Source organism: Helianthus annuus, chromosome 3, assembly GCF_002127325.2.
Source record: "Helianthus annuus cultivar XRQ/B chromosome 3, HanXRQr2.0-SUNRISE, whole genome shotgun sequence".
NCBI classification, from domain to species: domain Eukaryota; kingdom Viridiplantae; phylum Streptophyta; class Magnoliopsida; order Asterales; family Asteraceae; genus Helianthus; species Helianthus annuus.
The window spans coordinates 128,126,598-128,243,454 of NC_035435.2; the positions used below are offsets into that span (position 1 = coordinate 128,126,598).

Sequence of the window (116,857 nt, forward strand, 5' to 3'; positions counted from 1 at the left end):
GTTTTTCTACAAACTTTAAGCTCTCATCAATATGCACATCTTTATGTGACATGACTAGCGATTCATCAGCTAGACACTTCTTCAGATTGCAGATGTGGAACACATTATGAATTGCACTGAGCTCTTCAGGCAGGTTTAACTTGTAAGCCACTGTTCCGACACATTCGATGATCTCGAATGGTCCTATGTATCTTGGGCTTAACTTGCCTTTCTTGCCAAAACGCATTACCCCTTTCTAGGGTGATACCTTCAGTAACACTTTGTCACCTACCTCGAATTTCAGAGGTTTACGCCTTTTATCTGCGTAGCTTTTATGCCTATCCCTGGCAGCTTTAAGACGATCACGTATCTGCACAATCTTATCTCTCATCTCCAGGACTATATCAGGTCCTCTTAGTTGGACATCTCCAACTTCTGCCTAGCAAACGGGCGTCCTACACTTTCTTCCAAACAAAGCTTCAAAAGGTGCAGCTTGAATACTGGAATGATAGCTATTATTGTATGAAAATTCAATCAGTGGAAGATCATCATCCCAATTTCCACCTAAATCGATAACACAAGCCCTTAACATATCCTCTAGCGTTTGAATTGTACGCTCGCTTTGACCATCCGTTTGAGGATGATACGCAGTGCTGAAGTTTAGTCGAGTGCCTAGGGATTGCTGAAAGCTTTTCCAAAAATGCGATGTATATCTCGTATCCCTATCAGAGATGATAGACACTGGCACTCCGTGAAGAGATACAATCTCGTCCACGTACAGCTGAGCTAACTTATCTGAGCTATGTGTTTCCTTAATAGGTAAGAAGTGGGCTGACTTAGTCAGTCTATCTATTATAACCCAAATAGTATCATTTCCTCGCTTTGTTTTTGGTAACTTAGTGATAAAATCCATAGTCACCATTTCCCACTTCCAGGTGGGAAGTTCAGGCTGTTGTAGCAAACCTGACGGCTTCTGGTGTTCTGCCTTAACTTGAGCACACGTCAGACATTTGGCCACATAAGTGGCTATAGATTTCTAAAAACCTATCCACCAGTAATCTGTCTTTAAATCCTGGTACATCCTGTCACTTCCAGGATGAACAGAATATTTGGAGCTATGGGCTTCTTGAAGGATAACGTCCCTGAGCCCTCCATAAATTGGAACCCATATTCGTCCATTCAATCTCATAATTCCATCCTTGCCATATGATAACTGTTCGGCAGTTACTCACAACTTTTCATTTGGATAGTTAGCTTCTAATACAGCTTCCTTCTGAGCGGTTAACAGCCTTTCATTCAAACTGTTCTTCAATTCAATGCTCTTGGCATTGATTCTAATGGGCTTAACCCTTTCCTTTCTGCTCAAAGCATCGGCGACCACATTCGCCTTACCTGGGCGGTATCGGATTTCACAATCATAATCATTCAGTGTCTCCATCCATCGGTGATGTTTCATGTTTAGATCCTTCTGGTTAAACAGATGTTGAAGGCTCTTGTGATCAGAATAGATCACACACTTGGTACCATATAAATAATGCCTCCAAAGTTTTAGTGCAAACACAACGGCACCCAATTCCAAATCGTGGGTGGTGTAATTCTTTTCGTGCACTTTTAATTGTCGAGAAGCATAGGCAATAACCTTTCCTTTCTGCATGAGCACACATCCCATACCAGTGTGCGATGCGTCCCAGTATACCACAAACTCTTCTATTCCATCAGGCAATGTCAACACAGGTGCATTGCTTAGCTTCTGTTTAAGGATATCAAAGGATTCTTGTTGCTTAAAACCCCAGTCAAATTTGATATTCTTGCGAGTTAATGAAGTTAGGGGTGCAGCAATCCTTGAAAAATTTTCAATAAAACGCCTATAATATCCTGCTAGACCCAAAAAACTACGAATCTCTGTGGGCGTCTTCGGCTCTTGCCAATTCATGATAGCTTCAATCTTAGCGGGATCCACCTAGATACCACGCTCGCTAACCACATGTCCAAGAAATTGGACTTCACGAAGCCAAAACTCACATTTTGAAAACTTGGCGTAGAGCTTTTCTTGTTGAAGTAGTTTAAGAATACAACGAAGATGTTTCTCATGGTCAGCCTGGTTCTTCAAATAAATAAGAATGTCATCAATGAAGACGATGACAAACTTGTCCAAGTAGGGTTTGCAAACGCGATTCATGAGATCCATGAATGCTGCTGGTGCATTAGTGAGCCCAAAAGGCATCACTAAGAACTCGTAGTGACCATAAGGAGTTCTGAATGCAGTCTTATGCACATCTTCATCTCTTACCTTCAGCTGATGGTAACCTGACCTCAAATCAATCTTGGAGAAGTAACCTTGCCCCTTGTAGTTGATCGAACAGATCGTCGATCTTGGGCAATGGATACCTATTCTTGATTGTAACCTTGTTCAGCTCTCGGTAATCAATGCATAATCGCATTGATCCATCCTTTTTCTTCACAAACAGAATCGGTGCTCCCCAAGGAGATGAGCTAGGTCAAATAAAACCTTTGGCCAACAAATCATCCAGTTGAGTCCTTAATTCTTTCATTTCAGTCGGTGCTAACCTGTAAGGTGCTCTTGCATCTGGCGCTGCTCCATGAATAATATCGATTCTGAACTCCACTTGTCTATCTGGAGGTAACCCAGGTAGTTCATCAGGGAATACTTCAGGATATTCAGAAATGACAGAGATGTCTTCAACCTTGGGCTTTGGTTCATCAATAGTTACTTGTGCCATGTAAATGGCACAACCCTTCTTCAAACACCTTGAAGCCTTAAGCATAGACACTTGCTTAGGCAACCCATACTGAGTATCTCCTTGTATGATAAGTGGCTCACCATACGGAGTCTTGATAACTACTTGCTACTTGTCACAAACAATCTGGGCTTGGTTATGAGATAACCAATCCATGCCTATCACTATGTCGAAACCAGCTAATTTCAAGGGAAGCAAAGATAATGGAAAGGAGTGGTTCCCAATGGATATAAAACATCCATCTAACACAGTTGAAGCAGTTTCTATGGTACCATTGGCTAATTCTACTTCATATTTTATGCTTAGGGTTTTAACAGGCAGATTTAAAAACTTATTATCAACAAATGACTATGTGAACCCGAATCAAATAATACCCTTGCATAAACATCATTGATAAGAAAGGTACCTGTTATCATGTTGTCATTCTGGATTGCTTCTTGAGCATTCATCTGAAAGACCCGAGCATTGGTCTTTTTACCTTCTTCAGGTTTCTTGGCATACTTTGGGCAATTAGACTTGATATGCCCCTTATCGTTACAGTTGTAACAAGTCGCATCCTTTATCTTCTTACAATCCAATGTCTTATGCTCACTAGACTTACAAATCCCACAAGCCCTAGGCTGCGATTGGATTTTGATTCATACATGCACTTTCCCAGATGGCGCTTCTTGCAGATCTTGCATTTGGGCTTCTCACCCGACTGTTGGTCATCTTTTCTAAATCCCGAACTCTTCTTGTGATCCGAGTTCCCTTTACGTTTCTTGTCTGAACGGTGTGAGTTATCATCCTCACCTTTCCTCTTCCTTTCATCAGAATGCCTAAGCGATCTCTGCCTGACCGCATCAAGGGTAAGAGATAATGACAAATCAGCTACAGACCTAAAGGTAGTCGGTCGAGACGCTTTCACACTAGCTTTGATCTCCGGGGCTAAACCCCTAATGAAACGGGCTATACGTTTTGGTTCTGGTGTCACCAAGTAAGGAACCAATCGAGACATGGTGTTAAAACTCGTGAGATATGCCTGACAGTCCAAGTTCTTCATAACCAATGTCAAAAAGTCAGTCTCGATCTTCTCAACTTCATGCCGAGGACAGAAATTCTCCTTGATCAAAGCAACAAACTGAGCCCAAGATAAGTTGTATAACGGAATCTTTCCAATAGCTTGGATTAAAGACCTCCACCAAGCTAGAGCCTCTCCCTTGAACGATTGTGATACATACTTCACAATATCTTGCTCTTCACACCCGCTAATATCAACCACTGTATCCATCTCGTCTAGCCACGTCATGCAATCAATGGCTGGCTCCTTTTCCCCCGGTGAAATCCCTGGGCTTGTAGGAGACGAAGTACTTATAGGAGCAGGTCTTTGTACGTGGCTCTTGATTGAGTACAATCTTCTTAGGTGGAACACTATGCTGATTTGAGGAGTGTTGAGCATCGTCCTTCTTTTACTCATGATTTTTAGAAGATGGCTTACTATGAGCCTCAGAGTGAGTCTTAGGGTGTGATTTGGAATGGGGTACTGATAAGGTGTTGCTATGTGTACCACTTGATTCCCTAAACTGCCTATCCACGGCTTTAGAAACAACATTATCAATCAATGCTCGAAGTTCTTCCCCAGTTATGTTGATTCTGGTAGTATCATGATTCTCTATAGGATGACTGTTGACTTCTTCAGATTCTGCCATGTAGCTTGATTGCTACATAAAATGATGACAATGATTTATTTAGAGGTCTATAACAGAATTGTCGTCTTGATAATTTATTAACCATGGTATTAATAAACCATATTGGTTAATTTGTTAAGCATATTCATTCAGGATTTTCATTATAATTATCCTCACTTATAATTAAAATATAATAATGGCACAAAAGGCCAAGTCACAAGGACAAATTTAAATTATAAGCCATGATCTTATAGGATCGAGGCATTAAGGCTTGATTCACAGTTCATCACCTTTTCTTGACAGGGAGTCGTAGACTACAACTGTCTTTAGTCTCAAAGGACATTAATTATGGCCCGTAGGCACTTCATCACTAACGGATGATTAAATGATATTTAAGAAAAAGAATTTGGAAGAATTCAATATAAGAATGACTTATGCGATTTTATCGAATCACATTTGCCAGGAGTGTTAACATGTTTTCAGATGTTAACAAGGATCTGGATCTTAACAAGGAGCTACCATCATGGCCCTGTCTTAAAATGACACATGGACTAGACTTTGCCTTTAAGATTTTATTTAATAATGACAGATCTTATAAAAGGAATGATATTTTTGATTTATTTCACATTTTATATTTATGCATATGATGACAAAATAAAATTTTAAAATTCAAACATTCCACTAAAATTAAAAGAGAGTACATATTTGCCCTAAGCAGGACTTTAACAGAAATAACTTGCCCACGCAGGGGCTAAACTGAAAATACAAGTACTCGCAGGGACTAGATACATAAATAGATGTCCACGCAGGGACTTAATTAAAAATTAAAAATTAAAGAAATACAAAACAAACAACTAAGGAATCTCAATGGTCCCTTTTGTTCTTCCCCTTGATTAAATTTGCCAAACCCTTAAGAAATCCCCGGTGGCTTCTACGCTCTTCTTGAACCTCCCGCTCCACCTGGCTCAACCTTTGAAGAATCTCCTGCTGCTGAAGTGGTTGGATCTGTGGTGGTTGCGGCTGCTGCTGCTGCAGAGGTTGAGGAGGTGGCGGGTATTGATACCCATAGGCCGGGTACCCAGTCTGATATGGGGCTCCGTAGGGCCCTTCAGGATGAAGAGCATTGTAGTTTGTCGCTATAAGGTACGGGTCAACATTGGGGGCATTGTAGTAATTGTAGCCAGAGTGACCTGGCTGCTCAAATGGGTTATACGCTGCTGCTCCAACGTAAGAAGGTATTGGGTTATCAAAACCAATATGTGGTAGTAATGGTGGTGCGACTGGCGCGGAGTTCACCTCGGAAACAGGGTTTGAAGACCCTCCCATATGCGGGTCTTCATACAGTGGCGGGTAGTGACTGCCACTGAAGGGTTGAGGGGTGCTGAAACAGAATCCCCCTCGCACGGACATCCGTGCGTTTGATCTTCTCTGCCTCGGTGGTTCCGGAGGCGGCTGCTGCTCTGGCGGCGGTGGCGGTGGTGGAGTGACCGCCTGAAAATGAGAATCCTCTGAGGGATCCTGCTGCTGCTGAGGTGCTGGGTTAAAAGGGGGAGTGAACTCCCAAGGGTACGAGGCAAACCTTGCTTCATAGCTATCCGGGCCTCGGTATGGTGAACCATGAAAGGACGATCCATCTGAAATTTCGATGGGATGCATCGGCGTCCCACTCGGTGGCATCTCCGGATCGGGGTCATCATCCATATCTATAGCCTGGTCACCGGAGAAGTGATCTTCTGGTCCCAATGGGTTAAAACCCATTGGTTCTTGCACCTGATTTGCCGGATTGAATCGGCTCTGAAAGTACGGGGTCGGGTCCTCGAAGGCACGGTGTGAACTCGGCCGTTGAAGTGGAAGGAAGGAATGGCGAGAAACGTTGGGTTCGTTCTCGGGCTGCGGCCCAAAAGAGTGATGGTACGAAGGTGAGGAGCTGAGCGAGACAGAACGCCTCGCAGGCTCTAAGTATATCCTCCAGTCTTCTTGGGGACTCGTGCTCAACGTCACTGAAGGAGTTCGCCGGTGAGATGGACCGACTTCATGGTCGTGGCTGGTGAAGATTGGGGCCTTACCGCCTCTTCCTCGTCCTCGAATACGTGGTGGCATCTTCTGTTCCTGTCAAACAAACAAAGGAAACAACCAAGAAAACAATAAAGGACAAATAAAAGATTAGGATTAGTCCTAAGTCCTTTTGCCTAGACTCGGAAGTCAAGGAATGTGCAACTGTGTCATTGAGATTAAACACAAAAGGCTAGTGTTTAATTCACACAACGCTGGCTCTGATACCAACCTGTCACACCCCATTATTTCCACGTATTACCGATGGGGAGTATCGTGACGTAGTTGATATCATCATAGTAAAAAATCACAGTTTAATGCACAACGGAAGTCTAAAAGTAAAATATTACAAACCGAATTGAAAGTAACAAAGTATTACAAACGGATTGTAAAAGGATCCACAGGCGGAACAAACAAAAGAAGATAATTGTTCAACATATTTTTAAGCGATAAAGCCTGCATAACTCTTTATTTAATTCACTCAGGAGTAGCCAGCCTATTCCACCTAGTACCTGCACTTAGCCTTTTGGAAAATACGCCAGTTTACACTGTTAAATACAATTAACTGACACTTTTGAAAATGTTTTAAGAAAATTGATTTAAATGCGCAAGGCACAAATAATCTTTTAAAACTTGGGATAATTATTTAAAAATAAACTTATAAAAGAATTATATGTCTGTTATACGTTCAGTAGCCCGGGCTGAATACCGGGTTAAAGATTAAGAGACACACCACATAATATATCCCACGGCGAGTTATTCTCGAACAGGCAGGTACATTAATTTACATACGCACCGGCAGGTGTATGCCTACACCCCGTGCTTAAGTCGTGCCCATTTCAATGAATGAGGCGAGGATATCCAGGACATGGTCATTAACCCCCCAAAGGCTTAAAACAAACAAAAACAGATTAAATGGGTTATCTCAAGGATTTAACCTTGATATGATTAAAAATTTGATACCCGACCAAGCGGTATTTAATATACCGTACCCCAAGCCCGTATAAGGGAAAATAAGTTAAAAGTATTTACCTGAGCAAATTATACAAATTTATCCCAGCCGTATACAATCAGCAAGTGCAAATATCTTTTACTGGGCTCTTAAATCTGGAACGAAGGTTTTTAATAGCCTATTAGATTCCTAACGGGTCTTACTTAAGTTTAAACTTAGACCGGTTAGTTTTAAAGGAAGATATATGGTTCAAAAAGCAAGATTAAGCGAAGAGCGGACCAGAGTGTGGTTTAGACCCGACAAGTTTTAAGACTTGTATAATATGGGTAAACTAAATTGAAGTAAAAATGATAAGGTTTGACCCGTTTCGGTCAATTTATGCAAACTAGTTACATAAACCGTGCCGAACGCGAAAAATGCATAACGGGTAACCAAAGAGTCATGTACAGGTTTCACAAGTTAATATGCCTTAAATATGTTGTGATATCAGTAGGATACCTTCCATTATGCCCAAAACGGATTTAAAATCAATTTATGCCCCGTAGGGGTATTTTGGTCATTTTAAAGGTTATAAAAGAGATCAAATACTAATATGAGGTTCTGGTCAAAATTGATCAGTAAAAATATTTATTTTTGCAGGTCATATCAGTAGGGTATTGCATATATTTGAAATTTATCATTTATAAACAAACTATGTACCGTAGGGGCATTTTAGTCATTTCACATAAGCTTTAAAGGTCAAATTTGGAAATCTGAGTTCAAAAATTTTTCTTACTATTAAAGTATAAAAATTTACTTAAAACATCAGTAGATATTAAGTCTTATATGTCAAAAATAGTTTTAATCCATATTATGCGTTTAAAACACGTAAAAAGTCGGTTTTAAGCGATCTTCAGGTTATATAAGGAAAGCTGAGATTTTTTTTAGTCCAGAAGGCTTAAAATATTTTATTTATCATATAAAATCAGTAGTAAAAGGTTCTGTATCAAAATGTTATGTAAAACTCATTTTATTAGCAAAAATGGTATAACCGTCAATTACCGAATCAAAGAAAGAACCCCATGTTATGATCAGTTTAAAAATTAATAAAAATCTTCAAAAATCCCAAAATATTATATTACATCAGTGAGTAAAAGGTTTGGTTTCAAAATTCGGGTTTAAATAGGCTTTATGCTAAATATGCCGTTTAATTAATAAAAAGCTTTCAAATTACGATATCGAGCATAACTCCTAATTTAGACCTCAAACTGATGTCAAATTTTTAGGACATGTTTATAAATCAGCAACAAAGGTTTTTATCCTCTCACATTTTCAAAAATCTTGTTTTAATGTCAAAAGGGCATAATGGTCAATTTTAGGCACTTAACGGAAACATGCAATGAACTAGGATTACAAAGGAACCACATTGTATAAACTCAGAGGGTTATACTAACATGTAATATGGTCCTAATGGAACCCTAAGGCATTTCTAAAACAAGCTAAATCGGGTCAGAACTGAAAGTCAAAGCAAAAATCTTCTTTTGCGACTTTCGGTTCCGAACCGAGCCTAAACTCAGAATTGTCGGGTTGAACATGCTTAGACATGTTCTTACATTATTTACCAAGTTATTTTAGTGTTAAAACAGGTTCCATAACTTCTACATTATCAGTTATGTGTTTATTTGCAAAAATAGCTTTCTGTTGACTTTTTAGTTTTAAGTTTGACCCGACAATTGACCAAGTTAGAGTGATAATCAGGGGGTTCCCTTTTAAGGACTTATTACCCACATAATTACCAACTCATAGCCACTTTCAATTCGAATAATGGCTGGACCATTAGTGATTAATCACTAAGTCAAAGCTTAATTACGACGACTTTGACTTTTGGTCATTAGACTAATAAAACTTGAACTAGGAAGGCTAAGAATGCTTACAAAGGCTCTTAGCGCGAATTAGGAGCTGAAGGAAACTTGCTTTAAGTCAAGAGAGCTACAGAGAGTGAGTTGTGAATAATTTTTGAAAGTGAGCACATGAACTATCATACAAGAACTCTTATATAGGAAATTCAAACTCACAAGATCAATCCAACAAAGTCTACAAGTGATTCCTGATCATCCCAGTTGTCCCCTATGCATGTAAAACCATTGGTTCAGTCCTTGAATTCGAAAACCACCATGCAAAGGCGGTGCAATAGGCTGTACAGGCATCTGTCCAATTTTTCTGCACCTGGCAGTCTTACGCGGCCCGCGTGAGGGTCAGATCCGGTCACCAAGTTTCAAATATTGCAATTTTAGTCCCTGGTCCATATAATCTTTATTTAACTTGCGTTTATTGCACTTTTAACCCCCAAACTTGATTTTTAAGGGTCTTGTATCTTTAAACATTTAACAATAGGCCTTCGGTTAGTTACGAGGCCACCCGAACGGTCTTGAAATGCAATATTAACGCATTTGGCCCTTATTACTTGTAATTACCGCTTTGCTTATTTATATGCGTCGAAACTCCACGAATTTAATATCCGTTATTCTTGGGATCAAAATAAATTATTACATTTTTTTTGGGATCGTTAAACGGTCACTCAGAGGTTACTTTCAACATGTTGACACTTTTAATCCCTATGTTTCACAAGATCCTTATTTTGAGCACAAACGACTTTTCAAGTTCGATAAATTATTCTTTAAAGAATACGAACGTCGCGTGAGGTCAATCAGAGGCACAAGAATGGCATGTTGACACTTTGGATCCCTTTATTCACCTATTTACATTGTTTGGCAACTTTAGTCCCTCAGAAATAATTTCTTACACGTTTAAAGCTCATGACACGTGTCTTTATTATACTGGTCGTGATTTTACGAGGTGTCACATCCTCTTTACGAGGTGTTACATGTGAATTAATGAAAACAATTTAATTTAATACTTGATACTATAACTAATAGAAAACAACGATAACATTTCGGTGAAGTAGACACTACGAATACAAGAATGATATGAGAAAAAGACCGCAAAATTTGTACCTTAGCTTATACAATAATAGCACAAAACTCAACACCGTCCTTAATCAACACCAACACGCAAGCCTACATATTCAAAATATTTTATAGTTAAGACTTGTTATTTAGTAATGTTGGTTCACTAATGAATAATCATTTAGTATGTCTACTACTGTCACAGTTTAACTAACTTCCATTTGCAATTTACTTAGTCTATTTTAAATTCGATCGAGCACTTGTATATTTATGGATTTGTTTTTTTTCTTTCAAAACTCTAATATGCATATATCCATGTTACATAACAAGAGTTTCGAGCCACATACATGCGTCATGTGTGTATATACAAATACTAGTATTAATCTCCTATTTGATTTACTTTATTTTTTTTGGTTTATAAGAAAATATTAAAATATATCTCTAGTGTTTTGAGTTAAATTTTAAAATGTCTTTGATTACTGTATTGTTTGACACATAAACTATATCCGGCCGGGGTGTTACAATTATCTTTCTGAAATATTCATCATTCTCTTGCTTGATAGGACGATGACAGTTATAGCCACATTTTCCATATTAAAGCAAACCAAATAAAAGTGATTATATTTAAGAATCGGGAAACATATTACACAATCATCCTTCAAACTCTTAAGAGATATTTTTTCGACCAAAAGAAACATAGCACTTCTGAACTTTTCCAGACGCTCAGAATCGCCATATTCAGTGTTACATAACACATCTACGACCTGCATCAAATGTAACATAAAACCAATACATTTTCATTGATAGTTCTAGATAAACTTTATTCATTAATAAATTAAATATTTGATAACACTTACAAAACAATCCACATGGCAGAATAGGCGCGACTTTGTTCCTTTAGTGATATTAGCTTCCTCAAAACTAAGAATTGAAGCAAAGCAACTGACAATCACGGCTCCAATCCATACAATAGGTTCCAAATATTTCATTTGAAAATGCATTAGCCCTATTACAGCTTCGGTTTCAAACACCCTTTGCTTGCACATTGTCCATAAAGTTGCACACTCGTACATTTCCAATATTCCTTATATGTACATTAGTAGGTACACTTGTGTTCACGGAATTATACACTTGTGTACAAGGAACTGTACATACGTGTGCAAGAGTTTGTAAAAGTTGTATAAAACAGTATGTAGACCGGTGTACAAGATTTAATACACAATGCACTAAACCTACATGGCATAGTGTAAAATATAACCTCTAAACTTGAGTATAGGATTCTAATAAACAAAAGTTTATATGTGTACTGAATACTTGTAAGTTCCTGTACACTGGTGTACAATTGTTCAATACACCTATACAAACACCATGATGTTTATAAATATAGTGTTCTCTAACCAAACTTTATGTGTATTGTAACCGGTAACATAAACAAATTGAAACCAACAAACAAACACGATACATATTTACGGTTTCTTAAGCATTGTAAATCCTTTATATGCTATGATACATATGTGAATACAAATTACAAATAGGTATTTCAATCAAATTCAAAGCATAATATAATATACCTTTCTTCTGTCCATCCCTTGTTTTTAAACCTTCTGACGTGCCCTTCTCAAGAACAACACATTTGTTGAAACTAAGTTTGTAGCATTCAAGTATTAGCAATATAACTTCGCTATTTGGATAACGTGTCATAAGTTGGTTTATCGCCCTATCGAGCTTAAATTTCAAAGATTCGACCTCTTTGCACATCCCAAAAATGCTAGAAACACAATCCTTCACATTAAAAAATTTGAAAAAATGTCACAAATTTACTTATGATATTTACTATATAGCAAATCAGAATTAAGTACGTAGCAAACAAATGATGAATTGTTCATTCATACCTCTACTGAAACTCCATCAAAACAAATAGGGTCGGTTTCATCATCTCTCTTAGATAAATCAACAACCTCGTCATCACTTTTGATATTGTACTCTACATCATCTTTGTACAACTCTTTTATCTCCCCCAGTACAACTCTTGATCTTTCCTCGTGGTAATCATATCATGGGTCCAAAAAACTTATAGGAGGTTTTGTACGTTCAGTGTCAAAACCTGCACACGTCGTGAAGTCGAGATACAACAACTACATATTCAATACGAAAAACAATTAGATGTCATTATCCAAAAATAAGTAAACAAGTGTATAACCTGTTCAAATAAACAACAACATACAATGTTACTTAGTATACATACACTTAAAAAATACCCAACTGTATTTTAAACTAAATTCAATTATCTAATGTATTAAAACAAAGAATAGTGTAATATATCACCAAAAATGTGAGCGAGCCTCTGAAGTATGAGTCATTATCACATCTAACCCAGTCACTTTTACATACCCTTACAACATCAAAAATAAATTGACACAAATCATGCTCTTTAAACTCTTTTTCGAGACAAACCATTCAAGCATTGTGTACATCATGCTTCCATTATTCACACAAGTAATCACAGTGGATATGAAAAGCTTCACAAAGTCTAGCTTGAACATTGCTTCATCTTCATAAGCATCCTCCCTAATCGTATCCACTATGTTTTTAAAACTAATTGGAACCTTATCAAACCTTGCGACCCATTTATCTTTCAACTGATGCCCCCTCTCTCTTTGCTATCCTTTGCTACCCTAGTCACACCAAATGTACTCCTAAAATTTTCCTAATAGAATCTATGACGACGTTTATATATCTATCCCCTAGGTTTATTCTCATGTTCTCCGTATCTAGCATATCAACCACATAATGACCTAGGGATGCCGTGATTTCACTAAGCTTTAAACTTAGTATTTTCCCAAAACCCATCTAGCTCACCACATTTCGTCGCCATGTTTTCATCTTACAAACCGCTTCAAACTGTTTATTGGGCAAGTTCTAATGCCTGGTAAGTCATCAATTCACATCAACCTTAGCACGTCTATTAGATTTCGCCTTGGGGTTCCAATGGCCAACGATTGTGAAAGAATCCGAACTGTAATAAAAAGATTGAAGAGAAAATTTTTGGCAGAAGATGATGATGATATTAACGATACTCCTCTACCAACACTTAGCAGTTGGGTGATGCATGTAGAAGCAGGAACAGTTAAAGTGACTTATCAACACGTGGTGCAATATTCATTGCCAATGGAGGAAATGTTGAAGACAGGGAGGCTATCTCTCATTGAACAACTCTATGATTTAGCACCTTCGAATGATCCAAAATCCAGGGATGCACTGATATTCAAGAATAGGCCGCAGCAAAGAAGAGACGAGCTAATGGCGTTATACGCCAATTTAAAATTTGATGATGATGAATCTGAAGAAAGTGATGAACAAAGCGATGGGTACATCTCTGATGTAATCCTATCCACCGAAGACTATTAGTTTATTTTGATTTCGAATTATTGTAATTTTATAAAATATTAATCTTTGGTAATCTATTATTAACAAAAAGACCCAAAATGCCAAAAAAATGACCTGGAAAACGCCATAACGCCAAAAAAATTAACTATGTGACACAAAAAGAATTAATTCAACGAGAAGAAATATGGGAAAAACAGTAAAACGCCAAAGTAATTAATGATTCTAGTTAACGCCAAAATTATCTTGCACGCCAAAAATGAAGCAGCATGTCACACGCAAAAATCGAGAAAGGAGAAGAATATTGAAAAGACAAATATATATATAGGGCCAGGATCATTTCAGAACCATAAATATTTACAGAACTCGCAGAACTCCTAATAAACAATCTTTTTATTTATATATTTTTATGTTTAGGATAATTTTATCATTTATTATGTGTATTTTTACGATTACATACATGTTAAGAGTAATTTTATCATTTTTATATGTAATTTTATAATTACACATATGTAAACTAGTTCTTTTACATATATGTAATTAGTTATGACACATATATATAATTTTGGCAATCAAACATATGTAAACTACTTTTAACATGTATGTAATCAAAGAAAGACATATAATAGATGATAAAAAGATCCTAAATACAAAAACTTATATATAAAATGATTGTTTATTAGGAGTTCTGAAAATTCTGTAGTTATTTAGAGTTCTGAAATGAACTCAACCCTATATATATAGGGGAATGTTCAAATGAAAACAACTAGTTATCGCGAAAACTCGAAAACTAATTAAAAAAGCCTAAAAAATATACCAATTTTTTTTGTATTTTTTTTGCATACCAATTTTCGCTATTTAAATTATATAAAAAAAACTATTTTCAAAAAAAAAAAATTGTAGTGCACATGTGTAATAGTACACATGTGTATGTGTACTACACATGTGAATTATTACACATGTGCACTACAAGTTTTCTTTTTTTGAAAAAAAGTTTTTTTTATATATAAAAAAACTAGCGATTTTAATAAAAAAATTGAAAAAAAATTGTGTGTTTTTAGGCTTTTTTTAGTTAGTTTTCGAGTTTTCACGATAAAAGTGGTTTTCATTTGAACCATCCCTTATACATATAGATATAAATATATATATAGGGTAAGGTTCATGTGAGAACCACCTTTATTGCGAAAACCGCGAGAACCAATTTGAACACAACCTAAAATAGCTAAAAAAACCTAACCCCCACCCCCTAAGCTAAATGCTAAAAACTAAAACCCCTAAAAAACCTAAAAAAACCTAACCCCCCCCCCAAAAAAAAAAACCTAAAACCCCCTCCCCCACCCTCCAAAAACCTAACCCCCCCCCCCCAAGCTAAAATGCTAAAAACTAAACCCCCAAAAAACCTAAAAAAATCTAAAAAATTCAAAAAAAAATCTAAATTTTTTTATGTTAAAATCGCTACTTTTCGTAGCAAAAAAAAAAAAAATAAAAAAAAAATTTTTAATTTTTTTTGCTACTAAAAGTAGTGATTTTTATATAAAAAATTTTGTGTGTTTTTTAGCTATTTTTAGGCATTTTTGGTTGTGTTCATATTGGTTCTCGCGGTTCTCGTAATAAAGGGTGGTTTCTAATGGATCTTAGTCCTATATATATATATGCGGTTCTCGCAATAAAAGGTGGTTCCTAACGAATCTTTGTCCTATATATATATATATATATATATATATATATATATATATATATATATATATATATATATATATATATATATATATATATATAGGGGGCTGCTAGAATGAAAACCACCTCGAGTTGTAAGAACCGCGAGAACTACACCCCACGGGTGGGCGTTCACCACGATTTTTTTTTGCAACTAGATGTGTAAATTATAAACACAGCCGTAAAAAAAAAAATTTAAACGCCGCGGCCGGGGGGTAGTTTTTTACACCACAAGTTTGGTGTTTTTAATTTTTTTTTTCTTTTTTCTTTTTTTTTTCACCAAACTTGTGGTGTAAAAAACTACCCCTCCCCCGGCCGCGGCGTTTAAATTTTTTTTTTTTTACGGCTGTGTTTATAATTTACATATCTAGTTGTAAAAAAAATCGTGGTGAACGCCCACCCGTGGGGTGTAGTTCTCGCGGTTCTTACAACTCGAGGTGGTTTTCATTCTAGCGGCTCCCTATATATATATATAGGGGATGGTTCAAATGAAAACCATTTTTATTGTGAAAACTCGAAAACTAACTAAAAAAAGCCTAAAAAACACACAAATTTTTTTTTTTCAATTTTCTTTATAAAAATCGCTGGTTTTTATCTATGAAAAAAAAAATTTCAAAAAAAAAATTGTTTTTGTAGTACACATGTGTAATAATACACATGTGTACTATTACACATGTGCACTACACAATTTTTTTTTTGAAATTTTTTTTTATATAAAAAAACCTGGGAAAATTATTATGCAAAAAAAAAATTTGGTATGTTTTCTTGGCTTTTTTTGTTAGTTTTCGAGTTTTCACAATAACTAGTAGTTTTCATTTGAACCTTCCCATATATATATATATATATACTAGTCACGTACCCGCGCGATGCGGCGGGAGTGGCAATTTACAATAGTATAATTGTTTACCGTTAGTTTATCCGTCGTCTCGTGATATATTGTATAGTACTTAAGTTAGTTTTCTTATTCGTGATATGATGGCACTGGTTTTTCTGTTAGTTTATCGATTCTTTGGTGATCTTCTACAAGAAGAGTACAAAACAAGGAAGTAGATGTAATTAAAAACAAGAAGAGTTCAAAATAGTCAAGTAGCTGGACAAAACAATAAAAACAAAATGTGGGGAGTCTCTTGTATCTCTTCCTGTTTTACCAATACATCCGTTCGCTTATGACTTTCTTGCATCTTCTCCTCTACTGTACCAGATTTCAACACATAAAAAAAATGTTAGACACTTACAGTGATTTAAAATAGTAATTAAAAGGTAATTTCTGGAAGCAAATAAGGCACAACATCTACTAACTTACCTTCTTTTTGATAAGGATGCGATTAATTAATCACGCAACACTTCCTGGTAGACAACATTTGATGTGTAAACTCCGCGTTGTTTGAATTCTTTGGCGAGATGTACCAACACCTTCGTACTTTGTCTTGAAATCCCTCTTGATAACGCGACATAAAGTTGTCCATGTGAAAATACAGAATCCGGTAGATAAATACCAACGTTCGGAATTGTTTGACCTTGAGCTTTATTAATCGTCATGGAAAAGCTAAGTCGAATTGGAAATTGTTTTCTTTTCAGCTTGAATGGGAACATGTCATCTTCAGAAAGGGTTAGAGGGATTCTTGGCAAAAAAACTCTTTTTCCGGCATGTTGACCAACTGCAATTTCCGCATCAATAACATTTCGCATGAAACCCTTACATATCAACCGCGTGCCATTACACAGGCCATGTGATGGATCGATATTACGTAACAATATTATTGGGCATCCAATTTTTAAATGAAGCTTATGAGGCGGCAATCCACTAACATTTAGCGAATTTAAGAACTCGACCGGATAGAAGTTGCGCTGATCGTCTTCAGCTTCATCAAAACTGTAATAAACTTTTTCCTCCCCTTGAAAAATTTCAATCATTTGATTATTAATCTCGTCAACACTATCATTTTTAGTGGACAATATTGCTCTAGAGATTATATAATCTGAAGAATATACATTATCTTCAATTGATGGAAAGATGGCATGGATCAATTCTTTTATAGCGTTTTCTTTGTTGTTGCACTGAATTGTCATGTCATCGGGTATGCGGATATAGTTTCCTTCGATTGGTTCTTCAGTTCCATCGCCGACTCTTAAAAGAAATTTAGAAAACCATGGATCTTTCAGCGCTCTCATATTTATGGTCAACCGCATCTTCTTAGTCAAAGACCAAAGAGGTGACATTCGTACGCTGGAGTCTACAATCTGTGCTCGAGTGCCACGTTTGATAACCGGCAACACCTGTCTGAAGTCACCTCCCATAACCATTATCTTTCCACCAAATGGGAGACTAACACCTATAATGTCTTGGAATGTACGATCGACTGCCTCTATCGCTTGTCGTTTAGCCATCGACGCTTCATCCCATATGATTATTTTGGCAGAGCGAATCAGTTTAGCGGCCCCACTCTGTTTTTTAATATTGCACATTGAATTATTTTCAAGATTAAGAGGAATCTTGAATCTCGAGTGAGCCGTTCTACCTCCTGGCATATTATTAGCCGCTGCACCTGATGAAGCTGTTGCGAGAGCAATAAGACCACGTGACCGAATTTCAGCAAGCAAGGCAATGTACAAAAATGTTTTTCCAGTTCCACCTGGACCATCAATAAAGAACACGCCTGGAAGATCATTATCAACATGCATCATGATCTCATCAAACACATTTTTTTGGTCCGGATTAAGTGAATGTTTGGCACTCAAGTGTTCAGGTTCCAAAACAATCCCATACTCTTCTTGTAACTCACGATAACCTGCATCTTGTAAGTTAACATCGTCAGTTATCTTAGGAAGGTCGAATTCATTGAAATTTTTACCCATGGATTGTACCAAGACACTTATTTCGGTAAGAACCATATTTTGAACTCGTTCTATACTTTGACAGTGTAACCGATGATCTTCAGATAGTGAATCAAAGTGGTCATTCCATAACTTTCGAACATCTCCAGGTTGGCAAAAAATCATTATGGTCGCAAATAACCTTCTAAGAGCATTGGGAAACTGAAACGTAGAGGCTTCTTCGAGACATTGTGATAGATATTCATCGTCTTCTATTAAGCCTAACTCAAGAGCTGCTTTCCGAAATGTCGCACACCGTTGACCATTAACTGTGCAAAGATGTTCGAAAGAAGTAGGCCCTCTGACATTTGACAAAAGTAGGCGTAAGTAGTACCTTTCTCCTTCGGCTGGATTAGCGGAAACGATACGACCTCTTTGTTTTTTACCGAAACGACGACTCCAACGGCGTGTGCTTCCATTCCAAGTATAGTGTTTTGGAAAATCTTTATACAAATGTACCCTTGCTGTTTCATCGTTTCTATTCTGATCAAAAAATGCTGTTAGCATGGTTCTCTTATCCCTTTCCCTATCAACAATATTAGGCATCAAGTCATCATCTCTAAATCTAACCATCTGATTATTTGGGAGATGAAGTTGTAAGGCTAGAACAGCAGGAAAGATTTGAGAAAGAGAGAAGGAAAAAATTCGCCACATAGCCTCTGGGGGCGATATGTAGCGTGCATCTTGAAATCTTTTTATCTCATTAATAACAACCCCTGGCTCACTTTGATCGACTTGAATAACCTGTTTGTCATGTCCTTTATAAACATACTTGAAAAGATATTTCACAGATTTTATACTTGAGCAAACTTCAACATTCATGTGGCAGTTAAACATCATCAAAAGCCTTGGGTTATATGGGACCACCCATCTATTATCAAGTGTTTGTCCTCGTAGGTCCACTTCTATCCCGGTGTCTCTCCTTCGATACAACGGATACGAATCTTCTCCTTGTGTCGTCTGTTCGTTAAATTGTCTAGGATAGTGAAAACGACAAATTTTAGGATCACCCTGCATACAAGGACTGCTTGATCGTAAATTGCCGCAAGGACCGTGAATCATGTGCTTGACAACCATCTCATGCAATCTGGGATGTGTTAGTTTGTTAGGAATTTCAGCACACACAACCTTATCATAATGGTCCGCGTTATTGATCTTGTGTTGCGGGTACATGATTAGGAGAAAATGTGCGTGCGGCAAACCCCGCTTTTGAAATTCAATGACATAGACGTATGACTTAACTTCCCCGAGGACATGTTTCTTGAAGAGTTGATCCTTAAGATCTTCTAATTTAGCCCGGAACACTCTTGAAACAAGGTCTGGACGATCTGTAGCAGTTTGACCAACATGTAAGTTATCACATATCTCAGGCCACTTAGGATTACATGTCATTGTAAGGAATACATCAGGCTTGCCGTCGTCTTGAACTAACGTCATCGCATCTAGAAACCGACGTCGCATGTCGCGAGGCCCCCCGATGAAAGATGCAGGCAACACAATTCTTTTCCCGACTCTGTTTGCATGAACCTCGCCAGTATTGACGCAATCCACAATACCTTGGTACAATTCGGCTCGAATTTTTTCCTGGTTTCTCTCACAAAATTCTAAGCGTGACGTCTCAATTTTGATGTAAACATCAACCACAAACTGCTGTAGCAGCCTACCACCGAACAAAAGCACATTATCGGTAGATCGAATCTGGAACTTGTAACAGTAGTACTCTCGCATAGCCACGGTTGTTCTACCACTTCGTGTGTTAGCCTCTGAACGATGAAGATGTATTAAAAACAAACAGTTAATAAAAATAAAACGCATTACGCTATTTTTATGATCTTCACTTAAAAAGGATAACAAATTGTTGGTACCTTCCATTTCTCCTTCGATGTTGTCATTGTTGCGAACCTCATTGATTGATACTCCTTGACGTGGTATGTTAGCATGCCAACCCGACTCACCATTAGGAAAAAATAAAGGATACGACAATGGATCGTAACAACTGAAGTACGGCTGAATAGTTTGTCTATATTCAGACCTACCGTACACTACAATACTTCGTTTATACGAAGTGATATTGTCATTACCTTCAACCCAAATACCAGCAACCTATATAATTGTGAACTATAAGTAAGTAAAATAAGCAATTATATTAAATAATTGCAATTAATATAATATATTATATATACCTCCGATGTCGTTGGTCGGTTGTACACCCTTTGGTCAAGTTCAACCGAAGTATTCAAAGTGACTCTATAGTTGTCCAGAGGTCCTAGTTCCGCAAGTCTTCTAAATGTATCGACATATGGGTTTGTAGAAAGAACGCGTGTTAAAATCTGAGTAATACACCGATCAAGATTTGGCCATCGGAGTCTGTGATCTAACTCAGTATCAGGATCGTAAAAATACAACTGCAAGTACCTAGGAGTCCCATCCCTCGGAACTAATTGGTCGATTCTGTGATATATTCCTTTATGTGCACGAAAAGTATATACGCCGTCTCTCATATTGTTCAATGTATCATCCAATGTCACACCCATTGAGGCAAAAGAAAAATTGGTGTTATAAGCACGGATGTTTTGCCTAAACAAATCTCCAATTTCATCTTGAGACGTGAAAAGTCGGTACAATTCCTCTGGAATTTCTAAGTTTGCTAACACGGTTTTCCCACTCATACAACAAAAGGTATCAAATTCAAATTGAAATCGTTTTGCTCCACAATTAGGACATGCGGCTCGTTCCTTTAAAACACGATGCTCTCCAGGTACACCATTGTAAAGAAAATTATAAGGATCATCTTCTACGCTCCCATGTTGGAGGGAAGGTTGATCAACTACTTCAGCAAATTGGGGTAATAAAGTACGCGGATGAATTTGAATACCTAAAAAAATTGGTGTATTAAGTAATGAAGGTTGTAAAAGATGTCAAGTTCGAAAAAAAAATCTTTGTTAAATAAATAGAAACCTCGTGATGTTCTATGCCTGACTACGTCAATTACATCATCTATCGGGGTTTGGTTGACTTGACTGCCATTTGAAATACGCATTCCATTATCGTTTGGTGTATTAGAACATCCTTCATTGTACTCCTTGCATTTTGTAGTAGAAACACTTGAGGCGTTCTCATTTGTTGTTTGTAGAAATTGAGTAATATTAGTTTGTAAACTTCTTAACGGTGTCCTTTCTGTTGACCTATTATTCATTAAAGATATTGATGAAGCACTTTGGGGGGCATCACCACTCCCAAATTTAGATACTTTTTTATTTTCTTTGCGTGCAGCATAGTATCTTTTTTGATACTCTTTTCGTTTTTCAGCTTTAGTAGATGCACTCGAGCTAGAAGCATGATTTCGAGGGTTTGAGAGTCCATTAGTCATTGTAAATTGAAAAAATGACAAATACCTTGCAAATTAAATAAAAGAGAGTTATCATAGATGATGAAATTCTCAAATCATAACAACATTCCAACACATAACTTAGAGAAAAACAAACCGAAGGATAACATTGAAATACATAATGATAACATTAAAATACATGACTTAAACGGAATATCATGACTTAGAGAAAAAAAAACACAAATCCTTAAAACATTGACATACATAATGATAACATTAAGTGAAAGCCAATCTAAATACTTGGTGAAACAATGGTCTGCACAAACACCGCACCCTTAAAACCTCGAAACCAAGAAACGGGATAAACACATTCGAAGGGCTTCATATCCATTTCAATTGTAAACAACTTCCCTAATTTAGTCATCACAAACCAATTACCATTTGTCACATAATGTGTTATATCGCACCACAATGACAATGATATCGGGGGGATCGGAGGACATGATAAGACCTTAATCCAGTAATCCCCTTGTAGTGTCCATAGGTCAATTGTCATCTCAAACATGCCAGTGCTAGCAAACATGTGAAGCACATTTTTTACATTAACTAAAACACCTTGAACCATTCCATTAGAAGGAACGGGTGGAAAGCTTATCTCCTTGAACTGCTCCGAATTAACATCAAAACAAATCACCACATTCGTACCTCCAATCCAACATTCGCAAACAGTGAAATATAGAGTACCACCACAAAATGTGCCAGCTGACCAATTGAAATGAGGGCTTAGGTACTCTTGTCTTGTTATGAAAGGAATATTTCTCCAAGAGTCTACTTCCCTAGAATAAACATAGACACCAAGTACACCACTCCTACGCTTTATATGCAAGACCTTGTAATCATCGTCAGCGTCAACGTACAAACCAATGGCATCAAGGTTATTTATATAGAATCCATGAGAATCAGGGGTTGACAAACGCTTGAAAGCAGTAGTTGTTGGATTCCAAAGAAGCAGCTCGTATGTATGATTCAAGCAAACACACAACAATCCGTTCAAATGTGAAAGTATTGAGACATCATTATTTTGGTGATGGAATGGAAATGTAACTGTTGAGCTTGGACCATAGTCATTGTTATTAGAGATGATTGGACGAACAGAACACGTTAGGTCGTCAATTAGTAGAACTCTCTGGTTAGATGAAACTACTGAGCGAGAACAATGTATCTTTACGAAATCTTGTGTTGACAATAACGCATACCATTGCTTACATACACTCTTAGAACGACCTACATCCTTTGCTGGCAGCCTCGTTAATATCTCAAACACGATTGTATGAGTAGGAAGGTCAGCCATGGTTATACCTTCGTTTAATACAGATAATGATTATTTAGTTGTCCAATCTAAGAAGATTATACATTGGTGATAGATTATAAATACTTCTACAATTACATCAATATGAGGGAAACAAAAAGCAAAACACGAAACACCAAGAGAGACTTTAATATTCAACAACTAAACAAATAACAACACCAAATGTTTCTAACTTAAACACAAATTGGATAACGATCCATAATTTACATATCCCGTACCTCGACCATATCCGGTTCGTACGTAATCGTACTCAACTCCGTAGACTTCAAAATATTAACTGAAATAACAAATAAAATATAACTTTTATTAAACTACATGAGCCATTAGATCTAACTAATTATTAGAATGTTCATGTGTAAAGCATAACATACTATCTGGTAGATGAACCAACTTGAGACGTGATACATATATGATGGACCTTTGTTGCACGGCTCGAATGGAACGTATAACATCGGAAGGCTTCAGGGCAGACAAAAACAATTGTATTGTGTGACCACTGTATATTACGATTTTGGGTTAAAGTTCTTCTAATAATAATATTTTCTTACATATAACGTAAATATTATGTTTGTAATATGTTAATAATAAATAATAACGTACGTCTTATCTTGAAGAGAAAGTTCAAAACAACATCGATCACGTTTGCCTTCTATTATTCTCCCAACCACATCTAAAACCAAATCAGTTAAATCGTATAGACCATATATAAAGTTTTATATATTTAATAAAAATTATAGATAGAGAATTAATATGTACCAACAATATCCATTTGAGGTCTCCTGTCATGCTTCAATTCTATAATGGAAGGGACCAATGGATATAAAGAAGCACCCCTTGGAATCGTAAGCGTAAGTGAAGAAAGCTTTGTATATTCATTGATGACAATTTTCTTCTCGGACCAAACTAACACGTAATTCTGGTACTTTGGGCACTCAAGATAGTTGAGATTCTCAATTTGGAAATGATTCAACGAAAAAAAACCACCCATCAATGACGCGTCATTATATTTGTGTATCAAATTTTGTGGGACGAACGCAACAATTTTTTGTCTCTAAAATGAAAAGAAATTTAGTTGTGGAAAAACGCTTATATAACACAAAGTAAATTAAAATAATGTTCTTACGTGTTGATCAAGAAATATAACCACTAATCTCTTTCCATCGACGTCATGCCAAATAAACTCCACCTTAACAAAGATTATATTATACCATGCTCTATCATTTGTCAATGATGAAAATTCTTCAACGGAAAAATGATCAGACATATCCTATTAAGTGTTCAATATTAGTTAACTAAAAAAATAAAAACTCCAGAAATAAAATTTAAACTAAAACATGATTAAAATTAAACAGCAACAAATTTAAATTTAAAGTAATACATAATTAAAAGTTACATAATTAAAAGTTACATAATTAAGATTCAAACTAATTCGAGAAAAAAAAAACTACAGTCATCATAAAAGTTTTTCTAAGGTTCCCAAACCATTTTTTCATCCAATGGTGGTTCGTAAACCGCCCCAGGGTCAGTTTCGTACCCTTCAGCCCAGGTCGGTAGTTCTTGTGTTTGACTATAGTTTTCCACATAAGGGGGGTTTGAAGGTGGAGGATGCATAGGAAGTGTAGGAGTGTTTGGCACCGGACGATGGCACCCCTCAATTTGTAGTCCACCAAATTGTAGTTGAGCGAAGGTATAGTCATACGCCCAATTCAACTCTTCATCCGTCCAACCAAATGGATCATCATATTCAGGGTTTGCCAATGGAGGTGGGGTTGAAACCGAAGGTGGGGTTAAAACCGGAGGTGGGGTTGACACCGGAGGTGGGTTTGAAGTTAGAGGGTTTGAATCAGGAAGGTTTAAATGGTTTGTTGATCCTAGTGATTCAACGGGAATTGGATAACCACCGCCCATACCTCTCAATTGATATGTGTTTGGAGTGATTTGTAAACTGAAAAATACACATAATTACTATAACAATCAGCTTTGTGAATACAGTATTGTTTTAAATACAGTATTGTTTTGAATACAGTATTGTTTTGAACACAGTATTGTTTTGAATACAGTATTGTTTTGAATACAGGATTGTTTTGAATACAGCTTTGTGAATACAGTATTGTTTTGTGAATACGGCGTTTTATTTTGTTTTGAATACAGTATTGTTTTAAAAAAAAATCCTGTAATGATGAAGGAAAAGATCAAAATATAACAGAACAAAGTAAATGAATGAAAAGATCATAATTATCACAAAACCATGACACATATCAGTCCCAAAAATGAAGGAAAAGATCAAAATATAACAGAACAAAGTAAAATCAAAACTACAAAAACAATTTACTATAATTTACACATACACATAATAACTATAACAATCAGCTTTGTGAATACAGTATTGTTTTGAATACAGTATTGTTTTGAATACAGTATTGTTTTGAATACAGCTTTGCGAATACAGTATTGTTTTGTGAATACGGCGTTTTATTTTGTTTTGAATACAGTACTGTTTTAAAAAAAATTCCTGTAATGATGAAGGAAAAGATCAAAATATAACAGAACAAAGTAAATGAACCTAAATATCATAATTATCACAAAACCATGACACATATCAGTCCCAAAAATGAAGGAAAAGATCAAAATATAACAGAACAAAGTAAAATCAAAACTACAAACACAATTTATCCTTTCACTATCCCGAAAAATGAAAAAATATATCAAAACATCCCACAGAACAAACTAAAATAAAAAGTACATAACAATCTATCTTTTCACTATTCCATATCTAAAATTGACCTAACTATCATAATTTTAATTGAACTACAACACTTATCATCCCAAAAATGACCTAAATATCATAATTATCACACAACCATGACACTTATCAGTCCCAAAAATGAAGGAAAAGATCAAAATATAACAGAACAAAGTAAAATCAAAACTACAAAAACAATTTATCCTTTCACTATCCAGAAAAATGAAAAAATATATCAAAACATCCCACAGAACAAACTAAAATAAAAAGTACATAACAATCTATCTTTTCACTATTCCATATCTAAAATTTACCTAACTATCATAATTTTCATTGAACTACAACACTTATCATCCCCAAAAATGACCTAAATATCATAATTATCACAAAACCATGACACATATCAGTCCCAAAAAATGAAGGAAAAGATCAAAATATAACAGAACAAAGTAAAATCAAAACTACAAAAACAATTTATCCTTTCACTATGTCATATCTGAAAGAACTTACAACAATGCAAGAGGGAGATGTGAAAAGCCGACAAAAATTTTAAAACCTTGATGTGAGAGCCGAGAAACAACGCAAGATCCGAATGCAAAGACTTGATATATTCTGAAATCGAAGTAAATAGAAGTTGTTAAGTTGATGTTTTGAAAGTAGGATTATTCAAGTGAGATAAACTTACAATTTCAGTTGAGTGTAGTTGAGAGTTTGTAAAGTGTGAGTAGAGTGTAGATATCTCTGGATTATTTATAGAGACTGAAGGAAGCAGTGCTGTCTTTCAAACAGTGTATGGAAGAGTGTTGATATATTATACAGACTACAGCAAGCAAGCTGTCTTTCACACAAAAGTAAAGTGTTGCTTTTTCCTGTAGATTGTACTTCCCTGCTTTTGGCATCCCTTTTTGTCAGATGTGTGAGCATTGAGAGAGAAAGCAGATGGTGATCCGTGTGAAGTCAAATGGACGGTCCCGATCTTGATCCCTTTTTGTCTGTAGCATAAGTCAAATGGGTTAAGATCAGTTAAAAAACAAAAAGCATAAAAATAACAAAACACATCAAAAAACAGAGAATATAGTGAAGTTTATATTCTCTCAGTAGCATAGCATGTTAAAAATTAATATTCAAGGCTTAGAAATTACCAAAAAAGAGCGAAAAACCGACTGAATTCGAATCTCAGCCCATTCTTGACACTAATGCTCCGTTAGTTCTCGCAAAGTCAACCATCATAAAAAGAAATCAAGTATTAGTAAAGATTTGATATTAGTTATAACCAGTACACTATTAACTTAAAATAAATTTAATATAAATCACATTTTGTCAAGTTGCAAATATAAAAACCTTTATTATAAACAAAAAAGAAAAGAAAATTGATGAATGATGATAAACTTTACTTTACCTCTGATCAAAAAACAGAGAATATAGTCAAGTTTATATTCTCTCAGTAGCATAGCATGTTAAAAATTAATATTCAAGGCTTAGAAATTACCAAAAAAGAGCGAAAAACCGACTGAATTCGAATCTCAGCCCATTCTTGACACTAATGCTCCGTTAGTTCTCGCAAAGTCAACCATCATAAAAAGAAATCAAGTATTAGTAAAGATTTGATATTAGTTATAACCAGTACACTATTAACTTAAAATAAATTTAATATAAATCACATTTTGAAGTTGCAAATATAAAAACCTTTATTATAAACAAAAAAGAAAAGAAAATTGATGAATGATGATAAACTTTACTTTACCTCTGATCAAAAAACAGAGAATATAGTCAAGTTTATATTCTCTAAGTAGCATAGCATGTTAAAAATTAATATTCAAGGCTTAGAAATTACCAAAAAAGAGCGAAAAACCGACTGAATTCGAATCTCAGCCCATTCTTGACACTAATGCTCCGTTAGTTCTCGCAAAGTCAACCATCATAAAAAGAAATCAAGTATTAGTAAAGATTTGATATTAGTTATAACCAGTACACTATTAACTTAAAATAAATTTAATATAAATCACATTTTGTCAAGTTGCAAATATAAAAACCTTTATTATAAACAAAAAAGAAAAGAAAATTGATGAATGATGATAAACTTTACTTTACCTCTGATCAAAAAACAGAGAATATAGTCAAGTTTATATTCTCTCAGTAGCATATCATGTTAAAAATTAATATTCAAGGCTTAGAAATTACCAAAAAAGAGCGAAAAACCGACTGAATTCGAATCTCAGCCCATTCTTGACACTAATGCTCCGTTAGTTCTCGCAAAGTCAACCATCATAAAAAGAAATCAAGTATTAGTAAAGATTTGATATTAGTTATAACCAGTACACTATTAACTTAAAATAAATTTAATATAAATCACATTTTGTCAAGTTGCAAATATAAAAACCTTTATTATAAACAAAAAAGAAAAGAAAATTGATGAATGATGATAAACTTTACTTTACCTCTGCTTGAGTGAGCATGAGACCACTAAGTGAGGGAACATTCTGCATATGAAGCCCCCATCGATTCGAATGAAGCAGCGTTCAGCGTCGCCAAAGCCAATTCCGAGACTCTCCAAGCAGATACACTTTCTCCGGCAGCCAGAAGATCGGAGTGAGCTTGTTCTGTAATAATAGTGATCGTGACAGTCGTTAACCAAAGGTATAACTAATTAAATTCAGATCCTAAAAAAAGGTTTCCTTGCGAGTTGCGAGTGACATACCTGAGTCGATTCATCACAAAACACATGCGAAAATCCTTCGTAAACCTCAGATTTCGTCCTTCGAACATCCGTCAACCGCTTCACCTGAAAAGTAAGAATCACAAAAGAACATGGTAAGATATATAACACTCATTGCAACTTATCAGAACATCAAACGGATCCCTTGTTCAAATCTGTGGATCCCTTGCCAGATAAAGCTGGTGATACATCTCATGAAACCCTAGATCTGCTCATCGAACATCCCACAGAACAAACCAAAATCAAAAATACATAACAATCTATCTTTTCACAATTCCATATCTAAATGACCTAAATATCATAATTATCACACAACCATGACACTTATCAGTCCCAAAAATGAAGGAAAAGATCAAAATATAACAGAACACAGTAAAATCAAAACTACAAAAACAATTTATCCTTTCACTATGTCATATCTGAAATTAATCTAACTATCATCACCAAAAATACAAATTCAAATATCACAAGACTTTCAACCTAATTTGAAATAACCGCATCTACTAACAAATCTACATCAAGATTAAAGATAAGAATCACAAAAGAACATGGTAAGATATATAACACTCATTGCAACTTATCAGAACATCAAACGGATCCCTTGTTCAAATCTGTGGATCCCTTGCCAGATAAAGCTGGTGATACATCTCATGAAACCCTAGATCTGCTCATCGAACATCCCACAGAACAAACCAAAATCAAAAATACATAACAATCTATGTTTTCACAATTCCATATCTAAATGACCTAAATATCATAATTATCACACAACCATGACACTTATCAGTCCCAAAAATGAAGGAAAAGATCAAAATATAACAGAACACAGTAAAATCAAAACTACAAAAACAATTTATCCTTTCACTATGTCATATCTGAAATTAAGCTAACTATCATCACCAAAAATACAAATTCAAATATCACAAGACTTTCAACCTAATTTGAAATAACCGCATCTACTAACAAATCTACATCAAGATTAAAGATAAATCAACATTTAGAACCTAACCTGAGTCGATTCATCACAAAAAACATGCTAAACTCCTTCGTAAACCTCAGATTTCGTCCTTCGAACATCCGTCAACCGCTTCACCTGAAAAGTAATAATCACAAAAGAACATGGTAAGATATCTACTAACAAATCTACATCAAGATTAAAGATAAATCAACATTTAGAACCTAACCTGAGTCGATTCATCACAAAACACATGAAAAAATCCTTCGTAAACCTCAGATTTCGTCCTTCGAACATCCGTCAACCGCTTCACCTGAAAAGTAACAATCACAGAAGAACATGGTAAGATATCTACTAACAAATCTACATCAAGATTAAAGATAAAGCAACTTATCAGAACATTAAACGGATCCCTTGTTCAAATCTGTGGATCCCTTGCCAGATAAAACAGATCCCTTGTTCAAATCTGTGGATCCCTTGCCAGAACATCTCATGAAACCCTTGATCTGCTCATCAAACGGATCTGGTGATAGATTCAAACGGATCTGGTGATAGATCTCATGAAACCCTAGATCGCCGAGAAGAGAGAAAAGAGAGAGAGAAGAGAGAGAAGAAGATCTGATGTTGTTTTGTGAGATGTGTGAGCATTGAGAGAGAAAGCATATGGTGATCCGTGTGAAGTCAAATGGACGGTCCCGATGTTGATCCGTGTGAGAAAGTAGTATAGATGGACGGCAGATGTATACCCTTGTAAAGGGTAAAAGGGTTTGTGTTTTCTTGTGCCTTAACAGTTGTACATTGTGCATTCAGTGTTTTTTCAACACCTTGTTCAATTACCATCTTGTCCTTCTAATATCCTTATTAAAGTAGTATATATATATATATATATATAGGACAAAGATCCGTTAGGAACCACCCTTTATTACGAGAACCGCGAGAAACTATGTGAACACAACCAAAAATGCTTAAAAATAGCTAAAAAACACACAATTTTTTTAAATATTTTTTTTTTTTAAAAAAAATCGCTACTTTTAGTAGCCAAAAAGATTTTTTTTTAAATTTTTTTTGGCTACTTAAAGTAGCGATTTTAACATAAAAAATATTAAAAAAAGTATTTTTTAGATTTTTTTTGATTTTTGAGGTTTTTTGGGGGTTTAGTTTTTAGCATTTATAACAACCCTCGGTAAAACCGACATCCTCATAATAATTCTGATACCCTAATATATCTTGAAATATATCTATGTGTCTCTATATGTACCCCGTATGTGAAAACCGAGCCCTCGAACTAGATTATATTATATAAAACAAATAAAAACAATAAAAGTTAAGTTGAGGCGGGCCGCATAGACCTCACCTCAACCTAACGCGGGCCGCGCGAGTAGTAACCAGGATTTGCCAAAACCTTAAGCCCAAGCGGGCCGCGTACATGGTGGATTAAGTCCATGCGGGCCGCGAGTGTCCGGAATTGTGGCGTGACCCGGAGCGGCCACGTGTCCAACGCGTGTCGAACCTAGGGGGATGACCCAGCTAAGCTACGCCATTGACTTAAGTCAATGCGGGCCGCGTAGACCCAGCCCAAATCCCAGGCGGGCCGCGTGGGGACGCGATTTCAGCAATATAAATAGGAGGCATCGGGCCTTCAGTCTGCTCGCTCAAATCTTTTCTTTCTTTCTTAATTTCTGAGTAGTGTACACTATACCCGGGTATTATACCCCCTAAAATAGCGAGGTACTGCTACGATGTAAGTATTATAACCCCTGGAGACGTATTAGATACGCTGCCCGATTGATCTAGGGTTCCGTAACGGCTGTCGTGGTTCTGCCCGACGTAGTCGTTGGAATGCCGTCTCGGGGAGGGTATTACTAATGTTAAATTGGGTTATTATACTAACACACGTGCATTTGTGTAAATTATAGATATTCACCAGGAAATCATAAAGAAAAACCCTAAAATAGCAATGTGAGTAATCTCCTTTTTGTTAACAGTTTTTACAAAACCTTAAATATTTTACAATGCAATTTAGCAGTGATTGAGTCTTTGTAATTCTACAATTACTGCCGGTATGTTGGGGTTTTGTATACAAAATTGGAGTAACGTTACCATTGGACGAAGAGTTAGCCAATGTGTAATATGACCCTCAGTCAGACTTGACACTACTGAATGAGTAATTGGGTAGATATAAACATTGTAATCGCCCTCAATACTGTTTAAGTTGAATTAATAATTCTTGATTAAACTGAGATCATTCACCAGTATTTTCCACTGACAAAACCTTTTTAAAACGCGTTTCAGGTAACAAAATGTGAAAGCCAAATAGAAGCCAGCTGGACAGCACTGAAGGCTTGGAAAAGTGGCAATAAAAGTTACCTAAATAAAAGAAAGCGTTTTATTTCAATAAAGTGGGATTTATCCCTGTAATTCAGTTTGTAATAAAAACTTGGGTTTTTTTTTTTCCCATGTGTTTGATATTATAAAATAAGGTGGTTTACTCTGATTTAAATATTTCCTAACTACGGTCCTGATGAAAAATTCCGCTGCCAATTTGGATAAATAAACGTGATACCACCGCAACTGGCTCACGGCCGCCCGTTCCCGGGAACTAGGGATCGGGGGCTGTGACAGGAGGTGGTATCAGAGCTATGCCACTGATTCAGCCACAGAAGTGTTCTGCTGACATCAAAATTCAAAGTGTTAGGAAATAAATTATGGAAATACGTGTATAATTGTATTTCTTGCTCTGTGTTATCTGACTATTTGTTAGTTTACAGTATGAGTGACCAAGGACCTTCTGACGCTTATCGTCAACTGTCTGGTTCGCCTAGGAGCGAAGGCACCTCCTCTTCTCAGCCTGCCCTCTCAGGGTATTCTGCTGACACAGAAGAAGGGATCTTTGTGTTTAAGGCTCAGTCTGAAGAGCCATTTCCTCAGAAAAAGAGGGGATGGTTCAGTAGGGGAGCGCACGAGCGTAGGAAAAGAATGAAAAAGTTGCAGGAACAGCGAGTGTTAGCCGCAGCAAAAAGAGAAACTGATGCTTATAATCAGGATATGCTCAATAGGGGTATCGCTAATATCCACATTTTAGCAACCACTGCTGCTGATCCAAACCTGGAACAAATGCTAGCACCCCAACCACAAAATCCTGATCAACCCATGGAAATAGAAAACCAGATAGAAATGCCTGATTTCAACCCGGAGGAAATACCTAGGGTACCTGCACCTGATCCTCTAGACCCAAACAACTACGACCCCTGGTGGGACGAGGTTAGGGATTATGTGCAACAAAACCCAATTCAGGAAAATGTGTCGATGCCAAATTTAGGAGCTTACCCAGGGTTAGATCCACAAGATCCCTACAATATTACTGATGCTTATGTTAGGGAAATCTTAGAAAACCCATACCCTTACCAGGCCCCGTATCAGGCACCCGCACCACAAATTCCAAACCCAATCCTAGAACCTGCACCCCCAATGAGTGCAGAAAATGTCCAGGAACTTAGGACTTTTGGGGAGGAAATTTTAGAAAGCAGTGATCGTATGCGACAGGTGGGAGAACGCCTCGTATGGAAATACGATGAGCGTAATATGGATTTTTGGATGAATCCATATCAGTGAAGGTGATGGTAGAAACAGTAATAATAATAATAAAATAATATATGTGTGTATGTGTTAGAAAAAAAAAAAAAAAAAACTACGGATGCATACTACTAGTATTGTAGCTTTACATTTCAGTCGGTACTGTAATTTTAAATTTCTGTACTGTTGTGTATCGATGCATAGTATATAAAAAGAGTAAAAGTCGCAATGTTCGACGCTTTTGGTTAAGAAGTGCGTGTTATGTGATTGATTATATACAAATATTATTTGTGATATTAATATTTGGGAAATGTTTAAAATTCAGATGGCCGACGCGGGAAATCAAGAAAATCTGAATAACGATAACCAGAGTAACAATAACGCGGTTAACGAGAATCTGAACAACGATAACAACGGAAACCAAATGGATAGTAGTGCCATTCAGCATATTGTGGCACAGGGAATTATAGATGCAATGCCCTTTATTATTCAAACTGTTCAAGAAGCGAATAATAAAAGTAAGCATAGCAGTAAGCGACCAACTGAACCAGAAAACAGCGTGAACAATGAACTTGTACTTCAAGCGCCCATTCCTAAAAGAAGAAGAACCATTCCACATGGTTGTTCTTACAAAGAATTCTGGTCCTGCAAGCCAATAGAATTCTCGGGCAATGAAGGACCCATTGCAACTTTACGCTGGATAGAGAAAACTGAGGCAGTTCTGAAAATAAGCAAGTGTGCTGAAGAAGATAAAATAATGTTTGCCTCAAATCTATTTAAGAATGCAGCCCTAGAATGGTGGAACACTATTCTCCAAACCAGAGGAAGTGATAGGGTTTATAACATGGAGTGGGAAGAATTTAAGAGCATGGTAGAAAGGAAATTCTGCCCTCCCAATGAAAAAGAACAAATAGCAAATAAATTTCTAAATCTTAGAATGACCGGGGTAGACAGTAAAGGTTACACTACCACATTCTTTGAATATGCTAGGATAGTGCCAAACCTTGCATCACCTGAACCGGTATTAATTTCCCGTTACATCTGGGGATTAATTGGAGAAATTAGACATGTAGTCAAGGCAGCTAGACCTCAAACCATAGAAGAAGCTGTAGAACTAGCCAATACCTTGACCGATGAACTAGTAAGAACTAGGGAAGAAGATCAGAGGAGAAATTTATCCCAAAGGCTTACTCAAGAATTCCGTTCTAGGAATTTCAACCGTAGGAATGTAGGTTCTACATCTGCACCTTATTGCAAGTATTGCAAAAGGAAGCATTCTGGAAAATGCCCCATATACTGCAATTTCTGCAAAATCTCAGGTCACAAGGAAGAAGATTGCAGGAGGAAAGCTAATAGCAGGATCTGCTTCAATTGTGGGGAACCAGGTCATATCAAAACAAACTGCCCAAAATTGACCCCAGCTGCAAACAACAAGAACCCTAGAAATGCTAGAGCATTTGTTTTAACTACAGACGAAGCCAAGCTAATTCCAGACGTCATTGCTGGTACGTTTTTAGTTAATGATATTTTTGCTAAAGTATTATTTGACTCTGGTGCAAACCAAAGTTTTATTAATACTTCGTTTTGCAAACTCCTAAATAAATCATTAACTAAACTACCACAAGAATGTCTAGTAGAAACCGCAAATGGAGAAACTGTTAGGATTTCTGAAATCTTGCAGGGGGCAAGAATAGAAATTTTTAATCAAAAATTTATGGCAAACCTTTACCCAATGAATCTGGCTGGATTTGATGTTGTGCTAGGAATGGATTGGTTAATAGCCAATAAAGCCAGTATTTTATGTGATCAAAAGACAATTCAATTAAAGTTACCAAGAGGTGAAAAGATTTCAATTAAAGGAGATAAACCCTTTAGATCCACTAAATTCATCTCTGTGATGAAAACTGCAAGTTGTATAAGAAAAGGATCTATAGTGTATTTGATTTCTATAATCACTAACACTAAAGGAAAAGAATTAAAAGAAATCCCAGTAGTATCCCAATTTTCAGATGTCTTTCCAGAAGAATTACCAGGATTACCGCCAGACAGGGAAGTTGAATTTAGAATCCATCTGCTACCTGGAACAGCACCAATTGCCAAAGCACCTTACCGTTTGGCACCCGCCGAAATGCAAGAACTAAAGAAACAATTGGATGAATTGTTGGAGAAAGGATTCATACAGCCAAGCTCATCGCCATGGGGAGCGCCGATTTTATTTGTTAAAAAGAAGGACGGATCAATGCGTATGTGCATTGACTATCGTGAATTGAACAAAGTCACGATTAAGAATCGGTACCCATTACCAAGAATCGATGATTTGTTTGATCAACTTCAAGGAGCTCGATTTTTCTCTAAAATCGATTTAAGATCAGGATATCATCAATTAAAGGTACAGGAAGAGGATATTCCTAAAACCGCATTTAGAACAAGGTACGGTCATTATGAATTTACTGTCATGCCATTTGGTTTAACCAATGCCCCAGCCGCATTTATGGACATGATGAACCGAATATGTAAGCCATATTTGGATAAATTGATAATTGTCTTCATAGATGATATTTTAATTTACTCTAAAAGTAAAGAAGAGCATGCTAAGCACTTACACTTACTTTTAAGCTTGTTAAGAAAAGAAAAGCTTTATGCTAAGTTTTCGAAGTGTGAGTTTTGGTTAGAACAGGTACAATTTCTCGGACATTTAGTGAATCATGAAGGAATTCATGTAGACCCAGCAAAGATAGAGGCAATCACTAAATGGAAAACCCCTGAATCACCAACTGAGGTTAGAAGTTTCTTAGGATTGGCCGGTTATTATAGAAGATTTATTCGAGATTTTTCTAGAATAGCCATTCCTTTAACTAAGTTAACCTGTAAATCTGTTAGATTTGAATGGGGACCAAAACAAGAAGAAGCTTTTAGAATCCTTAAGCAAAGATTAACCCATACACCAATACTAGCATTACCAGAAGGAACTGAAGACTTTGTAGTATTTTGTGATGCTTCAAAGTTAGGTTATGGATGCGTATTAATGCAACGTCAAAAGGTTATAGCTTATGCATCTAGACAGCTTAAGAGTCATGAAGGAAATTATTCAACCCATGATTTGGAATTAGGAGCTATAATTTTTGCCCTTAAGATTTGGAGACATTATCTTTATGGTAGTAAGTTTACCATATTCACAGATCATAAAAGTTTAAGATATGTTTTCGGGCAAAAAGAGTTGAATATGAGACAAAGACGTTGGATGGAATTGCTTAACGATTACGACTGTGATATTCAGTATCATGCAGGAAAAGCCAATGTAGTGGCTGATGCTTTAAGCCGAAAATATTATGAAAAGCCAAAAAGGGTACGTTCTCTTAAATTAAATCTGCAAGTAGATTTAAATGAACAAATTAGAGAAGCACAAGAATCAGTAATCAAGGAAGATACTGAAAAATTAAAAGGAATGATTAAGGAACTAGAACAAGGAATGGATGGAATTTGGAGATTTCATAAAAGAGAATGTGGATACCTAAATTAGGAAACTTACGTCACCGTATATTAGAAGAAGCTCATAAATCTAAATATACGATGCATCCAGGAAGTGATAAAATGTACCAGGATTTAAGGAAAAATTTCTGGTGGATAGGAATGAAAAAGGATGTAGCAGCATATGTTTCTAAATGTTTAACTTGCTCCCAAGTTAAAGCTGAACATCAGAAACCCTCAGGTTTGTTACAACAATTAGAAATGCCAGTGTGGAAATGGGAATTGATAACAATGGATTTTGTTACTAAATTACCCAAAACAAGAAAAGGTAATGATACAATCTGGGTGATTGTAGATAGGTTGACCAAATCAGCTCATTTCTTACCAATGAAAGAAACCTTTAGTATGGAACAATTAGCCAAATTATATGTAAATGAAATCGTTTCTTTACATGGCATTCCTTTATCAATTGTTTCTGATAGAGATAGTCGTTTTACTTCTCATTTTTGGTCAAGTTTTCAAAAAGCAATGGGAACCAGGTTAAACCTAAGCACCGCTTATCATCCTCAAACAGACGGACAAAGTGAAAGAACAATTCAGACAATGGAAGATATGCTTAGAGCTTGTGTAATTGACTTTGGAGGTAATTGGGACGAACACTTACCTTTGATAGAATTTTCTTATAATAACAGTTATCACACGAGTATCAACGCTGCACCATTCGAAGCACTTTATGGAAGAAAGTGCAGAACCCCAGTCTGTTGGGCGGAAATTGGAGAAAAACAACTATCTGGACCCGAGATAGTACAAGAAACAACCAACAAAATTATGCAAGTCAGAGAACGATTGAAAGCCGCACGTGATCGCCAGAAAAGCTACGCTGACAACAGGCGTAAACCCTTAGAATTTCAAGTGGGAGATAAAGTATTATTGAAAGTCTCTCCCTGGAAAGGAGTAGTAAGATTCATCAAAAGAGGAAAGCTAAGCCCCAGGTATATTGGACCTTTTGAAATCATCAGAAGAATAGGACCTGTAGCCTATCAGCTTCGACTGCCAGAGGAAATGGCAGGAATATATGATGTATTTCATGTATCTAATCTTAAAAAGTGTCTAGCCGACGAATCACTCGTAGTACCTCTTAAGGATATAGAGGTTAATGAACAACTCAAGTTTGTAGAAAAGCCTCTACAAATTGAAGATAGGAAAATTAAGAATCTCAAGCATAAAAGACTAGTGTTGGTCAAAGTAAAATGGGACTCCAAAAGAGGACCCGAGTATACGTGGGAGCTTGAGTCAGAAATGAAAAAGAAATATCCACACTTGTTCCAGTAGATCTCGAGGACGAGCTCTAAAACAAGGTGGGGAGGATATAACAACCCTCGGTAAAACCGACATCCTCATAATAATTCTGATACCCTAATATATCTTGAAATATATCTATGTGTCTCTATATGTACCCCGTATGTGAAAACCGAGCCCTCGAACTAGATTATATTATATAAAACAAATAAAAACAATAAAAGTTAAGTTGAGGCGGGCCGCATAGACCTCACCTCAACCTAACGCGGGCCGCGCGAGTAGTAACCAGGATTTGCCAAAACCTTAAGCCCAAGCGGGCCGCGTACATGGTGGATTAAGTCCATGCGGGCCGCGAGTGTCCGGAATTGTGGCGTGACCCGGAGCGGCCACGTGTCCAACGCGTGTCGAACCTAGGGGGATGACCCAGCTAAGCTACGCCATTGACTTAAGTCAATGCGGGCCGCGTAGACCCAGCCCAAATCCCAGGCGGGCCGCGTGGGGACGCGATTTCAGCAATATAAATAGGAGGCATCGGGCCTTCAGTCTGCTCGCTCAAATCTTTTCTTTCTTTCTTAATTTCTGAGTAGTGTACACTATACCCGGGTATTATACCCCCTAAAATAGCGAGGTACTGCTACGATGTAAGTATTATAACCCCTGGAGACGTATTAGATACGCTGCCCGATTGATCTAGGGTTCCGTAACGGCTGTCGTGGTTCTGCCCGACGTAGTCGTTGGAATGCCGTCTCGGGGAGGGTATTACTAATGTTAAATTGGGTTATTATACTAACACACGTGCATTTGTGTAAATTATAGATATTCACCAGGAAATCATAAAGAAAAACCCTAAAATAGCAATGTGAGTAATCTCCTTTTTGTTAACAGTTTTTACAAAACCTTAAATATTTTACAATGCAATTTAGCAGTGATTGAGTCTTTGTAATTCTACAATTACTGCCGGTATGTTGGGGTTTTGTATACAAAATTGGAGTAACGTTACCATTGGACGAAGAGTTAGCCAATGTGTAATATGACCCTCAGTCAGACTTGACACTACTGAATGAGTAATTGGGTAGATATAAACATTGTAATCGCCCTCAATACTGTTTAAGTTGAATTAATAATTCTTGATTAAACTGAGATCATTCACCAGTATTTTCCACTGACAAAACCTTTTTAAAACGCGTTTCAGGTAACAAAATGTGAAAGCCAAATAGAAGCCAGCTGGACAGCACTGAAGGCTTGGAAAAGTGGCAATAAAAGTTACCTAAATAAAAGAAAGCGTTTTATTTCAATAAAGTGGGATTTATCCCTGTAATTCAGTTTGTAATAAAAACTTGGGTTTTTTTTTCCCATGTGTTTGATATTATAAAATAAGGTGGTTTACTCTGATTTAAATATTTCCTAACTACGGTCCTGATGAAAAATTCCGCTGCCAATTTGGATAAATAAACGTGATACCACCGCAACTGGCTCACGGCCGCCCGTTCCCGGGAACTAGGGATCGGGGGCTGTGACAGCATTTTAGCTTGGGGGTAGGGGGGTGGGTGGGGGGGGGGGTTAGGTTTCTTTTTAGGTTTTTTGGGGGTTTTAGTTTTTAGCATTTAGCTTGGGGGGGGGGGTTTAGGTTTTTTTGGGGTGGGGGGTTTAGGTTTTTGGGGGGTGGGGGTTAGGTTTTTTTAGCTATTTTAGCTTGTGTTCACATTGGTTCTCGCAATAAAGGTGGTTCTCGCATGAACCTTACCCTATATATATATATATATATATATATATATATATATATATATATATATATATATATATATATATATATATAGGGAGCCGCTAGAATGAGAACCACCTCGAGTTGTAAGAACCGCGAGAACTACACCCCACGGAGGGGCGTTCGCCGCGATTTTTTTTTTACAAGTAGATGTGTGCATTATAAACACGGCCGTAAAAAATCACGGCGAACGCCCCTCCGTGGGGTGTAGTTTTTTACACCTCAAGTTTGGTGAAAAAAAAAGAAAAAAGAAAAAAAAATTAAAAAACACCAAACTTGAGGTGTAAAAAACTACACCCCACGGAGGGGCGTTCGCCGTGATTTTTTACGGCCGTGTTTATAATGCACACATCTACTTGTAAAAAAAAATCGCGCCGAACGCCCCTCCGTGGGGTGTAGTTCTCGCGGTTCTTACAACTCGAGGTGGTTCTCATTCTAGCGGCCCCCTATATATATATATATATATATATATATATATATATATATATATATATATATATATATATATATATATATATATATATATAGAGTAAGGTTAACATACAAAAAGCCTTATCATACATCACGTAGGAGACAATGGTAACCGTTGGATCAGGGGTATAATCACGCATGGGACCACATGGGACCACATAATCACGTATGGGACCACATAATCACGCATGGGACTATAATCACGCACGCTCTATGATAATAACGCACGTTATATTTTTTGTCATGTATGTTAATGTAGGTTAAGCCCTAAAGTACATTATACTTTCTCTATATATATATATATATATAGGGGGCTGCTAGAATGAAAACCACCCCGAGTTGTAAGAACCGCGAGAACTACACCCCACGGAGCGCCGTTCGCCATGATTTTTTTTACAAGTAGATGTGTGTATTATAAACACAGCCGTAAAAAATCATGGCGAACGGCGCTCCGTGAGGTGTAGTTTTTTACACCACAAGTTTGGTGTTTTTTAATTTTTTTTCTTTTTTCTTTTTTTTTTCACCAAATTTGTGGTGTAAAAAACTACACCCCACGGAGCGCCGTTCGCCATGATTTTTTACGGCTGTGTTTATAATATACACATCTACTTGTAAAAAAAAAATCATGGCGAACGGCGCTCCGTGGGGTGTAGTTCTCGCGGTTCTTACAACTCGAGGTGGTTTTCATTCTAGCGGCTCCCTATATATATATATATAGGAGAGGGTTTAAATGAGAACGCTAAATATCGCGAGAACCGTGAGAACGAATGAAAAAACCATGAGAACTTGGTCAAAAACAATTAAAACTCAAAATTTCTTTTTACACTTATCATTATTATTCGAATACAATGTTAGAAATTAAATTTATACGTTTAAATTTTCGTGAATTCGTTAATAAAGAAAATTTACACATGTGTAAGTTTGCCATTTACACATGTGTACATTTGTTATATTTACACATGTGTAAAAAAATCTAGTAAGAGTGATTTTAAGAGAAGAAACGAATTATTTGATGTTGTAAATTATTTTTTGATGTTGTATTTTTAATACAATGAAGTTTGTATTAAAAAAATTGGTTTTGATTGGTTTTTTCATTTGTTCTCACGGTTCTCGCAATATTTAGAGTTCTCAAGATAACCCTCCCCTATATATATATATATATATATATATATATATATATATATATATATATATATATATATAGGTAGAGGATCCTGTAAAAAGTGCTCAAAGTGTATTAACACTATATATAATACTATATATCATTATATAACAAATATAAAACTATATCTCCCTATATAGGGGATGGATCATGAGAAAATTAGTTTAAATGAGAAAACCAAAAAACTAACTAAAAAAGCCTAAAAAACATACAATTTTTTTTACATTTTTTATAAAAAATCGCTATATTTTATGTATGGAAAAAAATTCAAAAAAAATAATTAAATTTTTGTTGTTGTATTGCACATGTGCACTATTACGGATATAATGCACATGTGTAGTACATATAATGCACATGTGCAGTACAACAAAATGTTTTTTTTTTTTTTGAAAATTTTTTATATATAAAAAATAGCGATTTTTTTATAAAAATTGTAAAAAAAATTGGTATGTTTTTTTTAGCTGTTTTTTTAGTTAGTTTTCTAGTTTTCTCATTTAGATGTAGTTTTCTCATGATCCTCTCCCTTATATATATCAGAAACAATTGATAAAGGAATTCCATGTAATGAAACTATTTCATTTACATACAACTGGGCTAACTGTTCCATACTAAAAGTTTCCTTCATTGGTAAGAAATGAGCTGACTTGGTTAGCCTGTCTACAATCATCCAGATTGTATCATTACCTTTTCTTTTCTTGGGTAATTTGGTAACAAAATCCATTTTTATCAATTCCCATTTCCAAACCGGCATTTCTAACTGCTGTAATAAACCTGAGGGTTTCTGATGTTCAGCTTTAACTTGTGAACAGGTTAAGCACTTAGAAACATAAGTTGCTATATCCTTTTTCATTCCTATCCACCAGAAATTCTTTCTTAAGTCTTGATACATTTTATCACTTCTAGGGTGTATCATATATTTAGACTTATGGGCTTCTTCTAATATCCGGTGGCGTAGGTTTCCTTGTTTAGGTATCCAAATCCGTTTCTTATGGAATCTCCAAATTCCATCTGTTACTTATTCTAATTCCTTAATCATTCCTTTCAATTTTTCAGTATCATCCTTGATTACTGATTCTTGTGGTTCTCTAATCTGTTCATTTAAATATGTCTGCAGATTCAATTTAAGAGAACGTACTCTTTCTGGCTTTTCATGATATTTTCGACTTAATGCATCAACTACATTAGCCTTTCCTGCATGATACTGGATATTACAATTATAATCACTGAGAATTTCCACACAACGTCTCTGTCTCATATTTAATTCCTTTTGCCCAAAAACATATCTTAAACTCTTATGATTAGTGAAAATGGTAAACTTACTACCGTAAAGGTAGTGTCTCCAAATCTTAAGGGCAAAAATTATGGCTCCTAATTCCAAATCATGGGTTGTATAATTCTGTTCATGATTCTTAAGTTGTCTAGAGGCATAGGCTATAACTTTTTGACGTTGCATCAACACACATCCATAACCTAACTTAGATGCGTCACAATAGACTACAAAGTCTTCTGTTCCTTCTGTAATGCTAATATGGGTGCGTTGGTTAATCTTTGCTTAAGAATTCTAAAGTCTTCTTCTTGTTTTGGTCCCCATTCAAACTTAACAGATTTACAGGTTAGCTTAGTTAAGGGAATAGCTATTCTAGAGAAATCTCGGATAAATCTTCTATAATAACCAACCAGTCCTAGAAAACTTCTAACCTCTGTTGGTGATTCAGCGGTTTTCCATATGAATTCCTTCATGATTGACTAAATGCCCAAGAAACTGTACTTCTTTTAACCAAAACTCACACTTCGAAAATTTAGCATAAAGCTTTTCTTTTCTCAATAAACTTAGGAGTGCATGTAGGTGTGCTGCATGTTTCTCTTTACTCTTAGAGTAAATGAGAATATTATCTATAAAGACAATTATGAATTTATCCAAATATGGCTTACATATTCGATTCATCATGTCCATGAATGCGGCTGGGACATTGGTTAAACCAAATGGCATGGCAGTAAATTCATAATACCTTGTTCTGAAAGCGGTCTTAGGAATGTCCTCTTCCTGTACCTTTAGTTGATGATATCCTGAGCGTAAGTCGATCTTAGAAAAGAATCGTGCTCCTTGTAACTGATCAAACAAATCATCGATTCTCGGTAATGGATACCGATTTTAATCGTGACTTTGTTCAATTCTCGGTAATCTATGCACATACGCACTGACCCGTCCTTCTTCTTGACAAACAAAATTGGTGCTCCCCATGGTAATGAATTAGGCTGTATGAATCCTTTTTCTAACAGTTCGTCTAACTGTTTCTTTAGCTCTTGAATTTCTGTTGGTGCCAAACGGTAAGGTGCTTTGGCAATTGTTGCTGTTCCTGGTAACAGATGAATTCTGAATTCGACTTCTCTGTCCGGCGGTAATCCTGGTAATTCTTCTAGAAATACGTTTGAAAATTGAGATACTACAGGGATATCTTTCAATTCTTTTCCTTTAGTGTTAATGATTATGGAAATCATATACACTAGTGATCCTTTACTTACACAACTTGCTATTTCACAGAGATGAATTTTGTAGATCTAGATAGCTTATCTCCTTTAATTGTGATCTTTTCACCCTTTGGTGAATTTACTTGGATTGACTTTTGATCACATAAAATATTGGCTTTATTGGCTATTAACCAATCCATTCCTAATACAATATCAAATCCTTCCAGATTCATTGGGTAGAGATTTGCAATAAACTTTTGATTTAAAAATTCTATTCTTGCTCCCTACAAGATTTCAGTAATCTTAATGGATTCTCCATTTGCTGTTTCTAGTAGACATTCTTATGGGAGTTTAGTTAATGGTTGATTGAGAAGTTTGCAAAATGAAGTATTAATAAAACTTTGGTTCGCACCAGAGTCAAATAATACTTTGGCAAAAACATCATTAACTAAAAACGTACCGGTAATCACATCCGGAATCATTTTGGCTTCTTCTGCAGTCTGAACAAATGCTCTGGCATTCTTAGTAGTCTTGTGGTTTATAGCTGGAGCTAGTTTCGGACAATTTGGCTTGTATGATCTTTTTCTCCACAATTGAAGCATACCCCATTACTTGGTTTCTTTCTACAATCCTCTTCCTTGTGTCCTTGTATCTTGCAGAAATTACAGTAGGTGGAGCATCTTCCTGAATGCTTCTTCTTACAGGCTTTACAGTAAGGTGTAGAGGTAGAACCTATATTTTTCCCATGGTTGAAATTACCGTAGCGAAATTCCTGGGTAAGTTTCTGAGCTAGGTTTTTCCTTTGGTTTTCTTCTTGTGTTCGTACCAGTTCACCAGTCAAGGTATTTGCTAGTTCTATAGCTTCTTCTATAATTTGTGATCTAGCTGCCTTGACTACATGTCTAAACTCGCTGATTAATCCCCATATATAACAGGAGATTAATACTGGTTCTGGTGATGCTAGGGTTGGCACTATTCTAGCATATTCAAAGAATGTAGTAGTGTAACCCTTGCTGTCTACTCCAGTCATTCTAAGGTTTAAGAATTTATTAGCTATCTGTTCCTTTTCATTGGGAGGACAGAATTTTCTTTCCACCATATTCTTAAATTCAATCCATTCCATATTATAGACTCTGTCACTTCCCCTAGACTGGAGAATAGTGTTCCACCATTCTAGAGCTGCATTTTTAAATAAATTGGATACAAACATGATTTTATCTTCTTCCGTGCATTTGCTTATTTTTAAGACTGCTTCAGTCTTTTCTATCCAGCGTAGAGCTGCAATGGCTCCTTCATTGCCAGAGAATTCTATTGGTTTACAGTACCAGAATTCTTTTTTAAGAAGAACCATAAGACATGGTTCTTCTTCTTTTTGGAATTGGCAATTGAAGTAAGGGTCCATTGTTTACGATGTGATCGGGTTCAGTAGGTGGTCGTTTACTTCCACTATTACTTTTACTATTTTCCGCTACCTTAACTGTTTTGATAATATATGGCATTACGTCTATAATCACTTATGCCACTATATGTTGGATGACACTGTTATCTACTTGGTTTCCGTTATTATCGTTATTCGGATTTTCTTGATTCACTTCGTTGTCCATCTGGATTATAAACATTTACCAATTATTAATATCACAGGACAATATCCAATAAAAACAATCACACAACAAGCATATTGATCCAAAATCGTCGGACATTGCGACCTTTACTCTATTTTATATATATGCGTCTATTACAAACCGTAACTGAAATCTAAAGTACAATACTAATATGCATCGGTAGCTATCATCTATTTTAGGGGATATACATATATATATATATATACATATATTCTCCTTACAAACATATATATTATTATTATTATTATTATTACTATTACTGGTAAGGGTTCATCCAAAATTGCATGTTGTGCTCGTCAAATTTCCAGACGAGTCTCTCCCCTATCTGTCTCATTATTTCACTTCCTTCTAATATCTCCTCACAAAAGGTGCGGCGTTCTTGCACATTCTCAGTACTCATGGGTGGGGCTGGTGCTTGTATCTGGTCAGGAAACTGGGGCATCGATTCTTCGTGTGGGTACGAGTTTTCTAAGATTTCCCTGATATACTGGTCATTATCCTAATATGGATCCAGAGGGTCCAGGTTGGGATAGGGTGCTACTAGGTTTTGCATGGGTTCCTCTATTGGGTAAAGTTCTTGGTAATCTCTGTGGTCATCAAACTAGGGGTCATAGTCTGGGGGATTGGGTGCTGGGACTTTAGGGATTTCAGCTGGGTCATAAGCAGACACTGGAATATGGTCTACTGGGTTTGGCTCAATTTCCATAGGTTATGTGGGAAATAGTGGTAATGGCTGGGGTGCAATGAGTTGTTCTAGATTCGGGTCTGCAACTGTGGTAGCTAAGATATGAAAATTGCTAATCTCCTATTGAGTATATCCTGAGTTTGAGCATTCATTTCTCTATTGGCCGCTGCTAAGGCCCGCTGTTGCTGAAATTTTCTCATCCTTTTTCTACGCTCGTGAGCTCATCTGCTGAACCATCCTCTCTTCTTGGGAGGGAATGGCTCTTCAAATTGTGCTTTGAATATGAAAATCCCATCTTCGGTGTCAGCCGAATACCCCGTGGGGGTAGGCTGGGAAGAAGTTCCTTCGTCCTTAGGTGAACTAGACAGTTGACGGTAAGCGTCCGAAGGTCCTTGGTCACTCATATTGTAAATTAACAAATTGTCAAATAACAAGTAACACCCCGAAAACGGGTTTGGTAATCAAACCACGTTGATACTAAAAGATGGGTAAGGTACCGTTAGTGGTAAAAGTAACCCGGTAAATATTAGGATTTAAATAAATAAACTTACTAAAAAAAGAGAGTAATAAACGTTTTAAAAAGACAAAATTTATAAGAGGCCCGAGTTAACGAGACCTAAAATAAACTTGGTTAATAACTCCCGAACCCCGCTAAATTAACTATGAATAATTAACCTAGTTATTTATGTTTAGTAAAACAATGAAGGAGCTTGTAGTAACTAACCCATTTATAAAACCCTTAAACTTTGAGGGACTAAAAGTGGGCAAATGGGAATGATGTTTAATTTAAGAGTTTATAAAAAAAATAATACAAAACACACACATGGGTGTGTGTGGTCGATCGACCAGGAGCAGGAGAAAGGGGTGAAACCCTAGCTCACCCAAATTCATCAAATTGAAGGCCAAGACTAGTTCAAATCAAATACATGAGCACATAAAAACGATCACCAAGCTTAGGGGATCATAAGGTATGTAAAATTTTTGATATTTATGAAGTTGAGATTCTTGGTGAATTTACGAAAATCGAAATTTAAGCTTGAATGAGTGATGTTTTGGTGAAACTAGGATGAATCCATGTTTAGGAACGAACCCTAGTCAATAAATATATGAATTGGTGTTCATAAGTATGAATTTCCTAATCACCCACTTAGGTGTTAAATGGGTTTTGTAGGAAGAGGAAGAACACTAGAGGTTTGATTTAGAAATGGGTGTTGTTTGAATTCCATGAAGTGAATTTAGGATTGTTATGTATGCTAGATATAATGAAATTGAGAATGATGTTAAACTTGGTAGGAATAACTAGTTATGAACTAATTTATAAATATGTAAAAAAAATTATGCCCACTAGGTGTTTGTTAAAATGCCTAAGTGAAATCGCGCGACTACTCGGTTGAAAGTAGAATTTGATTTGATTAAACATCCGTAGGAATGCCTAATAACATGATAAAAAGGGGTTTATAAATGAAAACCCGTAAATGTTGTCTAATGAATAATGTGTTTTTGATAATTGATTAGATTTCTTAAAAAAGTTAGTGAACGCAAATTTGCGTTTTGTATGATTGAGGGTAAATGACCTTTATAAGTCAAATTAACCAATGATGAAGTCGAATGGTATTTTCAACATAGAATTCGTAAGATGAAATGGTCGTATGTAATAATGACTAATCGAACCGTCTAACGAATTATGATAGTTTGACTCTTGACATGCTAGACGGAGGCTTGGGAATGAAGCGGGTCAAACGGAGTAAGTACGGAAAGAAGAGCATAGTTTGGATGCGAGGTAAGTTAAGCTTACACCCCCCTATTTAGATTACAATACACTTACTTGTAAGTATTAAGTTTGAATTATGATTAAATATTTGTGATACTATGTTTCGGCACAATACAATGTAAGTCGGAATAAAGAAAAATGGTAAGAAACCATAAACTATGGTAAAAAGGGTAAAAATGGTAGACTAGTCGGGTGAAGACTAACTAATAAGAAATATTGAACATCACGTTATGGGGTGAACCGTAAGGGGTAAAAGTGGCTAATTAATAATCCGTACATGAGTTGACGGATAGATAAAAGATTTGAAAAGACAACCCTTTTGGTGTAAGTCTTAACGGGTCAAATAATTCAAGGAATGTCTTTTAAGTAATAAGAACCCAAGGTGTAAATTGGAATAGGTTTAAGGGGGCGAGATGGTATTAAAATACCATCATATATTGATAAATGGTCATTTCGACTAAATGGGTCAAATGGTGTGTTAATACCATTTGGCAATAATATAACTTATGACCGCTTGTTGAGTTTTTTTGTGATCACAGGAAATAACATGTGTTTGCAATGCTTTAACTAGAAAATTTAAAGCAAAAAGTATGTATACGGGTCGATGCTATGACCCGAGCCAGGTACGCATATTTAGAATTTTAGTAGAAGTGATATTTTGGTCAAATACTAGCGAAAGTCCTTCGTCGTAAAATGAAGGACTAACCTTGACCAAAAAGCCCTTGAGGGGTAAATAGAGCAAACAACCTTTAAGAGTTGTTAAGAATTAAGCGTTTTATTAAATTGAGTCCTTGAGATATGTATAAAAATGGAGATAGGATGCAAACTAAAAAGAAGCGTGATTAAAGCTCGAAAATGTTAAATACCCTTAACGGGTCAAAATAAGTAGATAAATAAAACGGATTGAAATTTGCATAAGAACCCGTAAGTTGAACCTTGAACATTAGTAAACTGACATAATGTGATTTGCATGACATTTCAAAGATAACCAACAAGTTTGTTTGATCAAAACACAAACGGGTCAAAAAGCGTCAAAAATTGAATTTCAAGCCGAGACCTTGAAATTCTAAAAGTTTGTGAATTTAGATGTCGGGTCTTTACCCCATGAGGTGGAGAATTAAATTACGGTCGCGTAAGATTAAGAATCACGCGAATCGGGTTAGTAGAACAAAAGTTATGCACGTTTAAAGTTTGATTTTTTAAGAAAAACTGTTGCTGGGCAAAAATGCAGGAGCAGAAACAGAACTGCTGGAAAAACACGTTCCCCCGCGACATGCGCCAGGGTGCTAAGGTGCGGGCGCGACACGCGGGAGCGCTCGCGGCCCGCGAAGGATTGAACTAAGTCTGTCGCGTGGCGCGACAGACCCAATTTCGAGATTTTTATTTGTTTTGTTATCCGTATGACACCCGAACTTGTTTATGCATATTATATTGTTGTCAAAACTAATAATTGTTATGGTTTTGACCTTAGGAGATGTTTGTCTCGTTCCGGATGCCGATCAAGCAAGAATGCAAGAACCGAACACAAACATTTGAAGCTTCCGCGCGAATCAAATATTGTTTTAAACAATGTTGTCATGTAAACACTACTTAATGTTGAATGTTTTAAACTAGTTAGTTGTTTATGTTAGAACATCATGACCATGTAATCTTAGTTCTAATAACTAAGTATTTGAAAATTGTGCATTTTGGTTTTAAAAAAAAAATCCGTGTTTTAGATTATAATCTTATATAAATGAGACGGGTGTTACAAGTTGGTAATCAGAGCTCATGGTTAAAGAGTAAAGCGTGTTCAGTTCGAGGCTTGATCGCAAATCCGATAAGTACATGTAACACCTCGAAAAATTCACGTCCTATAATGTATTGACACGTGTCATGAGCTTGAACGTATGAAAGAATACTCTAGAAGGACTAAAGTTGACAAACATGGAAATATGTGAATATAAGGGTTCAAAATGTCAACAATGGATAAATATGCCCTACAATATTCCTACATGATGTTTATACCCTTAAACGAATGATTCATGGATCATACGAAGCTAATTGTGAAAGAAAGTGAGAGATTACAAACTACAGGGGTTAAATGTGTCAACATGTTTAAGTTATACCTCTGAGTAACCTTTTAGCAAACCCGAAGCTTTGTAACGGTAAATTATGCTCACTAGAATGCACGATATAAATTTCATAAAGTTTCGTTATAAATTGAGAAAGTTATGATCGAATTCGTACATGAGGGGTTAAAAGCGTCAACATTGAAAGTTATGACTTTTCGGGTAGTAACAAAGTAACCGAGGACTTAACAAAGTGGGTAAAAGTCTCGAGGCCCTTATATGTAATTAAAAAGGGCTCATAATGCAAAGTTACCCCTTCGAAAAGCCAAGAGCCAAGCTGTAATAATTGAAAAGATTTGAAAATCTTACAGCAGGTCTCAGGCGGGCCGCGTAAGAGTTACCTAGAGCTTATGCGGGCCGCGTCGACAGTAGAAAGATATGGTTTCTGTCAGAGAGATTCAGACGGGCCGCGTAAAGGTTAGAAGGACCTTTACGCGGGCTGCGTGAGACGCCCAGATACAGAAAAAGGTGACAGCAACACTGTTCAGCCTTGTAACCGACTTTAAACCATTATTGCTCAGCATGGGCGACCCCTAAACGACTCCTAGGCACTAGGGACATGTGTTGATGATCAGGGACAATTGCTAGACTTGTGTGTCAATGATCTAAGGTGTTTAGATCACTATATAAGGCCATGAGTTGCAACATTTTAGTTCACACCTCATTCTGCATTCCTGATCATCTCTGGAGCTCAAGAGCCTTCTCTAAGCCTCTCTGGTCGTGCATAGGACTTCAGTAAGTGTGCTTAACCCTTCTTAGTTAAGTTTTTGCTTAGTTTTAGCTTAAAAGTCAAACCGTCGTAATTAGCGGTTGACTTAACGATTAATCATTAATGGTCCAGTGATTAGTTGAATCAAAGGTAGTTATATGTTGGTAATTATGTGGGCATTAAACCCTTAAAAGGGCACCCTCTGATTCCCACTCTAACTAGTTCAAATGTCGGGTCAACGTTGATTAGAAAAAGTCAACAGAACCTTAATTTTCGGATTAACGCATATTTAACAATGTAGAAGGCTTGTAACCTATTGTATCACTCATATAACTTGGTAACAAGTATAATAACTAGTCTAAGCTTGTTTGATCCGACAATTTTCTGTTTTGACCCGGTTCGGAACCGAAAGTCGCAAAACTTTGACTTTTTCTTTGACTTCAGTTCTGACCCGATTTGGTATGACTTAGATATGCCTTAGGACTCCCTTAGGACCAGGTTACATGATGATATGACCCTCTATGACTGGTTCGTTGTTTGTCCGAGTCGTTTGCACATTTCCGTTATATGCTTAAAAGTTGACCATAATGCCCTTTCGACCTTAAAACGAGAATTTTGGATATATGAAAGGACAATAACCTTAGTTACTGATTTATAAACATGTCCCTGAAATTTCATGTCAGTTGAAGGTCTAGAATAGGAGTTATGCTAAATAATGCAATTAAGAAAGCTTTTGGTAATTAAAACGGCGCCTTTAGCATAAAGCCTATCTAAACCCAATTTTCGACACCAAACCTTTTACACCCTGATGTAATATAATATTTTGAGATTTTTAAAGATTTTTAATTATTTTTAACCTGCTCATAACCTAAGGTTATGGCATTGATTAGGTAAATACCGATTCTACCCTTTTCGGACATAAAACGAGTTCTACATAATATTTTGACACGAATCCAATTGCTACTGATTTTATATAATAAATAAAGTATTTTGAACTTTATAACCTGAGGAGAAAACTCAGATTTCCTGTATAACCCGGAAATCGCTTTACATGGCTTTTTACGCGTATTAAACACCTAGTATGGGTTTAAAACCATTTTTGCCATATAAGACTTATTACCTACTGATATAACTTGTTATAGTAAGTGGTTTTACTGATTACTTCAGACCCGAACATCAGAATTATAAATAATATCTTTTATAATCTTTAAGATGACCAAAATACCCCTACGGGGCTTATATTGAGATTAAACTCGTTTTGGGCATAATGGAAGGTATCCTACTGATACCACAACACAATTAAGGCATATTAACTTAGGAAACCTATAAATGACTCTCATGGTTACCCGTTACGCTTTCTGCGCGTTCGGTTCGGTTTATATAACTAGTTTACATGAATTAGCCGAAACAGGTCAAACCTTATCGTTTTTATTTCAAAATCCAGAAGGTGTTTAGTTTACCCATATTATACAAGTCTTTAAACTTGTCGGGACTAAAACACATTCTATTCCGGTCTTCGCCTTATCGTGCGTTCGAACCGTATCTTTCGTTAAAACTAACCGGTCTAAGTTTCGACTTAATTAAAGACCCGTTAGGATTCTAATATGTTATTATAAACCTTCGTTCCAGAATAGGAGACCCGGTAAAAGCTACACGCACTTGCTATTTGTGTTTGATACTTGCAAAGGTAAATACTTTTTAACTTATTTCCCTATACAGGCTTGGGGTACGGTATATAAAATACCGCTTGGTCGGGCATTTGACCTTAATCGATTGGTGGTTAAGTATTATCAAGATGACCCGTTAAAAATTTGTTTTGTTTGCTTAAAGCCTTTGGGGGTTAATGACCATGTCCCAGATATCCCTGACATCATCTTACGAGATGGCCACGACCTGAAAGCGGGGTGTAGGCGTACACCTGCCAGTGCGTAAATAAATAATGTGGTGTGTCTATTGATCATTTACCTGGACGGATCGGGCAACTGAACGCATAAGAAACATGTAATTCGTTTACAAGTATTATATTCAAATAATTATCCCAAGTTATAAAAGTTTGTGCCACGTGCATTCAAACCAATTTTATTAAACCTTTTTCAAAACGAGTCGGTTGAATGTATTTACCAGTGTAAACTGACGTATTTTCCCAAAAAGGTTAAGTGCAGGTACTACGCGAACTAGGCTGGCTTTCTCCTAGCGTCCACAATAAGTCTCGCGAGCGTGGATGTCAAAACTGTTGAACAATGCTTCCTATTTATTTTTGACCCCCCTGTGGATTATTTTCAACTATTGTGATACATGATATTACAATTTATTAAAGTTGAAATATATCTATCTTTTGCTTCCGCTGTGCATTTAAATATTGTGTTGTTTGACTGTAATGTTACCAACTACGTCACGATACTCCCCTCCGGGCCCACCGGTGAAACGTGGAAATATCGGGGTGTGACAGTACATGTATGTTAATTGTTTAGCATGTTAAAGTGTTGTAAACAACACATAGGGTTATCGTGTAATACACGTTACCCCAATTAAAATGATTGATATAGATGACGAATTTACGTGCGTTGATACGTACAGTAAAAAGCCTTATATTATAATATGGGCGTTTATTAATGTCGAAATTACTAACTTTTGTAAATGTTTAGTTGAAGGACACTCGCATCTGAAGATGGCGGGAGTGTAACAAATCTCGGATATGACGGAGGAACGGTCCGAAGTATGACGAGCGGAGCGTACTCGCCAAGGACCCAAATCGCGCAATAATCGTGAGTAAGGTGAATAGCAAGGAAAGCCCGTTAGGGAAAGCATTGCAGGTGCACGTTTTAAATTTATTGCATGAATAGTAATATGCAACAAATACGTAGAGACTGACCGTTGCATATGTAGATTAAAAACTTGGAAAAGCCTGAACAGAATATCTATCCATGATATTATTTCCAAGAAAACTAAATAGAGGCGTTACTTACATGGGGTGTAATGTGAAAATTATAAAAAGGTCATGTGTGTCAGGTGTTGATCACTTACTCTGGCCAAGTAAGTAGTGAACACATGATGTCATGAACTTCTTATGATGGACACATTTACGTTCAATGTTGTAAGGACGGGGTTAATGGGACAAATTAAAAAGATACCCAAATGAGTCAAATAAGTAAAAATGTTTGATGGTAAATGTAAACGCAAGTCGGATGACGGAAGCGTATTACGTTAGAATAACGAGTCCGAGAGAAGGGACAAAGATGAAAGTAAATGAAAACACAAACCAACTAATGTGAATGCTAAGGCATAGGGGGTAAAGTTTGACTGTCAAAAGTGATGAAATTCACATAGACAAGTCAAAGGGGTAGGATAAAAGAATAAAAGACTTGACTAAATAAAAACGATGGATTTCGCTAAGACGATCAAATAAATTAAGATGATGTCTAAAACCATATAAGAATGGTTACTTGATGATGACTTCGGTAAAGATACCCGATGGACGGGTAGGATTGTGGGTGAATGCGTAAACCGAGAGACGGGAATGCGAAATAGAAAGTCAAAAGACTCGGAATATGAGTCATGACTAAAAGATGACAAGAATTTTCGCAAACATAAATTTTGATAATTACGTTCAACTATTTCAAAGTTGGACGGGTCAAATAAAGAACGAAGTTTGACATTCATAAGTGATGAAAGTTCACCCAAAATGAGTCAAATGAGTCAATTAAGGAATAACACTTAATATAGTAGGAAAACGCAAACCGGTGAAACCGGAAAGCTAAAAACATTAAGATAAAAGAACCCGGGTAATGGGTTGTAAAGGAGTATAAGTATGAACCAGGTAACGGTAAGCGTAGGACAAACCGACGTGTAAATGACGTTAGAAGTCATAAAGTCGGAAAGATAATTCGAAAGAAAACAAATGTAGCCTTAGACTACGGTCAAGGTCAAATGAAATCCAAAAAGCAAAAGTAAATGATTCTAAACATAAAAAGGGGTGCTTTGACGCCATATACATATATAAACATATATACATTTGAATAAAAACTCGAATAAAGTATGATCTACGGGATCATCATAACCTGCGGGATTAAAAGAAATGTTAAAGTCTACGGGGCCAAAAAGACCTTTGGGTCACAAATAGAAAGAAACGAATTGTGGGGTCTCACCTTAAAAAGGTGGAAATCTAAAGAGATAGTCTACGGGACTAGGTGAAAGAACCTACGGGTTATTTGGGTAAAGCGTAGAAAACTGGTTACAGTTCTCCATGTAAAATAATAATGGTCAGGAATAAAACTTAGACGGAAATTCCTAGACTTGAGAGAAAAAGAAGTAAGACAGAGAAAACGTAAACTAAAAATTTAGTTTTTAGTCAAAAGCAGTATTCTAACAAACATAAGTAATATGAGGGGATTTAGGAAATCTTAAACACACATAAGGCCGGAGATGGCAAAATAGTATACCCGGATGATGGGGTATGAAGTGACGGCGACTAATTAGTCTAGCCGGTAAAACTAATCAAAGCTAAGAAAATGTCTTGTCAAATACAAAGCGCTTGTTAATATAAGACAAGCGCGGGATAAACATGTTAACAAACTAATGAGACTAAGTGATCAAGTGACGACTCGGTTAAAAAGGTGCAAAGGATAAGGAATAAGAGGTGAAAGCCTCGGTCAGTGAGGACTTACACATAAAAGACACCGAAGGAATGAATATCATAAAAACGAAACTAAGTTCGTTTAGTAAAAAATAAAAAAAACTACATAAATAAGGTTTCGGGGACGAAACCTCTTTGGAAGGGGGGGGGGGTAGACTTGTAACACCCCGAAAATGGGTTTGGTAATCACCACGTTGATACTAAAAGAGGGGTAAGGTACCGTTAGTGATAAAAGTAACCCGGTAAATATTAGGATTTAAATAAATAAACTTAATAAAAAAAGAGAGTAATAAACGTTTTAAAAAGACAAAATTTATAAGAGGCCCGAGTTAACGGACCTAAAATAAACTTGGTTAATAACTCCCGAAACCCGCTAAATTAACTAGGAATAATTAACCTAGTTATTTATGTTTAGTAAAACAATGAAGGAGCTTGTAGTAACTAACCCATTTATAAAACCCTTAAACTTTGAGGGACTAAAAGTGGGCAAATGGGAATGATGTTTAATTTAAGAGTTTATAAAAAAAATAATACAAAACACACACATGGGTGTGTGTGGTCGATCGACCCGGAGCAGGAGAAAGGGGTGAAACCCTAGCTCACCCAAATTCATCAAATTGAAGGCCAAGACTAGTTCAAATCAAATGCATGAGCACATAAAAACGATCACCAAGCTTAGGGGATCATAAGGTATGTCAAATTTTTGATATTTATGAAGTTGAGATTCTTGGTGAATTTATGAAAATCGAAATTTAAACTTGAATGATTGATGTTTTGGTGAAACTAGGATGAATCCATGTTTAGGAACAAACCCTAGTCAATAAATTTATGAATTGGTGTTCATAAGTATGAATTTCCTAATCACCCACTTAGGTGTTAAATGGGTTTTGTAGGAAGAGGAAGAACACTAGAGTTTTGATTATGAAATGGGTGTTGTTTGAATTCCATGAAGTGAATTTAGGATTGTTATGTATGCTAGATATAATGAAATTGAGAATGATGTTAAACTTGGCAGGAATAACTAGTTATGAACTAGTTTATAAATATGTAAAAAAAATATGCCCACTAGGTGTTTGTTAAAATGCCTAAGTGAAATCGTCGGTTGAAAGTAGAATTTGATTTGATTAGACATCCGTAGGAATGCCTAATAACATGATAAAAAGGGGTTTATAGATGAAAACCCGTAAATGTTGTCTAATGAATAATGTGTTTTTGATAATTGATTAGATTTCTTAAAAAAGTTATTAAACGCAAATTTGCGTTTGTATGATTGAGGGTAAATGACCTTTATAAGTCAAATTAACCAATGATGAAGTCGAATGGTATTTTCGACATAGAATTCGTAAGATGGAATGGTCGTATGTAATAATGACTAATCTAACCGTCTAACGAATTATCATAGTTTGACTCTTGACAAGCTAGACGGAGGCTTGGGAATGAAGCGGGTCAAACGGAGCAAGTACGGAAAGAAAAGCATAGTTTGGATGCAAGGTAAGTTAAGCTTACACCCCTCTCTTTAGATTACAATACACTTACTTGTAAGTGTTAAGTTTGAATTATGATTAAATATTTGAGATACTATGTTCCGGCACAATACAATGTAAGTCGGAATAAAGAAAAATGGTAAGAAACCACAAACTATGGTAAAAAGGGTAAAAATGGTAGACTAGTCGGGTGAGTACTAACTAATAAGAAATATTGAACATCACGTTATGGGGCGAACCGTAAGGGGTAAAAGTGGCTTATTAATAATCCGTACATGAGTTGACGGATAGATACAAATTTGAAAAGACAACCCTTTTGGTGTAAGTCTTAACGGGTCAAATAATTCAAGGAATGTCTTTTAAGTAATAAGAACCCACGGTGTAAATTGGAATAGGTTTAAGGGGGGCGAGATGGTATTAAAATACCATTATATATTGATAAATGGTCATTTCGACTAAATGGGTCAAATGGTGTGTTAATACCATTTGGCAATAATATAACTTACGACCGCTTGTTGAGTTTTTAGTGATCACAGGAAATAACATGTGTTTGCAATGCTTTAACTAGAAAATTTAAAGCAAAAAGTATGTATACGGGTCGATGCTATGACCCGAGCCAGGTACGCATATTTAGAATTTTAGTAGAAGTGATATTTTGGTCAAATACTAGCGAAAGTCCTTCGTCGTAAAATGAAGGGCTAACCTTGACCAAAAAGCCCTTGAGGGGTAAATAGAGCAAACAACCTTTAAGAGTTGTTTAGAATTAAGCGTTTTGTTAAATTGAGTCCTTGAGATATGTATAAAAATGGAGATAGGATGCAAACTAAAAAGAAGCGTGATTAAAGCTCGAAAATGTTAAATACCCTTAACGGGTCAAAATAAGTAGATATATAAAACGGGTTGAGATTTGCATAAGAACCCGTAAGTTGAACCTTGAATATTAGTAAACTGACATAATGTGATTTGCATGACATTTCATAGATAATCAACAAGTTTGTTTAATCAAAACGCAAACGGGTCAAAAAGTGTCAAAAATTGAATTTCAAGCCGAGACGTTGAAATTCTAAAATTTTGTGAATTTAGATGTCGGGTCTTTACCCCATGAGGTGGAAATTAAATTACGGTCGCGTAGGATTAAGAATCACGCGAATCGGGTTAGTAGAACAAAAGTTATGCACGTTTAAAGTTTGATTTTTTAGAAAAACTGGTGCTGGGAAAAAATGCAGGTGCAGAAACAGAATTGCTGGAAAAACCCGTTCCCCCACGACACGCGCCAGGGTGCTAAGGTGCGGGTGCGACATGCGGGAGCGCTTGCGGCCCGCGAAGGATTGAACTAAGTCTGTCGCGTGGCGCGACAGACCCAATTTCGAGATTTTTATTTGTTCTGTTATCCGTATGATACCCGAACTTGTTTATGCATATTATATTGTTGTCAAAACTAATAATTGTTATGGTTTTGACCTTAGGAGATGTTTGTCTCGTTCCGGATGCCGATTAAGCAAGAATGCAAGAACCGAACACAAACATTTGAAGCTTCCGCGCGAATCAAATATTGTTTTAAACAATGTTGTCATGTAAACACTACTTAATGTTGAATGTTTTAAACTAGTTAGTTGTTTATGTTAGAACATCATGACCATGTGATATTAGTTCTAATAACTAGTTAGTTGTTTATGTTAGAACATCATGACCATGTAATCTTAGTTCTAATAACTAAGTATTTGAAAATTGTGCATTTTGGTGGTATCGGTGTTTATCATTATTTGGCAGCGGAAATTTCATTAGGACTGTAGTTATGAAGTATTTTATCAGAATAAAACACCACAGTTTATCATAATAAATAAATTGGGATAAAACCCATTACAAACAGGTTTATAGGGATAAACCTTATTTTATTGAAATAAAACATCTTCTGTATTTAGGTAACTTTTATAGCTACTTTTCCAAGCCTTCAGTGCTGTCCAGCTGACTTCTAATTGGCTTCCATATTTGGCTACCTGAAACGCGTTTAAAAACATTTTGTCAGTGGGAAATACTGGTGAGTGAATCCCAATTTAATCAAGACAGGTTCTATCAGTTTACAGTATTGAGGGCGATCTCACAATTACATTTGTTTATTTTTCTACTTTAATTACCACCCACGGTACTGTCAACCCGACTTGTGGTCATGTTACTACTCACAGTGTAGTAACAAATTTTGTATACAAAACCCCAACATACCGACGATAATTGTAGAAATCACAAATACTCAATTACTGTGAAATATAATTTAAAACATTTGAGGCTTTGTAAAAATAGTTTACAAAAAGGAGGATTACTCACATTGCTATCTTAGATAATTTCCTATGGCTTCCTGGTTATAATCTATAAATTTTAAATAATGCACACGCGTTAGTATAATAACCCAATTTTACATTAGTTATACCCTCCCCGAGACAGAACTCCAACGGCTACGTCGGGCAGAGCCTCAACAGCCGTTACGGAGCACTAGATCAATCGGGCAGCGTATCTAATACGTAACCGGGGTTAAAATACTTACAACGAGGAAGAACTTCGCTAATTTAGTGGGTATAACACCCGGGTATTATAATTACTATGCAGAAAATTGAGAGAGAAAGTGAAAGTTTTGAACGACTTGGAATGAATTCGATCGATCCTATTTATAGTGCTGATCAGGCACTTTGTCGCGCCCCGCGAAAGCCGAAGACAAAGTCTTCGCGGCCCGCGAGGACTTGTAGACTAGGTCTTAGCTTTGCTGAGTTGGCCCGTAGCCCCCACACGCGTCACGACACGTGGCCCCTTAGGGTGCGGCCTGATGTCCCAGCTGTCGCGGCCTGCGAGCACCCATTAAGTCTTGATTTTATTTTAATTTTTATAAAAATAAAGGTATTTAGGGCCATTTTACGTATATGGGGTGTATTTTAAGACATTTTAGGGGTGTTCTAAATATTTTAGGAATGTCGGAAATATTTAGGAGGGTTGTTATAAAGTTTCCAATAATTAAGGCTGCAAAGTGGGGTTGCAGGTTCAAAAACCTACCCTCCACCATTCTCGCCGCGCCATCATTTTCAATTTCTCAGAAAAATTGTTTCGGACTATCACTACCAATCTCAACCCCCCAATATCAAAAACACAAATAAAAAACTATACTGCCAATCTCAAACAACCCCCCCCCCCCACCCATATAAAAAGCACAAACCAATCACCGGCACCACCGACATCGACGACACCACCGACATCGACGGCACCACTGGCATCGACGACGCACCGTCTTCAATCACCGGCACCACCGGCATCGACAGGCACCACCCAATATCAAAACCATAAACCAATCACCGGCACCACCGGCATCGACGGACATCACAAGCCAACTGTATAAAAGTTTTCTTGTTTCACAATCACAAGCCAATTGCAAAACAAAAGATTCAAACTAATCACCTTTATGTCGCACGAAGATTCAAACATTCAAAACAAAGATTCAAACAGGGGGGAAGGGGTGCGGCATAAACCAATCTAAACCTGAGCCGATGGCTGTAGAACAACAATAAACAAAACAGACACAACAAAACAGAGACATGAACCCTACAACAACCAAACCAGACAACCAGGACTCACCACCGTCCACGGCGGCGCCTGCGTGGGGCACGTGGGAGGAGCTCTTCCTAGCCTACGCCGTCAACCGCTACGGCACCAAAACCCAGTCCGACCCCCACACCGCCACTACACCACCACCTGCAACATAGACCACATATTCATCATAGACATCTCCATTTTGAACACAACAGAGGAAATCAAAGGCTTGAAATTCTTACCAATTTAGTAAAAAACACCCATCCTCATTTTTAGTTAAAAACACCCATTCATCTCACCGACATCACCGTCATCGGCCGTGGTGACCGTCGTTCATCTCACCCTCATCGACCGTGGTGACCGCCGTCCCTCCTCAAATCAAAACCTGCAACCCCACCACCGTTCATCTCACCGTCATCGGCCGTGGTGACCGCCGCCCCCTCCTTCTTCCCTTCATCAGATCTGGGGGCGGTGGCAGGGTGGTGCGGTAGGTTGGGGCCTTACAGCGATTTGTTTTCTTCTAACCGCATTAATTGAGAACACGTCCAGTATTTTAGACTATTCGTGTGTGATGATGTCCAGCTATGAGGTGCCTGCAGGTCAGGGCCTTACAGCGATTTGTTTTCTTCTAACCGGTTTCAAATAAACTTACACCAAACGGCTTGGTACATTTGAAAATTCCTAACTAATCCACAATTTTGAAACCAAATCAATAATCGGTTTAAATAACTAGTTATTGGTTTGGTTTCACGATTGTTGATTTAGTTAGGAATTTTGACGTTTTGATTAGTCGTAGGCCTTCTTATCTCTCTCTCCATGGTGCCTCCCACCGTCACTGGTTAGCATCTACAAACAGGGGCGCATCTTTGTAGGGGCTGGGGGGGCGCTCGACCCCCCGAATTTTTTGCTCCGTTGTGTCAATATGTAGTTTTTGTATAGAATTTTTTAGGTATATACGTTCCCCCCCCCCCCCACACACACACACGAGTTGTATAATTTTTTTAGGTATATACGTTTTCGACCCCTCGGTCAGAAATCTCAAGCTTCACCACTGTCTACAAAACCACCGTCGCCTTGCACCAGCTCTCGTCAATGCTGCCACCATCAATTGGAAATGATGTGGCTTAGGTTTGAGAGGTGGGAGGGTTTGAAATCTCGTGTGGAGCTTTATAACGTCAAGGTTTGGATATACTTGTTTTGCTTTGGAGTACGTAGACATTGATGCTCTAAATGGTGTTAACCCTAAAACAAATTTTGATCTATTTAAATCGTACTAGATGAGATACACAAATATTATATTACATCAAACAGTAATAACACGGTTCTACCCTTGTAATTAAATATTAACTTCTTTGATTAAAACATTCAACATATCACCTAAACTCTATTAATGGCAATTTAATAACAATGAATAATCATACCCCACCCACTTCATTAACGTATGAACAAGGCCACCCTTGATGACTTGTATTCATCAAAGAAAATGACCTTTAATTTTCTTTGGTCCATACCTCATATAATTATACCATGTTAAAACTTTATAGAATTCAAGTCTAATGAGAGGCTGCTACCATCTTTTAACCAAACCTTACCTAACCTAACATAAACCCGAAACACGTCGGTCAACTTAGACAAAAGGACTACATTTTTCATCGGCTAGTAATTAGCAAGAGACGCCGTTTGTGTCATGCCATACACATGTTATCTTCGTTTGATCGTAAGTGGCGATGGACCCTCAACTTATAAACTTAGTTGACCGAAAGTTTGATATCACGATTACATCATGGGCTCAACCCGGGGGGGGGGGGGGGGGGGAGGATTTAATGTTTGATGATCAACTATGTGGCTAAATTTTCTATTAACAAGGGCTATCAATAGATGATTTGTTGTATTTTGACCGTCTAAATTTACCAATGGAGCAGTTAAAAAGTTCTCTTTATTGAAGAAAAACTAATATTTTATCAGTTGAAAAGTTTAGTCGGAGAATGAATAAACATTTGCAAGTTGTGAAAACGATCGATCCATGCGCCAGACTGCATCAGCCAACAAGCAATTTCCTACCAAACATCCGTTGAATAAGTCAGAACCACTTTAATTTACCAGCCACGTTTAAAGACCTTAATCAAGCTACATTAAACCTGCTTCCCACTCTTCATCCTCACCAAGAAAAACAGAGTTGAAAACAACAAAAAATTAGAAAAAGAAAAAAATGGGGTGGCAATGGAAGGAAGAACACCTGGATCTGATCCTGGTGCCATTAGGGTTCTTGATCATGTGCATCTATCATCTCTTCCTTCTCTACAGATACCTCACGTGTCCCCATCTCACTGCGATCGGCTATGAGAATCATAACAAGAAGGCCTGGGTCGAAAAAATGCTTCTGGTAAATCTTTAACCAAGTTTGTTTGTCTGTTCTTTTTTTAATTCAATTGTAACATATAAACACCACTGACATGTTATCCACTGACATGTCACACAGACTGTATGATAGGGCGAAAAATATCATACACTCATACGGGCCAGGCCATATGATATAGGTCGTATGAAAGCAAAATCATACGACTCATATTATGTTGTGACTGACACAAAATGACTGAATGACCTGGCCCGTAAAACCTTTTTTCGTCCTATCATACAGTGTGTGGTGTATCTTTAACATCACCTTTTTAATCATATTGTTGATCAATAATTGGTGTTCTTGAATTGATGCAGCTTGATAGCAAAGATAGAGGATTTGCTGTAGCTGTTCTCAACGGCCATTTATCAGCCTCAACTTCCCTAAGCTCAATCTCTCTAGTCCTATGTTCTCTAATCGGAGCTTTACTCGGAAACTCATCTAACTTTCTCACAGGCAGCTTCATCTTAGGGGACTCTAGTCGATCCACCAGCACCATCAAGTACATAGCCATCTTATCTTGCTTTTTACTGGCCTTTGCTTGTTTTGTACAAACCACAAGACACTTTGTTCATGGGTGTTTCCTCATAAGCATGCCCACTGGAGATGTTCCGGTGGATTGCATCCAAAAGGCTGTGTTGAGAGGTAGTAACTTCTGGGCTATCGGATTGCGAGCACTCTACTTTGCGACCACTTTGCTTCTGTGGATATTTGGTCCGATTCCGATGTTTGTTGGTTCAGTAGCTACAGTGGTGATTTTGTATTTTCTGGATATTAATAAAGCTCCCATGATTCAGTATGGGCATAGTAAGAATGGTATTGGTGGTGGATTGTTTAAGAAGATTGAGCATGAACTGGTTGAAGTTTTTGAACACGATCGAAGGCAATAGAGAAAGATCTTGATAAGAAATCTGGTTTTTACTGAGGATGGTTAATTTTTGTAGCGTAAGTTATTGTTTTCGTTCATATGGTTTGTCGTAAATCTCTTTTTCTAAAGAAGTTTGGAAACTGAAACCTAGAATAATTTACTTTTCTTTTATATGTTTGTATATAAATTTAATTATATTATATTCTTATTTTCTTTTCAATTATTTAATGGCAATTTGAATCCAAGATTAGATTCCGCATACCAATAATTATGTCTTGGATGATGTACAGTTTTTTTTTTTTTTTTTTTTTTTTTTTTGAATGGCAGTGCTTACGCTTTTAAATTAGACCAAATAAGGGTGTACGATGTGGACGGCAAAAGAGTGCGGTAAATTTGGTTTGCTGCTCGGGAACACCGCTGTCAACTCCTTTTGCCGCGTGGTAAGGTTTCTCCCTCGGTGACTGCATACCATCGACAAAGGCACAAATTTGACCGTTGGAGACGATGACCAACAGCTATATAGCCGTTTAAATAAAAAAATTATATTTTCTTTTTAAAATTAAACTATAAATACCTAACATAAATCATACCTAAATACATTCAAATTTATACCCCAACCAAACCAAAAAATACTAAACATTTACCCAATCATTACAAAACAAAATGGCGGATGAACTCCCGTTATTTTTTCCACCCGATAGTAACGACGATTCATCCGATGTTAGCATTCTTTTTTTTTTCCAAAATCTCATCGAAGACGCCGAACTTCAAGACACGGGCACATCTAACCGAAGGAGATATATTGAACGTCAACGTGAGGTGGGTCATGAGACACTCACTACTAGAAAACTGCTGCTATTCCCACGTCAATTTCCGTGGGAAATCCGTGGGTAACTGCGTTTACCCACGGATTTCCCCGCAGTTACCCACGGATTTCCCACGAAAATGAGCTGTAGGAATTATGCTCGTGGGTAATTTTTTTCTGACGCATTTCCTACAAATTCTCCTACTCATTTCCCACATAAATGTTTCGTTAGAATTCTCCTACACGTTTCTCACGGAATTAATTTTCCAACGCATTTCCCACGGAACATTACTTTTTTAAAATTTTGTGTTTAAATCAATTATATTTATTTTTATTATATATATTTTATATATTTTAATTTTCCTACACAATTCCTACCAAAATTTTTATTCTTCCTACACAATTCTAATGGAATGTATTCGTTTTTCCTACATAGCTCCTACGGAAATATTTTTTTCCTACACAGTTCCAACGAAATGTGTTCTGGATTCCTACACAATTTCTACAAAATTAGTTTTTTTTCCTACACAATTCCAACAGAATGTATTATTTTTTCCCACACATTTCCTACGAATTTATCTTTGTTTCCTACACAATTCCAACGGAATGTGACTAAACCTGTTTATTCTTTTTCCTACATGTTTCCTACGGATACATTTAAAAAAATAAAAAAAAAAACAAAAAATGCTTGTTTTTGCCTGAAAAATGCATAATGATAAATATGATTCGGAACATAAATTTAACAAAAACAAATAACATAAATTCGAAACACATTTAAATTACAAAATCGCCATTATTCACTAATGAATGCTAATTCTTGTTCCTCCAAAATCCAGCATGGGCGAATCCCTGTATATAAAAATAACAAAAATAAGAGACCGAGGCTAAAGCCCTGTATATAAAAATAACAAAAATAAGCAATAGGTTACGCATAAATAAGCTCAAGATAGTTATTGATAAAAAAGAAAATAAACCTTGAATCGGTTCTTGCCAAACTGAATCAGTTTTAAGTTGGTTTAACAAAGGGGTTCCCAAGTTGAAATTTATCTCATAAATTTTACCCAACGTGTTTGTCGTTTGGATGAATGAATCAGTTTAGTCTAAATGGTTCGGGTTAGTTTCGGTTCAAAAGCGCAACCACCTTTAGCTAAACGGGTGTGTTCAGTCCACGGTTGGTCAGTTTACTTCTATAAATAAAAAAATACTATAGGTCATGACTTAAACCAATCGAGGATTTTACATCAAAATCTAAAAGATTAAAAAAATAGCATAAAATTATATAGATTAAACATAATTATTTTACATACATTAACATGACGTGTGTTTGGGTTCGACACGTCAACCCATGAACACACCCCATTTAACACCTCTTGTTCTAGGCTTGAAACGAACTGGGCTGAAACCAAATCTTTTCATACCATGGACCACACATGACCGGATCATACCGGACATATATGGACAACTGAAGATTGAGAGAAGAAAACCTCAACTACACTAACCTGAATCCCCATCTGACTAATAGTTAAAGTGAAAACGAATTCCGTCGGAAGTCCGTGGGACATTTCTGACACTTTTCCTACGCATAACAATTTGTGGCTTTTTTGTAGCTTTTTTTGTCACAAAACTAAGACCCTTTCTTGTTCGTGGGAATTTTGTGGGAAAAGTGTCGGCATTTTCGTTCGTAGGAAATGTGTAGGAAATTTTGGTAGGAATAGTAGTAGTTTTCTAGTAGTGACTCATGGCGGATTATTTTGTCGAAAACCCGAAATACAACAAAGATATTTTCGGCATAGGTTCCGTATGTCGAAAAGTTTGTTTCTAAAAATTGTGAGCGACGGGGAAGCGAACGACTCGTGGTTTCAAGAGGCCCTCGATGTGCGAGGTAGGAAGGGCTTTACGCTGTTGCAAAAGGTTACATCGGCTATTAAACAACTCGCAACTGGTAGCACTCCAGACGAGAATGACGAGTACTTGCATATGGCCGAAAGAATTTCCCGCGAGTGCCTAGAATATTTTTGCGACACAGTTTGCAAATATACGCTCCGGAGTTCTAACGTAGACCGACAAGCCACGACATGGCACTTTTATACGAAGCTCATGAGGAAAAAACATCACCTTCCAGGTATGTTTGGTATTGCACCCATTTCGTTTGGCGATTTTGTCCCATAGAGCATCGAGGCCAATATATGCGAGGAGATCACCGATACCCGACTGTTATGCTGGAAGCGGTTGCATCTCAAGATTTATGGATTTGGCATGCTTTTTGCGGTCCACCAGGTTCACAAAACGATATCAATGTGCTACAACAATCTCCGTTATTTTTAATGGAACGAAATGGAACCGCGTCAAAATGTCCATTTTACGTTAACAACCATTTATACAAACGTGGTTGAAATTGAACTCAAGACCTCCTTTCTAAAAGGCATAAACTTTTGTTAAGTGTGCTAGTACTACATTGGAGATGATGTACAGATGTTTTATGGGTAAATAAATGTATTATGGCGAATGACCATGGAACCATACAATTATAGATTTGTAGAGTTTTTTTTCCCAAGCTAGTGAGTATGGAATCATATAACTATACGAGGATGAAAAGAATTATCTACTTTTTTCTATGTTTGTATATAAATTTAATGTAATCATTTGATTCTATTGAAAAACAGTTGTTAATTATATTATATTTTTTATTTTTATTTCTTTTCAATTATTTTTTGTTTTTGAACAGCAAAGAACCACTTTCATTTCATCACCAGTATGGCAATTTTCATGCTCCAAGATTAGATTCCATTTACCAATAATTATGTCTTGGATAATATACAGATGTTTTATGGGAAAATATATATATATAATGGCCAAAGGCTATCTAAACATATAATAATTATATATTTATATCAAAACAACCAAAACAAAATGTATGATATTCAAATGGCATATTCCAAGAACGTTCAAGCAAGAAGTCCATCAGAAGAATTTGGTAAATGTAAGGTCAGCATTTGGTTAAGGTACATAATTTTTAGAGGGAGGTCTTAAATTCAGATCTAGAAAAATGAGTAAATAGAATAATTGATGTATATTAGAATATAAATAAGTTTTTTTTAATATAAAAAATCACCAGAAGAATTTTTATGAAGATCAAACTTCAGGTATGTTTGAAAATCCAAGGCCCCCAAATTGATAAGGTTTTACACAATAAAAAAGGCAGCTTGATCAATTGAAAAAGTAGTCTTAATAGCCATCAACAACCCACCCTTTTCATAATCAAACTTTGGAAAAAAAAAAAAATAGGACATTAAGCTATCGAAATCATTGAAGTCAAACTATATATAATTCTTGGCAACTTACATTTTCTAACCATTATTAGCTAAAAAAATAATTGAATCCATAGCATGTACATATTAATACATAAGGCCATGCACGCATATGTCACCCTGTGTACAATTTGAAATAATACGATTGGTTGATGTTCAAACTTACTATTATGAAACACCAAAGAATTCAGATGAAAACAACAAAAAATACGCAGCAAATGATTTCGATCAAATATTCAATACTCAACTTCACTGATTGAGATTACAAAGAAATCAAGTACAGAAGAAAAATGAACAATGAAAGCTATCCCCAATTTCGTGACCTAACTCTCTATTTAAAGCTCCTAATCAAACGCTTAACTTGTTATCTAACAAACCAAAGCATGGTTATGACCAAAATACCGATGCTCATTTAGACTTATTACAAACTACACCCGTTGACTTTGACTTCCATTTGTTTTAGCACTATTATTAACAAATCTCCACCTTAGTACTAGAAACAAATTAGTCAATGTTTAACCTTCTTAAACAATTTTCAAACTTTGAACCAGCAAGAACCTTTGTCAACATATCTTCTACATCGTTTAGAATATTAACATCTTCTCGTAACCAAGTTTGAAACGTAAGAAACGTTTATCAGATAGAAAAAGGGTAATTCACGGAGTGGTGAGACGAGCAAGGATGGCGAAGAACCGGCCCGCCCCTAGGCCGGATCCAAGGGAACTGCAACAACTTAGGAGAAGAAAAGAAGAGGAGCAGCATTACCTGAAGCAAGCAAAGGGTAGGAAGAAGCAAGAATGGCACCTTGTCCTGAGTAAGGAAGATAAAAAGAGAGAGAAACTGTTCAAGGAAAGGGAGGCAAGGATTCGAAAGGACACGTCGTTCTTCGTTTCCAATCTACCGGAGGAGTGTACCAAAGCGAGGTTGTGGAAAGCGTTCGAGCACTTTCATAATCTCTCGGACGCTTTTATCCTAGGAAAGAAGGATGGTAGAGGAAATAAATTTGGCTTCGTGAGGTTCTTAGGGATGAAGGACCCTTACGAATGGATGGAGAAAATCAGAGATGTGAGAATAGACGGGGCGATTGTGGAAGTATTGCTTGCTAGGTTCTTCAGGGACGGGAGCAAGATGGTTACAAATGTCGCGAATGAACACCGGCCAGTCTTCTCTAGGTAGGGTACTCAAACCACTCAAGTTAGAAAAGCAAATGCAACTCAGCCTGACGGGAGTAAGGGTAATAGGGAGGTCTTCAGGTCGCCAGATGACCCTTGGGGGAATAAGGGGGACCAGAGGATTAACCTACCCCCCATGGAGACGGAAGCAAAGAAACTATGGGAATTTAAATCCCTGATATGGCGGTTATGGAGAATATGGGAGACATTTTGCAAGATGAGTGCCTGGTTGGAGCAGTGGTGTGGTATATGGGGGGCCTAAAAATATTGTTAACGTTTCCATCAGTCACTGATGCAGCTGATTTTCTTCTGAGCAATCACAAGTTCTGGACGTAATGGTTCTCTAGGATGTACCTGTGGAGGGAATTGCGCCAGGCTACGACCGTGTGGCTTAGATTAGGGTTACAGGAGTTCCACTGTGTCTCTGGGATAGACACGTTTTCAATCAGATCGGCGAGAGGTGTGGGAGACTGATCAGCAGATCCTCAGCAAGGGTGAGGCATAGCATATTATCGAAAGACAGAATGGCCACCCTAGTTAACTATGGGAAATGGGTGGATCTCTCTTTTGACCTAGCATGAAAAAACCAAGGGTTCAAAGTCTAGGTTCAGGAGTTCTATGAAGATTGGTCACCAGCGTTCCTGGGTTCGGTCAAGGATGATCCTCTAGTGCACTCTCCGGTTAATATAAATCCGAAGGTTGGAACTTCGGCGAGTTTTAGCCTGATGGTCAGAACTCTGGCTAGGCTGAAGGCCCACCTCATGCGAAGGTAGGAGCTGGAAGGGTGGAAGATGATGGGGCTTGCATGGGTTTTTCCCAGGCACGAAGCTCAACCCCCACACGTGATGCAAATTGTATCCCTAGGGCGGTTGATCTGGAGGGTCCCACTGCAGTATTTAATGATGATGTCTAGGGAGTTGGTGTTGCACCGTTTCAGAGTCCTACTGGGCCCCCTCTTGAAGTGGGCCATCAGATTTTAAAATTTATTACCACCAGGACCAAATCAAGAACTCACGACTCAGGCCCAGAAGTTCCAGCCCAATCTTTTATAACACCCGACCTAAATGAGGGTATTGATCCGAGTGTACCAGACGAGTTAGGAGACCCGATTGACTCAGACCCCTTCAATTTAGACCAGATTTTTCGTCAAGAAGCCAGTAGGGCTAGGGAAAAAATGGGGTGGTGAGATGTTCACCAGTGAATACTTTAGCGGAGGAGTTAGAGACAACGATACGGAACGAAGAAGTCTCTCCGAGTAAAGAGGCGTTCGATCAAGAAGTCAGAGATACTATGGAATTTGGGGCTGAGTTAGGCATTCATTTGGATAGCTTTGAGAACCAGGTGAAGAAACTGGTCAGAGGGGATTTGGAGACGAGGAAGGACTAATGAATTTTTGTCGCTTAATATCAGGGGGGGGGGTCTCCGAGCATGAGAAGGTAGCTTGGGTCAGGAGGTTGAAAAAGGAAGTTAAGTTCTCGTTCCTAGCCATTCAGGAATCTCATCAAGCCAACCTTTTGGATACCTTCCTGAACCGGTTCTGGGACAGATCTGTGATGGATTGTGCAACTCTGGACGTGATAGGCAGTTCCGATAGCATGTTCTCGGTTTAGGATCCGATGCAATTCAAAGTAGATTCCGTCATCAGAGGCAATGGATTCCTGTTGACCTCAAGGGCGATGGTTAATGTGGAGGATAGAGTGAACATTATGAATGTTTATGCCCCTAGAGACCCTATGAGTCGGAGGATTATGTGGGAAGAGATTTTGGAGGTCAAACATAACTTCACAGGTATCTAGGTGGTTTTGGGGGATCTTAACGATGTAAGAAATGCCAAAGAAAGGATGACTTCCAGGTTTGACGCTACAGCCTCCGCCTTTTTTAACGATTTCATTTTCAAGGCAGGTCTCCTGGAGTATAATATGCAAGGGGGAAAATTTATTTATATGACCGACAATGGTGTAACACCCCGTGTTACCGAAAGTCAAAGTCAAAGATTGAAGTCAAAGGAAGAAAAGATCGCTAATTACGATCCGTCTCTCCTTGCTCAATCCCTGCTGACTTCTTTGACTATAGTTAGCCTATTTTATGTTTACGTTAGTTGTATTATGTGGAGTGAGTAATTACAATCGAAGTAATCGAAGTTTATTTATCGATACGAACCGCTTTACGACTGTGAATAATAGGAAGTAACGATAGAGGATTTGTTGTAGCTGTTCTCAACGGCCATTTATCAGCCTCAACTTCCCTAAGCTCAATCTCTCTAGTCCTATGTTCTCTAATCGGAGCTTTACTCGGAAACTCATCTAACTTTCTCACAAGCAGCTTCATCTTAGGGGACTCTAGTCGATCCACCAGCACCATCAAGTACATAGCCATCTTATCTTGCTTTTTACTAGCGTTTTCTTGTTTTGTACAAACAACAAGACACTTTGTTCATGGGTGTTTCCTCATAAGCATGCCCACTGGTGATGTTCCAGTGGATTGCATCCAAAAGGCTGTGTTGAGAGGTAGTAACTTCTGGGCTATCGGATTGCGAGCACTCTACTTTGCGACCACTTTGCTTCTGTGGATATTTGGTCCGATTCCGATGTTTGTTGGTTCAGTAGCTACAATGATGATTTTGTATTTCCTGGATATTAATAAAGCTCCCATGATTCAGTATGGGCATAGTAAGAATGGTATTGGTGGTGGATTGTTTAAGAAGATTGAGCATGAGTTGGTTGAAGTTTTTGAACACGATCGAAGGCAATAGAGAAAGATCTTGATTAGAAATCAGGTTTTTCACTGAGGATGGTTAATTTTTGTAGCGTAAGTTATTGTTTTTGTTCATGTGGTTTGTCGTAAATCTCTTTTTCTAAAGAAGTTTGGGAACTGAAACCGAGATTTTTGACGAACTATGTGGATGGAAAGAATATACTTTTCTTTTTCTATGTTTGTATATAATTTTTTTTAATAATTATATTATTTTTTTTCTTTTCTTTTCAATTATTAAATGTCAATATTCATGTTCCAAGATTAGATTCCGTTTACCAATAATTATGTATTGGATATGTACAATTTTTTTTAATGACAATAAATCTTAAACTACTTGTTTGGAATTGAATCCAAGATCTCCTTTTTAAAAGGCATAAGCCTCTACCAAGAGGTCTATTCAGAGTGCCAAATGATGTAGAGATGTTTTATGGGATAAAAGTATAATGGCAAATGACCATGAAACCATACAATTAGGGGGAGAGGGTGGTGATCACTCATCACTCACTTATCACTCACAACATCCAATTAAGTTCCGTCATGTCATCAACCATTATTCTATCACTCACAATCTATTTTAGTGGCAATGGTCATCACTCACCACCACACCCAACAATTTCTCCTCAACCAACAATTACCCTCACAACATAAAAACTATCACGCGTTAAAAAAATCACAGGTTTAAAAACTATCACGCGCTAGATGATGGTGGCGGTGGTCTTGTACAATTCTCCACGCGTTGAAAATGGTTTATCACGGAACAAAAGGGCACCGCCCCTGATCACCTTATAGATTTGTAGAGTTTTTTTTTCCCAAGTTAGTGAGTATGAAACCATATACAATCATATAACTATATGAGGGTAGGCGGGGTGGTGCCCTTTTTCTCCGTGATGAACAATTTCAAAGCGTGGAATAATGCATAAACCTCCGCCACCTACAACTTTAACGCGTGATGAACAATTTCACGTGATAAAATTCACGCGTGATGGCCATTCCGTGATAATTGGATGTAAGGGGGTGTGAGGGTTTATTGTTGGGTGTTGTGAGTGATGACAATTTCCATTAAAAAATGTTATGAGTGATGGAATAATGGTTGATAACATGGCAGAATTTGATTGAATGTTGTGAGTGATGAGTGATCACCACCCTCTCTCCTGAGGATGAAAAGAATTATTCACTTTTTTCTATGTTTTTATATAAATTTAATGGCCAATGACCATGGAACAATACAATTATATATTTTTCATTTCTTTTCCATTATTCTTTGTTTTTGAACAGCAAAGAACAACTTTCATTTCATCATAAAAAAATGTACGGCAATTTTCATGCTCCAAGATTAGATTCCATTTACCAATAATTATGTCTTGGATAATATACAGATGTTTTATGGGTATATATATATAGGGTAAGGATAGTGTAAAAAGGGCCTAAAGTGTGAGAAGTGTAAGAAGTGTATTATAACACTATATATAATACTATATAACACCATATAAACACCGTATAACAATATGTAACACCATATAATACCATATAACACTATGTAACACTATATATCATTATATAACAAATATAACACTATAGGTTGTCTGATAACATGTCTATGATAGATGTATAGTGTTATATTTGTTATATAATGATATATAGTGTTACATAGTGTTATATAGTATTATATGTTGTTACATATTGTTATACGGTGTTTATATGGTGTTATATAGTATTATATATAGTGTTATAATACACTTCTTACACTTCTCACACTTTGAGCACTTTTTACAGGATCCTCTACCTATATATATATATATATAGGGTTGGGCTATATAGAAAACCCTAAATATTTAAGAAACCTGGGAAACTCAAAGCTCCCGACTTTTTTTTTTTTTTTGAAAAAAATAACACATGTAATAAATATGTTTTTAAGAGTTTTGGGCCAAAAAAAATCAAAAAAGCGCCGAAGGGTTTTTTTTTTAAAAAAAAAACAAATTTCAGCAACTTTCAGCATTTTTTATCTAACACATGTTAGTCAACGAAGTTTTTGGAACTTGTTTATTTTTTTTAAAAAAGTACTCGGCGCTTTTTTGTTTTTTTGGCCCAAAACTCTTAAAAACATGTATATTACATGTGTTATTTTTTTCAAAGAAAAAAAAGTCGGGAGCTTTGAGTTTCCTAAAATTTTTAGGGTTTTTTGTCTACCATTACCCTATATATATATATATATATATATATATACATATATATATATATATATACATATATATATATATATACATATATATATATATATATATATATATATATATATATAGGGAGCCGCTAGAATGAAAACCACCCCGAGTTGTAAGAACCGCGAGAACCACACAATCCGGGTCGCCGTTTACCATGATTTTTTTACAACTAGATGTGTATATTATAAACACATCCGTAAAAAAAAAATTTAAACGCCCCCCCCCCCCCCCGAGGGGGTAGTTTTTTACACCACAAGTTTGGTGAAAAAAAAAGAAAACAAAAAAAAAATAAAAACACCAAACTTGTGGTGTAAAAAACTACCCCCTCGGGGGGGGGGGGGGGGGGGGCGTTTAAATTTTTTTTTTACGGATGTGTTTATAATATACACATCTAGTTGTAAAAAAAATTATGGTAAACGGCGACCCGGATGGTGTGGTTCTCGCGGTTCTTACAACTCGAGGTGGTTTTCATTCTAGCAGCCCCCTATATACATATATATGGGGTAGGGTTCATGCGAGAACCGCGAGAACCAATGTGAACAAGGGGCATTACTGTAAATACATAATAAAATTCAAATCAGCAGCCGCTCCTCCTCTTTATGGACTTTAAACAACAATTAAATCCCCTTTTTTTCAGTTCACTTCCAGATCCATCAGTTTCTACACAATTCATCATCTCTGTTCAGGTCACATTCCAAATCCCCCAAAATTCGTCATATCATCTTATAATTCACACTCCAAATCCCCCACAATTCGTCATATCGATCGTATAATTCATCATGTATCCATCATATATTCAAATTAGGGCTATAAGAAAAGAATCATCCATCATATATTCATCACATATCCAAAATTAGGGCAATAATAACAGAATCATTGAAGATTTCGGCATAAATAAGGAGAAAGTGAAGAACAAACGTCAAATGGATTCAGGATGCTACACAGTTCTGTGAGTGTGTAAGTTTATACAATTTGTTTTTGCACTTTTATATGTTAACATGATGATTAATTGTCGATTCAGGTCCTTTATATGTTAATATGACGATTAAATCGTAGTTTCATATCTGCACTAGCGAAAATGTTATGATGTATATGATGTTTGAGGGATCCGGGGTAATTGTTGTGATACACCGACTTGTAATGTGGTAGGTATGTGTGTTTTCTTTGTATGTAGGTTTTGTTACTGAATAATTTTAAATATATTTGGTGGTAATACAGAAGTTGAGTTGTCAATGGTTAGGTTATTCTATTGAAGCAAACATTACCTGTTGATACTGTCGGTCATGTTAATGCACATGTGCACATAGGTATGCACATGTGCATAGTTAATATGGTGATGATAAAGTTGATGTATAGATTGTTAACAAGGTCGTTTATGTTGATGCACTTGTGCATAGTTAATGTAGTGATGATAAAGTTGATGCATATGTTGTTAACAAAGTCGTTTATGTTTATGCATATGTGCATAGTGTATATGGTGATGATAAAGTTAACGTTAATGCACATATTTATTGATATATTATGTTTATTGATCTTATTTTTTATTATTTTATTATTTTTTGTATATTATTGTATATCAACAATAGGAAAAAATCGAAGAAAGTAACTTTTGTTTTGAAGTCAATGGATGAAGGGTCAAAAAAATGTCGGATGCAATGGAAGATGATTATGCGAAATGCAATGAAAGATGATTACGCGGCAGTTAAACAAAGAGGTAAAAAATCGAAAAAATAACTTTTGTTTGTATATCATTTTCTATCGAAGCAAACCTGTTGATAAGCTCAATCATGTTAATGCACATGTGCATAGTTATACACAAATGCATATTTTGCCAGATTATTCCAATTAGGTCAGTCATATTGATGCAAACGTGCAGTTAGGCACATGTGCATAATTTGCCAGAATATGTTAATAAGGTCATTCATGTTGTTGTACATGTGCATAGGTATGCACTTGTGCATAGTTTGCTAGACTATGTTAACAATGTAATTTTTGTTGATGCACATGTGCATAGTGTATATAGTAATGATAAAGTTAATGTTAATGCACATATTCATTGAGATTGTATGTTTGTTAATCCTATGTTTTTTTGTTTTGTTTATTATCGTAGATCGATAACAGAAAAATTCAAAGAAGGTAACTTACGTTTTGAAATCAAGGGATGAAGGGTCAAAAAATGGTCGGATGCAATGGAAGATGATTACGCAACGGTTAAACAAAGAGGTAAAAAAGGTTGATTAATATTCGATGATTCAGTTGGGAGTTTATGCACATGTGCGTCCCTTTATTACTTTCACGTTAAATGATATCATTTATGTAAACACATTAAATATATCACATGTAGGTGCACAAGAAGAAAAAAAAGCATATAGAGGAGGACAAGTGAGCGAAATCACGATGAAAAAATTGAACAAGTAAATGAAATCCCTTTATTACTTCACAGTTTACAGGTGTTCGCTGTGCGACATATGAAAATGTATAATGGGAGTGGTGAGAAGTTTGATTGCATATTCAGCAAAGATAAAGAAATTCAAGACTTGCAACTTTAGAACATGAGGATGAAGATAGCAACAAAATTGCCAGTATCAGAGGCAAATGATCATGTTTGTTAATATATGGTGTATTATGTTGTTTGGTAGAAGGAATGTTGGTACTGCACGTGTGCATAGTTTGAAATAGCATACATATTGGAATTGTATAATGCGTTACAGATTGTTATATTTGTTAATTTAGGATGTAATATGTTGTTTGGTATAGTATATGTTGGTGGTGCATATGTGCAATAATGATGTTGATCGGATTATGTGATTCTTATGATGAGGGTGTTATATTTAATTGTTGTAACACAAGAGTTGTGTTATAATGTGTTAATGTTGGTAATGCCCATGTGGAGTGAAACAATAAACATGTATGCACATGTGCATTGTTCGAAATAGTAACGATGTTGGTAGTATATGTTAGGTGGTCAATAATGATATTACATATGATTATGTCTAATAAGTAATTGATAACAAAGTATCATGATCGTAATCACAATCTTTGAATATGAAAACAGATAGTACAAAAAATGATTGTAAACAAAAAATCATAAACAAGACGAATAGTGCTTAGAAATTGTTTGACATCATATATAGGCTAATAGAGGATCGTCGGTTGATTTACGACGCCTGGATGATCGTCTAAGAGATTGCTCATGTTCATATATATATATATATATATATATATATATATATATATATATGTGGGGGGGGGGTCTTCTGGATCATCATCAACATTCAACATGTTCATCAGTGTCATTGGAATCAACATCATTGGAACAAGAATTGGGTTCATCATCAAGGGGGACCGGGAGTCCAACAACATATTATCATTAAATGTATACATAATGTAATTGTCAATATAATGCATGCGTGCATAATGTAATTGTCAACATAATGCACACGAGCATTATCATTTTATCTATAACGACATTTTTTTTGAACATAATAAGATGCCATATATTCAAACCTCTAGCCAGGAACTAGATAAGTACGTTTACAATAAAGATATAAACTCCTAATTTTCTATTACATTCACACCACTGGTGTACCAATCTTCAGTCACTAAATTCTCCATTAAATACTCCATTTTGGTTATGACGTTCATCCACAACATAGTACACTCATTGACTTGTTCCAGTATTATAGCATTTGAAAACTGCACGGCTTTGAATACCTTCTCATTTTTGCTCGACCATATGTTCCATAATGTGGCCATCATTATGCAGTTGACTGCCTTTTTCTTCTTCTTAGAAATATATACAGCTTCCAGGAAAAAGAAAGAATATCTGCCACTGATGAGCAAGAATGTAAATCTTTTACTCCCAACCATGATCCGACCATCCACCATAGCGTTTTCAACATCAAACACATAAGGAGGATGTGCTCAACAGTTTCTTGCTCGTATCCGCAACCCGGGCACAATGTGTTGCTGATATGAATTCCCCTTTTTTCAGCTCCGTCTTTGTCGGTAACCTGCCTTCGACGCCTTTCCGTGCTAACATATTGGCTTTAGGTGTAGCCCAGCAGTTCCAGGTCATTACAAAGCCACTCGACGGGTCCCCGCTTGTGACACACAAGTCCTCTCTAACGGTTTTAACATTGAAAGTTGACTTATTTTTCCGAGTGCCAACCCCACCCATCTTGACCCGTCTTCATTCTGGTGTATCTCAGCAGCGCCAAAAGCTACATAAACTCCACACATGCCTCCCCGGTTGTCGGCTTGTTCTTCCATTCCCAATCCCACACAGTCACCTCCCCTTTTTTGTTGTAATTGTCCGCCACCCAATACCCTTTGTTTGCTGCCATTCTGTACATAATTAGATAATCATACATAAGGCAATTGTTCAGAATCCATACATCAACGACATAATCTAATTTTCAACATAATGAACATGTGCATATAATTTAATACAATATCATTTACAATCAACGTAATGCACATGTGCATATAATTTAATACAACATTATTTCGAGTAAATATAATGCACATGTTCATATCATTTAATATAATATCATTTACAAAGTATATACATCATTTATAGTCAACATAATACCTTTAGTCACGAATCGAATGAACCGCAACTCTTGATGTTCTGTATTTGTAGGTGTATTGTGACTGTCAACTGTATTATCAGCAGATGGACCAACAATGTCACCAACAATGTCACCAACAATGTCAGCATCAGATGTATGAGGAGGATTATCAGAGAATGTATGAGGAGGAACATCATATGTGTGAGAATCGACACATGATGAATCAGAGGATGCCAGTGACGGATCAGAGGATGCCAGTAGAAGGTTTGAATCAGAGGATGCCAGTGACGAATCAGAGGATGCCAGTAGAAGGTTTAAATGGTGGGTTGTCGCTGTGAATGCCGCTGGAAACACCGTGACCGGATGCCGCCGCCGTGAACTCCGGTGAGTTACTTGAACGCCGTCGGCCGCCGTCGTAAACCGTATACAATATTCTGAACCAATGAATGAAACATGAATGAAACCCTAATAAGTAAAACTGTGAACAGAGTTGTGAAATAGGGGGCGTGTGTTTATAATAAATATCACATGATTACAATTTTGCCATGTGTTCACACTGGTTCTCGCAGTTCTCGCAATAAAGGGTGGTTCCTAACGGATCCTTATCCTATATATATATATATAATGGCCATTGGCCAATGGTTATGTAAACATATAATAATTATATATTTATATCAAAACAACCAAAACAAAATAATGACACATTCCAAGAACGTTCAAACAAGAAGTCCATCAGAAGAATTTGGTAAATGTACGGTCAGCATTTGGTTAAGGTACATAATTTTTAGAGGGAGGTCCTAAATTCAGATCTAGAAAAACGAGTAAATAGAATAATTGATGTATATTAGAATATAAATAATTTTTTTTAATATAAAAAATCACCAGAAAATTTTTTATGAAGATCAATGTCACACCCCCAAAATCCACCTGCGGATAACACCCGCTTCGAGGGCGTGACCGACCAGGATCCAGCCACCAATTATACTGAATACTTAAGTTGATAACAAAAGTAATACTTACTAATCATAAGCTTAGCAAATATTAAGTTCAGAGTTTAAAGTTTTAAGTTCAAAACAGTAATAAATAGCGGAAGCATAAGTAAGGTAGTTTAAACAATGTTCATGTTTCAAAATACGGTAACACCCAACACAGGGGTGAACAGACACTACACATTCCCAAGCAGCAAGCTCCTTCGTCACGGGTTACCTGCAAAGCATGCAGTAAGGGGTCAACAATAATGCTGAGTGAGTTCACTAGTTGTCCAGTTTTAATTACCAAAAACTCTGTTTCACCGGTTAATTTATCCGTTTATACATGCCCTGGGGAGCTACCCCAAAAGTTAGCGACTAAACTGTTTTTCCAATACCGAACACTAGGTAACCGTTGCGTATCCGCAGGATGCCCCGATGTCAATGTTCTATCATCATTGACGGATTTCTGAGTACATTAGTTCACGCCCGTCCCAAACCAGGGCACGGTGTGAGGCTGGTAAACACCTAAATAGCGCTATCAACTAATAACCCGCTCGCCTAACCCGGCGACTAATCGGTATTTGTAGTAGGGACTTGAGTGATAGAGTTTCGTTTAGTGCCGTTAGTTGCAATCCGTATAAACAGTAATTAACCAAAAGGTTTCCCAATACCCGGGAAGGAAGAGTAAGTTTTGTTCCCAATGACTAGGGAAGGTATGTAAATGGTATCCCCTTTTACCAGGGGATAGGGTTGTTAGTCTCGTGTCCCAAACCACCGGGACGCATGCTTTTAAGTTGTGAACTCACCTTGGGTTGCTCGGTAGGTTTAGGTTACTTGTCAATCACGTTGGTCACCACGTCCTAACATGGTTACCGGTATGGGTCAGGTTCGGTATGCAAGTAATCACGTAAGAACATATACAGGCACATAACATGCATACATACAAGTAATAGTCATGGGATTATTGGGCCGGCCCTAACAATAACACAGTCAAACTGAACACAGCAACACATAGTCCATTTAACAGATAGCCCAAGTTAACACAGAATGGCCCAATAACCAAAATGGACAGCCCACTCGCAACCAGCTGGTCTCGAGTCGCAACCAGGTGGTTTCGGCTTGCCACGCTGTGGTTGCGAGTCGTAACCGTGGTCTCGAGTCATCATGCTGTGGTTGCGAGTCGCAACCGACGTAGTCTCGAGTCGCAATCACGTGGTTTCGACTTGTCATGCTTTGGTTGCGAGTCGCAACGGTGCGGTTTCGAGTCGGAAGGCTGTCGTTGCGAGTCGTAACCTGTCACTTTCATGTACACGTGATGATGCAGATGCATCAGTCCCTTTTGTACCAAGAATTCAGGCCCATTTTAGGAAACTACCAATAAGGTTTCACTAACACTTTGCCAAAGCTGAATACTAGTAAAGATAGATCAAACTTTGCCATTTTACATCTTCAAGTCATATTCAAACAAGTTCATCCTATCTTCATATTTTTCTAGGGTTTTCACCATAACAAATCACACATTTATGAACCAAAAATCACATATTTCTAGCAAGATTATGATGCAAGAACAAGTAAAACATACACTTAGTGGCATTAACATAACTCGGTTGGCCCTAAACATCCTTAAACCATTATTCCATAACCATTTAAGCATGTTAGTAAGTATCATTCATAAGGTTTAACACACATAGTCAAAACTTCACAAACTTCCTAAAAATCATGCATAGTATTTCTAGCAAGCAAAATATTTCTAACCAAACATGCATAAAAATCTAGTTTATTTAACCCACATAAATCTTATACACAAAAGATAACACAAAAGATAGCACTAACCGGTTATGAAAAGAGGAGCCGAAAACAAAGAAAAGAGAACCGAGAAGATGGTATGTCCGAGTGATAGTCTTGACCGAGTTTCTTGTCCGGGATCTTTGCTTGAACCGAGAAGAGAAGGAGAGAATGGTTTGTTGTTTGAGGGTTTTCTTAGTTGAGAGAGAATAAGAAGTGTATGTGTTTGTGTGTAGTGCCAAATGAAAGGAATGAGGGAAAGGTTGGATATATACAAGGGGTGGTTTTCGGGTTGGGCTTGGGGTTTCGGCCCAAACCGGTTACGGTCCAAAGGCCCACTCGAGACCGAGTGGCCCACTCGCAACCGCCCGGTTGCGAGTCATGGTCTCGGGTCGTGGTTTCGGCTCTCATATAAATATATATAATACATACACAACACATATCAAGTAAAAATCACGTTTCCATTTAATAATATTTATATACACACAAAATATTACAAGGTGATCGTTCGGAAAAACCTCGAGTGTCACATTATCCCCAAGTTTTAAGAACTTTCGTCCCGAAAGTTGAAGCAGTCACTGCCAAGCTAGCGTGATTCAACGGGGTGTCACATCATCCCCCCGTTAGTTTGGAATTTCGTCCCGAAATTCGGTTGTAGCTTCAGTGCTGGGGTTTTCGTTTGGGAATAACTGGGGATACTTGGACTTCATCTGGTCCTCCCGCTCCCAGGTAAACTCTGGGCCGCGCCGTGAGTTCCAACGAACTCGCACAAGGGGTATCTGGCTACGTTTGAGGGTTTTGATTTCTCGATCCGTGATCTCAATCGGTTCCTCAGTAAAGTGTAGCTGTTCATCAATCGTCAGTTCCTTAAAAGGAATCACAAGTGTTTCATCCGACAAACACTTCTTCAGGTTAGACACGTGAAAAACGTTGTGCACTGCACTCAGCTCTGCAGGCAGGTTCAATCTATAAGCAACCTTACCGATTTTCTCGGTAATTTCGAACGGTCCAACATACCGTGGATTCAGCTTGCCTCGTTTACCAAAACGAACCACACCCTTCCAGGGTGAGACTTTAAGTAGAACCCGGTCCCCGACCTGGAATTCTAACGGTCTCTTACGCTTGTCAGCGTAGCTTTTCTGACGGTCACGAGCTGCCGCCATGCGTTGCCTGATCTGGGAAATCTTTTCCGTTGTATCTACCACTAGTTCTGGGCCTGTGAGTTGACTGTCACCTATTTCCGCCCAGCAGAGAGGTGATCGGCATTTACGACCGTACAATGCCTCAAAAGGTGCCGCCTGAATACTAGTGTGATAGCTGTTGTTGTAGGAGAATTCCACCAGCGGTAGATGCTTCTCCCAGTTCTTGCCAAAATCGATCACACATGCTCTAAGCATGTCTTCCAGGGTTTGGATGGTGCGTTCAGATTGCCCATCCGTTTGCGGGTGATAAGCGGTGCTCATGTCCAAACGTGAGCCAAAGGATTTGTGCATAGCTTGCCACAACTCGGAAGTAAAACGAGCGTCTCGGTCGGAAATAATAGAAGTTGGCACCCCGTGCCTGGAGACTACTTCCTTTAAATAAATTTCTGCCAAGGTAGAAAACTTGTCTGTTTCCTTAATGGCCAGAAAGTGTGCAGACTTAGTCAATCGATCTACTATCACCCAGATAGTATCATTCCCGCGTTGAGATCTAGGTAGCCCTGTAACAAAATCCATGGAAATCTGTTCCCATTTCCATTGCGGGATTTCCGGTTGCTGTAGTAGGCCTGCTGGTTTCTGATACTCGATCTTGACTCTTGCGCAGGTCAAACATTTGCCAACGTAGGCTGCTATGTGGGCTTTCATGCCAGGCCACCAGTAGGTGGTTTTCAAGTCGTGGTACATCTTATCTGAACCAGGATGTACTGAATAACGGGACTTATGGGCTTCGTCCATCACAAGCTCTCGTAAATTCCCCGTAAAGTGGGACCCAAATGCGTCCTGCCACATAGTAGGCGCCGTCTTCTTTCTGTTCTAGTTGCTGTCTCGATCCTCGCAGGGACTCAGCCCTGATGTTTACCGGTTTCAAAGCTTCAATCTGAGCATTTCGGATCTGGGTAGGGAGACTAGACTGGATAGTAAGTTGTAATGCTCGCACGCGCTTTGGTACAGTGTCTTTTCGGCTGAGGGCGTCTGCCACAACATTGGCCTTGCCCGGATGGTACTTGATGGCGCATTCATAATCATTCAGAAGTTCGACCCATCGGCGTTGCCGCATGTTTAACTCCTTTTGCTTAAAGATATGCTCGAGACTCCTGTGATCGGTGTAAATGGTGCACTTGGTACCGTACAGGTAATGTCTCCATATCTTAAGCGCAAATATCACTGCTCCCAATTCCAAGTCGTGTGTTGTGTAGTTCCTTTCATGTGTCTTGAGTTGTCGAGATGCATAGGCAATAACTTTCTCGCGTTGCATCAACACGCAACCGAGTCCATGAATAGACGCATCGCAGTACACCACAAAGTCGTCCGTTCCTTCAGGTAACGAGAGAATAGGAGCGCTGCAGAGGTTATCCTTAAGCCTCTGAAAAGCAGATTCCTGTGCTTCATTCCACTTGTAGGTAACGCCTTTCTGAGTGAGCGTAGTGAGGGGTTGAGCGATCTTTGAGAATCCCTGAATGAATCTGCGGTAGTAACCTGCCAATCCCAAGAATTGGCGAACTTCAGTCGGAGTCTTAGGGGTAGGCCAATTCTTTATAGAGTCGATCTTAGCTGGGTCGACGTGGATTCCGTCCTTGTTAACCACGTGCCCAAGGAAATGAACTTCTCGAAGCCAGAAGTCGCATTTCGAGAACTTGGCATACAGTTGCTCATTGCGAAGGAGTTCGAGGATAAGGCGTAGGTGCTGTTCATGCTCTTCCTGACTTTTCGAGTAGATCAGGATGTCGTCTATAAACACGATCACGAACTTGTCGAGGTAGGGTTTGCATACTCGGTTCATAAGATCCATGAACACTGCAGGGGCGTTGGTCATTCCGAAGGGCATAACGAGGAATTCATAATGACCATAACGAGTTCTGAATGCAGTTTTGGAAATATCTTCGTTACGGACCCTTAACTGATGGTAGCCTGATCGCAGATCAATCTTAGAGTAGTAGCTTGATCCTTGCAATTGATCGAATAGGTCATCGATTCGAGGAAGAGGGTAACGATTCTTGATGGTAACCTTGTTCAACTCACGATAGTCAATGCACATCCGGAACGTGCCATCCTTCTTCTTAACAAAGAGTACCGGTGCTCCCCAGGGTGATGAGCTAGGACGGATAAACCCTTTATCCAAAAGTTCCTGTAGTTGAGTAGAGAGTTCCTTCAATTCTGCGGGGGCTAGTCGATAAGGCGCACGAGCTATAGGCGCTGCTCCGGGAGCTAGCTCGATCTGGAATTCGACCTGACGATGGGGAGGGAGTCCAGGTAATTCCTCAGGAAATACCTCGGGGTAGTCACGCACTACTGGAAAGTCTTCAATCCTCTTTTCCTTTTCCTGCGTGTTGGTAACAAGTGCTAAGATAGCGGTGTGCCCTTTCCGTAAACACTTCTGAGCCTTCAAGAACGAGATAATGCCGGAGATTTCTCCACTTTTGCCACCTTGTACAATGAGGGGTTCGCCAGAACGGCGAGGAATACGAACTGCTTTCTCTTGACAGAGGATCTCAGCGCGATGCTTGGATAACCAATCCATACCAATAACGACTTCGAAGCTTCCAAGAGTAACAGGGAAAAGGTCGATACTAAATGTCTGACCAGACAACTCTAGTTTGCAGCCTTTGACAACATGTGAGGCCTCGATGTTTCTACCATTAGCTAACTCGACGATATGAGGAGAACTTAGTAACGAAAGCGGACGCTTAAGCTTCTTACTAATACGTAGGGATACATAACTAGCATCGGCACCGGAATCAAATAACACAGAAACATAACGATCATCGAGTAGGAACTTACCCGTCACGACATTGGGGTCATTCCTTGCTTCACCAGCTCCAATCACGAATGCTCTTCCTCTAGCGCCATTCCCAGCATTGTTGTTCTGATTGTTGTTCCCAGCTCCTTGATTGTTGTTGCGGTTCTGATTCAGTTCAGGACAATCCTTCTTAAAGTGCCCCTCAGCTCCACACTTAAAACATGCCCGGTTGTTTCCCTGCTGCTGTTGCTGTTGGGGTTGTTGCTGATTCTGTCTAGCTGGGAACTGACTTCGACAATCCTTGGCGTCGTGCCCCATCTTGTGGCATCGCTGACACTGGCCCTTGTTACATGCCCCATTGTGGTGCTTGTTACACTTGTTGCACTTAGGGTAGCTTCCCCGGTAGCCACCCTGTTGTTGAGTGCCTTTGTTGTTTTCGGTTTTCCTTTGCTGCGCTGGGGCCTGAGTGGGGTTAGCATCCTTGCTTTGACTTCCTTCCCACTTACGCTTGCTGTCACTAGAAGTTCCGACAGTAGCACTGATCCTTTTGGGCAACCGGCCCTCTTCTACGGCTTGATCAGTGAGTTTGTGAGCAAGTCGAACAATCGGCTGAATGGTAGTGTGGTTGGCTGAAGTTACATGGCTTCGAATTTCAGGAGCCAAACCCTTGATGTACAGTTCGATCCTTCGGTACATTGGTCGTGACATGTTCGGGCAGAGAGCAGCATAGTCATTTGACAGCTTGGTGTAGGTTTCAATCTCTGACCCAACCATCTTGAGTTCATAATACTCGTTCTCAAGCTTGTGGATGTCATCCCGGTGACAGTATTCATCCTTAATCATATCCTTGAAATCCTCCCATGCCGTAGCATTTGCAGTTTCCAATCCAAACATCTGAATCTGCGCCTTCCACCAAGAAAGCGCGCTCCCTTCAAGCGTAGCAGTAGCAAATTTCACCCAATTTGCAGGGGGACACTCGCAAACAGCAAAGACAGCTTCAATTTTCTCAATCCAATGCAGGAGACCTATGGCACCCTCAGTGCCGTTGAAAGGGAGAGGCTTGCAATCCATGAAAGTTTTGAAAGTACACACCGGTGGTTGCGCAGGTGCATGCTGACCTGTTCGTGAGAAGCGAAGCGTATAGGTTTAGAGGCGAAAAGTCGATGTGGCGGTAGGATCTATACATCCTAAAACAACGAGCTTACCTATAGGGTGAGCTGCGAAAGCTGCAGCCACGGTGTTGAGCAGGTTAGTGAACTGAGCCTGCGTCATGTTGATGTTTCCTCTTCCGCGTCCACTCATTGTCTTCATAACCAGAAAACACAGTATGAGTGTGATGTCGTAGTGTAGCGAGAATGAGATAGGAGAGAGAGGTGTATCTATCTAGTTTAGGCACACTAGTACGTATAGCATACAGGAAACATAAAGCAGACAAGTAAACACTGGTCCGAGCTATGAGGTCAAATGTGTCGAGCCTTGCACTTGGAGTGTAGTGTCGTCGCGAGTCACGGGTTATAGTCTGGTTTTCTCCAAAAAGATTTTCCCCTTTTTAAAACCAAGTTCACTATAACCAATGGCTCTGATACCAATCTGTGACACCCCCAAAATCCACCTGCGGATAACACCCGCTTCGAGGGCGTGACCGACCAGGATCCAGCCACCAATTATACTGAATACTTAAGTTGATAACAAAAGTAATACTTACTAATCATAAGCTTAGCAAATATTAAGTTCAGAGTTTAAAGTTTTAAGTTCAAAACAGTAATAAATAGCGGAAGCATAAGTAAGGTAGTTTAAACAATGTTCATGTTTCAAAATACGGTAACACCCAACACAGGGGTGAACAGACACTACACATTCCCAAGCAGCAAGCTCCTTCGTCACGGGTTACCTGCAAAGCATGCAGTAAGGGGTCAACAATAATGCTGAGTGAGTTCACTAGTTGTCCAGTTTTAATTACCAAAAACTCTGTTTCACCGGTTAATTTATCCGTTTATACATGCCCTGGGGAGCTACCCCAAAAGTTAGCGACTAAACTGTTTTTCCAATACCGAACACTAGGTAACCGTTGCGTATCCGCAGGATGCCCCGATGTCAATGTTCTATCATCATTGACGGATTTCTGAGTACATTAGTTCACGCCCGTCCCAAACCAGGGCACGGTGTGAGGCTGGTAAACACCTAAATAGCGCTATCAACTAATAACCCGCTCGCCTAACCCGGCGACTAATCGGTATTTGTAGTAGGGACTTGAGTGATAGAGTTTCGTTTAGTGCCGTTAGTTGCAATCCGTATAAACAGTAATTAACCAAAAGGTTTCCCAATACCCGGGAAGGAAGAGTAAGTTTTGTTCCCAATGACTAGGGAAGGTATGTAAATGGTATCCCCTTTTACCAGGGGATAGGGTTGTTAGTCTCGTGTCCCAAACCACCGGGACGCATGCTTTTAAGTTGTGAACTCACCTTGGGTTGCTCGGTAGGTTTAGGTTACTTGTCAATCACGTTGGTCACCACGTCCTAACATGGTTACCGGTATGGGTCAGGTTCGGTATGCAAGTAATCACGTAAGAACATATACAGGCACATAACATGCATACATACAAGTAATAGTCATGGGATTATTGGGCCGGCCCTAACAATAACACAGTCAAACTGAACACAGCAACACATAGTCCATTTAACAGATAGCCCAAGTTAACACAGAATGGCCCAATAACCAAAATGGACAGCCCACTCGCAACCAGCTGGTCTCGAGTCGCAACCAGGTGGTTTCGGCTTGCCACGCTGTGGTTGCGAGTCGTAACCGTGGTCTCGAGTCATCATGCTGTGGTTGCGAGTCGCAACCGACGTAGTCTCGAGTCGCAATCACGTGGTTTCGACTTGTCATGCTTTGGTTGCGAGTCGCAACGGTGCGGTTTCGAGTCGGAAGGCTGTCGTTGCGAGTCGTAACCTGTCACTTTCATGTACACGTGATGATGCAGATGCATCAGTCCCTTTTGTACCAAGAATTCAGGCCCATTTTAGGAAACTACCAATAAGGTTTCACTAACACTTTGCCAAAGCTGAATACTAGTAAAGATAGATCAAACTTTGCCATTTTACATCTTCAAGTCATATTCAAACAAGTTCATCCTATCTTCATATTTTTCTAGGGTTTTCACCATAACAAATCACACATTTATGAACCAAAAATCACATATTTCTAGCAAGATTATGATGCAAGAACAAGTAAAACATACACTTAGTGGCATTAACATAACTCGGTTGGCCCTAAACATCCTTAAACCATTATTCCATAACCATTTAAGCATGTTAGTAAGTATCATTCATAAGGTTTAACACACATAGTCAAAACTTCACAAACTTCCTAAAAATCATGCATAGTATTTCTAGCAAGCAAAATATTTCTAACCAAACATGCATAAAAATCTAGTTTATTTAACCCACATAAATCTTATACACAAAAGATAACACAAAAGATAGCACTAACCGGTTATGAAAAGAGGAGCCGAAAACAAAGAAAAGAGAACCGAGAAGATGGTATGTCCGAGTGATAGTCTTGACCGAGTTTCTTGTCCGGGATCTTTGCTTGAACCGAGAAGAGAAGGAGAGAATGGTTTGTTGTTTGAGGGTTTTCTTAGTTGAGAGAGAATAAGAAGTGTATGTGTTTGTGTGTAGTGCCAAATGAAAGGAATGAGGGAAAGGTTGGATATATACAAGGGGTGGTTTTCGGGTTGGGCTTGGGGTTTCGGCCCAAACCGGTTACGGTCCAAAGGCCCACTCGAGACCGAGTGGCCCACTCGCAACCGCCCGGTTGCGAGTCATGGTCTCGGGTCGTGGTTTCGGCTCTCATATAAATATATATAATACATACACAACACATATCAAGTAAAAATCACGTTTCCATTTAATAATATTTATATACACACAAAATATTACAAGGTGATCGTTCGGAAAAACCTCGAGTGTCACAATCAAACTTCAGGTATGTTTGAAAATCCAAGGCCCCCAAATTGATCAAGGTTTTACACAATAAAAAAGGCAGCTTGATCAATTGAAAAAAATAGTCTTATTAGCCATCAACAACCACCCTTTTGATAATCAGACTTTGAAAAAAATAGGACATTAAACTATCGAAATCATTGAAGTCAAACTATATATAATTCTTGGCAACTTACATTTCGTATCCATTATTAGCTAAAAGAATAATTGAATCTATAGCATGTACATATTAATACATAAGGCCATGCAAGCATATGTCACCCTGTGTACAATTTGAAATAATACAATTGGTTGATGTTCAAACTTACTATTATGAAACACCAAAGAATTCAGATGAAAACAACAAAAATACGCAGCAAATGATTTGGATCTAATATTCAATACTCAACTTCACTGATTGAGATTACAAGAAATCAAGTACAGAAGAAAAATGAACAATGAAAGCTATCCCCAATTTTGTGACCTAACTCTCTATTTAAAGCTCCTAATCAAACGCTTAACTTGTTATCTAACAAATCAAAGCATAGTTATGACCAAAATACTGATGCTCATTTAGACTTATTACAAACGACACCCGTTGCCTTTGACTTCCATTTGTTTTAGCACTATTGGGCTACAGGGTGTGGTCATGACCCTCTACATAGGCACCATATCATCCATCTTTAATCTATCATTCAAAACCACTACTCTAAGGGTGTGGTCATGACCCAAACCACTATCCCCTTTATTTTTTTTTAATTTACTTTTGTCTTAAAATTATCAAATGGGAGGGTCGTGGTAATCGTGGTTTAATCCATGGGAACCACCATCAATCAAGGAGGAGGATGGTGTACCATTTAATTAATGATCCTATATAAAAATAATGTTCCAATCCATGACCCCCACACTCCATAGCCTTATTAACAAATCTCCACCTGAATTAGGACTGGAAATAAATTAGTCAATGTTTAACCTTCTTAAACCATTTTTAAACTTCGAACGAGCAAGAACTGTTGAAATATACGGTGTTATATTTCTTATCAATTCAATATTTTTTTATAAATGTGTTTTATATATGTAGTCTTATGAAAGTATTGTTTTAATACTTGGTTTTATTTTTGCATGTTTGGGCTTCTCTTTTTGGCTAATGGGCTCAAGATGCTTAAAGGATGGCTGGTGTGCTTGTTGCTGATGGGCTTGTAGCCGTTGCTGGTTAGTCAGAAGGTCCAAGGTCCATGTCCTTTTAAAGGAGTTGGAGAGATATTTTGAGATCATTCACAATCTCTTCTCATACTTACACTTCACGCATTCTCTCTCTCTCTCTCTAGAATCATTTGAGATCTAGGGTTTATGTAACTTTTGTGAGTTCGTGTGTAAGATTGATCTTTCTGATTAATCTTTTAGAGCAGATCATCACGTTGATGATCTGCATAGGTTGAGAGTTGTGTTTTGTTTCTTGTCTACAATCCGTGTAGATTGATTCTTGTACTTTGTCGGAGAAATCCGTGCCGACTGACTTGTGAATAAAGTGCTTCTTTCTTCTTGATACCGTGTATTTTTACATGGTATCAGAGCACTAGGTGCTCTGCTCTTGGGGTTATTGTCTCCCGCTGTGTTCGAGGGTTTTTCTCTCAGATCCGGTTAGATCTGGGTGATTTATGGTGATGGTTGGAGTCTTGGTAGTACCGTGGGTTCTTCTGATTCCAGATTTGGTGGTTATTGTCTTCTTGGAGTTCGTGCCTCTCTGGAGAATTGAAACCCTAATTTATAGGGTTTTCTTGTGTTCTTGAAGAAGTTCTCGTTGGTCTTTTTATAGGGCAAAGCAACAGAACTTGTGTGCTTATCTTTAAATCAGGTGCTTGTAACCCTAAGTGAAGGTTACAAGTATGATTTCTTGTTATCGGGCCATGTCCATGATTTATTGTGATTGGGCCATGCCCATGATTTATTGTTATTGGGCCATGCCCATGTATTCAAGTAATTGGGCCTAGCCCAAAATGAGTTTTATGAGTCCATAAATTCAATAACCTTGCATTTTTATAAAAATTCACCTAGTATAGAATTTTTAGAATGTTCCTTTCCTTATAAAATACTTAGTAATTCTTTTAGATTTTCAACTTTCCGGATTTTGTTATCGGTAATGTATATATGTATTCGTTAAGCGTCTAAAAATATATTATTTTCAGACTCGTTGTCGTAGCAGTTCCTCACGATGACGATAAGCCCATTTTGTTGTCGTCGGTTGTTATGTATTCCTTTTTCGACCGATTTGTTTACCTGTCTTATTTGGTCGATTGAAATATACTTTATTTCTTAGGAATATTTTCTTGCAATTTTAGGTTCCGTCGTCCGTATTGTCCTCCCGTCCGTTTAATCCGTTTAATTTAGCATTTATTGGTAGATTGAGGATATTGTGTATATGTATTTATGTGTATTTATACTTGTTATCTTTCAAGTATTTTCTTAGTATCCTTTGTGTATTATTTAGATTATCCTAATCGTATCTAAATACATACACTTAACACCTAATATATATACACCTTGATAAGTTTTCTAAATATATATATATAGGGGACCGCTAGAATGAGAACCACCTCGAGTTGTAAGAACCGCGAGAACCACACCGTACGGGGCGAGGTGGACCAATTTTTTTTTTCAAAAACGTAGATGCATGTATTATAAACACATTCGTAAAAAAAAAAATTTTAAAAATGTCGTGCGTGTAGTTTTTTACACCACAAGTTTGTGGTTTACGAGTTCCGTAAATTACGGACCTCGTAAACCACAAACTTGTGGTGTAAAAAACTACACGCACGACATTTTTTTTTTAAATTTTTTACGAATGTGTTTATAATACATGCATCTACATTTTTGAAAAAAAAATTGGTCCACCTCGCCCCGGATCAAGTAGTTCTCGCGGTTCTTACAACTCGAGGTGGTTCTCATTCTAGCGGCCCCCTATATATATATATATATATATATATATATATATATATATATATATATATATATATATATATATATATATATATATATATAGGGTTAGGTTCAAGAGTGAACACTAGTGTAGCTTGCGAACTGAGTGAACTAATCCTGGCCATACACGTGTGTAGATCAATGGCCAGGATTTGATGTTGAAATACACTAGTGTATTTTACGATTTGATGATGAGATCCTGGCCATACACGTGTGTAGATCAATGGCTAGGATTTGTTCACTCAGTTCGCAAATACACTAGTGTTCACTCTAGAACCCCACCCTATATATATAGAGTAGGGTTCGCACGGAAAGTGTGTTTTTCCTAGAAAGTCTAGGAAGCGATCTGGTCCATCCGATTGGTGTATTTAAGGGTTGAGACTAAATCAATGGCAATCTTGTAATATTTGAGTTATATAATTAGAGACTTTTAATATAGTGAGGGTATTTTGGTAATTGGAAGTGTTTTAAATAAGTCAAGAAACTGCCATATCAATAATCAATCCCTAAATTCATGCAATTTCCCCTCTTTCTCTCTTTCTATCTCTCCCTCTCTAAACCGATCTCTTTCCCCTTGCTACTGGCGACGCAAAACAGGACCCCAAGAGCATTCAGATTTCGGTTCCAAGGCTTGTTCATACCCCTTTTCTTCACTAGGTATTCATATCTTGTGTTGTGATTAAAGTTCTTGAAGTGCATATACGTTTTTGGTCTTAATCTGCTTGTAACTTGGCTGCGTTTTTTCTGTTTTAATTGATGATTGTAGAGAGGCTTGTACCGCTGTTTCTGAGTCGTTCTTGATAAATGGAAGGATTACCAGCATGGCTGGTAAAACATGACGTCAACAAATCTGCTTGCTGTTAAAACACAGCGTCAAGAAATCTGCTTGCTGTTAAAACACAATGTCAAGAATCCTCCAGCAATCTGCTTGCTGTTAAAACACAGCGTCAATAAATCTGCTTGCTGTTAAAACACAATGTCCAGAATCCTCCAGCAATCTGCTTGCTGTTAAAACACAGCGTCAAGAATCTGCTTGCTGTTAAAACACAGCGTCAAGAAATCTGCTTGCTGTTAAAACACAGCGTCAAGAATCTGCTTGCTGTTAAAACACAATGGCATGCTTGTTGTTAAAACACAATGTCAAGAAATCTGCTTGCTGTTAAAACACAATATCATGAATCCTCCAGCAAATCTGTTGACTTAAAACACAATCAAATTTGTTAAACTCCAGTATAAAAACAAACTGTTGTAAAACACATTATGATGTAATGTAATCATCAAAAAACCAATGTGATGTAATGTGACATAGACAACAACATAAAACACATTCAGAGTGTTAAAATGCAAAAGAACTGTTAAAACACAACCTAATTATATATTGATTTCAGAGTGTTAAAACACACTGATTCAACCTCTCTGACTAGTAAAACACATCACCAAGACATGCTGATAGGTTTTCCAGATAAACACATTGACTTCCGGATTTGAATTCGAAAACAAAAAAAAATTCCGAAAATCATGGAATGTTAGTTAATGAAAAATAAATTCCAAAAATAAAATTAAATTTTGAAATTACATAGTTGCCCTTTTAGTTAAAATAACTCAATGCCACATGTCCAATTCTCATTGCTTCCTAGACTTTCTAGGAAAAATAGACTTTCCACCCAACTCCTACTATATATATATATACATATACATATATATATATATATATATATATTTTTTATATATATAGTGGAAGGTTCAAATGAGAAGAATTTTTTTGTAAGAAGAAAAAAGAACAAGTTTCAACCAATAAGAATACTTCATTTTACTTCATTTAATATTTGCATTTAATTTTAATATAAAGGTATATTGGTAAACTTACAAAAATCATTAATTTGTATTCTTCCCCTTTAATAACTAACTAAATTAATTTGTAACTCCTTTTCAAAATATATACTTTTTCCAAATTAAAAAAAACAACTTAATTTAAAGTATAGAATAGATTACTAATTGTGTAGGATAAATTACGAGTTGTGTAGGATATATTTCGAGGTGTGTAGGATAAATTTCGACTGTGTAGGATAAAATTCTATAATGCGTAGGGTATATTTAGGAAAATTTTGATATGTGTAGGTTTTGTAGATTATATGTAGGATAATTAATGATTAGTTGACTAATTAATTAAAGAGTTAAAAATTAATAATATGAGTTATAAATAAAATAGTATTTTACTAATATGCCCTTTCTTCTTTTTCTTCTCACATTAAATTTCTTCTCAAATGAACCTTCCCCTATATATATATATATATATATATATATATATAGGGGGCCGCTAGAATGAGAACCACCTCGAGTTGTAAGAACCGCGAGAACTACTTGATCCGGGGCGAGGTGGACCAATTTTTTTTTTTCAAAAACGTAGATGCATGTATTATAAACACATTCGTAAAAAAAATTTTAAAAAAAATGTCGTACGTGTAGTTTTTTACACCACAAGTTTGTGGTTTACGAGTTCCGTAGTTCCGTAAATTTACGGAACTCGTAAACTACAAACTTGTGGTGTAAAAAACTACACGCACGGAATTTTTTTTTATTTTTCTTTTACGAATGTGTTTATAATACATGCATCTACGTTTTTGAAAAAAAAAATTGGTCCACCTCGACCCGTACGGTGTGGTTCTCGCGGTTCTTACAACTCGGGGTGGTTCTCATTCTAGCGGCCCCCTATATATATATATATATATATATATATATATATATATATATATATATATATAGGGGGCCGCTAGAATGAGAACCACCCCGAGTTGTAAGAACCGCGAGAACCACACCATCCGGGTCGCCGTTTACCATGATTTTTTTTTACAACTAGATGGGTCGCCGTTTACCATGATTTTTTTTTACAACTAGATTTGTGCATTATAAACACATCCGTAAAAAAAAATTTAAACGCCGCGGCCGAGAGGGTAGTTTTTTACACCACAAGTTTGGTGTAAAAAAAAAAGAAAACAAAAAAAAATAAAAACACCAAACTTGTGGTGTAAAAAACTACCCCCTCGGCCACGGCGTTTAAATTTTTTTTTTACGGATGTGTTTATAATATACACATCTAGTTGTAAAAAAAATCATGGTAAACGGCGACCCGGATGATGTGGTTCTCACGGTTCTTACAACTCGGGGTGGTTCTCATTCTAGCAGCCCCCTATATATATATATATATATATATATATATATATATATATATATATATATATATATATATATATATATATATATATGTAGGGGACCGCTAAAATGAAAACCACATCCAGTTGTAAGAACTGAGAGAACCACTTTCTACCTTTGGATCAAGGAGATGGATGGATGAGATTTAAAGTAACTAAAATTAATATTAAATAGATTTTGTCTTATTATGTCTTTAATATTTTAATCCAAAAGGGTAGTATAGTAAAATTACACTATTTTGTCTTTTTATAAATACTAGTGGGAAACCCGCGCGTTGCCGCGGAGTCGATAATAAACATATCAGTAACTCTTACCATTTACAATACCCGTAACATAGATTACCTTATTGTTCTATTTCTAAAAGAAGTGCAAAAACCAATAATTTTCATATCTAAAAGTAACCAGTCGCCCAACAATGAGGTATATTCCACACAGATGGTTCGTTCTTGTAGATATGTGTGCCCCTTCCCTTTCCTTTTCGGTCGCCAAAAGGCCAACGGCTACTTTTATCTTCTCCGGACAACGATCTAATTTGCTCCTCAGCAGAATGCTGCCCAACCATTTTATGGGCCGATTCGCGATCAACCTACAACAATTCGAAGTCGTTATAACACTCGAAATTAAATTAATTACTACATCAATCTATTTACTAAAAATTGTTGAAGCTTACACCAAATGCAACTTCAAGAACTTCGATACTGAACGTGTTGTAGAATGATGACTCTGCGTTACCACCTCCTATGCTAAAGAGCTGAAACCGGAGATTTAATTAGAAACTTAGCTTAAAAACTATCGAATTGGATTGTATTCGAATTGGTTATTAGTATTTCACCTGCAATTCACCGGGGACGGAGACCGAATGTAGAATCTTCGCCAAAACAAGGCGTCCGTTGTTGTCGATGTTGATTAGATACGCGGTGATTCACACAGATACATAGAAGAGTTCCCCACACTTAATGTTATGGCTTTGTCGCGAATCTCCTTCGATCAGAGTAATCATTCCCTGGCCTGCAAATTATATCAAAACGCATGAATTGAATTAACTTTATTTTTTTTAGCATGTAGTGAGAAATCGATACTGTTAGCTACGTATTAAAGAACATCGGCGTCCCAATGGTTTGGTACAACGAACGTTTGATGTTCGGCTTCGAGAAATGCAGCACGGTATTTCTCGATGCCATTGAAAAAGTCGAAACCCGCTTTCTTTTTTATCATACCACTATACCAGCAAGTAAACGCCATAGGACCATAATAGCACCTGTGATCAGATTTACCAAAAAGTGGGCCTTCCAAGAGCTGTGAGTTCAGCAATGCCTCTGCCAGCCAAGAAAAAGCAAGAGCTAAAACTGAGAGACAAAAGGAAAATAAAATAAAGCAATTAAAATGAAGTAATAAAAATAAGTAGAAATATCCAACCTCTCCAGCTCCAATGAATAAAAATTGTGTTCTGCCAAAGATTCGCCAACTAATTTTAGTGCAGAAATAAGCCCTGCAAGCACCACTGATGATGTCCCCCTAAAACAAAATAAGAAGACCTTTAGCTAAGGGTGGTAATTTGAACCATATACTTACATAGGGTGAGTACCAAGCCCTTGCTCATACAGCTGGTGAGTTACGATGGATTACATCTATATTACATGAGTTACATATCACGATGACTTGTTCTCCATCTCTTTGGTGTGACAACATTGGTGCTACATATCTTGCACTCAACCCAGTGTTTCATCAGCGTACGAAACAGTTGGAGATTGACTTGCATTTTATTCGTGACATGGTTTTGGCGGGTATTTTGTGTGTTTGATATGTTTCCACTACGCTTCAGATTGTAGATCTTTTGACCAAAGGATTGTCTGGTGCTCATTTTGACAATCTGTGGTCCAAGCTTCACGTGGATGCACGTTCAGTTTGTGGGGGCATATTAGAGTGTATTTGTATATATGCACATATATAGAGTTTGTTATAGTATGGTATGTTAGTTTTAGAGTTAGTTAGTGAGGTGCTTAGTATGTGTGTGCAGGAGCAGAACTATAGTTAGTGTTAAGAACCATAGCACGGGCTAGAGCTACGGCTCAAGCCCGTAGTGTTTTTTTTTCGGTTTTATACAAAGGATATCTTAAAAAAATATACGAGCCTCCCCTAACCAATAAATAGGATACTTGAAATTACTAAAATCCCATTTTTTAATCAGCACAAACATTTTACAACCCGAAAATTAATCAAGTCCGAATGAAAAAATAAGCCAAAATTAACAATAATAGAACTGAAAGTAGACCCTAAATATAATTATATATTCTTATGTTCCCCTTAATCTTAACTAGTTTTTGGACTAATCATGACCATTCAAAGTCTCAAACTTTTAATCTTGGCCCTTTAAAATCATTTTTCCCTTCTAGAAGCAACAGTTGGTGAAAGTTTCACTCCCTTTCCCTTTCCTCTCATCCTGCAGTTAGCCATGATCTTACAGTATCAACTCCCCCTCATAATCGCACAGTTACTCATTCCTCTCTATATCTCTCATTATCGCTTGCACATCACAAAAATCAGTCAGTTGATCCATAGACGACATGTTGATGTTCGTCACTCATGAAAAGATGAAGATTGGCTTCTCTCATAACTCAAATCTCAATGGAGGCACAAAATCTCCGCCTGTCTCCGTCATCTCCAAAACCACCCAGATCGATGATGCCGCCGACTATGATCTCTCACATCTACATGGTTGATCCATAAACGCCAGAGGCTTATTATTTTCCCCCTTTTTATAGTTCATATTGCCTTGGAATTTCACTATTATTTTAGCCTCATAGTGACCTAATTATTTACATATGAGATTGCTACGTACAGATCTCATACTATTTCACCATGAAATCATCTTTTTCTATCCGAAATGATTAGCATGAAGTCAAATCAACAAGGCTTATTTTAGTGATTTCTGGTGCGTTTCGAAATCAATAACGTCCTTAATGTTTCCCTGATGAATTTTCCCTTGACTATATGTTAGACCTCTCTGACAAGGAATTCAGTAATCCTGGCATCGATTCATTTGGAGAATCCACCAAAGAGGCATTTGCATCGGTTTCTTCGCTGGAAAATGAATTCTAGCAGTTTCTCAATGGTAAGATAATTTGAGTCGCCGGTGACCAACTCTTTTCTGGTAAGTCGAATAAGTTATAATTTCATAATTACAATTTATTGCACGGAAATTTATCTGAAATCTTTTTGAATAAATAAATTTTGTAAGCATGTTTTTTGGTTTAATAATTCAGATAGATGATATCGGAAGTTTTGAATCGTTATCAAAATTTGTGGGTGTGCTTTTATGTCGGAGCTTCCAAATTTATGTCGAGGTCGGCTTGTGGCTAATGTTTCAGCTAGGAGTTTCATGGTTTGGGATTACCTTATCCAGTTCGGAGGAGGTGTTGAACCAAACGGCCAAGAAAACCAAGTTGAGTCTAGTCAAATGGGTCGCGTACACTCACCGAGTCAACAACTCGAATCAACATAGTGGTATGTTCCTTTTAGACAAAGATATTTATTCCCATTGTCTCTTTAATTAAAGTTGTTGAAAGCTTGTAACAGGAAGGTATAATGTTGTTATTATCTTACTAAAAGAAGAACTTTATTTTAATGTTACATTTGCAGTGTTGTGACTTTGAACATTCAAGATGGCGTGATGTTAAGTTACACAAATTGGATGATGCAAAGCACTAAACTTTTGTCGACCCGGAGGTATGTATGATTTAATTTAGTCATCGTTCATGTACATACAATCAATCCTGCTGATGTCGACTATTGGTATGATATAGGACAAGTGGAAAACACGTGTATTCGAAGCAACCCATCGGTATGTCACATCGCATTAGCAAAATTTTGAATATGTTTTTCTACTTAGTGTGATATTGATAACAAATTCATAATCTTCTTTGGGATGTAGAATTTACATTATAAGTGTAAAAATAGTTCATGATCGTGATCATCATTTATTTCTTTGTTTTCACATGAAGGTAGGATGTTGAAGATAATATGATCCGATATTTGAATATATTTTATTTCTCAAAATATTAATTGTTTCAGGAAATAAGATTTCTTCAAAGTTTAGAGCATAGATTATATGGATTTTGAGATGATGTGTTTCTAAAGGTTTCATTTATGTTGGTTCATTCCAATATTATTAAAGATAATTTATTGTCAGACCTTGTCTTCTATGATAATGAATCGTAATGATTTCCTAAGCATCATGGTCTCTATTTAGCTTGTATCTACTAAATGCAGGATATTGTTTGTTTGCAGGTTATGTTTATTGCTTCAAATGTCATGTTTGCTAATTGAGATAAGTAATCATCTTGATCCTACGCATGGATATTTAATGATTTTTCATTAAGTGAACTGTAGAACCGATGATTAAACTTTTCACACACTCTTTTGTGGCAGGATGCACCTTTGCGTCAAAGAAGAAAATTCGAGATTACTGATTTGTGGTTGCAGTTATTGTTCTTTTATTGAGACCTAATGCATTATTCATTTAATCTCATATCCGAAAGATTAGTTTGGTGAAGAAAAGATGGGATATTTTGAATATTCCAAGAAAACAACATTGAGGATCTTTCCATTATGTTCCTAATTGTTGATCATGTTTGCTTTACACGTTTGTACGGTTTTCAAATTACCATGGTGTTGTACGTGGTGACGGATGATGCTTATGTGGTAAATGAAGTCATAGTGAGTCACTGACTAAAAAGAACCAATTTTCAGAAGATGCTTTTCACTTGTGTGCAGGGATCATGGTTAAGTCTCTTAATCGAAGTATTCAGATTCTTGGCCTAAGGTTTGTTATTAACAAATAGGTGTTTGTTTCATGAGTCGATATCAAATTATTTTAAATGTTCAATGGTTCAAATAAGGATTATGCTATATGTCAACGACACAACACTACCAAATGAAGATAGTTGTTTAATTATACATCATCATTACATATTTAACTAAAATAAGGCTAATTAACCTGGATTTCAAGATGATCGCACGCAAACATATTCAACTCTTTTGAGCAAGTCATACAAAACCCTACTCTTCAATGACCTGAGTTCTGTGGCAAACGAAACAATGCACCTGCCTAAACCATTTCGTTAATGGTTAAAATTAAGCAAACCATTAGACTTAGACCACACACGCTCAGAAGAATAGAGAAGGTAACCTTGAAACAATTTGGGCCCATGCATGTGGACCCTACCCACCTTGCTTAGCTTGCTTTGTATTATATACATAACCCACAAGCATCCCACATAATAAAAGAGCACCAATAGGAACCAAGTCCTAGGGATCATTCAACCCTTTTTCATAATCTCGCTTTACCTGCATGCAAAGTGCAAATGATTTGTTGCTTTGTACGGCTCTTATTTAAATAGGTAATGTTTTTGTTTACAGTTCAATATATACATATATATGTAATGCCCTTAATATGCCTTCCATCGGACGGGAATAAAACTAGTTGATAAAGTTAGCCCAAGACCCATAACAATGTTATAATTGAAAGAGGCCCATTTTGATTTGTGATTACGGGGTGGCAATGAAAACCAAAGGTAGATTATACAGAACAGAAGCCAACGATCTGAACAGAATACCCGATCATCATCCCTGCTGAACCTGCGTTTTGTTGATGTTGAAATCATTGATCATCATCCCTGCGTTTTGTTAACAATGCTATAGTTTGTGTAGTGGAAAAAGAAACTTTAGATAAAGTAAAAGACGACGATATTATGGAACGATTTTAAGCTTTGAAAAAAAAAGAGAAGAAAAAATCTATTAGGTATTTGTTTTACTTAATTTATTTATTATCGTTTTTATTTTATTATTGTACGATTGCACGCTAAAAAATTTTTCCCAGGATACATCTAAATTAATGGGCTAGGTCCGCCACTATGTTTGTATATATAAATAATGTGTATTCATTTGTGTAATATTGAAATGAGAAAGAATATTACACAAATTGATAATCACTTTACATATAGTTTGTAGTCATCTTTTCCGGAATGCTAGAACATGAATTTTGAGAATTGAAAAGGAGGTATTTCGGTCCTTGGACGTTTTTCAAGGGTCACTTGTGCAAAACAAGGTAGTAAGGTTATGCCTAGGAAACGATTGTAACCTTCGTTTCGCCACATGTTCTTTTGCCATTATACTCCGAGGTCGTTTCTTGATGTAACATTCTTCATACAAAACTGTAATATTGCCTTTGTACATGAGTTTGCAATGTATCATGTCAAATTCGGTGCATTAGAACATCTAGTTAATATTTCGTGAAAGAGTAAACACATGTCATCGTCTTCTTGTTAAGAACATAAATTAGACTTCAGAAATGATAATAATTAATAATAAGTCTAAAGTTTAGGGTAAGGATAGTGTAAAAAGGGCCTAAAGTGTGAGAAGGGTATTAATTATAATACTATATATAATACTATATAACACCATATAAACACCGTATAACAATATGTAACACCATATAATACCATATAACACTATGTAACACTATATAACATTATATAACACTATACATCTATCATAGACATGCTATCAGACAAACTATAGTGTTATATTTGTTATATAATGATATATACTGTTACATAGTGTTATATGGTATTATATGGTGTTACATATTGTTATACGGTGTTTATATGGTGTTATATAGTATTATATATAGTGTTATAATACACTTCTCACACTTTGAGCACTTTTTACAGGATCTTTTACCCTAAAGTTTATTTCTTCTAATTATTTGATTGATTAAAAAATTTAATTACATGTTAACGATCCTCCTGGTACGTATGTTTTACGTATTACAGATATGATCTTCACCAGGGCCGGCTCAACCATTTTGGTGGCCTAAGGCGAAGTAAAATCTTGTGGCCTTTTTCCCCATAAAAATGTATGTAATTGAAAGTTAAACATGAAGGGCCCAAGTGTAATTATTTGAAAGATTGTGTTAAAATTTAAAAACAAGGAAAAAAAATGCTAAACCAAGGATTTGAACCCGGGTCTCACCAACATCCATACATACACAAAACCACTACACTACCAACCACCAATCTATTGATAACCCACACCCTAAATCTTTTATAAATGGACTATAGTTTCATCAAATTGTGGAGGCCCTATAGTTTTGGTGGCCCTAGGCCCAAGCCTCATTTGGCTTACCCTTGGGCCGGCCCTGATCTTCACTGTTTTCTCATTTCTGAATGAAGAAGTCTTTAAACATTCATACAGCAATTAACCGTTAATGTGATTATCTCTGTTAATTAAACGTTACCTATTTTGTGCTGAAAAAAAGTATTTTCATGTATTTTTTGTTTTCCCTCTTCAGCCAAGCTGTTTATATATATATATTATAATTAGATACTTAGAATAGATGAAGGTTCCTGAACCATCATTTCCTATCACATCATGGTCTTGGATGTTATATGAATTTTGACGTACTTTAAATTTGTCAAAGTATAGTTACTTGCATAGTTGTATAAACCCATTATAACATCTATCAACTGATATATTTTAATAGCTAAAACTCCAGGTTGTTGCCCGTATACATTGAAAATATTAAACTTTTCTGTAGTTCATACTCTATGTTATAAAGCATTCAAAGTTTCAAGCTGACAAATGAGCCGCAATCAAAATCCTATCCCAACATATATATTTATTTTTTTTTGAGTGTAGAGGTCAAGTATTCACTACAGGGTACCGTGATGATGCAATTTTTTTCACCTTCGCTTAGTTACCTGAAATCGATTAAAGACGGTCAACCTCAGCTAGAATCGTATTTAGTCGTTTAACCCGGGACAAGTATAACATAAAACAATTAAAATAAAACATAATTTCTATGTATATTATATTAATGAATGAATATTAATTTTTGAATTACTTTAGTATTTGAAACTGTATTCTTTTATTTATATCGATAGGGTGAGAGTTGGCTACAAAGTCCATTGTTTCTACAAAATATATAGAACACCATAACGTCAATTATAAAACACATTTAAAACCCACAAATAACAAAGTGTAGACTACTAAAACATCATATTTGTGGGTTTTGTGTTGTGTTTTGGGGACGATAAGGCTTTGATTATCGAATGACTAACATTACTGTGTTTTATGTTGATTATCATGCTGTGTTTTATATTCATAATTATACGATGGTGTGTTTGAAGTTTTTATGGACTGTTAAGGTTTGAATATTGTGTTTTAGTGATCTTCACTCTGTTATTTGTGGGCTTTAAGTGTGTTTTATGGCTGAAAGTGTGGTATTTTATGACTTTGTGCACTTTGTAAGAAAGATGGACTTTGTAGCCGAACCCCACCCTATATCGATATGCCCGTATTTTGTTATAAATATTAGTAAATTAATATATTTGACATATATAGAAATTCTCGATTTTTTTATGATTTATTAGGTGCAAGTATTTTCCGTCTAGGCCGATTACGTGCAACTAGTCAAGCGACTTAGGAGCGCCTAATGACTTCTGCAATTGTAAATAGTTTTACGAAAAAGAAAAGTGTTTTTAGGTGGTTTTGGAGATTTTAAGTGTTACAAATAGTCCGCAAGTTGGGGTAGCGGACATGTAGTCCGCTTGTTGAAGGATCAGAGTTTATATTCAACATTGATTATTGTATATTTGTTTTGGTATTCAATAATTCATTAATATACTTTATTTTTTCTCTAATAACTTGTAATATTTAAACTTCATAGAAAAGTCTACAAGCACAATTTTGCTTTTTTTCAACACTGCGCATACAACTTAAAAAAACGGGGTTTTTTTGAAATAAAGTATTTTTGTCTCGTAAATTTTAAAAGAATATTTTTTTTTAATTAGAACTCCATTTTCAATGATATTTGTATTAAAATGTCAAAAATAAATATATTTAAAAAATAAATATTACAAATTAATTAATAAAAACAAATTATATCTTAAATGAATTGTTGCATAAGAAATAAAATACAATCAATCAACTGAATGTCCGACCCTGGCCTCAGCCCAGTGGTCATGGCAGTGATAGTTTGGGCTTGGGACTGAAAGGTCGTTCGAATCCTGAGCAACTCCCGAGTTTTCTATTACAGTGCGGTTACTCCGGCTCTGGTGCCAGCATGCGGTCTGGGTCCAGAGTGCGGAGGCCGCAACGGTAGTCATGTGGCTGTCGGCTGGAAATTTTCTCGGGGAGTGCCTGGTCACTTTCGGATGCCACGCCCGAGGGTGACTAAGGACCCATGGATGTATCACTCGGATACATGTGGGTGCGAAGACCTCTTGACTGTTGGAGTCAGTAGCCGTTTAAAAAAAAATCAACTGAATGTCCACACCTCCACAAAGCGAACTTAAAAAGTCTTCCTACAAAGAGGAGTTCAACAAGTCGCTCCCCCAATCAGCGGATTTTAACAAGTCTGCTCTTTGAATTAGCGGACTACCTAAAAACACTTAAAATCTCCAAAATCCAAAGTCCGCTCCCTGAATTAGCAGAATACCTAGAAACACTTAAATCTCCTCAACCACCAAGCAACACTTCTCCTTTTCCTACCTTTTAGTTTATTAAACAATATGTGCATATATACATGTATATATGCGTGTATAGAAAGAGAATTAAATTGGTTAACTTAATACGTTCATCAATGTAGCCTGGAGGAAGAATTAACATATGCAAGTTGTGAATACTATTCCATGTGAATTAATGCATCAGCCACCAATTGAAGTAATTTACTTGCAAAGCTACTTCACAAAGTCAACCCCACCTTGTTATAAGTACATCATAACCAAGAAAGAACTTAAAACACAGTTGCAGATAACCAAAAGTAAAAGAAAGATGGGGTGGACATGGAAGGAAGAACACCTGGATTTATTCTTGGTTCCATTAGGTCTCTGGATCATGTGCACTTATCATCTCTTTCTTCTCTTCAGATACCTCAAACATCCCCAACTCACAGCTATCGGATTCGAGAATAATAACAAGAATGGTTGGGTCAGAAAAACACTTCTGGTATAACTTAATTCAACCACTTATCTTCTTCTTTACTAGTAATATTCATCGAAAACTGCCTTTAGAGACAGTTTTCCGACAACTATGGTTTCGTCGGAAATTCTCAAAATCATTTCTGACAAAAACTTTTCGATCTTGTTTGTAGATTTTAACGATTATTCTGTTTTCTTGAATTGATGCAGATTGAACCCAAAGATAGAGGGTTTGCTCTAGGTGTTCTTAATGGTCAATTAGCAGCCTCAACTTCCTTAAGCTCAATCTCTTTAGTCCTATGTTCTCTTATTGGTGCTGTACTAGGTAACTCATCTGATAACTATCTTACAGACAGATTTATCTTAGGGGACACAAGTAAATCCACCAGCGCCATTAAATACATAATGATTCTATCTTGCTTTCTACTGGCCTTTGCTTGTTTTGTACAAACAACAAGACACTTTGTGCATGCTGGTTTCCTTATAAGCATGCCCGCCGGTGATGTTCCTGTTGAGTGCATCCAAAAGGCAGTGATCCGAGGAAGCAATTTCTGGGCTGTTGGATTGCGCGCCCTCTATTTCGCTACCACTTTGCTTCTGTGGATTTTCGGCCCGGTTCCTATGTTTGTTGGCGCGGTAGCTACAGTGATGATCTTGCATTTTCTGGATATTAATAAACAACCCATGATTGGGTATGGAACAAACAAGAGTAGTAATTCTGTAGTTGGGGCTGTAGCACAAAATGGAAGGAATTAGAGATGATAAAGTTTAAACATCTCGTTAATATTTCAAACCCTATCTTTTGTGTTTCTTAGATCGATGTTAGTGTATCCCTTTCCTTACTCAAAGTCAACTTTCATGTATTAAATTTCATTACAATTTTAGTACATAATTAATGTACAGATATATTATTATAAATCATCAACTTATGCAACTTGATAGAATATACTAAAGAGTAAAAGAGTATATAAACTAATATGAAAGCTAATCAGAACCATCGACAAAAGAGAATCATTACGAAATCGCATCTAAGCCATCGATCTATCTTCCTATCCAGTCGTTGAAGTTTTTGTCTGACAAGCTTTCGTTGACTTGCATCTGTTTCGGATAATCCGAAGGATACAGGTAGCAAGGCAAGTTTACATCAATAGGTTCGACTGCAGTGTTGGCCCCAAAATGGATCTTTGATCTCTAGACATGAATCGAACTTGAATATAAAATCGAATATCTTTACATGTGATTCTGAATGTGTACAGGGATATAATACAATTGAAAACTACAAGCCTATTTATACTAATTGAATAGATGCAAGTGAAAGGACGTGTCTCCTCTTCGCGTCTGATGATCTTGTGGTTCTCAATCGATTTGAAGAGGTGTGTCTTCTTGTCCAAGTCGCGTCCCTGTGTTCTTGTTTCCTGATGTCGCAGATCAAGAGGTGCGATCATAGGGATATGTCGTATCCTCAAGTTGTTGGTTACAACCTTCCAACTTGTCATCTTTAGTCCCCGCACTCTCGTAACTTATCTAATTCTAACATAAACTATCTTTATACTAATTTCATAACGAACCCTTATACTTATAGGATGTGAAGGAGATTATGATTTCATTCACCCCCCTAATCTCGAACATCCTTGAGTTGTAGATCTTGAACTTGATCAATTCCATCTTCTTGAAACTCCTCGGTATCCAACGTTTCACACGGATCTTCTTATTCACCAACCTTGCTCCTCACGAACCATGTTTCACTCGAACTCGCTTCACACAAACTTGCTTCACACTTGTCTTGACCGTACGAACCTTTTCTTATGTAGTTGTCTCAACACGAACTCCACCGATCTTAGATTAACTTGCCCACCATCATATCACATGATCGGAATCCATCTCGCATAGATTTTGATAAACTGAGTCACTCAGATTTGTCTTGCGGTTGTATCACACAACACTTTCTTCTTCTGACCCAGTCACAGGATACGCGTGTCTTCTTCCTGATCTATCACAGATTAAATATCCTCTTCACGGTTGTTTCTCACAACGGGTTTTTCATCATTGATTGCTTCTCTCACAGATTCTCCACTTTTACCTGATCCACTCACTGGATTATTTTATTGCATATTACTATATCAAATTCTGCATTCACTGCACCTTTTCTGCACTCACTGCAAATTATCTTCTTGTTTCCGACATTCATTGCATCACTTTCTTTCCATAGCACTTTGTTTCTTCACAGCCCTTCTATTGCTTCTCTCGACTTTTGTTTCTGAAATCGATTTTCTGAGTATCTTGAACTGAGACTGAATTGATTTGATTTCTTCTTGCTCTAAATCGATTTAACCTGAATCGATTTTTTTTTGTTGGGATTCTTTGATGCGTTCTTTCTTCGTGGCTCTGGTTTTTGAATCGATGTTATACTGAATCGATTTTCCTTTTCCTTCAATACTGATTCGATGTTGACTGGATCGAATTAACTAAATCAATTTTCTTCTGAATCGATTTGGTTTCTGATTGATCACGAGTTGAAGAACGAATTGGATTTGAACCTAGGCTGTTTCGGTTCATCTCGGACAGAATCACACGTTTCCTTTAAATAGCGATCATTGCTTTTCTTCGAATCACTTGATCTTAACAACACACTTCGAATTACTCGAACGATTCCTTCTTCACCGGCTTCTTCTTCCAGATCGACTCGCTCGATGTTTTTTAAACTTTGAATAACCACCGGATTAAATTCTGATTCTTCCTAGCACTCCAACGAAACAAGAAAACAACCCTGTTTTGTGCTCCTGTACTCGGTTTTATTCACTCACGAACCCTATTCTGATTGCTAACTTAGAATTCTCACAACCCTTACTTTCTTGTTTCTAAAATTTCCTAACCACCAATACGAACCACTGTACTAGTAAAATTCAATTCCCTTGAATTCAACAAACTCTCAAATCTTTAACCCGCGAATAACCACAACGCGTATTAATTGAATTCCTGACAATCTAATTCGCACTATAACCCCGAAATCAAAACCCTAGATTTCGAACAGAACCCTGGTTCGACAACCTTGAGCCGAAAAAACTAAAAACTTGCGAATTGAAAATAGAATGATGAAACCTGATCGTGAATAACTCTGCGATTCGATGCCTTGCGATTCTCGTGCCTAGAGCCTGACGCTCTGATACCAATTTTTGCCCAGAATGGATCTTTGATCTCTAGACATGAATCGAACTTGAATATAAAACCGAATATCTTTACATGTGATTCTGAATGTGTACAGGGATATAATACAATTGAAAACTACAAGCCTATTTATACTAATTGAATAGATGCGAGTGAAAGGACGTGTCTCCTCTTCGCGTCTGATGATCTTGTGGTTCTCAATCGATTTGAAGAGGTGTGTCTTCTTGTCCAAGTCGCTTCCCTGTGTTCTTGTTTCCTGATGTCGCAGATCAAGAGGTGCGATCATAGGGATATGTCGTATCCTCAAGTTGTTGGTTACAACCTTCCAACTTGTCATCTTTAGTCCCCGCACTCTCGTAACTTATCTAATTCTAAGATAAACTATCTTTATACTAATTTCATAACGAACCCTTATACTTATAGGATGTGAAGGAGATTATGATTTCATGCAGCACCATGGGCGAACCCTCTCCCTCGTCTCCTGCCATGGATTTGTAGTTTATGATTTTAATTTTGATAGTCCTGCTCTGATACCATGTAAAATTCAGTGATCGAGAGTTGATTGTGGTTTTATTGATGGTTAACCAAGAAAAAGAAGATACATATATAGCCGATGGCTACTAAAGAAAAGCTAGTAATTAGCAACAAACTAAACAGAAGACCCTACAAAGAATTGATAATTGAAAAGATAAACATCAGCCCCTTTGATCAATATCCAACATTAAGAGAATCGGCACTTCATCTTCTTGCACCAAGTTTGTTTCTTCTTCTCTGCGGCTTGGTTGAGGATAGTCTGAGGCATGGTGTCCATAATCATTGCAATTATAGCACCTTACCTTATTTATGTCAAACACGAATTTGTCTTGGTTTCTTGAGTATCTCTTCCTATTATCAAAATCATCATTATTCCTTTTGAAGTTATGGCGTGACATGTCTTCTTCTCTTCCTTCTTGTCTGGATATACCTCGGCATCGTGAAGCGTGATACTTACCTCGTCCACGATTTCCAAAATGTCATTCATGATTAGAATAGTCATGATGTGTTAACCGCAATCCCTCTTGATTGGCTCATAGGCCTCCTTTCTTGGATTTGATCCTTTCTTCAAAGGTCTTGAGTCTTCCAATTGCTTTGTCTAGAGTCATGACATCTAAATATGAGTATTGTTCAATAGATGCAACGATCTGAATGAACCTATTAGGCACGGAGTTTAAGAGTTTCCGCACTAGGGTTGGTTGATCAAATGTTGATCATATCGTAGACTACTTGTCTTAGTGACAATGCTATTCGTGTTAGTTGTGAATGAATCGATCATGTCTCCCTTATTCATTTGTAGCATCTCAAATTAACTCAGATTTGAGAGCTTGTAGATGTGCTTTCTACACTCGACGCATATCTAATCTTCAAAGCATCCCAATTTTTTTTAGTTTTTTTTCACTTTTATAACTCGCAACTTGTAATACTAGATCCTCTGACAATCCTTGAAACAAACATGCAATTGTGGCTTTGTCTTACTTGACATCAAGTTGCAAGTCAGCACTTGGTTCTATCATTTTCCATAGCCCATGGAGATCAGGGTGAAACATGGGTGTGGGAATTGGCAACCATTGTCCTTACCAGTGGCCAGACCTGGCGGTTGTTGTGCGGTGATGATAATTAGAAAAAAGATGAATAGAGAGAGAGAAGATTGTGTTGATAATTGGGGGGGGAGGGGGTACACTACTAGAAATCTTCATTTTTTACTACAAAAGTTTCCCACAAATTTTCTACAACTAAATTTTTACTACAACTTTCCTACAGTTTTTGCGACAAAAACGAGAAACAAAAAAAAAACCTAAAACAACTTTTCCGCAATTTTCAGACAAAATCGCCACGCAACATGAGTTTGTAGGAAATTTGTAGCAAATTGAGCCAATTTCCTACAGTTTTCCCACAAAATTGTCGCAAAAAAAATCTGATTTTATTAAAAAAATTGTCGCAAATTTTGTCGGAATCTGGTAACTTTATTTCTGTAGGAAATTTGTAGGTACCATGTCGCAAAAAAAAAACTAAAATTTGTAGGAAAATTGTCTAAAATAGTTTTTAGAGTTTGTAGGAAATTTGTCGGAATCTGGTAACTTATCTTATTAAAAAAAATTGTCGCAAATTTGTCGGAATCTGGTAACTTTATTTCTGTAGGATATTTGTAGGTACCGTGTAGCAAAAAAAAAAACTAAAATTTGTAGGAAATTTGTCTAAAATAGTGTTTAGAGTTTGTAGGAAATTTGTCGAAAATGGTTTTTTAATTAATTGTTTTCTTAAATTATTAATATTAAAAATGACTAAAATAAAATATTAATAAAGTATGTAAAAAGTGGGATTTGTGACAAATTTGTCGAAAAATGGTAGAAAAGGCTTTAAAAAAATTGTCAGAATTTTGTGGAAAGTTTTGCGATGGTTGTTATTTGTCGGAAAGTTGTAGCAAATTTTGTGGTAGTTTTGTCGCAATCATACTTTCCGACAAGGATTTTTCACACGGACCAGTTTTGTCGCAAATTTGTAGCTAAGGCCAATTTTCCACAGATTTGTTACAAATATGCTTGTCGTAAATCTGGCTGTTTTCTAGTAGTGGTAGTAGAGACAATACTTTTGGTTTTTCATGTGGGTTAGTTTTTTAATTCTTAAATTTTAATTTCAATAACATCAACTGGGTTTAGATTTCGTGTAAACTAATTATTTAATTTGATTTTCTATATAAAACCATGTGAAATTTAAGTAATATTATAAGTTTATTTTAAACGCAACACTATTTTCATCGTTTTTGTGGTATGTTAATTTGTGGTTTAGTTTTTCTATCTACATTACTATACAGATTTTGCTTAAGACGCAGACGTGTTGAATGTATTGAATTTAGTTTGTTTAGCAATTTCGTATACATACGGTGTTCCCGCACGCCTAACACGTGGAGAGGTAAACACTAGTTTTTATTACTATTACAAGAAATAGACATATTTTATCAAGGTAATGTTCAAAGACACTGTCTCTTAATTAAAAAGAGGAAGTCGTAGGAAAGGTATCAAATGGACGGACGCTGATTGAACTCATTTATGCGGCGTTGGACCCATTTCGTCGAACTCTACGATATGAGGTTTTAGGTTTTCGGTTCTGGATTTTTAGCTTTTAGATATTAGAATTTTTGTTTCGATCATTGTGTCTTCTTATTTAGCATTGTGTTTTTCGTTTATTTGCGTATCTTTTTTCCTCGATCTTTTGCTATATTTCTCGGCATTGTATTATATTTTGTGATATACATTGTCTAGTATTATACTTTGAGAATAGTATAGAAAGATACTTGACGGGGACCATCATGGCAACCTTCCTGTATCCAGATCTTACGTAAGTGACGACACGTTCACATTTATAAATAGAAAAACAAGACCTTCTTCGAAAGTAGAATACGCGAGTTTAACTCTGCTGTCTTCCGATGGCTTTTCTTCTTCTTCCCGGAACCTCTAAACACCCACCGACCTCCTTTCAATCTTTCCCTCTATATTTTCTATATATACAATCATCTATCTCTATATCTTCTCATCAGTTCAAATCAATACAACAGTTCCATAAAATACTTCTGGTTCTCTAGATCAATGGCAACCAACAACAAAAAATATGAGTTCCATGATTTCTTACCTTTGATGGCTGAAAAACTGGGAGGAGATGGTTTGATTGATGAAATGTACAAAGGGTTTCAGCTGCTGATGGATCGCGATAAAGGGGTGATCACTTTCGATAGTTTGAAGAAGAATTCTTCATTTTTAGGTCTTCATGATCAATCCGATGCTGATCTTTTGAGCATGTTGAGAGTAGGCGATTTAGATGGAGATGGTGCACTCAGTCAAATGGAATTTTGTGTTCTTATGTTTAGATTGAGCCCCGGTTTGATGGAGCAATCTGAGTTTTTGTTAGAACAAGCCCTGCAACAGGAGTTTGATGATTTTTGATATTGAATTTTAAATTGTTAATTATTTATAAAGATTTTTTAACCTGTTGATAATAGGCCCAAAGGCCGAATATGTTGTTTTCATGCTATATTAATGCGGTGTACGTTCTGTGTCAATGGTTGTATAGGGAGTTTAGTGTATATTACGAGAATTGTTTATAAAACGATTTTATTTAAAAATGTATACTTTGAAGAGTCTCCCTTGCAAATAAGCGTGAAAAGATTTTATAAAAAGTTTACAACTTGTTTCCAGAAAAAAAGGTTGGAACCTGCAGACACACTCAAGTCATACGGACTGGAGGCTAACACAGTTTCCACCATACCATTTGCCTTTCTTGATTTAACATCCCTTTGCGTGTGTGTACATTAAATCAAACGTAAAAAATGGGAAGTCAGTGAAGTATCCACTTATTGAGGAAACCCCTCAACCAATTATAGCCCATAACTTTTGAACGGCCAACAGAAGAACTATTTTATTAAACTAGCAAGGTGCTAGGCACCAAATTTACACAGTGAAACGATACAAAAACACACCATTAGGCCGAAACCACACAAAAAATTAGTTCAAAAGTTAAAATTTCCCCGGCCGCTCTAAGTCCACCCGGGCTCTTTCGACCGATTCTTGACTCATAAGAAACTTAGCGATTTAACCTCCTCCACTACCCTTCTGATCTCCGGATTCGCTTGATTAAAAATCACTTCATTGCGTATCCTCCAAATGCACCATTTGACCAATTGAATAATGGCATAACTTACTATCTTTTTCTTCATATGATAGAGATCTAGGATATCCTTGAAGCCCAAAGAAATTATTAGAGGGATTTTAACCCATTGTGCAACAATCTGCCATATAATTTATGTGCAGTGGCAAGACAAAAAACATGGTCACAAGATTCTAATGTAAGATTAAATATATTATGTTTAATATTTAATCTATTAGCCATTATAATCATTTACATAATATAGATCAAAATATATAATAACCTATTAAATAATTAGTTGGTAATTGTTGATGGACCATATTACCCTTATTAACTAATTAGGTTTCCTCTTGGGTGCTTATATAAGGAGACTTATGTGGAGGTTAAAAGGTTACACACTTAGACATAACCTAATTAGCATAACATCAATATCGCCTCTCTCTCTCCATAGCCGATACCCTTTTCGGTTTTCATCATCACCATCATCAGTCAGCACCCTAAGGAGGAACCAAATCACACTGACAAACATGTCGAACTCGATGTCGTCTTCTCTGACTGGATTCTCCACTGCATTGTCTGCTGTAACAGGTATGTTTTCATGTTTTCCATTATGATTAAACAGAACTGATCCAACATGTGGTATCAGAGCATATGTTGATTAGTCAGTTCTGTTTTCTTATCCATCAATTCTGGGGTAGAAATCTGGAAAACGGAATTTTGATAACTTAATAAACCTAAGAGCCGGTTTCAAGTCATAAAGATCCACTCGAGATCACTGTTTCGAGGAAAATAATTTGTTTTAAATGTATCGAAATCAAAACGTGTAAACTTATAACCGAAATCTGTTTTAGAAATGCCTTAAAATTCAGGTTTCGGGTTCCAGAATTTGTGTTTTATTTTTTTAGGGTTCATCATGTTCTTAGGAAAATTCGAAAATCCTTTATGTTTTGGAATGTAATTAGGATTGATGAGTGTTTTTTTTTGTTTGATCCAATTTTATCTTTTAAGTTTATTCGAAAACTGTTAAAAAGATATACAGTTATAATTTTCGAAATCCTTGATAAATTTAGATCAACAATAAAACAGGAAACACTATCACACAATCCCTTAAATTTCGAGTTTTCAGTTATTATCACATTAACAGCTGTTAACAGGAAGTTTCGAAGTCCTTTTCAACAAGCCGAGACCAAGATCTCGACTCGAGACCACGAGATCTCGACTCGAAATCATAAATGTTCTCAAATATTCACAGCTCGAGACAACGATTTCGACTTGAGACCACTAAGGTTTCAACTAAGGGCTTCAATCTTCACAACTCGAGACCATGGTTGCGACTCGAGACCTCATAAGGAGTCGAGATCTCATAATTCACAACAGTCGAGACCATGATTGCGACTCGAGACACTGAGGTTGCTACTCGAGACCTTAATGAGTCGAGACCTCATAATGATGAGTCGAGACCTCATAATGATGAGTCGAGACTTGACTCGAGATCTCACTCGAGACCTCATAACTGAGTCGAGATCTCACTCGAAACCTCATTATTTTAGGCTGTTTAATATGAACTAAGATTTAGCTACTAAATAATTGGTTTTTGTAATTACCTAGTTAATTAATCAGAATCAGATAATGTTTTACAAAACCAAAATGGCTTAACTTGAATGAGCTTTTGATGTATCATTTCTGGCCAAAGCTGATTTGATACATCTACTTATCATTTATGTATTACGAAAGCCATGTTAAGTGTGCATCATAAACATGAATGTCTTAATATCTGGCCAAAGCTGATTTAATTCCTTCATAAATGGCAAACTTAACAAGTGCATAACTAAAGTGATTGTCTCAATTTCTGGCCAAAGCTGATTTGTTACAATCACTTTGCACACATGCTTAAATGATTACACTTCTGGTCAAAGCTGATTTGTTTTCGTTTAAGTAGAATTTTAACTAAGTCTATTATTTTGATGTTAGTAATAGACAATATCACAGCTTCATAATATAAAATGGTCATTATTTATACATGCCTTAGTTTAACGTGCCCTTAGATCACATTAGGACTTCTTCCTTAGTATCATAACTTGCTCATCTTATTTCCACTATCAGCGCCCAATTATGGGATTCCACCTTTGACTGGTGATAACTTTGCTGCATGGAAGGATGCTCTCATGCTTACACTTGGATTGCTGGACTTTGACTATACTCTTAGAGAGAATAAGCCAGCGGACCTTACTACACAAAGTACTGCTGCTGAGCAGTTAACTCATGAAAAGTGGACAAGGTGTAACCGCATGTCTCTCATGTTCATGAAGCAGTCCATAAGCAATGCAATCAGGGGAGCCATTCCTGATTCTGAAGATGCTAAAACCTACTTGGCTTCTGTGGAGGCGCAGTTCAAGGGGACGTCTAAAGCACACGCTAGTACCCTTATCCTCAAGCTGGTGACGACTAAGTATGATGGGAGGAGCGGCATTCGCGAGCACATCATGATGATGAATGACATGGCCAATAAGCTGAAGGGGCTGGAAATGAAAATCAGTGATGGTTTCCTTGTTCATTTCATCATTACTTCGCTTCCTTCGTCCTTTGAAGCATTCAAGATCAATTACAACACTCAGAAGGACAAATGGACGATGAGTGAGCTGGTCGCTATGTGCGTACAGGAGGAAGAGCGTATGAGGATGGATCGCATTGTGGGAATCGAAATTGGTCCTAAAACCTTATCCCACACCCATATGCCACTAGGCTATAAAGCCATAGACGTCTGCTCTTTGAATTAGTGGACTACCTAGAAACACTTAAAATCTACAAAACCCAAAATCCGCTCCCTGAATTAGCAGACTACCTAGAAACACTTAAATCTCCTCAACCACCATGGAACACTTCTCCTTTTCCTAACTTTTAGTTTATTAAACAATATGTGTATATATGCATGTATATGTGCGTGTATAGAAAGAGAGGTTAACTTAATATGTTCATCAATGTAGCCTGGAGGAAGAATTAAGGCTATACGGTATGGGGGTCGGCCCCGGCCCGTCGCGGGTCGGCGACGGTCCAAACACCGTGCCGCCCCCATACGTCGCCGTCCTCTCCGTCCCTTTTCGGACGTTCTCGACGAAGCAAAAAGATGTGGGCCCCCCATATGACCGTTTGAATATTAATAAAAAAAAAAAAAAAACTAACGGCTACTTTTCAAATAAACACCCATTTCAATACCATTTTTATAAATACTCACACCCTTAACCCCTTTTTTCACCACTTTTCACCCAATACCACCCCATCTCTCTCACATTTTATAAACCACTCATCTCTTTTTATAAAAAGTCTTCATATTTTGCATCATTTTTTACCCGCTTCCACACCATTTCTCGCTAAAAAAATATCATGGCTTCACCCGTTTCTTCAATTTCCTCAATTTCATCAATGTCTTCATCGTCTTCGTCCGAGTGGTATTCATCATCTTCGGAAGAGGATGTTATTATGCACAACATGATTATGAACGCGGCTCAAGTGTTCATGTCGGCCGCTGAAGGGTCGTCCCAACCGCTAACCAGGCGAGCAAAATATAATCGAGACCAAGAAGGTATTTTAATTTTTTTTGTATGTTTTAAAATGTATGTTTTTTTTTGTATGTTTTAAAATGTATGTTTTAATTAGTTTCATTTATTTTTTGTTCTAAATTTATAGCCGGCCACGATAAACTAGTTGCCGATTATTTTGCCGACGAACCCGTGTACCCAGCTGAGATTTTTCGACGTCGTTTCCGCATGAGTCGTCAACTGTTCTTACGTATTGCAGGCGACATGGCACAGTCTGATCCGTTTTTTACATTGCGAAACGATGCTAGAGGGCAAAGG

The 116,857-nt window shown here is 37.0% G+C and overlaps 5 protein-coding genes and 3 long non-coding RNA genes across 8 annotated transcripts; 3 read left to right on the plus strand and 5 right to left on the minus strand.

Annotated features, from left to right (window-relative positions):
- Positions 1-16,777: 16,777 nt before the first annotated feature.
- LOC110883505 lies at positions 16,778-21,698 on the minus strand. Its single transcript, XM_022131237.2, has 4 exons — positions 21,287-21,698; positions 20,512-21,203; positions 20,194-20,431; positions 16,778-20,091 (listed from the first exon to the last, which is right to left on the minus strand). The coding sequence occupies exons 1-4, from the start codon at positions 21,696-21,698 to the stop codon at positions 16,784-16,786; spliced, it is 4,650 nt and encodes a 1,549-aa protein (XP_021986929.1). The 3' UTR covers positions 16,778-16,783.
- Positions 21,699-21,948: 250 nt separating this feature from the next.
- Positions 21,949-23,007, minus strand: LOC110883508 (F-box/kelch-repeat protein At3g17530). Its single transcript, XM_022131239.1, has one exon. The coding sequence runs from the start codon at positions 23,005-23,007 to the stop codon at positions 21,949-21,951; it is 1,059 nt and encodes a 352-aa protein (XP_021986931.1).
- Positions 23,008-23,398: 391 nt separating this feature from the next.
- On the minus strand, positions 23,399-23,923 carry LOC110883672. Its single transcript, XR_002560548.2, has 3 exons — positions 23,782-23,923; positions 23,626-23,695; positions 23,399-23,521 (listed from the first exon to the last, which is right to left on the minus strand). It is a non-coding gene; the product is annotated as an uncharacterized LOC110883672 (long non-coding RNA).
- Positions 23,924-62,141: 38,218 nt separating this feature from the next.
- Positions 62,142-63,714, plus strand: LOC110886826. The gene is made up of 2 exons (XM_022134675.2): positions 62,142-62,611; positions 62,941-63,714. Exons 1-2 carry the CDS (start codon positions 62,438-62,440, stop codon positions 63,511-63,513), a joined length of 747 nt encoding a protein of 248 aa, XP_021990367.1. The 5' UTR covers positions 62,142-62,437; the 3' UTR covers positions 63,514-63,714.
- On the minus strand, positions 63,164-71,827 carry LOC118490671. The gene is made up of 2 exons (XR_004889845.1): positions 71,655-71,827; positions 63,164-63,638 (listed from the first exon to the last, which is right to left on the minus strand). It is a non-coding gene; the product is annotated as an uncharacterized LOC118490671 (long non-coding RNA).
- Positions 71,828-95,404: 23,577 nt separating this feature from the next.
- On the minus strand, positions 95,405-96,708 carry LOC110883673. Its single transcript, XR_002560549.2, has 5 exons — positions 96,601-96,708; positions 96,402-96,500; positions 96,017-96,192; positions 95,855-95,935; positions 95,405-95,770 (listed from the first exon to the last, which is right to left on the minus strand). It is a non-coding gene; the product is annotated as an uncharacterized LOC110883673 (long non-coding RNA).
- An 8,141-nt stretch (positions 96,709-104,849) lies between these two features.
- On the plus strand, positions 104,850-106,085 carry LOC110886827. The gene is made up of 2 exons (XM_022134676.2): positions 104,850-105,192; positions 105,375-106,085. Exons 1-2 carry the CDS (start codon positions 104,854-104,856, stop codon positions 105,918-105,920), a joined length of 885 nt encoding a protein of 294 aa, XP_021990368.1. The 5' UTR covers positions 104,850-104,853; the 3' UTR covers positions 105,921-106,085.
- Positions 106,086-111,773: 5,688 nt separating this feature from the next.
- Positions 111,774-112,469, plus strand: LOC110883675 (calcium-binding protein PBP1-like). The gene has a single exon (XM_022131371.2). It carries the CDS (start codon positions 111,950-111,952, stop codon positions 112,301-112,303), a length of 354 nt encoding a protein of 117 aa, XP_021987063.1. The 5' UTR covers positions 111,774-111,949; the 3' UTR covers positions 112,304-112,469.
- Positions 112,470-116,857: the final 4,388 nt, after the last annotated feature.

What these genes read in the sequence shown, in the direction of transcription:
- LOC110883508 (XM_022131239.1), bottom strand. Translation starts at nt 23,007, where the DNA reads ATGGCTGACCTTCCTACTCATACAATCGTGTTTGAGATATTAACGAGG.
- LOC110883505 (XM_022131237.2), bottom strand. Translation starts at nt 21,698, where the DNA reads ATGACTAATGGACTCTCAAACCCTCGAAATCATGCTTCTAGCTCGAGT. An exon ending in CAGGCATAGAACATCACGAG is followed by an intron (nt 21,204 to 21,286) that starts GTTTCTATTTAT and finishes CAATTTTTTTAG; the next exon opens with GTATTCAAATTCATCCGCGT. An exon ending in CATCGAAGGAGAAATGGAAG is followed by an intron (nt 20,092 to 20,193) that starts GTACCAACAATT and finishes TTCATCGTTCAG; the next exon opens with AGGCTAACACACGAAGTGGT.
- LOC110886827 (XM_022134676.2), top strand. Translation starts at nt 104,854, where the DNA reads ATGCAAGTTGTGAATACTATTCCATGTGAATTAATGCATCAGCCACCA. An exon ending in GGGTCAGAAAAACACTTCTG is followed by an intron (nt 105,193 to 105,374) that starts GTATAACTTAAT and finishes GAATTGATGCAG; the next exon opens with ATTGAACCCAAAGATAGAGG.
- LOC110883675 (XM_022131371.2), top strand. Translation starts at nt 111,950, where the DNA reads ATGGCAACCAACAACAAAAAATATGAGTTCCATGATTTCTTACCTTTG.
- LOC110886826 (XM_022134675.2), top strand. Translation starts at nt 62,438, where the DNA reads ATGGGGTGGCAATGGAAGGAAGAACACCTGGATCTGATCCTGGTGCCA. An exon ending in GGGTCGAAAAAATGCTTCTG is followed by an intron (nt 62,612 to 62,940) that starts GTAAATCTTTAA and finishes GAATTGATGCAG; the next exon opens with CTTGATAGCAAAGATAGAGG.